Source organism: Ahaetulla prasina, chromosome 1, assembly GCF_028640845.1.
Source record: "Ahaetulla prasina isolate Xishuangbanna chromosome 1, ASM2864084v1, whole genome shotgun sequence".
NCBI classification, from domain to species: domain Eukaryota; kingdom Metazoa; phylum Chordata; class Lepidosauria; order Squamata; family Colubridae; genus Ahaetulla; species Ahaetulla prasina.
The window spans coordinates 344,466,486-344,610,664 of NC_080539.1; the positions used below are offsets into that span (position 1 = coordinate 344,466,486).

General features: G+C 38.0%; 2 protein-coding genes across 12 annotated transcripts in view; one reads left to right on the forward strand and one right to left on the reverse strand.

Annotated features, from left to right (window-relative positions):
- The first annotated feature begins 2,119 nt into the window (after positions 1-2,119).
- Positions 2,120-73,388, forward strand: ESR2 (estrogen receptor 2). Its single transcript, XM_058162898.1, has 10 exons — positions 2,120-2,408; positions 12,586-12,630; positions 18,805-19,297; positions 23,649-23,824; positions 27,655-27,771; positions 42,665-42,964; positions 51,800-51,938; positions 52,944-53,077; positions 60,629-60,809; positions 71,060-73,388. The coding sequence occupies exons 3-10, from the start codon at positions 18,864-18,866 to the stop codon at positions 71,235-71,237; spliced, it is 1,659 nt and encodes a 552-aa protein (XP_058018881.1). The 5' UTR covers positions 2,120-2,408; positions 12,586-12,630; positions 18,805-18,863; the 3' UTR covers positions 71,238-73,388.
- A 9,793-nt stretch (positions 73,389-83,181) lies between these two features.
- Positions 83,182-144,179, reverse strand: part of SYNE2 (spectrin repeat containing nuclear envelope protein 2) — a 276,441-nt gene continuing 215,443 nt past the window's right edge. For 10 of the 11 annotated variants that reach the window (XM_058162907.1, XM_058162909.1, XM_058162908.1 and 7 more), the window contains 28 exons: positions 141,950-142,132; positions 141,309-141,431; positions 134,056-134,210; positions 131,604-131,751; positions 131,368-131,462; positions 129,555-129,789; positions 127,169-127,363; positions 125,983-126,108; positions 123,762-123,917; positions 118,057-118,215; positions 115,543-115,712; positions 107,466-107,628; positions 104,572-104,759; positions 103,355-103,505; positions 102,975-103,157; positions 100,863-101,003; positions 99,641-99,835; positions 98,553-98,835; positions 96,581-96,649; positions 95,469-95,605; positions 95,101-95,221; positions 92,336-92,553; positions 90,139-90,339; positions 89,115-89,243; positions 87,060-87,251; positions 86,881-86,967; positions 86,064-86,110; positions 83,182-85,190 (listed from right to left, as the gene is read on the reverse strand). In XM_058162907.1, coding sequence (XP_058018890.1) covers positions 84,965-85,190; positions 86,064-86,110; positions 86,881-86,967; positions 87,060-87,251; positions 89,115-89,243; positions 90,139-90,339; positions 92,336-92,553; positions 95,101-95,221; positions 95,469-95,605; positions 96,581-96,649; positions 98,553-98,835; positions 99,641-99,835; positions 100,863-101,003; positions 102,975-103,157; positions 103,355-103,505; positions 104,572-104,759; positions 107,466-107,628; positions 115,543-115,712; positions 118,057-118,215; positions 123,762-123,917; positions 125,983-126,108; positions 127,169-127,363; positions 129,555-129,789; positions 131,368-131,462; positions 131,604-131,751; positions 134,056-134,210; positions 141,309-141,431; positions 141,950-142,132 — 4,476 coding nt within the window. In that variant the 3' untranslated portion in view covers positions 83,182-84,964. The remainder of the gene's footprint in view (positions 85,191-86,063; positions 86,111-86,880; positions 86,968-87,059; positions 87,252-89,114; positions 89,244-90,138; positions 90,340-92,335; positions 92,554-95,100; positions 95,222-95,468; positions 95,606-96,580; positions 96,650-98,552; positions 98,836-99,640; positions 99,836-100,862; positions 101,004-102,974; positions 103,158-103,354; positions 103,506-104,571; positions 104,760-107,465; positions 107,629-115,542; positions 115,713-118,056; positions 118,216-123,761; positions 123,918-125,982; positions 126,109-127,168; positions 127,364-129,554; positions 129,790-131,367; positions 131,463-131,603; positions 131,752-134,055; positions 134,211-141,308; positions 141,432-141,949; positions 142,133-144,179) is intronic. The other variant, XM_058162905.1, reaches the window with a different exon arrangement.

Sequence of the window (144,179 nt, forward strand, 5' to 3'; positions counted from 1 at the left end):
GCATCAGATTAAGCAAGAAGAATTGTGAGAACATGGGTATAGTCACAACAGAAGACACTACTCTGCATTAGAAAATGGGTGGTGGGAAGACATCCACTAAATTTGGAAGTCATCAGTTTAAAATTGACTTAGAGAAAGAATTAAGTCTTCCTCAATTTTCTCTTAATGATTTGAATTGGTTGGGCATAACTTCATATGAATACTGTAAACATAGCTGGCCTGAATTTTATGTAAAACATATACATAGTGTGCTTTTTGATTAGCTTTATAAACTAGCAAAGGATGATACCAAAAAAGAGTGTTATAAAGCCCAATCAACTCTGCATTTATTTAAGTTTAACAATTATAACGTTTGTTAAGTTTAGAAATTACACAAATAAATAAAAAGGCAGTACCAATTAGATAAACCTGGTAGGTTTAGATATGAACTAGAATACATTGATAGCAGAATAATAAAATGGTATTATGTGGACTGTCCTATAGATGGCAGTTCCTACTTTTGAAGGATCCCCATTTTCTTCTTCTGTTATTTCTCCTCTAGGATGAATAGGCTTATCAATATTCCCTGTGCTTGCTTCTGCCTAAAATTTAAAAAGCAAAAAGCAGGATAGTCCACTGGATTCAACCAACATGAATAAAATTTCCTGTAAGTAAAAAAGAAAAGAAAAGAAAATGGAATAAATCAGGCTGAAAGGTTAAGCTAAATCCTGCTCAGAATTGTTCACTTTGTTCATTGCAGGGAAAACTTTTACAATTTTATATATAGGGGCATTAAAACAAAACAACAACCCTTCCTTTGGCTTTTTGGAGATGCAGGGCCCTTCTCATTCCATTAAAATATGGTAGGTCCAAGTAAAAAAGGGAGAACAATTGAAATCTCATTTGTATAAATATAATTATACATTTACTTCTTTGGGGATTTTTTTTAAAATAATTGATCCTTATCTTTTTCATTTTGCTTTCTAATTTGGCTGTGTAACATTATAGGATCTTAAACTGAATTTTAGCCATTTTAAGGATCTTCTTAGCCATTGAAATTTAATTTGTATTAAAGCACAGTGGACAAAAATGTCATATAACAGGCCATATTATTGAGTCCAGTGAAATACCTCTGATATTTATGACTCCTTAATCCTTACCTAAATATTACTGTTTTAGTGCGCCATCCTTTAATTACACATAACTCTACTTTTTCCTCTACTTACTCTACATAATAACTATGTGGAGGAATATACTGTATTAAGGCATTTAACTTTATGCAACTATAATAAGGCATTTTCTTCTTTTTTTACAACATGCATGTCTATGCTATTTATTACAAAAGTGTAGAATATAAAAGCAACAAATATATTTGCTTTATCACACTATGATGTAATAAAATGACTCTGACAAACTCTTTTTCCCCCACATGAATTATCAGAATAGCAAACGCCACAGTAATATCACTAACCTTGCCAATTTTCCCAATAGAGTTGCTTTAATACATTTGTCCAGAGGAACCACTGCTAAACTGGTGATATAAAAGGACTGATCTTCCTTACAAAAAGAAAGAAAAACAATATTTTTCTTAAAACTTAAGTCCAGTTTACTGGAGGGGGGAATAGCTAGTTGTTTTTATGGCATACAATAAGGTGCAGATCAAGCATGCTTCCCAACAATCAATGGTCAGTTTGGAGAAGGAGACAACACAAATCGTACGCTCCATGCTTTGCCTTCCTGGCATTGTCAGATGCCAGTGAGATAATCTCAATTCCTTTTCCAAGATATAAACTCTGAGGGGACCGCAAACTAGAAGAATTTCACTACAATCTGTGTACACACAATAATACCTAAAATCTAAGTTCCCTTTCAGTTTCTCTCTCCACTGCAAATCAAGGGACAGAGAGGGCTTTATTTAGATGAGGAGCAGGTATCTACCTAATGCAAACAGAGACAGTAGGAAAGTGTGATTCAAATGCATCCTACGATAATTAGGTCTTTGTTGTCAGTTAATAGATAATCCTCTCTGCTGACGAGAATACATTAGTTTGGAACAAATGCTTACTAGTGTGAGCGCTGGAACAGGCAGTGACTAACAAGCTTCTGAAATTTGTTATGTCAGGAAGGAGGAGGAACTTAAACCGAGAGCTCTCGCTTTTCCCAGAGAAAGAAAACACTGAGCATACATGTGTGATCTTGTGCTCCAAAGCTGACAAGATATTGCTTCATAAAGATGGGCATTTGGGTTCTTGGTTGCCCTGTGGTGTATTGAAGGAGTTGCTCCTGAATACAGCTGTTGCATTGGTGAAATTAAGGGAAGAGAACAAAACAGCCACAACAAAAACGCTGGAAGTGAAACCTTGCTCAACATTTACTTAATGTTCATCAATGATTACAAAGTCAAGCACAGTTCATTGCAAGGCACTCAGGTATGTACTAGTATTTATATATTTCATCTCTGTGTGCATGTCTATGGCATATATGTAAATAATACATGAATACTATACATAATCATAAAATCAGTGTGCCAAAGGAGGGCACATTATACGTTTGAGAATAATTCTGGAAAAAAGACAGTTTGCCAAGCTTGAGATCGTCTTTTTCTCAGCTTGAGAATGACATAAACAAATGTATTTATTTAATGGTCTCCCGGTCTGTAGAAGTTTATGATATGAGCTGTTAAGTTTTCCTCTCTCCAACTGAAATCTTGAGAAGAAAAATCTGGCAGTAGCACGAGGGCTCAAAATTTTGTGTCAGTACTTCACTCAAAATTACAGAGAAACTATAGTCCCCAGCAAATAAGCTTAATTGTGCCAATAAGTTTTCCGTATGTCAGTAAAGTTTCTTTGACCTCACAGTTATTGCAATAATTATGGGGTTTGAGTGATCTTGTAAATAGACCTACTGAGCTGTCTGTTGAAACGTCAGATAAAATCTATTTGCCCTAGAGCTCTCAGAGGAATATTTTCTTTCTTTGTGTTTATGACCCATTCTTTCTGGAATATTACAGAAGAGCTTAATAAAATAGCATTTATAATTAAATAATTGATTTTCAATTCCAGCATTCCTCATTTGTTTTGGATAGGCTACCTTAATTTCTAGTTTGCTTTCTGTCGCATGCAGATTTCTCAGCAGCATTTTTGGAAGTGGGTTGTATTGCTTTCTTCCTAGGGTTGAACTGTAATAAACTTAGGCTTTCTTCCTCCCTTCTCTATATAAACGTGGTTTATCCTTTTTCTTTGTCAGCAATATAGAGGCTTTTTTGGTATTTCACCATTAAAAAACCCCATGAATTTCTAATTTCCTGAAGTGGGGTGTTTATATAAGAAGAGATCTCCCAGTGTATATAGAAATGGGTTGTTATCTCTTGGGCATTCCAGCCATTATTACTTTTAGCTGTAATCCCAGGTTTATTCGCGTGGCAGTACTTTGAAAAAGGAGACATGTAGAATTGCAATGTTTGTTTCACCTATATATTAATATGACAAATAGGTATATTTATCATTCCACTGGGGAAAAAAACAACAACTGACTTCAAAGTATACAATTCTGAATAGATTAAACTATGACTGATAAATATGTATTTTGAGCAAGAAACTCCCATGTCTAATGTCCAAACGTATAGAGTTACTGTAGTTATTTGAGCAGTACAATGAAAAAGTTTTTTTGTGCTGAGAAGAATGACATTTCTGATTTTATCTTGAGATAGCTCATTTAAATTCTAGCCCGAGAAGTGAATTTCTGGAATAAAACTTAACATACCTAAAACAGGATCTTTGGTTATTTCTTAGGTTTGTAACACACTTTACTGTATTGTCAAGGCAGGTGACACTCCTAACAGATTGGGACCCAAAGCTTGAATGATGTACTTTTGTGCTGGCTGGAAGGGCCTCTTGAACCTGTGGGTTTTTTAATCCAACTTTCTGTCTGCTAAAAGAGACTTGGCCTCTGTATTTCTGAAATATTAATAATTTCATACGTGTGGGTCTAATTCATTATATCCCCATTTTATAGGGAGTCTCAGTTTCAATTCCTGAATTGAATCTCCTTCAAGATCCAGGAGGGCCACTACCAATCAAAATATAGAACTTTTGGCAAGAGTGAGCAATAGCTCAATTTAAGATAGCTTCATGTGATCTATCTTGGGAACACTGCCCCAGAGCATCATATATTTCATTCTGGATCCTCTTCCAAGTCTTTCCCAAGCAGCATTCCACCCCCCCACCCCTCACCCTGTCCCATGGAAAATATGCACAGTATTTACTTATTTGTTTCTCAGTAATGACAGACATTCAGACTGTTGCTTGATTCACTTCTGCCCAGTGGGGCAAAGAAGAAGACAGAAAATCACATATGCAGTCCTATTCAAAGCAGAAATTATATAACAAGCATTAAACTTTAAATGTTGATTGTATACATTTAACTTCATAAGGTATAGCCAAAATTTCATATTCATAAAGCATGTTCCAAATTAAAAGTAATTACAGGCTTAAGCCTTTTTTGAAAAAAATTGTAATGCTGACTGGGTGCTTGTTCACATATTTTGAAACAGAAATTATAGCACTAGAAATGATGAATGGCAAAGAGGTGGGTAGCAATTCAACTATCCCCCCCCCAAAAAAGATTTGAATAAGCCAGAACAATTGGTCTCCTTGGAATACGCAGAAATGCAGGTTCAAATTTTGTTTTGCAAAACACAATTGTTATTTGTATCTCTCAATTCTCATGTGGCTTTCTTGATTTTGGGTAAACATGAACTGGACAATGCAGTAGCACTGCAAAGAAATACATATTTGAAGGTTTTCAGTATGCAAGTTAAAATGCCAAATTATGCCAGCTTCTTTGTATGTACTTTCTACTTCTTTCTACTTCAATGGCTAAGTCTGTTTACAACAAATACCTTTAGACAATGAAGGACATTGGGTGTAGGTATAGGTGGGTGGGTGTAGCGATAATTCGGGTAGGATAGCAAATGCATCTCCCATATTTATTGGGATGTTTGCTTTTATTTTACCAATTCCTAAATTATATTTTGCCTTAGTCTTTCCTAACCTGATGCTCCCCCGTTTTATTATGACTAACTATACTTCTAGTTTCCAGAAGATGTAGCCAACACTTAATTGAGAACGTTAGACACTGAAGTTTATATTGTTTCAGTGAAACAGAGCAATTTTAATTAATAGTTTGGATATGCATTTCCCATGTTTTCAAAATGGAAAAGGTGCAAAAATGATGACAAACCCTATAAGACTGAAATAATTTTCTAATATAAAGTGAAACATAAATACTTCTTCCCAAAATTCAGGAAAAAAACCCCATCGACATGGGTGCCATGGACTTCCCTATTTATGTATAATTGCATTGCTTCATCTAGCGCTCAGTTTCTTAAAAACTGTTCGATGTGCCATGCAAGCCACTAAAAGATGACCGATCCTTGGTGTAGGGAATTAAGGTCTTTCCCTACTTGATTGTCACTTTTGATTACTCTGTATTAGTGATTTCCCCCTAAAGCATTTGACACGCTGTGTCAGTTTTGCTGTAAGTATAGTTTGAGGAGGCTATACTCATCAATCATTTTGTTAGTGGTGCTTCAGGTGATACAAGGCAGTGAGACATGGCCAGCACCTATTAGCTACATTTAGCTCTGGACTTGGGCATTACCATTCAAGGTCTATTCTGCTTTAGGTAGCAGAAGTACCCAGTTCCGTCAAAATCTGTGGAGTTAGTGTTAAATCCCTGTTCAAGAACAGCTGGTGAAATACCAGGGAGGGAGGGAGAGAAAGAGAGATCATATACTCAAGTCCACTGTGCAGTTCTGCTGCATCATTAATCAGCCGCAAATTTGACTTGATCTGGGTCTTTGGGCCAGAGGTAGCTTGGCAAGTTAAAAGCCTCCTCTCCTCCTTCTCCTGCCACATTTCCCAGCTTCAGCAGTTGCTCTCTAGTCAGGGGGCAGGTAGAAGTGGAAACCAATTCTAACAAAAGGCTGACCCTGAAACTCTAGTCATGTATCAAAAACCTCATCAGTCACAGCAGTACTATGATTGGAAGATGGTTTTCCTGTCTGCTGGGGATGTTGAAAAGAAAACTTCTGGAGAGGGGAAAGCAGTCTCCTCTGCAGGAAGAATGCGGACATCAGCATCCAGCACCAAACCGGAATAGATCCTTTCAGGATTGGCAATGGGGATGGCAAAATCTGTGCCAGTTTAATTTGCTGTATTCCACATAAGAGTTGTAACTCTTGTATTGTAACTGAGCAGCAGACCCTTCATAGGATAAAAACCAGGGAACAGATTAAGTATGATCTATACGTCCTTGATGCTTGGAATAATTATGATGCCCTAATGGTTCAGCCTATACTACTTTGTAATGAAGTCAACACATGGTACTGTGTGGAACACATTAGGGGAAATGATGAGTGGTTCTCCTGGCTATGTTTCCCTTCTAACCAAGCCTTACCTGCAAGTGGGAAAAACAACCATCAGTTGCTTTCCTTAATGTATGGTGGGGCAGAGCTATGGGAGTATAGGTGGATTGAAGCAGTGCATTTAACTGTCTGCCAAGTTGCTAAAGAATCACAGCTATGGGAGGTGTTCTGCACCTATGAATGTCAGTCAGGTCAGCGCTGAACAGAAATGTAGTTTTTTAGATAAGGACCTTGCATAAGATCAATATCTGTTTGGAAAGCACAGATCAGCATTATGTGGATAAAAATCTTCTTTCGAAACTAGGCATCTAGTTTCTCCTCCAAACCACGCCAAAGTGCCAAAGAGGGCAGTGAAAGGGAAGGGGTGTGCCCACAACAGCTTAAATTGGCCAATAGGAGCTGGACAGATCTCAGCTTCTATTGGCATCATCAGCCAATGGTCAATGGGTGGGCAAATAAAGAAGCAAATGAATTATTTTGCTTATTATTCTGCCTTTTGTACTTTCTTCTTTTTGACAGATGTGTCCAATCCAGGGGTATTGTATTATTACCATTAATTTTATTATAGTGTTCTGATTACTGGATTATGTATCTTGCCTAAAGTTCAAATTGGACTGAGATGATAAATAAATCCAAGAAAGAAAGAAAGAAAATAATAATAAAATAAATAAAAAGGACATTATTATTAATATTTTGATTGTTATATTTTCTCCCCCCCCCCCAAAAAAAGCTGTGGGCTGCAGTTAAGAGCATGCAGTGTTATATACAAATGGTTCCTGTGCTTTGTTGTGACACAGGTAGTGAAAGCTGAAGAGGGGCCCACAGAGTGCTACAACAGAGTGGATTGGCCTTATTGGTCCCAAATTGCCCTGTCAACCCTACTATTCATTGAGAGAATATACAGTTAATGAGCAAGTAGAAGCACAGCCTGTTCAAACCACTGTTTGATTGCTCCTTTTCTTGCTCCTTCAAGTCACCCAATGAGAGACATGAATGAACAGACTCTCATTTGGTTCCTTACTCTGTGCTAATCCCTGCTTTGTTGCCCCAAGAGAAAACGTGTACTTCAGCAAGGAGAGCACTGCAGAGGGAGAGTGCAGGTGAATAGACATAGATAGAGGCATCTGGCTCTTGGCCTAGTCCTTGGTATCAATAGAAGAACATCCTCAACATGGAGACAGCATCTGCTTCTGAAGGTGCTGATGCAAATGCTGATGCTACTTCCTCTTGTTAACCCTCTCTCCCTGGAGGGGCCAAAAAGGAAGGTGTCCTTAATCTGCTCTACACTGCTTTTACCCAGAGAGATAATTCTGAGAAACAAGTTCCACTTATGACCAACTATTTATATTTATATTTATATTTATAAATAAATTTATAAATAAATTATATTATATAAATAAATTTATATTTATATTTATAACCCTAATGTTTCCTTTCATTATATCCAATTAATATAGATATTACATACTTATGCTTATATATATGCTTATATATTGTATAGTCATTTCATGCTTATGCTTATATATACTGTGTGACAAAATAAATAAATAAATAAAAATAAATTTGCTGCACTGCCAAGAGAGCAAGTGCACCTTCTCACTACGTAGCACTGGATCCACGTTCCACTCTACAAGGAGTGTGCTCAAAGGACGGGTGAGAAAAAGAAAGGATGATTATTATCCTTGATTTTTGGTTGCTTGCATTATTTCCCCACCATCCCCCAAAGTGGTAAAGTTTAGAAAAGATCTTATCCCCATGGGATCAAGACTATTTTGGGAACTTCCTGATTGTAGACTTCCTTCCAGCATTTGTATTCCAACTTCTCCTCAAGAGGCAAGCAAATGAAGCAATGACTATTTGGGTTTATAATTACTTCCGCTTGTCCAACCATTTTGTTTCCTTCAGTATAAGATTGAGGAGCTTAGGAATTCTTTCAGAAATGCTACTAAATGCCAAAGCTCACTGCAACTACATAGCGAAAAAAGCCCTAAGAGTTGTAAACCTAATTTTACGCAGCTTCTTTTCTAAAAACTCTACACTACTAACTAGAGCATACAAAACATTTGCCAGACCTATTCTTGAATACAGCTCATCCGTCTGGAACCCATACCACATCTCTGACATAAATACAATAGAAAGAGTCCAGAAATATTTTACTAGAAGAGTTCTTCACTCCTCCGAAAACAACAAAATACCTTATACCAACAGACTTGAAATCCTGGGATTAGAAAACTTACAACTCCGTCGACTTCGACATGACCTGTGTTTAACACACAAAATCATCTATTGCAATATCCTTCCTATAAAAGACTACTTCAGCTTCAATCGCAATATTACAAGAGCAAAAAATAGATTCAAGCTAATTGTCAACCGCTTCAAACTTGATTGCAGAAAATATGACTTCTGTAACAGAGTTGTTAATGCTTGGAACTCATTACTTGACTCCATAGTCTCTACTCAAAATCCCAAAATCTTCAACCAAAAACTGTCTACTATTGACCTCACCCCATTTGTTAGGTGTTTGGGGATAGTTGTAAGTACAAAAATATATCTGCTGGACATTTTGAGTACTTCATAGAGCTTGTGGGTGCCAATGAAGTTGTGCTGTTGTGGGTTGAACACTAATAACTAAGTTGGACTGTGACTGCAGTATTATGTGGTATAATATCCAGAAGCTCAATTGCTTCTTCAATCTTTCATTAAACTGGTGAACTGGTCAAAACAAGTGTGCAAATCTAAGGCACGTCTACTGGTGACAGCGATGAGGGTTTTGATGACAGAAGGCAAGTATAATAGGCATGCATATGTTCACACATAAAAATCATAGAACTCACTTTCATATTTCAGATAGGAGGAGAATTTGCTTTACTTCAAAATGTGCTTTATTTTGAATTCAAGATGACAGCTTCATTCTCCTTAAATTTGTGGTATTTGTGATAGTGACAATTTGGCACAATCAATGGCTGGAAAGTGTAAACTTTTTCTATTAACCCACCACTTTTAGGAGCCAGTATTCATCTCTTCCTTCAGGCTTGTCAACGGAGATATAGGGAGAGTGGGTGAGAACAGCTCTCTCCTGCTTCTGCAAGTGTCCATGAGAGATAGTGAGCTTTTCTTCACTACACAGTCCAAATATTCAACTTTACATTTTTTAGCAGTTCTGAAGGACAGGATACTGAGCAGAGACAGGTCAAGAAGGGGTTCATAGGCCTTTTGACAACTTCAAAAGTTCTGAAGGGATTCCAAAAAGGCTGTTTAACTGGTGCAGAGAAGAAGAGTTGAAGCAGCCTGCTAAAAAAAGAAAACCACAAACAGACAAATATAGATGATGAAATCTTTCCCTAAGGAAGGACTGTGGATTTTTTTATTCTTCTGGAAGAAATGTAGTGAAATTATTGTCCAGTTTCTCTGCCCACATCTGGTGCATCTTAGGGTATTTTTTCCCTTCTGTTTGGCTGTTTCTGTTGAAGTAGGATGGTATACGTGGATTTGCTGCTTCTTCGTGGAAAAGTTATTTCTCTGTGTGTGAGAGACTGCTAGATATATACAGATGAGGGAATTGATTAATTTTGCAAGCAATTTACTTAGTAGTTTTGAATTCAGGCAGTGCTAACTTATCAATTAGTGACTTCTTGCACATATACTGTATATACACATACATATAGTCCTTATTTGTCTGTGAATCTCTCTGGCCATGACATCTGCATCGATTCTGTGTTTGATCTGAGAATAGTTGGTATCTTGGCAATGAGAGAACAAAATAGAATAATTAGAAACACAGAATAGCACCATAAAAATAATGTAAAAACCTGCTTTCAAAGTTTGGGGAGATGATATTTCATGAAATCTTATATTGGATATTATTGTTCTTTTATTTTAATTAAATTCATGCCTTTACCTTGCTTTTCTTATGAGAAAAACTGAAGTCAATATAATTTCAGTCATGGCACAGTTTTATTATTCAATATCAGTTTTATTATTTAAGTTACTTATTAAGAAAGTAATATGATTAATTGCATTCCCCCCCCCAAAAGAGTGAAATCAAATGTTCTCTGAGTATCTGGCAAGCTCATGGAATGAATATTTCTCTGTCTTCCTCTGGCAATCTTACTCTCTTACTAAAAATTTATTTCAATGATTGGAAGCCTAGCAAATACTGTATAATGAGTCTTATAGCAACTGCAGTGTAAGGGGGACACCACTCCACATTAAATTGACAAAATCTACTCCAATTTTGGTGGCTTTTCCTTCTATTGCAGCTCTCTAAAATGTAACATAATATTCAGCATATTCATCAGCTCTCTTAATAAATGGATTCTAGATCTAAAAATTTTGCTTAGCCAATTTCTCCCTTAACTTTTGTTTTTGTGTTCATTCTACATACAAGTTCCTATTTACTTGTGTATTTTAATTAACTACTTAAAAAAAAACCTGACTGAAACAGACACAGATGTTTTCCATCATTGCTGTTTCTTAGCTGTTAAACAGATTTTGCTCTCTTTTTCATACCAGCTTCTTTTCTTTTGCATCCAACTGTATTTTTATATGAATGTTTAGCAAGGGTTATCTTTTTAAAGTATCTACGAATGCTGATTTAGGCAATTGAAAAATATCTTTGTTCAGCCTGAGCCTCTATTCTGTTTTAATATTTTGTTTTAAATTATTTTACTTGTTTCATAGTTGGCTTGACTATATTTCCATATAAACAGAAACAATATATTCAAATTAATGCAGGCTTTTTAATTATAATAAATATATCAAGTATGACACATCAGTAAATCAAAAAGGCTGATAACATTAAGTATTGTTAAGAAATTAAAATATTGGTTTTTTAATTTGTCAGTAAAAGCTGAGAAACATTATCCAACTCAATCAGCAGTTTATGCTGTAATATTATCTAAATCATGAATTTCAACTTGTAAATTTATACCATACACAATCGCTATAATTACATTACAATTAAACACAGTTGTTCTATAATCTGTAACATCCACTTTTGTCACTATTCATTTTATATATTGCAATTTTTGGATTTACATGGCTAATATGGCTGATGGGAAAAAATTAATTAAACTGAATTAAACATTGTTGAGTTCTTTAATTCTGGGATTAAGGAAAGGAATGAATGTCAGCAATGCATGTGCTGTAAATATAATATAAGATTTGTGGTAATATTGGGGGGAAGTCCTCTACCTGATATCTTAGTAAGAGGAGAGTAATGAATTTTGTGGTCAAATTCAATCTGAAATTGACAGAAAACGATAAATAAAATTTGCTCTTTGTGGCTGGAGACTGCAATGCCATTGCCTTCTTTCTAGGGCTGACAGAGAGTAATTTGCTCAAAGTCACCCAGTTGGCTTCATGCCTAAAACAAGACAAAAACAATTCACAGTCTGGCTTTTAAGATCAGCTTAAAAACTAGCAGTCAGGAACTATGCTGCACACTAGTACATAGTACATTATTCATGAAGCTTTGGAAAAGATATTCAGGCATTGGAGAAGACTCTTGAAAATATCATGGATAGTCATGAAAACAGACAAATGGATTATACAATAAATCAATCCAGGCTTCTCATTTGAGCCATCAATAACCAGGCTCAAATTATCATATTTTGGATACTTTGTATGAAGATCTAACTCTCTTGAGAAGTCTATAATTCTCAAGAGAAAGAGAAGAGGAGAACCAACACCAAAGTGCACGGATTTGATATTATCATTGGGTGCATTTATTGGAAAAATTAAATTTGAAGGGCTATGATGAAGACATCTATTATTCTGGAAAAGGTCAATCTATGAAGTCACTAAAAGGTGACACCGACTTGATAGCACATGATCAATTAATCAATAGGAGGTCCAGCTGAATTAAGACCAAACATGTACTTTTGTACTATTTATTTTATTAAAGGTATATCTCATGACATGGTTAAGATCTTTATCTGCTGTTTGTAGACTTAAGTTAAAGTGGAATTTTGCTGTTTTCTGATTAATCTGGATTAGGCCACTGTGTGCTCAACTGAAAAAAACAAACACACAAGATAGAATATGGCATTTAGAGAAATGCTGGGGAAAGAAATGAAGACAGACAAACAGGGAAAAAACCATTATGGTACAAACATACAATTAGAATTAATTTACAGGCACATGTGTTGATTAACAATTGTATTTTCTTTTTTTTTTAGAAATCTCTTTTAAGATCTATTTTGTTCTCAGAAGATGCTGTCTAGGTAAGCTAAACTCTTTTAATGGGAATCTGATTTTGGGAACAATCCAGGTTTATGTTTTTGAACAGCTTCCTCCTAAAATCCTTCAGCTATTGTGGAATTATTGTTCCTAGAATTTCTGCCAACTTGGTCCACAAATATCTCTTGGTAGGATGATTCAAGAAAGAGGGAGAAACATCAGTATTTTCTCTCAAATGTACCCCAATGGCTGATTAATTATACCATGTCTCCTGGACAAATTGCAATGATTTGACTAGAGGTGGGCACAGTTGGCCTTACAAAATTCTTTTTTAAATTTGTAGAAGCTGAATTGACAATTTCTTCCAATTGTTCCTGAAAAAAAAACTAATTCTACAGACTTTTCTAATGGGTGGGATTTGTTCTTAGCAATGACAAGGAGAAATTAAACATTTGAATACCTTAAAGTTGCTGGCATAGGAAACTTTCTAAGGCCATATGTCAGTAATATTCATCTTTACAACATTTATCTTAATAGGATTTAAATCATCTATTATAGACTGGGCAAAGACCAAAATAATGATATTTGAATTTGAATTTAAACCATCTATTTATATCAACATTGCCAACATTAGAAATAATGGTCACTCTGGGCTGCAGTAGCCCTAACTGGAGACTGCTGGGGGCTGGATGATATGGACGAGCTCAGGGTCAAACTTGATCCCACAATAATTCTGGGGATATTCCATCTCTGACAGAATTGGGGTCCCTGTACAAAACAGGTTCATTTTTGGAAGTCTTCTGGACTCATAGCTCCTGTAGAAAAAAAGGTTGAAGCTATGACTTAGAGGGCTTCATTTGTGTGTGAGTCTGTTTATTTAAAAAAAGAATTCAAATTCTTGTTTCCTCTTTTATAAAAAATGAGTCATTCTTTAATAATACTATTTTAAAATACCATCCTGAAAAAATTAGGACAACTTTTTCTTACAACAAATGATAGTGTTACTGGAGCATGATCAGATTTTACACTAGAGCCCATATTACATTTATCCATCTGATCAGCTGAGGTTTGAGATAATAAACAATAATCAAGCTGGCGATAAATCTGATGTAGAGTTGAGGGGAAAAAAAGACATATTCTTTCTGGGAAAGATTGCAATCTGACCATTAAAAGTCCAACATATAAGTGTATAGTACTTCTTTCCTCATTTGAGAATTAAACTTAGCTGAAACAATATTATAATCTAAAAAAAGATTTAAAACTTGATTAAAATCTTCAGCCATAATGATCTTAAACTAAACTAAACTAAACTAAACTAAACTAAACTAAACTAAACTAAACTAGACACAAGAACAGTTTTTTCCCGAATGCCATCACTCTGCTAAACAAATAATTCCCTCAACACTGTCAGACTATTTACTGAATCTGCACTACTATTAATCGTTTCATAGTTCCCATCACCAATCTCTTTCCACTTATGACTGTATGACTATAACTTGTTGCTGGCAATCCTTATGATTTACATTGATATATTGATCATCAATTGTGTTGTAAATGTTGTACCTTGATGAACGTATCTTTTATGTACACTGAGAGCATCTGCACCAAGACAAATTCCTTGTGTGTCCAATCACACTTGGCCAATAAAAAAAAAAAATTCTATTCTATTCTAAACTAAACTAAACTAAACTAAACTAAACTAAACCAAACCAAATCTCTAAACTAAACTGATATTCAAATTACTTGAGTAAGACATCTGGATGATCCTTTGCATAATAGCAAAACATTTTTGCTAGACATTTTTAGGTCACTTATTTTTTTCAACATTAGGTGTATTAAGCTTATCGGCACTGTATTTTGACTATCCTAATGCAGGATTTGGAACGAGTGTAAGATTCAGTTCTGCAAGCCCAAGGGTAATCTGTAAAAGTTCACATGCCAGAACCCCTTGCACTAGAACATGTTGACTTCTTCTTTCTGATTGACTAAGAAAATCAATGTCTTTGATATTATGAAATTGCAAAGTAATTAATTCCTTTGGTATCAAGGGCCAAAGATATTAGGAAAACTGAATATGTTTTTGCTGGGATGAAGAGAACCAAATATTTGTTGCAAGTCAACTAAATGTGTTGCTTTGGTGTTTTGTGTGGAAAATGATAGAAAATAGGAGTGGGAAGAGATTTCTCTGTATTTAAGGGTTATTCTGTTATTTCTTGGTTTCCCTGTGTTGATTTAAAAATTAACCAGCTAGAAAGAAAATAACCAAAGGCTAGATTCTACAAAACCATCTGGGAAATTTCTATGATATGTTTACCTGCATATATTGAAAAACTCTTATTTTTTCCCTCTGTTTAGGAAGTAAAATTTTCTATGGTACTCACAATGCATGAAAACCTCAATCTGGAAATTCTAATCCAGAAATTAGCATGTTTTACAAGAGCCTGGTATAGGCTAGCCTTTCTAACTAATTGCCCTCCAAGTATGTTCAACCAATCTCAGAGAATCAGTTTGGAGAAGATAAGCGTAGGTCAATGTTTCTCAACCTTGGCAATGTTAGGGTGTCTGGATTTTAACCCAAATTTTCCCCTAAAGTTCACAAGGTTGAGGAAACCCCAGTGTAAGTGATCTTAGGGTTGGGTAGTCAGTGCTTAATTCAGAGCTTTCCCAGCAGAAGGCAACAGAAGCCTGTTCTGCCTCAACGGATCAGCAATCTGTCTTCCCAGCTCTGCAAAAGTTTAAGACTGCAAAAATGAGGTTAAAGGCTTATAACAGTCCATTCAGCATCTTATAACTCATCATCTCTCTGGTCTTTCCAGCCTGTTTAAAGTGTCAATTGGATTTAGCTCCCTGCTGAGGCAACATCCTCTTATAGAAGTGAGGATGAAATGAAAATTGGGGAAATATGCTGGCAACAAATGTTTACGAATCAACAGATTGCCAAAATAACGGTTAGAATTCAAAACTGAAGCAAACAGTTTCACCTCTAATGTTGGAATGATCAGATGAGATGTTAAGACTGGTGACATAAAAGGATAAGCCTCTGCTGCATGAAGTAGTGTTTTCTTCTAGTAAAGTGGAGTTTTATTATTTTGTACCAACAAGACAGTCTGTCTTTAGCAACTATGAGATGGACGCTCTTTTAGCTGTCCTAATTATTTAGACTGAAGCCAATTCCTAGTTTGTGGAGGCTGTAGTCTCTCCATGGTACATTGTCACTCATGGCCATCTACTTGACGCACAATGCTGATGGGCTAACAATAATAAAATAAGCAACAATTTAAAAAACAATTTAAAAGACCACAAACTCAGAATAACTCAAAAACACAACCGTATCCAGACAGGCACATCAAACACTTTGATTCAATCCTCAGGGGAAGGACCAGCTCTTTAGTGCTTTACAAAAAGCCAAGAGGGTCGAGGCCATCCAAATCTCAGGAGTTGTGCTGGTCCTGTTCCATAGGATCAGTGCCATGATATAGCAGGCATATTTCCTGGGTACCATTAAATGTCATGACTTACTAGAAGGGATCTGGAGGATACCCATATGGCTATAATCAGTGGATAAGCAGAGATGATTGGAGATGTGGTCCTACAGATCTGGCCCTTTGCCATGAAGGACTTTGTAGGCTTCTATGACTGAGGATGTTGCAGGAGAAATATTACTACCTATGCTACTCAAAGCCCATATCACACATTTCATTTAACTTTTTGACTAAGGGACTAGGAGGCTTTAAATATTGTAAGTTGGCACTCTATCTCCTTAGTTCTTGTTTACTCTTAGTTCTGGCCACTTCTATTCTCCCGTCCATTCTGAATACCTCAGTTAATGGTATGACCCTTACCCCTTTCCACTTGTGGCTGAGCAGTGTATTGCTACTCTTACTGCATCATCTTCCTTCTCTGTGCCTCTGGGACTGACTCCAAGGGATAAGCAGGAAAGGGGCTCAAAGCCATTTAAAAAGTCAAAGATTGATGGACAAAGTAAGAATTGAAATGTTTTTTAAACAATAGAATGGGGATGGTGGTGATAATGGTGGGAATGAGAGGAAGCCAGTGTTAGTGTCAGATCTACCACCTTCGGCTTGGTGCTTTGCTGGCATTCTGCCATCACTTGAGGAAGGTGGGGGAGAAAGGGGCAATCAAGTGGTATACCTTTATGATGGGAAATTGGGAGGGGGACAGATAGTTGAAGAAAAACAGTGTTTTGGAATCCAGTTCATGCTGGCACGCTGGCATCTTCAATCAAGGTGAGTGGAATTTTACCAGCCCAAACACCTCAATGTTTCCCAAAACTTCTTGTCATTGTCAGACTGGGTACACACCAGCAGACCACAGAGGAGGGCTAGGGGAAACCAGGGGTTAGTTCTGTATTGGTATGCGGGACCTTTAGATTATGCTTGACTTTACTGCAACCAACATCTCTTAGTAAAAGTGCCTTTTCACTTCAACCAAATGGAGTCGAGAGTTTTACTTCCCTGGGAGATTGGACTGAGGCAGGTTTGACAGTTAGTTTCAATTGGGGTCTAGTTCCCAGTTTAGTTTCTGACCCCTGATCAATAGAAGATTTGTATTCTAAACTTCAGAAGATAGCTTCCAAATTATATGAGAACTATTCTATTTATATAATTTACTATACCTCTTTGAAGAATAACAAGAATAACAATCAACCAATGCACACATATAAAGTGAACATTTTCTGGTAACCCTTATATCTACTGGAGGAAAAACCCAGAAGAAGTTGTTGTAGTAGGGAGAAGATATTCTGTGCTAGACTTTGTCTATCACATGTATAGCCCTGAGCTATATATACTGTCTTCTATGAAAATATATTCCCTTAGGAACCCACATCAAGTGCTGCAATCTTTGCAGCTCCCTTCCCCTAGATCAACATGCCAAGGAAGTATAACAATAAATCGGCACTCCTTGTGATTTTAAAATGCATCCCCCCAACCCAATATATTAACATAACCTCACCAGAAAGCAAGTTTAAAATTGGATAAAGCATTTTGGCCCCATCCACTTGGTACCATCATGGCCTTATTTTCAGACTTCTTGTTACTCGCAATCCCATGAAAAAAAAATAAGTTGCTGGTGAGATTATATAGTCTGGAACTTTAAAAGCAGGAGTTAACAATTGTTTTGAACTGTGATCAATATTTTAAAAAAATATAGAAAAATTATATTTCCTGACCAGTTCCAGTAAGTAACACAAGCAAAATCTTTAGGTGCCATTAGGGATTGCTGGGGGAATAGTCTGCTCTGTTTCAACTGAAGTAACCTACTACTTTCAAGTGTAATCACGGCCACTGTCCTGTTATTGGCATTAGAGTATAATTTAACTGCCAGTTGGGTTGACTTTTGTAACTTGTATGTGAAGTGAAAATGGCAGCTTGCCCTTCACCTCAGGTAGCAAAATGCTTAAGGGTTGGAGAAGCATTGCAATCATGCAACCTGCAATTTTCTGGGCCTGAAATGACCATGGTGGGTATCTCTACCCTGGAAATTTGCAGCATGGCTCTACCAATGATAGGATGAATCTTGGATGAATGTATATCATATCATTTCTGGCATAACATCAGCACTGATATATTTGAGTGCTCACAGTGAAACTTATCCCCTTCCTCAGATTAACAGTATTAGTTACTATTACTAGATTATTTTGATTGGAGAGGAGCAACCTTTGGAAGTCAGGAAGCCTCACTTCTTTTTAGAAGGGCGAAAGCCAAACAGTTGGTGATGCCAAGATCTAAATGGAGCTGGGTCATATCATGCATGCATGTAGACAGAGCAAAGGTTTCCTTATTTTTTGTTAATGAGTTTTGGGCTGGGAGTCCTGGGCTGCATTTCTTTCTTGAATCTAATATTGCTATTGGTGCTGTAGTTATACTGCTGAGTTTTGCCTGAATTGGGGTGGAAGGCTCTTTAAACCCTGCCTCTGGAGCCTCAAGTCACCCACCTCCGATTTAGTTGAATGGGAGATTTCAAGAGAATTACCTGTCCCATCCACAGGCAGCTGAACTCTCGGTTCTCATAGGATCACCACATTTATGTTTGAGTAGGACTGTTTCTGTACTCATCAGTCTGCTAAAGCTGCTTACTGTTCATATTGCTGCCCCAGAAGTGAGGGTGGCCAGGAAGTGAGGGTGAGGAGGATGGTGGGGGCGGGGGTTTCTTTTTAAAAATGTATTTTATGTAGCCTTAGCATTGCTTTTTTCCAGATTAAATGTTGGGGATGACTGATTAAGAAAGCAACATTTGGCATCCATCTCACTCCAACATGTCCCTCTGTGCATCATCTCACAAGGAATCTTCTCATTTGCCACCAATTCAAGATCTCGGCTGTAGTAAAAGAGAAGCCAAAAGCGCCATCTCTGAGCAGAGCTCTCCCATCCCTTTCAGCTGCAGCCAGGCTGCTCTGACTGTGGAACACAGCCCGATCTACATTCCATCCTGTTATATGGAGAACAGACCTGACTACTCAGCCATGGCTTTCTACAGCCCTTCGATGATGAATTATAACATTCCGGCCAATTTCAGCGATTCAGAAAATGCCACTTTAAGGCAAGCGGCAAGTCCAAGCATGTTGTGGTCCAGTTCTGGTCACATCTCTCCTCTGACAGTACACTGCCAGTCATCGGTTTTATATGCAGAGCAGCCAAAAAGCCCTTGGTGTGAAGCCCGACCTGTGGATCACGTCTTGCCTATTCACAGGTAATTTAAAAAATTATCTACCGTTATCTAGTGCTAAATATTCAATCCAGTGTCGTATGACCAAAAAACAGAGTCCAAAATGCCTAGGCAAAATGTCTGAATAATTGTAGTTAAATGTAGGTCATGGGGTGAAGAAACAGAGTGATTTCTAAAAGATGATAAGCCTTTTCCCTTCCTTGGAAATCTGTCCAATAGCAGCTTGAAGGGCCCATATCTGATTTAAATGGAGAAAATAGCAGAAATTATTACCCCATTATTATTATTATTCCGCTATCTTCAATTATTCCGCTACCTTCAATTTGCTTTCAAAGCTGGGACAGCCAATCAGAGATACCTCATGAATATCTATTTTGCCTCTCTGCTTTGAAATAAATAAAGGAACTTCTTAATATTTATCCATGTTCTTAAGTAACTCTTATTTAAATGAGAATATATGAACGCAGTTCAGTCACAGGTTTAAATATTGGAAGTCGGAGTTAAGATGAAACTTGAACTTTCAGACATTTGGCTTGACATTTAGGGGATGATGTAAGAGAACAGAAATCTTGGGAAAAGGCAATAAATATATTCAGAAGAGGACTATTTTTAAAAATATTACTGAGTTTTGGATAATGCAGAATTGTACCTGCATAGTAGTTGTGATGTATGCTAGGAACAGAGTTCAGTGGGATTATTTCTCATTTCAAGTCTGATTTTTTTTCTTTTAAGAAAAAAGAAGCTATATTTATTAAATAATTTACTTTTTTCTGGAGAATTCTTTTTCTGGACCATCCATATGCAATGAGTGGAATTAGCATATGATAGACTCTCAGTATAATTGGAGAAAACAAATCCTGTATTTTGATCCTACAGTGGTCAACTTGGGAAGTAGGGGAAGTACACAAATAGGACATGAACACCGTACCCTTCTGTTTTCCTCAGAAATTGGCATGCAGAGGTGCTGATGCTGGAGAAAATATATAACTATCAGGGCAAGTAGCCACTGATGGTTTTCTACCCTTCATTAATTTGTCTAATGCCATGATAAGACTGCCCATATCAGTGGCCATTGTTTCATCCTGTGGTAGCAATATTAACTTTGTTTTGTTTAATTGATTTACTAGAGATGCACAAAGCATTTTGTATTAATTTTGCATTTTGAAGTTAGAAGTTTTAAAAGCCCAGCTTTGTGTTCTAGCCATTCTGGACATGTTTCAACTTGGTAATAGCTTTATTTCAGTTTGAAACAGGTGTTTCAATCTTAAAAGGGGATTTTCCAACCATTCTGGGAGCACTCAGAATTTGATTTCAGACCACCCCTATAATCAGAGGCATTTTAAGAATTCCTATCTATTCTGAATTTCCCATCGTTCAGCTTTATTGTATAACTCTGTGCTTGGAAATAAGTTTGTGTTCATGGAAATCAAAATGGTATTAGAGAACTCTAGGGTAGAAATCTTGCCAGGTATAGAGATTTAGTAGGTTAGTGGCTATGAAAGAAACTAAAGTTACTGGACAAAGGATGATAAATTTTCTGGATAATATAGAATTTCTTCTGCAAGTAGCATACAGTCTACTTGTTCAAGAACAGTTCATTAATAAAATGACTATGGGAAGATTCCTGGTGTAACACTTAGAAAATGATGAAATACCTGAATGAGGATAGAATGGGGAGCCAAGCTGGTCTGTTATTAGGCATAGTGAAACACCTCCACCCCTGCCTGAAGGAAGAGGGACTGGTTCCTTCTGAACTTTCTTTGTGTCAGCTTGCTTAATTAGAAGATAATATTGCATGTACCCTGAATATGATCTATTCTTCTTAGCTAACCTAACTCTGGATACGGTGAGCAAACCAGCACATTGTGTGTATTAAAGACAAACGGGTAGACCAGTCACCTTAGAAGTATGAGATGGATGAAGGAAATCAGTTTATCCTTTGCCTTAGCTAGCAAAATGGTTTTGACCATTCCTGAAAAGAAAAAGTATTTAATCCAAGAACTTTGGACTAAATACTGTCTCTCACTATCAGGCAAGACTGAGGTCAGTTATAAAATAATGGATAAGAACATCATATATAGCTTTTGGGACTCCCAAAAGTGCTTTTCAAATGGCAACTTTCTTGCTTTTTGAAAAGCATCTTGGGACAACCATGACCTGGATGATTAAAAATCTCCATACAGATTTTGGGATTCTTTATTGAAAAGGGGTAGGATAAAAATAAAGAAAGAATAGAAATTTTGTGCTGTTGATGGGACTAATTTGGAATTCAGACAGTTTCAGGTCTGTCTCAGTCATCTGCAGCAAGCTGTCCTCCAGATGTCTTATTGCTGTTATCCCCAGATATCATGGGAGATAGTAACTAACACATCTGGAAGGAACAGGTTGGAGAAGGCTACATGGGATACTCTTTTAGTTCCTCGGCAAACCACAGAATATCTTATTTGAGTGGAATTGTACAATGAAACCCTCCATTCCTTTTGAAGGGTAAGTGTAATGAGTGATTTCACAACTTCAAAATGCTCTGCCTTTGTACATATTCTCTTTCACAGTTGCACTTCCCCTTCTGTTTCATTTTTGTGGTGCCGTCTTAATGCTGTGTTCATGATATCAATTTATTGCCATGGAAACAATGATTGTGGTATTGAAAATTCATGAATTGTAACTTAAATTAAAAGTTCAAAGATGGGAAGAATATGAACTACATGTAGCTGGCCCCTCCCTTTACCTGATTAAGTGAGCATAGGGCATTTTATTTTATTTTATTTTTCCTAATGAAGGATTTTGTTTTCAAATGTGACATACAAAACTCTGCTTCAGTTGGGAGAGATTTTTTTTAAAAAAGGACACATGCTCCCTTAAGCCTCTCCTTCTTTCTGAAACCCAGAGACATTTGTCACAATTACGAAACTTATATGTGGCCTTCTGAATGTAGTGGCTTCTCTTCTGCCCAAGTGTTCTTCAAATCTCTTTGGACTTGCACATTGTCCCTGATCATTGGCAAGAAAGGAAGAAGGTTATCAAATCCCTTTTTACTCAAGAAAGAATAGAGCAGGAGTCTCCAACCTTGGCAACTTTAAGACTTGTGGACTTCAACTCCCAGCGTTCCTCAGCCAGCAAAACTGGCTGAGGAACTCTGGGAGTTGAAGTCCACAAGTCTTAAAGTTGCCAAGGTTGGAGACTCCTGGAATAGAGGACACTGGGTGTGTCTCAGAAGTAAAGACTGTAATTCATATGTACTGTGAAGTGTAAATGTAAGCAGGGATGTTCTGGGATATGTGCGTGAATAAAACAAAGTCAGGCTAGAGCCGTGTTTTTCAAACTTAGCAATTTTAAGCTGTGTGGACTTCAACTCCCAGAATTTCTCAGCCAGCATGAGGGAGTTGAGATCTACACGCCTTAAAGTTGCCAAGTTTGAGAAACACTGAGATGGAAAATTCAACCGTGTGACTGAAACATTTGAAGACTTTGATCATAAGTGAAATCCTCTTTTTTGCTTTCTAGGCTTCGTTTTTTACTTCCTTTCTCCTTGGGGATGGCTGTGCAGCTAAAGCAATGTTTCAGGCCTCAAAAAGGAACAAAATGCATGTTTTAGTCTTTAAAAAAGTTCTTGCATTTATCAAATTTCTGATTTGGTGGACCAAACTTACTTCTTGCACATTTGTTGGAGGAATGTGTCCATGGGACAACCAGAGATCCCTAGCAAGAACAGCAAATGGAAGCAACCCCCCTTCATTCCAAAATAAAAGTTATACTATTCAAGACCAGTCAAAATTTTTTTTATCACAGAAGCACCTGTTCCTGTCCCTGGCAATAAAAATAGAATAAGAAATCAAATAATAAAAGTGAATGAATGAAAATAATAATTAAAAAAATGCTTTGCAATGAATACTCTTTGTGGTATTGACTTTTCCTGTCTAAGAAACTGCTTCACTTGGCCAAACAATATGGCACAAGTAACTCTGCATGTGTATGATAAACTCCTAACTGTGCAATCTTTATTCTGTTTAAGCACTTGCTAATTATTATATTCACCAGCCCAAACTAAACTGCTTGGTATGATTGGGAGGAGAATGTGATAGTTGTAATCTAACACATCTGACTTCACATATCTAATGCTTGTCAAATACTCCTGTTTAATATATTACATGCTCTAATAGCTGATGCTTGCAAAATTGTGGTGTGTTCTGAAGAATCAATATTTTTATAACCCTAATCCATGGATGTTTCTGTAATTTTAAGCTTTCTTTTACTGCAGTTCACACTCTGAAAAACTTCATGTGGATCATTTTTTTAAAAAAAGAACATTGTTGAATACAAAATACACATTCCTTTGTATGGTTTGATGACAGATTTTCTCCTTTTCTGCCACCAGAGACACCCTGAAAAGAAAAAACAGCAGCAGTGACTCTACCAGTCCCACCACAAACAGTCCTGGTTCAAAAAGAGATGCACATTTCTGTGCTGTATGTAACGATTATGCATCTGGATATCATTATGGGGTTTGGTCATGTGAAGGCTGTAAAGCCTTCTTCAAAAGAAGCATCCAAGGTAGGGAAAACAGGAAACCCCGGGGAAATCAATTAATTTAAATGCAATGATTTTTGTAAGAATATGAAGATAAATTTCACAGAGGAACTAGAAGAGAGTCAACAAAGTCAAGATAACAGACAGCATCAAACCCCGCCCCTTTCAAAGGTGGATCGTGATGCAATCAAAAAAGAGGCAGCACTTCAATTATGTAGTTACAATGATCATTTGGAATTTTTGACCCAATCCCCCTGCAGACTTCCTTGAGACCTGAGCCTTAATTACATTTGCACAATATTTTGAAGTGGGCTGAAGGCCATACTATTGCTACGTGTACTGCGGAACTGGATTTTTAATTTTTTTTTCTATTTTAGGAGGAGTTTCTCTCCTTTTTCCCCTTCCAAAACAAAGTGTGAAGTTTAGTTTAGATTTTATTTTACAATTTTGGGTCTTTCTTTTTTCTCAGTGTGCTGGAAATCTTGAAATTAAGGGACAGTACACAAGCTGATGCTCCTTAACACCAGCCAAGCAAACAACTAAAATATTATACCATCTGTATGATTATTGCAGGATTAAAGGAGGCTTTAGAAGAGATTTAGCAATGTGCATGATAAATTGAATTATTATGTATAGTTACTAATAATTTAGTTAATTACCAATCACTGTATTTGTTCCTGTTATGAATAACATCTTATAAAGTTTCTGTTTTTTAATCACTGAAGCAGGGCTAACTACTTAAAATTTAAATTTAAGATCCCTATTTATTGTTTAATGTTTTATATGGTATTTTTATTGAATGATTGCAAGCTGCCTAGAGTTGCCTCTGACGAGATAGCCGGCATATAAGCTAAATAAATTTAAAAAAATGAATGAACATGGAATGGAACATCGAAAAGGGGATCAAAGAGCATTTTCTTGCACATTCCATTTAAGATTTCCTTTTCACTCCCAATTATATTAAAATAATAGACTCAAAACATGTAAAAGTACCAGGCGCTTTTCATTTTTAGATTCACCATTAAAACTGGATTCATTTCTTCCCTTTAGTATATCAGCTAGTTGATGGAATCTACTGATTAAAAATCAAAGTCCCATTTTCAGTGGCAGTTATGAAAAATCTCACAGTTTGATTCTATGTACATTTTCTCAGGTTTTTTGCTCACTTCAAAAATATTTATGTACATTGTTTCAACCCCAGGACAAATTCCTTCCCCATATTTATTCTACTATCTATGCTTCCAATTAAGAAAATATCATTGTTTCAGTAGGATTTACTCCAGGGTAACTGCAGTTAAAAAGGTAAAGGTAAGTCTCAGATCTGTAGGAACAGTATGAAATTGGATGCAACAAATTAAGGGAATTGAAAAAAGCAAAAGTGTTTACCTGGCATATGGTTTGGTCAACTACACTTTAGAACTGGACAAGATAACCTTTTGAAGGCCATGACATATGTTGGAGACTTGGCATGGCAACATTTTTATCTTTTTTCCAGGAGACCTTTGATTCTAATCAACCTTCACTGCCAAACACCGAGATCACATCTGTTCTACACAGACTGTGTTTTCTAAAAAGTGTTCAGCAGTTTTGCAAAACAGACTTTTCTACAAATAATAAATTGGGTTGGGGTTTTTGGGTTCTTTCTGGTATCTGCATCAATGTATAAACCAGGCCCTTCATTAAATACACAAACAAAGATATAGCTGATAGAGTCCAAGCTGCCTTTTAATTAGAATGACATGACATCTCTGAATAATGTGAGAAAACTATTAAATTTCCTTACAAGAGGCCATTTTTGAAGCAGATTTGGAATGGACAAGTGGTTTTCAGGGAGAAGGAGTGGTTTACAGTTGTATTCTTCTCCTTCCAGCCTTTTTTCCCCTCCAAGTAACCATCAAATCTGTCTCTATCACTTTGGACTTTTATATGTGTGCTTGTTAGAACTTATAAACCTGAAGGTGAGTAAAGCAGATGAAATGAAGATTATAACAGAAAAACAGAGTTGGAAGGGACCTTGGAGGTCTTCTAGTCTATACCAATCCTATACCATCCCAGACAAGTGGCTATCCAGTCTCTTCTTAAAAGTCTCCAGTGATGGAGCACCCATAACTTCTGAAGGCAAGCCATTCCACTGGTTAATTGTTAAGTAGAGTCATATTTTATTAGGACACTGAGATTCAGTAATGGAAGACACATCTACAATATAAGAAGAGAGAAACAATCATTTTTGTAATCCGCATCTAGGTCTTAACTGCATGTCAAGTTCTTAGTCTTGTAGCCAAAGTCTACAATAAAAATCTAATCAGAATCTGTCTTTATTCTTAACATAAATTGAGGATTTTCATGGTAATCCTTAAGAAGATAGAAGAGGTAGAATGGTAAAACTTATTGTTTAGTACAAACCAATTACATTTTTACATGTTCTTTTTCCTTTTCCTCATATTCACAATCATTCATAGGCTAAACTAGGGAGAGTAAAATTTGGCCATAGCCTCTTATTGACTTTTGATGTCTTATCAAACATCACTCAGAACATCATGTTCTAAGTCCAGGCATTCAACCCCAAACATCATATATAACCTCTAGACAAAGGTTGAGATAAAATGTCACTAAGAAAATTTGCCTTCATTTGCCTTCATTTTTGAACAGCTAAAATTTGCTTTCAACTATCATTTGGCCAGATAGTTGGGAAGTTGTATTATCAACTTCCCCTTTAAAAAGGAGCCTGCTTATCAAATAAATTTAAGAAAAACCATCTGCTTTGATTAATTTTCACTATGAATTGGTGGGAATATATGAACTTTCCCCACAAATTGGCATTTCTCTAATTCTCCACAGAAGGAAATAGCTTCTCTTTCCAGACTCTCCTTGGTGTCTGCTGAATCTTTGTAGAGAGGTTAAATCTAGTCCAAGGATGAGAAACCTACCAAAATGAAAGGAAATGTTTTAATTCTCTCATTTTGTAGTTTGCAAAAACAAAACAAAAGCCTCTTTTGCTGATCACAGTCCTTTTCTATGACACACTTGCCACAATCTGCCTGGTTCTACTAAAATATCTTTCAAAATGCATCTGCTGCTTTCATTTTAGGAACTGAAGTGTACAGGATTGTCTTGCTCTTTAGCCCTTTTAACATGCTGTATTTCTCTAGCGGCTCACCTTTCAAATAAGTTCTCAAAGGTTATAAGCCTAAGACTTCTATTATTCTATTCTTTTCCTTAAGCACTCTTGCATCTAAGGAAGAGCCTTCTTTCCCCACCTGCTTGTTAGTTGGAGGACATGTTCATTCTGGATCTTCTCAGTTTGCAAGCTGCAATCCTAAGTGCTCTGGTTAAGTGAACTAATGCAATGAGACAGGTCTAAGGAACATGCAGTCCTAACGAACAATACATCTACATTGCAAGACGATAAGGAGAACGCATTTTTTCCACGTTCTGTGTTGCTAGGATGCTCTTTGTCAGCTCATGGACACAGGTGACTCTTCTGGGTCATTCTTCCTCTGTTCAGTATGCAGTCATCTCAGCCCGGAAGACTCAGCTTTCATTTGGGATTGGAAGACTTCCACATGGCTGCTCTGTCTAAGGCAGGGGTCTCCAACCTTGGCAACTTTAAGACTTGTGGACTTCAACTCCCAGAATTCCTCAGCCAGCTTTGCAAAGCTGGCTGAGGAATTCTGAGAGTTGAAGTCCACAAGTCTTAAAGTTGCCAAGGTTGGAGACCCCTGGTCTAAGGGTTCTACAAGGACAGTCTAACCAGCTAACTCAAGAAATAAAATACCTTTTCTCAAAAACAAGGACTAAACCTAAGACTTTATCACAGTATTTTAAAAATGTACCTTTTTTATCCCTCCCTCCAGGGCACAATGATTATATTTGTCCGGCGACAAACCAATGTACAATAGATAAAAACAGACGCAAAAGTTGCCAGGCCTGCCGACTCCGGAAATGTTATGAAGTAGGGATGATGAAATGTGGTAAGTTCTTTGCTCCTTTGGGAATTTTCTCTTATAGGTTTCTCATATAAAATTTTGCTTGAATTCCAAATGCGGATGTACACTGTGATTCAAAACCTCAGTTATGCACACGTAAATTCCATGAACGTCAGTAGTAGGTGGATCTGAAGTTTAGATTGATTACTGAAGCTCAGCTTCATCCTACTTTGGATAAGAAAAATAATTTGGCGAAGAACTCATCCCAGCAAATTTTTATCAGTACTTTAAGCTACTGTGCCTAACTTCCCAGTTAGAACAACTTTCCCAACTTCCTTCCTCCAGATGTGTGAGATTCCAGGTTCCAGAATTGCCTGGGAGTTTAGCTGTTAATCATTTAGATAGTAATTTCTAATTGCAACAAAGCATCTAGAAAAATGTTAAGCGATTAGGCTATGACAGAGGCATGAATGGAAGTCTTCCATAAACTGTTCCTTGTGAGACTTTAAAGAGGCTAGTTGAAGATAATATTGAGTTTCAAATTCTCATGACTTCTTCTCTGCTGTTTTTCAACAAGTCCAATTCAGAAATATGCAATAATATTGCAATAATCTATGGGTTGAGTGTTCTTCTTTGAGCTATTTTTTTGTTTTGTTTACATTTATACCCCGCCCTTCTCCGAAGACTCAGGGCGGCTTACAGTGTATAAGGCAATAGTCTCATTCTATTTGTATATTTTTACAAAGTCAACTTATTGCCCCCCCAACAATCTGGGTCCTCATTTTACCTACCTTATAAAGGATGGAAGGCTGAGTCAACCTTGGGCCGGGCTCGAACCTGCAGTAATTGCAGGCTTTGTGTTCTTAATAACAGGCCTTACCAGCCTGAGCTAAACCGGCTCAGGTTTAGAGTTAGTGTAAGTACCCAACTTGCATGAATTTACAGTGATGTTGCTTTTTGCCTTCTGCCCACATAAAGACCCACTTGACTCTTGGAGATAACTGATTTGTGCAGACTTAAAAGGACTCCTTGATTTGTCAACTATCAATAAATTATGTGATTCCTGCTAGTATTTTTGCCCAGATTGTGGCTTGACCACATTTTTATTACTATACTGAATTAACGTCTAAGCAAAGTATTCTAGGGAGTGTATGGTAATTTATCATCTGTGAAATTTTTGGCTGATGCAATAAGCCTGATTTGATACACATCTTACCTTATCTGCGGACTTCTCCAGAGACTTGTATTGTGTAAATGAGACATTTAATTTCTTACTTTCTTATCTCTATTTTGTTTTGGTGCTGTGAAGCCTCTTAAAACAGTTTACAATTTTAACATCACAGTTCTATGATTACTAAGAAAATTTAGTGGGGGAAAAAATCAGTGAAAAATTCAGCCTCAGGGCGAAAAAAAAAATCAATGAAAAGGGTTTAGCAATGCATGTAAATACAGATGCCAATAAAAGTTTCAAAACTTTTATTTTCAGCAGTACCCCAAAAACAATACACTTAATCCAGGGTCCTGATGATTTTCATTTGAAATTATGGCATCTACAGTACCATATAGCCTGGACTTCATTTCTACTTTCCCATTAGAACAGTAGTGACCTAACACACACGCTTCATCTCCAAACTTCCAACAATCCTTTTGCATCAATGAGCATGTTATATGTTGAGCATTAAGGACTGCTGCAGAGAGTTTTAAAGCATACCAGCATACAATGATTAGGCATAATAATAAGGCGTTACTACAGGTCTGCTTGTCAACAATTTTGATTAAATGTATTTACAGCTGTCCCTTTCCCTGTAGAGACAGCCATGCATCCCAGGTGTTGGTAGTGGAGTTTGCATATATTTTGGGGATTTGACACTTCTACACTTTCTGTATCCAGGCTAAATCTTTGTAGGAAAGAGAGTCTTTAAATAGTAGTTAGGAAGCATTTTCCCAACTGTTTTAGTAATAGTATGATGTTCCCATCCTGTCCTATATTTTCCTCCAAAAGCTACTTGATACTGTTGCAGATGGCCTGGCACAATAATGAAGTTGTCCATATATAAATGCTTACAGAATGTATGTACTTAGGGACTATGAGTTTATTGGTTGGTAGAGAGGAGGAATTGTTTAGCATATCCAAAGGATTCCTTCATAAAGCAATACGATTGGGCATCTTATATCTTTCCAGAATATGCATGTAGATAGTACAACTTTTAAATGATTTTTTTAAAATATGGTTGCTTCTTTTCCTCGCAATTGTGAATTGTGTTTTCGTTCCAACATTCTGGTCAGGGCATCAACAGCAGCCAATGATCTACTATTACTTAACACAAAATGTTTATGTGCAAACCACATTTTGAAATATTGAAAATGTATAAATAGATATTTGGAACCATAATAGAGTGATGAAGAACTTAAGTGATGAATGACAAGGCATCTTCCAGTGCTTATTCTTTTGTTAATAAACAAACAAAACAAAACAAAACCCAAGTACAAGTAACCAAGCCAAGTGTACAATAAATTTGTATAATCTTCATTTTGTTTAATTACTCTATTAACTATTATACTCACCAGCCCAAACTAGCACCTGTTCAAATGACTGGCTGGAGAAACATGGTAGTTGTAATCCAGTATAACATCTGACTATATGTAGTGCTTGTCAAATATTCTGGTTTATTAGATTACATATCTGAATTGTTAATTCTTGCAAAATCCTGGTAGGTTTGGAAGAAAAAGTATTAAAGAATAAGACTAAACTCAGATCAAAACATTTCTTGATGCTTTATTTTATTAATCTCTCAAGATTTAATATTCTGGTTGTAATATGCATTTATACATTCATTTATATATACATTCATTTATTATATACATTCATTTTTATTTTATTCATATATATATATATATATACAATAAATCATTTGAAAGAGAAAATTTGTATTTTTTCAAAATACCAGAATGGTTTCCTAAATTTCTGAGTAACAGAATGCAGGGCAATTTTTAAAAGTAAAATATTATTAACATTGTGCACTGCAGATGAATTTTTCAATCTTTTAATCTGTTTTCCATGAAGAAAACAGTGTCTTACTTGTTAGGAGTCTTACCTATACGTTCAACCATTATCTTTTTATTCTGGGAGAGGAAAATGGAATTTGCATACGTGCATACATACATTGAAATAAAAGCTAAATTATCTCAGCCTAATTTTGCAGATTATTTGTAGGACAACTGTACAGTAGTATGTCAGTTTTGATTTCAGGTTGGTTAGATAAAAATAAGCATATCTCAACAGCAGAAGGGACTAAATGTTCACCCTGATCACTTAAAAGCAAAACCTTCTATTGTTCAACATTCATCTGTTAATTTAAAATAAATCAGCATTAACAATACACTGAGCTGGGGTGTGAAATAAGAACTATTTTCTGCCCTCACAGTCATGAAGGTAAGAATCTCATACTTATCCATCATGGTTTGGTCAGGTTACATTACAATTTCAATCAAAACAACACAGTAATTCACCAACCCATATGTGACAGTTGTGACTGGGTATATAGCCAATGGCTGAGCGTTGAACATTGTTGAACAAATATAAAGCGAGTGATTTTCCAAAAAGAAAATTCCATTGAATAAGTTTAGAATTTCACTGTTCATTCTGAGATCTTGCAAATTATAGTGATCTCGAGTTTTCCATAGTCAACCAAAGTAAACTACAAAATAAACCAAATAGAGGCCCTTATAATATTGTGCAGTTCCTTTTGAGAAGACATGAATCATAAAACTGAGAAATAACAATATCTGCATGAGATGAAAGAGGGAGAGAATGTTGAAAGGAGGATATTAGCCACTTTCTCAATTGAATACCCTCCTGATGTGTTAGAACAGGAAAACTTTCATAGCTTTAATTCTAACTTCTATGGACCTCACTCCATATTTAAGAGGTCCATAAGTGTGTGTGTGTGTGTGTGTGTGTGTGTGTGTGTGTGTGTGAGAGAGAGAGAGAGAGAGAGAGAGTGAGAGAGAGAGAGAGAGATCGGCGTGCCTGTCATCTCTGTCACATTTTGATTTTTGTGTTTTCGTTGTTCAAATTTTCTTGGACAAATAAATAAATAAAATAAAAAGGAGGTGCCTTTCTTTAGAGAAAAGGCTAGATATGAATACAAGTATTAGGAGCTTCAGTGGCGCAGTGGTTAGAGTGCAGTACTGCAAGCTACTTCTTCTGACTGCCAGCTGCCTGCAATTTGGCAGTTCGAATATCACCAGGCTCAAGGTTGAGTCAGCCTTCCATCCTTCCGAGGTAGGTAAAATGAGGACCCAGATTGTTGGGGGCAATATGCTGACTTTGTAAACCATTTAGAGAGGGCTGTAAAGACCTTTAAGGTGATATATAAGTCTAAGTGCTATTGCTATTGCTATTAGAATTGTTGAGTGAATCCTTGCTACTCATAGATATAATTTCTTGTTCATCTTTGAATTACATAGCTCCTCTAATTTAAGAAGATGATACTCCTGTATTTGCAAAAATGTGGAAGAACACAGTGTTGTCTCAATGTGAATTAGGAAGTAGACAATTAGGAGTTAGACTGGTAAGAGAGGCTAAACATGTAAGAGGGACTAGAATTAGGTTTTCCAACCTTGACAACTTTTAAGACATATGGACTTCAGCCAGAATTCCCAAGCTTCCGCAGTTTTAATGTCTGCAATTGGTGCCTATTTGCTTATTCTTATTCTTTATTAAATTTATTTTCTGCCCATCTCACCACGAGGTGACTCTTATACTGTATTTTGCTTGTATGTTTATACCTAAAGGAAATAATTCAAAAATAAGGCTCTGGTGTTCATGAATCCTTCTGAAAAATGTAGCTCTGTAATATGTCCCTAGAACTTCTCACTGCTTTTTTTCTCGTCAGTAATAAGGCAAAAAATAATATAGTAGTCTGAGAACCTATGATCAAATATTTAAACAGAAAATGTTATGAATAATTTTAGATTTGAGAACAGGCGAAACAGGACCAGTGATTGCTTCCATTGAAGCTTTAAATAGATCTAATGCACAGTATTCTTTTAAGGCTTAATAGTTGTAAATCACCCATTTGCCCTGTACTGGCTGAAATTATCCTTTCGCTCTTGAAAATGGAAATTGGCTGTGGATCGCTAGTGTGCCAAAGGACTGTGGCAGGAGGTCCATGGTTCTGTCAATGAAAGTGGCTTGAGTGTTATGTGAAAAATGGCAAATGGGACTGGCACAAAAAATGTTATCGCTTTTAAAAGGGAAATGAGAAGCTTAGTTACTTTCTTTGAGAAATCCTTGTCTGTGTTTCTGCAAAGATGATGGGCCGAACTGGTTATGGATCTCAGTCTGAATTGGAATGGGCATTGAAAACCTTGAGCCTTTTGTGGTGGTGATGAGACTGTCTAAAATTTAATATGGAGCAATGGATTTGTTGTTTTTAAGTAATCAGTTATTTGTTTTCTCCAGAAATATACTGGTGGGAGCTTGTTAAATTTTTGTGGCTTACCTGAGTCTTGTTAGAAAAAAACCCCCAATAATCTAATGTTGCAATCATGAAAAATAATTTAATATTGTGATCGTGAATGATAGTGAGACAATGTGGACAGGGGCACTGGAGAAAAATCTTCCCACAATACCTAGTTCTGTTTCTTCAGAAAGTGAGAAGGACATAGCAGGATACAAGCCAGTGGTGGGTTTCAATTTTTTTTACTACCAGTTCTGTGGGTGTGGCTTGGTGGGCATGACGTGGCTTGGTGGGCGTGGCTTAGTGGGTGTGGCAGGAGAAGGTTACTGCAAAATCTCCATTTCCTCCCAATCAGCTGGGACTCGGAAGGCAGAGAATAGATGGGGGCAGGGCCAGTCAGAATTTTTACTACCGGTTCTCCGAACTACTCAAAATTTCCGCTAGCAATTCTCCAGAACTGGTCAGAACCTGCTGAAACCCACCTCTGATACAAGCTGAGTTCATACATCTTGTTGCATAACCATAAGTTTGGAACCAGGCTTTCTGATTGAGTAAGATGTAGCCACTCAGCCAAGTGGGCTCTATTCAGTAAACATAGTTAAGCAAACTTGATTTTGCACAATGGAGGAAATCAATCATCAACCAATTCCAACCAACTAAGGTTAGCAAGACAACTTTGCTCATAGATCTGAATTATATTCTATCAACAGCTAAAATGACTATATGTTATGGCTGTTGATGCATGAATCAGTGGACATATTGAGAACACCAGAATTATGCATGCTTTGACCTTGTGTTTTCAGTCCTATGGCCCCTTGTGTAGGGGATGTAAAGTTACTACCAGGCATCCTTCTGTTGATTCAGGCGTATATGAATGCAGTAATAAATTGCAATGTCTGCTCCAAATTGGATGATAGAGATAAAAGTGGGCTATCATCTAAAGAATATATGTTTTTATTGGGCTGAATTCTGTAATTTGGTTTTGTATTGAGAATAGTTTGGGAAAAATAATAAGGAAATAGTTTCATCTTGAGAACTTTTGTCACACCGGTGGATTCCTGAAAATTAAAAGCAGGACATTGACAATAATCCACAATTTTGAATATGGGTAGGAGAGGAACAAAATCAATACAAAATAAAATAAAATAAATTTTGTGCATAAGAACACAAAAGTGCCTACCGTTCCTGTCCTATTGTTCCCTTCATTATATCCAATTAATATAGTTGATGCATAATTTTAATTATATATATATATATATATATATATATTTCTTCAAGATATGTTGTTTTATCTATGACATTTGTTTGTGTATACTGTTGTGACAAAAAGAAATAAAAAAAATACAACGTGGAAAAAAAGAAAATAAACCCAGTGTCTCAGATTCAAGAGTAAGATATAAGGAAGAGACGATACATTTATTTAGAGGCCTTGAGAAACCGAGGCGCACATCCTCTCAAATCTGTCCTCCCAGAAACTCCGGGTGTTTTTTTGCCCATAACTTCTCCTACTTTTTTCAGTGCTGGCTGGGTGCTCCTTTTGCATTGTTGGAAGAGCTGAGAGGATGCAAAGTCCCAGCGCTTCAGCTGCTAAATCTCTTTGTCAACTTTCTGATATTGACACCCGAATGAGCTGAGATGGACAGAACCATTTACTCAGGGAGGTACTTCCTCTTTTTTTGCCTATATAATGTCCATTTCAAGGCTTCTAGATTAGGTAGAGGAAAGCTGCGGGGGGATGGAAAGTTGCTTTAATTTGGGATGGATATGTGCTTCTTTCCCCCCTAGGTTTAAGAATCATTTAAAATCCAAATAAGTCTTTTTTAGTTTTATTGTTGGACTGGGATTATCTCTTTTTCTTCTTACTGTCAATTTGTTTTCCTCCCCGCTGCCACTCTTTAGACAGTTTTCAACTGCCTTCCCTAATCTTGTGCTATTAGTATTTGATTAATTTCATAATTAATCCCCATTGAGTATGATCAAGAGTAGCCAGCTGGTCTCATATGGAAGGCAACATTTGCAGAAGCCTGGATTAAAGTACAATAAAGGAACCCCGAGAGTCATTCACCCACAAGGACAGTGGGATAGACATACCAGTAATTGGGTGAGATCATTTCTGGTGTTAACTCTGCACAATGCAATGCGTGTTTCTGTTTTTCTTATTTTATTGATGAGGATGGCAATATGGTATGTGCAGTAATGAACTAGGCACTTATTTCTTCTTTATGGTAATATCTACATGTGTAGTTATGTGTCCATTTGTTTCTTCATAATGACTGCATTTCATTCTTAAAAAATGAAAATTGAGTCTCAAAATGGCAGGAATATTATTTAGTATGCATCATGGTTTGGCAGCATATTATATTCCAGAAGAAAATAGTTTCAGTTCTATGAATTATTTAATAAGCAACCAATTTATACATACTGCCAAAGGTTTTCTTTTTTTGCATGTTGTAATCATGTGCAAAGGGACATGGTGGCTTAGTGGGTAAGAGATGTTGGCTTGTCGATCAGAAAGATCGGCAGTTCAGTGGTTCGAATCTCTAGTGTCGCGTAACAGGTTGAGCTCCCATGACTTGTCCCAGTTTCTGCCAACCTAGCAGTTCGAAAGCACGTAAAAAATGCAGGTAGAAAAAATAGAGACCACCTTTGGTGGGAAGGTAACAGCGTTCCGTGCGCCTTTGGCATTGAGTCATGCCGGCCACATGACCACAGAGATGTCTTCGGACAGCACTGGCTCTTTGGCTTAGAAATGGAGATGAGCACCACCTCCTAGAGTTGGGAACAACTAGCACATATGGGAAAAGGGAACCTTTACCTTTAATCATGTGCATGTTTTCACCACAAAATTCTTTAGCTAAATAAATACCACCTAGGTTTAGAATTTGTGAAAGGAAAAAATAATTCCAGAGAACCAACAGTCTGTACAAATTCTCAGTTCTCAGTCTCAGTAAAGAGTCTCTGTAGAAATTCTCAGTTCTCAGTCATGGTTGTCCTAAAGGTGCTTTTTCAGGAGGCAACTGGACTTTGTTATTTTTTCTTCTGAAGATGTTTTGCTTCTCAACCAAGAAGCTTCTTCAGCTCTGACAGGATAGTAGGGAATGAAAGGATTTATGTTCCTTGCAGACAGCTGGTAATCTGCAAAAGAAAAAACAAGAAAGTCCAGTTGCCTCCTGAAAAAGCATCTTTGGGACAGAGAGCCAACAATTAAAAAAAAAATATCTTACCTTTTGATTATTTACATGAAAAAGAGATTAATAAAATTGCTAGTCATTAATATCTTTTGGTGAGTTTGAACTAGGGTTTGGACTGAAGAGGATGTATTTTGTAGATGCTTTCAACTATTGCAACTGTTAGGATCTTACTAATTTTCATTTTCAGTTTAAAAGGAGGGTAATTTCTGGTTATTATTGTTGTAGAAGGAAGTTTCAAACTAATAATTATGGAACGTGAGTTTTGTTGATGCTCCAGAAGGAAAGGGAATATGGGCTGAGGTATGCAAACATCTGTAAGAAGTGTCATCTTTGTTATGAGTGCAGAGTGGGCAAACCTTTCTTCTGAATTCTGTTTTCATGAATTTGTATGCAAACCAGACTGCAGAACTGTGTGGAAATTTGCCTTTTCCCCAATATTATTTTATATTTTCCAAGTAAAAAAACAGATACACAAGTGGAAGTATTAGAGAACAGTTTACAGAAAAATCCATGTGAATTTCCTCAACATGCACATAATGATCTGGCTACAGAATGAAATAAATTCATGGCTGGAACAAGATATTGAGAAAAATAAAAATTGGCAAATCCCAGAAACAGAGCGTTCTCAGGTTTTAAGTAGATAAGATTTCAGTGATGTTTTGTTGTGCTTGATTGGTGTTTCTGAGTAATAATATCTGCATTATTCTTTCTATTTGAGAGTGTGCGGTTTCCTAGGTTTTCTGTTGGATTTGGACTCAGAGTCTTCCCCCCCACCACTTTGTAAAATTTAAAATGGCAAGGTATGATGAAAAAGAAAAGAACATTTAAACAATCAGGAGGATCATACACGATACCCTTTGTCAAGCTGATACCCTCAAGATGCATCAGGCTATAATTTCCTGAATATCTGGATACTGTGGTCTATGCTATCTGGAATTGTAAGGACTGTAATCCAGTACTGCAGGAGAGGACCAGTACTGATTAACAGATTAACAGAGTTGGAAGGGACCTTTTGGTCATCTAGTCCACCCCCCACCCCACCCCGCCAAAGCAGGAGACCCTACACCATTTCTGACAAACGGCAGTTCAATCTCTTCTTGAAAGTCTCAAGTGAAGAAGCTCCCACAACTTCCGAAGGCAATAAAGGTGCTTTAGAAAATAGATTGACCCCTTCCTCTCTGTGGCAGCCTCTCAAATACTGAAACACTGTTATCATGGCTCCCCTGATCCTTCTCTTCACTAGACTAGCCATGCCCAGTTCCTGTAATTGGTCTTCATATGTTTTAGTCTCCAGGCACCTCATCATCCTGGTTGCTCTCCTCTGCACTTTTTCTAGAGTCTCAACATTTTTACAGTGTGGTGACAAAACTGGATGCAGTACTCTAGGTGTGGTCTTACTAAGCCTTTATAGAATGGTATTAGTATCTCACTTTATCTTGATTGTATCCCTCTGTTAATGCAGTTTAGGATTGCATTGGCTTTTTTGGCTGCTGCTACACACTGCTGGCTCATATTTAGCTCGTTGGCCACTAAGACTCCAAGATCTCTCTCACAATTACTGCTATTAAGCATGGTTTCACCCAGTCTATATGTGTACTTTTGGTTTTTCTTGCCTCAGTGTAAGAGTTTACTTTTCTCTACACTGAATTTCATTTGGGAGATGAAAGGGGAGAAGACTGGGAGAATTACTGAGAGAAGACTAAAATATAGAGAATCGTGTTGACTGTCCAGAATCACCATTAAATTCAAATCGTGGCCCAGCAGCCTAATTGATCTCCCTGTAACTGGGAATGGAGAGATGTTCCCCTGTCTCTGTCACTTCTTAGCAAATAAAGGCCAACTGTGCCACCTCTGCTCTACTTGGCAGAGAGGATAAGAATGTTGTGGTCAGCATGGCTCAGGTTGTTCTTTGCATTTCAGAAGTTAAGCTGATCCCTTGGGTCAGACTGTACAAGTTCCACATTTACATTTACTTCTTTTGTGCAGAAAAGCCTTGTACACATTAACTAGTTTTATTTCATAATTGTGGAAAATGTATATATGAATGTACGAGCCAGTTTGGTGTAATGGTTAAGGCATCAACTGGGAGGCTGTGAGTTCTAGACCTGCCTTAGTCATGGAGCCAGACAAGTGGCTTTAGGTCAGTCACTTTCCCTCAGCCCTAGGAAAGAGACAATAGCAACAGCACATAGAATAGCAATAGCACGTAGACTTATATACTGCTTTATAGTGTTTTACAGCACTTTCTAAATGGTTTACAGAGTCAGAATATTGCCCTCAACAATCTGAATCTTCATTTTACCGGCCTTGGAATGATGGAAGATTGAGTCAACCTTGAGCTGGTCAGGATTGAACTCCTAGCAGCAAGCAGAGTCGAACCTGCAATACTGCATTCTAACCACTGTGCCACCACAGCTCTTAATAACAAGCAATGTTCCCAAAACCTTGCCACAAAAACTGACACAAAAGCACTGCAGGGATTAGTCTGGGCAGGCATCGGGGTCAAAAACTGACACAAAGGCACACACGTACAAAATAATATTATGTGACTATACCTATTCTGTGTTCCTTCCCCTTTATACTTTGTTCCAATCAGATTACTGATACAAGACATGTGCATGGGCTATGTACAAGCCATTCTCTTACAAACATATGCATATCCGGAGCCATTCAAAAGTTCACCTCCTTATCCTGACACAGGTTTCGTTGAAGATGCAATCTGACACAGTCTACTAGGTATTCTGTGGCTGTGTATTCACATAGAATGTATTTATTTATTTTTATTTATTTGTCATAACACCATGCATAAGCATAAGCATGAAGCAACATTAGGACAGGAACGGTAGGCATGTTTGTGCTCTTATGTACACCCCTTATAGACCTCTTAGGAAAGGGGTGAGGTCAATGGTAGATAGTTTTTGGTTGAAGCTTTGGGGATTTTGGGAAGATACCACAGAGTCAGGTAGTGTATTCCAGGCACTAACAACTCTGTTACTGAAGTCATATTTTCTGCAATCAAGATTGGAGCGGTTAACATTAAGTTTAAATCTATTGTTTGCTCTTGTATTGTTGTGATTGAAGCTGAAGTAGTTTTCAACAGGAAGGACATTGCAATAGATGATTCTATGAGTTAAACACAGGTCCTGTCAGAGGTGGTGTAGTTCTAAATTTTCTAAACCCAGGATTTCAAGTCTGGTGGCATAAGTGGAGTGGAGAACTCCTCTGAATACAATTTGGAATTTGGAGGAATGAGATCCAACTGGGAAGGCTTGGCAACTTTAGACTGGTATGGAAACATTGCTTCTTGTCCAGTCCATAAGGAATCACTAGCAGGACCATTTTCTAGAAAGAGTCTAGTTATTTCAAACTAGGTTCTTCATGTATCTTTCCTACTTCATTAGTCAAATTGAATCACAGACTGATCCAAATTAACTTGGATCAACTTTATAGTAGGAGTAACTTTCTTTCCTCCAATCAGAGGTGGGTTTTAGCAGGTTTGGACCAGTTCTGGTAGCGGAAATTTTGAGTAGTTCGGAGAACCGGTAGTAAAAATTCTGTCTGGCCTTGCCCCCATCTATTTTCTGCCTCCCAAGTCCCAGCTGATCAGGAGGAAATGGGGATTTTGCAGTAACCTTCCCCTGCATTGGAGGGGAATGGAGATTTTACAGTATCCTTCCCCTGCCACACCCACCAAGCCATGCCACGCCTACCAAGCCATGCCCACCAAGCCACACCCACAGAACCGGTAGTAAAAAAATTTGAAACCCACCACTGCCTCCAGTGCTTGTCGCAGCAATGTAATTATTGTTCTGCTCATAGACATATTTCTACCGTATACTTTTGTGAGTCCTGATTGTCTTTTGAAGAGAGTAGCACATGCTCCTCCATGTGGAGAAGAGAAACAGTGGGCAGGCAGGGTATTTAAACTTACTTTTAGTAACAGTTCTAAGTGCTGCGATAGGTAGTTGGAGGCCAGCAGATAGTGGACCACAGGAAATGATGGATAGAAGCATAGACTATGATCCCCTCATATTTTTCTGCCTTTAAAACTGCCCTTCCTCTCTTTTCCAGTGTGCACAGCAGCAAAATGGTCCCTAACTGTGAATCTTAAAAATGTAGGGCTGTTGTGTTTGAAATTCCCCTTCAGCTTCCATTTAAGCTTACATCCCCACCCCCAGTCTCTCTATAGGCTTCACAGAGAGCTGCCTCATGGATGCAGTTCCAAACAAGGCTGAGGAAGATAAGAGGAATGGTCTATGGCTACATGCTGTTTGAATCAGAGTAAATGTCTTGGATGGAAACTCCTGCTGCGCTCCATGTGGATGCCAGGAAATATTCGTTTGCTGTCCATACTCAGATCACCAGCTAGTTTTCTGGCTACACCATACAGTATTTTGCAAAATGAGTCACTGTTCTTAGGAAGGTTGATAAACTATGTTTGAGCTGATTCCATTTCTATTGTATTTATGGACTGCTTTAAATGCCAAGACAGAAACTGTGGTGGTATCTGTAAATTTAGCTTGATTAAGCCATGGAAACTTTGGCAGTTGGCAACTTTTTGGATTGAACATATAAATGGCGGTAGACACATACAAGCAGGTATTTGAAGAATCCGATACAATCTCTCTCTCTCTCTCTCTCTCTCTCTCTCTCTCTCTCTCTCTCTCTCTCTCTCTGTGTGTGTGTGTGTGTGTGTGTGTGTGAGAGAGAGAGAGAGAGAAAGAGAGAGAGAGAAACCTATAGACCCACAGATACTGGAATTGTATATCTAGTTAACAAGTTTCAGGATGAAGAAAAAAGAGAAAATTAGATAATGCAGATGTTGACTATCTGCTGGGAAGAGATGGACTCTATGTATAGGATGATCCTTTTGTGGGATCTGCTATACTAGCCAGGGCATACTGATTATGGAAGAATGACATGGAATTGGGAAATTGAGCTCTTTGTTCTCTGGATGCAGTGAACTAAATCAAAATTTCATTATGCTGAAATCTTACATTGTGCCTCCATTCTAGCAAATTTGCAGCATCTTTCTGCATCATGCAGGGCCTTTATGTAGATGTTATATTTGTCCAGAATTCAGAAAATAAAGTTGATTTAGAGCCAAATTAATTGCTTGGCTTCCTACCATCTACCTGGGATTCTGATTTCCAATCAGCTCCCCTCTTGTCGCCAGAGCATTTTTCTGATAATAAATGTATCATACCAGAGAATCAAGGTCTACAATAAGGACCTTGATAATATCCTATGAGCCAGATTTGGCCCCCAAGTCGACTTTCAATAGCTTCCAAAGCCCCCCAAACAAGAAGCAACATAAGCCTCTGATGAGATTAACACCTATTTTATTTTTTACTGTTTTTATTTTTGATTACCATGCTACTAGAAGTCCTCTGAGGCTGATTTTTTTAAAAAAAATATTTGTTGTAAAAATGTTTCTTCGTTTAGATTGATGGATACATCATACCAGTGGTGGAATTCTTTTTTTTTTTTAACTACTGGTTCTGTGGGCATGGCTTGGTGGGGTGGCTTGGTGGGCATGGCAGGGAAAGGATACTGCAAAATCCCATTCCCACCCCACTCTGGGACCCGCCAGAGGTGGTATTTGCCGGTTCTCCAAATTACTCAAAATTTCTGCTACCGCTTCTTCAGAACCTGTCAGAACCTGCTGAATAGCACCCCTGCATCATACCAATCACTAACTTGTATACTTCATGGTGCAGAATAGAAGATCACTTGGTTTCCCATTTCAATTTCCTATTTCCCATTTCAATTTCCTATTCATTCATTCATTCACTCACTCACTCACTCATTCAATTTCTATAGCTGCCCAAGTCAACCAAATGACTCTGGGCAGCTTACAATTCTAAAATGATAAAATGATGTAAACAATAAGAACATTACAACCGTAAAAAAATGGTTAATGTTTGCTGAAGTTTTGCTAGTTGAACTAAATGTCGCACATACTTGCTCTGATTTGGATATGGGGATTGGGAAACTAAACTGGAAATCGATCACCGGAATTTTCCAACATGGATTTGGTAGACTTTTGGAAAATTGGTAATCAACTCTTTTTATATCATTTAGGTACACATGTATAATTAATCTAGTGCAGAGGCCTTCAAACTTGGCAGCTTTAAGACTTGTGGACTTCAGCTATGCTGGCTGGAGAATTCTGGGAATTGAAGTCCACAAGTCTTAAAGCTGCAAAGTTTGAAGACCTCTGATTCTAGTGATTGAGTTACTGGAATATTAAATTAGGTCAATTATTTTTCAAAATTTCAGGTTCAAGAAGAGAGCGTTGTGGGTATCGTATTGTTCGCCGTCATCGCAATCAAGAAGATTTGGTGCATTGTGGAAGCAAAGGGAAAAAGAATAATGACAGTATCATTCAAGCAAAAGAAGCCCAGGGCAATGCAATAAGCCCAGAACGGTTTGTCTCCATATTACTTGAAGCTGAACCACCAAATGTGTTAGTGAGTCGCCCCAACAGGCCATTTACAGAAGCTTCCATGATGATGTCCTTGACGAAACTTGCAGACAAAGAATTGGTCCACATGATTGGTTGGGCGAAAAAAATCCCTGGTAAGGAAATATGACTTTTGAAATATAAATATGTATAACAAGTATAAATATTTTTTTAAACAAAACTTATGGCCTACAACAAGAAAAACATCTCAATGATTGCATTATTATTTGGTAATACAACCTCGATAAGGCCATTGTTTGGAGCAAAAGTAGAAACATAGAATATAAGCTTTCACAGCATCAAGGAGATCATCCATGGTAGTCTAATCCCCAGCCCAGTATAGTCATATGCTACTACAACATCCTTGACAAAACTATCCAGCATATTTAAATATTCTCAGCGCATGTGAGTGACCAATTTCCAAGACAGGCTGTTCAATGTTTGAATAGCTTTTACTGTTCAGCTTTTCGCCCTCAAGTTCAACCAAATGTATTGTTTTGTAATTTAAACACATAGGTTCTTGTCTTGTCCTGTCTTCTGGACCAACTCTGAAAAATTCTGGACCATGTTCTATATCTGGGGTCCCCAATCCCTGGGTTGAGGTCCACCACCGGGCCTTGAACGGTTAGGAACCTGGCCGCAGAAGGGTCGGGCGAGCATGTGTGCAGCCCCACTTGCCTGGGCAGTGGGCAAACACCTGTGCGTGAACTCCCATTTGCGTGAGAGGCAGGCCATTGTGCCCACTGTTTGTAAAAATGGAGTTGTGCATGCATATGACTGCCACTCATGCAGACACTTCCCCTCCCCTCTGCTGGTCCACAAAGCCATAAAAGTTAAGGAACCCTGTTTTATATGAAACCCTTCAAATATTTGAGGAAACTATCATGTCTCCTGGCAATCTCTGTACCAGGATAACCATACTCAACACTTCCAAACATCCTGAGGGTTTTCTTTCTAGGATCCTTATCATTTGTTGCTCTCTTCTGGGAATGATGTGGTTGCCACTACCCTTCCTAAAATGACGTGCCCAGAATTGAATGCAATATTCTAGGTGCAGCCTAATTAAAGCAGAATAGAGAGGAACAAGGACTTCTTTTGATTCAACATTATATTTGTGCTGATACAATATAGAACTGCATTTGCTTTTTTTGTAACTGTATCACATTGTGGGTAATATCCAGCTTATGGATAAGGATCCAGATACTTTTTTGTATTGTATCCTTTATATTCATACCTCTGATTTTTCCAAAGGATCATTGTGGAAATTTAACCTTGCTAGGCTTTGCCCAGTTTGTCAAGATCCTCCTGATTTTATTTTCCAAAGCAGTATTTCTCAATCTTAGCAACTTTATGATATATGGACTAGTCAGAATACTTGGGTCAATAATCTAATCTACTCCTTTATTTCAAGTATTTTCCTTACTTTTCCTGGCTGTATCTTTTGACAAGTAGTCCAGAGAAATACTACTTATGCTTCCAGTGCTTTAAATTCCTCTGTTGATGCAGCTTGTGTCTGTATTGGCTTTTTTGGCAACTGCAGCATATGTAAGTGGTTGTCCGCTTGGATGCCTAGATTCCATTCACAGATACTGCTCTTGAGCCAAGTACCAACTATTCCATACCTGTGCATTTGGTTCTTCTTGCCTAAGTGTAAAATCTTACTTTTCTCTCCACTGAATTGGATTTTGTTGAATAAGACCCAGTGATAGATTTGGCCCTTGTTGTTTCAAGTAGACAACTTGGGGTCCCCTAAGGTTTGTTTTAGCATTTCACTTAGAACCCAGGTTCCTGTTTTCAAAAAGGTTTCACTCATTTGTATTAAAAACATGAATTTCTCAATTGCTATCTTTAGACAGCTGCGACTTCCCAGTGTGAGTCAGGAAATTATCTACATAACAAGTGGCTTTTTCTATCATTTGTATCTATGTGATTCTTCCTCCTTGCTTTTTGACCATATACCGGTACTTCATCCACCATTTAAGGTTTTCTCTATAAAGAGAATATAAATATTCTCTAGAAAGAATATTACTTTCAATTGATCCATTATGACTGGTGCTGCTTTTAGTTTCCTTAAAAGCCCTGGTTAGCTAATTTAGTGGGGGTTGTTTTTTACATTTTTAATCCCAGCTCTATGAGAAAAATAGCTGTAGCTAAACAATACCTTAAAAATAAGATAGTTTGACTTCATTTTGTTGTAACAACGTTAGAAGTTAAGGGATAGAGAAGAAATAAAAAAAGGCCTCAAATTAGACACAACTTTTAAGTCATGAGATCTTTGGGTATGAATAAATACAAACTCCCTATTAGTTATTGCTGGCATCATATAAGGATACATACCTCTGAAGCCCTTAATGTATTGACAGATGAATAAGAGTTTATGATTTATCAGCAATTATTAACAAGACATTTACCTTAGTGGAAGTCATGTTCTTTTTCTTTAAGATTTATCCTCATTCAGTTTGCAGATACTGGGTGTACCTTGAATCTGCAGATGGCTCCCATTTGTATACGAGTTGGACCATTTTGACTGTAATCTTGTGAGCAAGGTTTAATTCGACATTAAAGTAATAAAGTCAATAGCTAGAACTGTTGTAGTCCAGACTGAATAAATAAAAGTTCTACCAAAGAACAGTGGCATTATAAATTCAAAAATTAAGAAGGGCTTTTAGGCCATCAAGTTCAACCTTCTGCTCAGAAAAAAAAAGTTCCCATTAAAGCAGGGGTCTCCAACCTGGGTCCCTTTAAGACTTGTGGACTTCAACTCCCAGAGTTCCTCAGCCAGCAAAGCAAAGTCTTAAAGGGACCAAGGTTGGAGATCCCTGCATTAAAGCATCCTGACAGGTGGCTATAAAGTCACCTGTCCAGGTAGTCCTCCACTTACAACAGTTCATTTAGTGACTGTTCAAAGTTACAACAGCACTGAAAAAAGGGACTGAAAAAAGGGACTTATCACCATTTCTCACAGTTACAACTTTTGCAGCATCTCCATGGTCATGTGATCAAAACTCAGATAACTGGTTTATATTTATGAGCATTGCTGTGTCCCAAGGTCATGTGATCACTTTCTGCAACCTTCTGATAAGGAAAGTCAATGAGGAAGTCAGATTCACTTAACAATTGGAGTACTAATTTATCAGCTGCAATGATTTGCTTAACAACTGTGGCAAGAAAGGTCATAAAATGGGGCAAAGCTCACTTAACAAATGTATCACTTAACAACAGAAATGTTGGGCTCAGTTGCGGTCATAAGTACAGGACTAACTGCATTGTATTCTACATATATTTGATGGTATTTACAGTATAATCTACTCCAATCCTAATACAGAGTAGGCAACAAAAGACGAACCACATGATTTGAAGGACAGAAAATATGAAGACAATTAAAACAACTGTATTTTTGTTCTACTGTCAAACTGTTTTTCTGTTGGGGAGAATGTAGGAGAAGACTCTCCTACATTCAACCATAATCAGTTCAGCACAGCACTACAGTCACACAACTTTACAACTAGGATACAAAGACAATAATGCTTCAGATGTTACTACAATAATGCCTAATATTGGTGACATTTACATATATAGATTTTGATTTCAACAATCTGAGAACAGTTAACAAAAGTTATCTAAAATTTTCCTAAATGTTTTTTAAATAAAAAAGTTAAAAGTTTAACAGATTTTGCAGCTGAAAAAAACAAAATACCATATTTTTTTGGAGTATAAGACACACCGGAGTATCAGACGCACTTTAATTTTTAGGGAGGACAATAAGAAAAAAGCTGATTGGCAGGTGGATTGGCCTCCCGGAATACCCCCAATCAGATGTTCCCAGAGGTGAATTTTAGCAACAGGTTCCTTGGTTGTGAGCTCTGTGCTTTGCTTTTTTTTTGCTTTTTTTCCTGCCTCTGAAACTCTGTTTCAGAAAAAACTTTTTTCTCCCTCTGAAAGCCTCTGAAACAGAGCTTCAGAAAAAAAAAGCCACTGAAGCTCCGTTTGGGGCTTTTCCCCCCCTGAAGCTCTGTTTGGGGCTTTTTTTTAAAGCTCCGTTTGTGGCTTTTTTTCTGAAGCTCTGTTTGGGAGTTTCTTTTCTGAAGCTCCATTTGGAGCTTGTTCTCTAAGCTCTGTTAAACTCCGTTTGGGGTGTTTTTTCTGAAGCTCCATTTCTGATGCTTTTTTCAGCCTCTAAAACCTCCAATTGAGAAGCTGGGCGGGGCTACATTCAGAGTATAAGACGCACCCAGATTTTCACCCTCTTTTTTGGGGGAAAGAGGTGCGTCTTATACTCTGAAAAATATGGTATATATGTGGGGAAGGGGGGAGTTAAAAAATAAAGGACTTCGTTTGCAAAAAAGCAATACAGTAGCCACTTGCCTATTGCTTTTCATTAAAAATCTTAAATGAAATTTGGAGGTATTGATATCCTGAATGGGGGGTCCTGATGATAGTAATTTTATACTTGCTCATCGGAGAATTCTAGACATTTGCACTCAGCTGGGAAATGAATCCATTTTCACTTTTGATTACTTTCCCTGCTTATTTTGTCACTCACGGTGATAGAGATAGAATGTGTGTAATTCTGCTGCCCCTCCAATTCAATCCATTTTTATAGTAAATGCAGTTGTTATTTTTTTCCTCCTACTTTGGGGGAAAAAAAACTTCTCTAACTTGGATCCAAATATATTCATATTTAGAAGAGCACTTTGAAATAAATATGGCTTAATGTAATCATGATTAACTGAAATTCTACTGATTTTGATAGGTCTACCACAGTTATGACTAAGCCTTTTTTTTTGTTGTATAAGCATTTGTCTTCATCAGTATTGTTCCTTCTGATTCAGAGTGGCCTGTTTTCCCTATTAATTTGACTATCAGGAGAAACACTAGCTAAATCCAATCTGTATAATCAGATTGGCATTCTGTATTTATATTGTAGGATACATCTGTGGTGTGAGAAAGTTGGAAGGCAGAATAGAAGTGTGATCATCTTAAAAAATTGATACTGCAAATATTAACATAAACCTTTTTAGTCTGGATAAATGTCCATACAATATTCCATTTACGAAATAGAGATTAATAACCTTTTTACAACTGCAGAATGCATTTCCTCTTCCAATACAATGTCAAGGCAAAGGTGTTGGATTTAAATAAAATAAAATAAATTTAATAAATTCAACACAAGAGTATAGTTGTTGCTGCCCACACATTTAGGCATTTTAATATTTTATCCCAATAGCATTTATAATTTGGAGGCAAGTTTTGAGAGGTTTTGAGGGCTGCACCCAAAGGTTTTGGAAGACTTTGAACTAACTTACAACATGGTAAAAATCTGCAAGAAAAAGCACAAATTAGTTTAAGAATAAGAAACCTAAAAAGGCTAAAAAGTGGGGGGGGACTAATTATACAAACACTGTTTATATTTATTTATTAAAATTTTATATTGCCTTGCTCTGGGCAGCTCACAGATTTTTTTTAATTTAGGTTTATGCAAGTAGATTTTAAATATGTATTTTTTTCTAAGAATGTATTTCTAAATACATGTTACATTAAAAATGCATGTAATATTCCTTTTGGTAGTTAAATTTTTATTAATTGGGAACTGCACTGTAACATTTGAAAAAAGTAGAATATCAGAAAAATAATTGTGATCTCATTAGGCAAAAGCTGTAGATTAGATTAAATCCCTTTGAAATATAGGCAGAACAAAAGCCACTTTGAGCCTTCAGAAATGTAGCAGTTATAAACTGAGGCAAGCTAGTCAGTAAGTAGTAAATAAAGCAATAAAGTAATAAGTAGCTAAAAGAAATGATAAATAAAATAAATACTGTAATGTTCTTAGTGCTTAAATCTTCTTTCTACTATCTCATTTAATAAGAATCACTCCCTACCAGAAAGTGGTAAGATTCAAAAAATTTTATTACCAGTTCTGTGGGCGTGGCTTGATGGGTGTGATATGGCTTGGTGGGTGTGGCAGGGGAAGGATACTGCAAAATCCCCATTCCCTCCCAACTCCAGGGAAAGGTTACTGCAAAAATCCCCATTTCCTCCTGATCAGCTGGGACTCGGGAGGCAGAGAATAGATGGGGGCGGGCGGGGCCAGTCAGAGGTGGTATTTTCCGGTTCTCTAAACTACTTAAAATTTCCACTACCTGTTCTCCAGAACTGGTCAGAACCTGCTGAATACCACCTCTGCTGCCAGAGCGTATTTTCTTTAAAGAAAGAGAGCCTTGGGATTTCATTCCACATCCTTATGTATAAATTCTTACAAACTCCTTCTTTTCTTCTTTCTCTTCCTTTTATTTATTTTTTTAAAAAAAGTTTTCATCAGTGGTGGTTTGCTACCGGTTAACCCCATATTGGGTGAACCGGTAGTGGCAGCAGCAGGTTTTCATCTCGAACCATGACCTTCTTAAGTGAGCAGTTGATTCTTCCATAAGGCTTTGCTTTTAGTGCCAGCTAGAATAGGAGACTGCAGCTGATTCCTTTCTAACTAATTTCTATGGCTCCTGGTCTTCCACTATAGCACAGATAAGGGATGTAGAATTGTGGTGTTTCCCCATCCATGAATTTCCCAGATACAGGTAATCCTTGAATTGTGGCCACAGCAGAGCTCAAAATTTATGTTGCCAAGTGAAACATTTCAGTGAGTTTTGCCCCATTTTACAACCTTTCTTGCCAGAATTGTTAAGTGAATCGCTGCATTTGTTAAGTTAGCAACACCATTGTTAAGCGAATTTGGTTTCCCCATCGACTTTGCTTGTCAGAAGGTTGCAAGAGGGGATCACATGACCCCGGGACGCTGCAATCATCATAAATATGAACCAGTTGCCAAGCATCTGAATTTTGATCACATGATCATGGGGGGATGCTGCAACAGTCATAAGTGTGAAACATGGTGATAACTCACTTTTTTCAGGGCCATTGTAACTTTGAATGGTCACTAAACAAACTGTTGTAAGTCTAGAACTACTTGTATTTCTACGGAAGTTCTAGTTAGTGGTGTAACTGATGAAGGTTTGACAATGCATGATAAAAGCTTATAGAATCGCATTGGCCAGCAAGATGGGTGACATATACATTTAACAAACAAACAAAATAAATAGCTAACAGAGCTTGGTGCTGTTCTGCTGAGATTTGGGGAAGATCTTTTCCTAATCTTCAGTAATGTAGTTTATTTTTGTATGCCTTTCCTTCTCTTATTTTTGTCTTTCTTTATGACCTAAAAATGTGATGAAGTGCAGCATCGTGCAAAAGGGAGACTTTATTATTGTCTGCAGAATGATTTAATCCTATGTCAAAAATACAAAAATAGTCTACCATTAAATTTATTACATGCATTACATTACATTCACCCTTCATGTTCCTAAGAAAGAACTTTTAGATAAGCAGTTGGGTTCTTTATCCATCACCATCTATCTATTTCATTTAGTAGTAACTTCAGGTAGCTCAGTGTATATTAGTCTGGAAGTGAAATGGGAAGAGCATACAAAATTGCAAATTAAATGCAGAAGGGAATGTTGAAAGATTCCCCCAAATGCTGATTAATCTGATTCATGTGGATTCTAAAATACATGAAATATCGAATCCTCAATTGAGTGGTAGGAAAAGAAATGGGAAATAGAATAGAATAGAATAGAATAGAATAGAATTTTATTGGCCAAGTGTGATTGGACACACAAGGAATTTGTCTTGGTGCATATGCTCTCAGTGTACATAAAAGAAAAGATACGTTCATCAAGGTACAACATTTACAACACAATTGATGATCAATGAAGGCACAAATGAAGGCAAAACAGGGAAATCCCTGCTCAGGTCATAGATGTAGGATCAAATATAGTTTTGTGGTTTACATCTTGCATTGTCCCCATCAATACCATAGCATTTAAGATATATAGATGATTGACTTAAAATAAAAAACATGTGATGTTAAATATGTTCCATCAATTAAAAAATGTTACATTTTGGGATCTGTGACCCTTACTGTCTGGAACTATAACCCTCTGGAGAACCATTATGTCATTTAGGAAATTGTTAAAGACCTAGTGGTCCTTTCAGGCCTTGGGCACAGGATGATGGTAGTTATGGTTGATTTATCCTTGCTGTTTTAGAATAGAATAGAATAGAATAGAATAGAATAGAATAGAATAGAATAGAATAGAATTTATTGGCCAAATGTGATTGGACACAAGGAATTTGTTTTGGTGCATATGCTCCCAGTGTACATAAAAGAAAAAAGAAAAAAATACCTTCATCAAGGTACAACATTTACAACACAAATGATGGTCATAGGGTACAATTTAACCCTTAATGATAACAACAAAAGTTACAGTCATAAGTGGAAAGAGATTGGTGATGGAAACGATGAGAAGATTAATAGTAATATAGATTTAGTAAATAGTTTGACAGTGTTGAGGGAATTATTTGTTTAGCAGAGTGATGGCCTTTGGGAAAAAACTGTTCTTGTGTCTAGTTGTTCTGGTGTGCAGTGCAATATATATTTGTTCTTCAGGTTTATTGTTTTTACAAAATCTTAACATGTCTGCTAGAATCCTTTGCAATAAGCATCCAAAATGTATTTATTTGAGTCCTTCGGGAGAAGGGCGGTATACAAATTAAAATATTATTATTATTATTATTATTATTATTATTATTATTATTATTATTATTATTATTATTATTATTATTATTATTATTAATAATAAACCACATTTATAAAGCCAAAATCCAAATGTTTGCCACCCAGCATAGATAGTAGATGAAGGAAGGAAGGGTCCACCACTCGGAATCAACAATTGACAAACTTCTAAGAATTTAGGTCATAGATTTCCTAATTTCAAGTGAATCAAGAAGATAACTGTGAATTTTAAAGTATTTATATTGTTTTGGAGACAGGGAAGGTGTATATATTTGGGTATTCATGATATAAGTATGCCTTCTTTCCTTTTCCCCTTCTTTTAAAGGCTTCATAGACCTGAGTCTATATGATCAAGTAAGGCTTTTGGAAAGCTGTTGGTTGGAAGTATTAATGGTGGGTCTAATGTGGAGATCCATTGATCACCCAGGGAAGCTCATATTTGCACCAGATCTTGTGCTTGACAGGTAAGAAATAAGTATTGTTGTATTTGCATGTATGTTTGGAAGTTAAAGATTTGAATGAAGATGCATTAACAAGCAAACATAATCTTTTACTCTATTCAGGAAGGCCCAGATATTTTCTCCTGCATGAACTATCATGGTTAACATTCAGTTCACCCCTGCTCATCTCCTTCTGCAGATTTTCTGGCAATTCAGGATTCACCAATTCCTGAACAAGTGTTAAATTGTAGTTAACTGGAAAGGCTATAGAAAGTACTTCTAACTGGAAAGGCTATAGAAAGCAATCTAGTGCTAGGCTGGGCAATTTTTTTATAGCCACAAACCATTTTTTAACTACTGCTTTTTTGGATTGCAAGAAACTGTGTGTGTGGGGGGGTACAGTTGTGATTTCACTAGTCAAAACAAGACTGGAATTTTTGGTCATTCTAGAAATATGTGTGGGATGTTAGGTTGGATGGAATATAATTTTAGAAGGAAATTTTAAGCATCAGAGCAGCAAGAGAGAAAGAGAAACAGCTGAAAGCAAGAAAGTTAAAAGAATATGATTAAAAGAGGCACAGTGGTTAGAGTGCAGTACTGCAGGCTACTTCTGCTGATCACTGGCTGCCAGCAGTTTAGCAGATCGAATCTCACCAGGCTCAAGGTTGACTCAGCCTTCCATCCTTCCGAGGTGAGTAAAATGAGGACCCAGATTATTGGGGGCAAGAGGCTGACTCTGTAAACTGCTTAGAGTGGGCTGTAAAAGCACTATGAAGTGGTATATAAGTCTATGTGCTATTGCTATTGCTATATGATCATGAGTTAGCTTTTTATGAAGGTATGATTTCACCTTTTATAAAATGAACAAGGATTGTGTTGAACATTTAATGCTTAAAATGCGCACAGTGTACATAAAATATGAACCACTTAGTAGAGGCAAAATGTAACTATATGTTGGAATAAAATGCAGTATTTTGGTGGAAAGCATGCTTTGTATGTCAAGTAATCCTCTGACTATTTTCAAATTAGGGATGAGGGAAAATGTGTAGAAGGAATTTTGGAAATCTTTGACATGCTCTTGGCAACAACTTCAAGGCTTCGAGAGCTGAAATTGCAGCACAAAGAATATCTCTGTGTAAAGGCAATGATTCTTCTCAATTCCAGTGAGTAGAAGTTTCAGTCATGTCAAGCTGTGCTTATTATTGAGACAAAAAGTTGGGTTATGGTAGGAAAAATTTCAAAAGATGCAAGAACTGTTAAGGTGAATGAAATAAAAACACCTAAATGTTTTTCCCTTCCTTATATTATAATGGTTTTATACCCAGGTCACTATATTGTGCCATACTGCATGATTGTATACATGCATCCAATTGTTTTCCTAATTATTTCTATGGAATTAAGTTTGTATATTCCAGATCAGTGTTTCCCCACCCCCTCTGGGGGCTGTTCTTTTGATTGACCCCCAAATACAGGATCTGATGATCAAATTGAGCAAGTTACTTCTTACATTAAAAAATGAGGGTGTTAAAACATATTTCTCCCTTTCAAATTGATGTCTCCTGTTGTAATACATGCACACACATGTGTATGCATGTTCATAGAAACTGTCGTAAGATGTCTGCCATTATCAAAAGCAATAAAGGACTCTTATCACTATCAGTTGTATTGTACAGTCCAATGAGCACATGAATCAGTGATGGTTACAGTTGTGCTTGAGAGACTAATCATCATAATAAACTCAAGTGTCTGTCTGGTCGAAATGCTTCTAAAAGTGTTGAAAACATATTTGTAGTCAAATTTATTTTTATTTTATTTTAGGAACCTTTAGATAGCTCTTATTGAAAGCAGGCAAATCTCAAAACCTTTTAAATGTTGTCTGAATTGTGAATATGATATTTATTTTGGTTTACTTTTATAATTAATTATGGCATTATCCTGAACGGGGCATTCACATGAGCCACTGTTAATCTATTTAAAAATAGAATGCATTATTGGCATTTTCAGAGAAGAGCCATTTTCCTTAACAACTGCTTACTTAATTTCGCTAATTAGCTAAGCTAATTTAACTGAACATAATCACCATTAGTATTTTTAGGATGTTGTAAACTATTGTTTTGCTCTAAGGCATTTTGTCTTGGACACTTCAGTGTGGAACAATGTAATGGTCAAAGAAAAGATTGAATAACCAACTATATTGAGAAGGAAATAAAGAGAGTGACAAACTGAATATAAGCTGCAGAGTAAGCAGAGTTGCACATTCTTAAAGCCTTTCCATACTGTGTGTTGCCATTTATGAACGGCAAATAAATCCTGCTATGCTGATTTCATGCTTGCTTGCCTTCCTGGCTTTTATCTCATGATTGTTTGCTTCCTTATTGTCTCCCCAATTGCACACAATATTTTGTAAGATGAACTGGATTTTCCAAAGATTCCATTTTAAAAAAGGGAAATAGATGGGTGTTGATATAAAGCAGACAATCAATGCTCATTTCTTCTACTTAAACATTGTGTTTATTACCCTACCCACCTGCCACTGCCTTGTGTTTTCAGCAATAGCCCTTCTATCATTCTTCAGGAAGAATAGAAGCATAACCATTTCTAACATTCCTTCTCCCTGTATGCGCACAATCCATATGATTCTTGAGGGAGATGGACAGTCTAGAAACATGAATTATAAAAGAATAAAAATGTGTATTGGAGAGTCAGTTTATAAAATATATCTTCTGATGGGGCAGCTGCAAGAGTAGTTAAATCTTTTTTTTTGAAACTGTTAACAAATGCAGAGAAGCGGGGTATGTGTGTGTATGGGACACTTGATGGCATATCAGCAAGCTACCAAAACTCTGTTCCAAGAAGATCCCTGAACTGGTCTGAATGAAATAGAGTTGGCAAGTAAGAAATAAGGCAGAATTCTTTATTCAGAAGAGCTGAAGAAGCTTCTTGGATAAGAAGTGAAACATCTTTAAAGAAAAAACAGGAAGTCCAGTCACCTCTTGAAAAAGCACCTTTGGTTATACTGATTATCATAATAATCAGTATATTTGGTTATTACTGATTACCATAGTAGTAATTGTGTGACTTAAAGTCACAGCCTGGTATCCTAAAGAGGGTGATTGATTGTAAAATGTGGTTGGTTGGTTGGCTGATTGATTGATTAGCTACAAAACAACTTACTTTTGAATCTTGTCTTTTTTTCTCCCGATATTTTACATACAGAATAAATGTATGTATGTAATAAATACTAATAAATAGATAAAATATTTATGATTGCTGTGTTCTTTAACAGTATGATCATTTGGTCTTATGACCTTCTAGATTTTTTAATCAATGAGAGTAGTACAACTTACATTGTGTCTCATAAATCAAATATGTTTTATTAAAAATGGCCTACTGTTCTTCACTAGAGAAAATGACTTATCAGAAATCAATACAACATAAATACGACTTGAATGTATACAATTGTAGAATTATTATATTAATACGTATTGAATAGTTTAAAATAATTAAATCTTAATGTTCATGCATTCTGAAATGCACACCTTAGCCTATGATTTGTAAGCAGGTATATCACATTAAGAATAACATCTTTTCTACTTGATAGGTAGATATTTCATGATTATTATTTTTCGCCGGACTTTTTTTTTTTAAAAAAAGAATAGATAAATGTCTTCTCTCAAATCTTGTTACCAAGAATAAACAAGCGTGTTTTGATAAATAGCCTAAGGCAGAGGTCTCCAACCTTAGCAACTTTAAGTCTGGAAGACTTCAACTCCCAGAATTCTGGGAGTTGAAGTCCTCCAGGCTTAGCATTGCCAAGGTTGGAGATCCCTGGCCTAAGGTTCTCCTTCCTAACCCCGTCCCACTTTCCCCCAAATCTATACGACTGCAAATGAGGAATAGGTAATTGTATTTTGTGAGCCACATGTGGCCAATGACCCAGCTTTTTGAAAGATTCAGTGTCTCCCAGAACATACTGCCGAGATTCAGCAACAATTTGGTGGACTTTGGAAGTGTGATATCCTGCTAATTCTTAGCATGAAATAAACAGCTAGACTTTTGGCTAGATTGAGCATAGTGTCATTTACAGTTCCTGCAGATGCCATTGTATGCACAACACACTCTCATAATAGCATCCACAGAATTCTAAAAATATATTAAAACTAATAGAATAAATCTTTGGAATATTACCCATTAACTTCCTAGATAAATATGACCACTAAAAAGACAGTGGAAAATTGAGATAACTTTGCATAAATAGCTGTGTGATATATGTACGTGTGTGCACGTGGGTATAGGTTCACTCAGTAGCAGATTTATTAGTCTTAGAGATATCTCATTATACTTTTTGTTTGTTTTAGCAACCAGAGATTAGAATCCCATTCCTGTTCGTCACTGAGTTGGGCATTCTTTAAGTTTCCATGTCTGTAACAATTAAATCTCTAAGATGTCTCTTAGCAATTAATGTTTGTGTGTGAGTGCATATGTGTGCGTGTGTGCGCGTGCGTGTCTGTGCATGTATAGATAGATAGATAGATGATAGATAGATAGATAGATAGATAGATAGATAGATAGATAGATAGATAGATAGATAGATATAGATAGATAGATGATATAGCTCAGGGATCTCCAACCTTGGCAACTTTAAGACTTGTGGACTTTGCTGGCTGAGGGATTCTGGGAGTTGAAGTCCACAAGTCTTAAAGTTGCCAAAGTTGGAGACCCCTGATATAGGTAGTACATTTTCCCCAGCTGAACTGTAAATCTCTTTATAGATATTTGGGCATCAGCATTAAACCAATTTGAATGAAGCAATTCAACTGGTAACATAAATAACTTCTGGATTTGCTATATCTGTATGTATGGGAAATAAAGACAGAAGACTACAAACTTGCCTTGCGAATGCATAGCAGTGTGCCAACTCCTGTTTTGAATAGCTTTAGATAACTTCTCCACCTTTACATCACAGTGTCTGAAGTGCCAATGTAGGTCTAACTGACCTCACAGCTACTAAACAAGCCAAACATTTAACACTCCATTTTACTTGCCTGGAAAACTGCCAATCTGCTGCCATCCCATTCTAAGCCTTGTAGAGCTGACTCCAAAAGTAATACCTATAAATTGCAGTGACTGAGGTCATTCTGCTGCCTGTTTCTTTCTTCTCATCGGTTCTCACTTTTCACCCTGGAAAGGGCAACCATCTCATCTATCAGCACATCAAAAAAAAACACAACAACAGCCTTTCCAACTCATGCGTCTTCATATAACTAGGGTTGCCAGCTAACCAGAAAGAAATTGATCTGGCTGGAATGAGCAGGGAGATTTGGAAGAGTCTGTAAATTTTCTCTCTGATTTAATGGACCCCTATTTCGTGGACTTCACATGCAGTGGATTAGATTTCTGTCCAGTCATCCCCCCCATCCCCCATGATGGACATTCATTGCACCTATCTACATTAGACCAGGGGTCACCAACCTTGGTCCCTTTAAGACTTGTGGACTTCAACTCCCAGAGTTCCTCAGCCAGCTTTGCTGGCTGAGGGACTCTGGGAGTTGAAGTCCACAAGTCTTAAAGGGACCAAGGTTGGAGACCCCTGCATTAGACAGTTAAATTAATTTGTGGCAATTGATGTCTTTTGTGTAATTACATTTTTAATAAAAGAACACAAATCACATTTGTGGAATTCTGTTGCAAATGATGTATTTTGTGTTAAAATGCAAATTGTGTACTTTGAATTTAGTAGACAGTTAGGAATATCAGAACTCCTGCCTCCTAACTTGCGATTTTCCTGAACTAAGTTATGACTTGCTTTCACAGGTATAGCTCACAGTGCAGAGACAAAAAAAATTAGGAGCTGTACATAACATTTCACATCACCTTTCAGCTACTTCTTTGGTCCCAGTTGTGTAGTATTATGGGCCAAGAGGATATTTGAGGAAAACTAAGGGAGAGAACAGTTCCTACTTATTAGGAAAACTTTGTTCAGGTACATTCAGTACTTGATAAGATCCAGTAAGCATGTTTGCAATTTTCATATACTTTTTAACTGCAATATGGTGGGAACATGGGTTAAACACTACCACTTTCCCCCCTGCTACTCTTCTCCACTTCCACCCACCACTTTTCTCTTCTTCTTTTTTTGAGAAAGATTTCCTAGAAATGAGAAAGTTCATCTTCACAGCTACTGCCTCAGAATAGACATTAAATTATTATTATTTTTTCATTCAAGGCTAATATGGTGTCTGTTCTCAGCAATGTTTAATAATGTTCTCTACTTTTTAAACTATATGTTCCCACCAATTTTTCATTACTTGCACATGATAATTTTATAGATGTTCTAGTATATCATTTTGGTGACTCTGTTATGTCATCGCTTATAATCAGTTTCTGTGAACTTCTTGCGTGAACTGAAATTATGATCTACTATTTCTTCTGCTTCTTTGTACAATCTGCATTTTGAATCATTTTACGATTTTTCAAGTCTGGCCTTGATCGCATTAGCTCAAATAGCTTGCTTTTGCACAGCTAAAATCAACCCTTCAGTTTCTTTCTTTCTTTCTTTTTTTAATTTTAGTTACAAGCCATTGCCAGGCTTTATTTTTATCCATTTTCCCCTAAACCTTTTGTAGACATGGACCTTGTAATGCTTTTCCTTGCCAGCATTCTATTTTGTTATTACATTATTTTGATATTCATTTTTTGTTTCCTGAACATTTAATATGTTCCAATTTTTAACTTGCACTGATGTTTATTCTGGGCTGTCTTTTACATGATCAGCCAATGCACACTTTTCTTTTTCAATAGTTATTTTGACATGCAGAAAACCTCTGCCTTCATTTTTGTGGTGTCCGTCTAATCTATCAATATCACTATCGGGCTATAATGCGTAGTGAATAGGAATCAATTTTCTTGTTTTTCAGTCCAAACTGTCCAGTTTGGCTCATGTCCGGGTTAATAATTCAAGCATTGTATTATATCACAAGTCTGCCCAAGTAGTGATAGCTTTAATAGTGTTTCCTCCATTCAGTTTTGTCTAGCAATTTTTGGATGGTTTTTTTTTTTTTTACTAATCTCATTTTTAACTTGATCGTGCTTGATTTTATCCAGCTGTAGAATGTCCAAATACTATTAGACTTCATCCTGATGGCTTCTGATGGTTTGGTCATTTGGCATTTCAGTTTCATTACTGTCTGTGATTTTACCCCAATTTATTGCTACTATAGCACATTCTATTGCTATATCCTTGCTACAAAATTCTTACAATGTTTGTCAATTACATTATTATCATTATGGTCCGTGGAGCAGTCAGTCACATGTTCAGACTGATTTTGGCAGTTTTGTCTGCCTATCGAGTCCTTCCCAAGTACCTAGGATATGTGAATGTTTGTGTTAGAAGTAGCATTGCAGGATGGAAGCTGTTCCAAGTAAAACTGCCTTTTGCAATTGACTGATAGTGAATTTATCAATGCCGATGTATTCAAGTGGTGTTCCAATTATTTTGGGATTGCACCAGAGGTGGGCTGCACTTTCTTTAACAAAGGGTTCACTGGTTGTGAGCTTGCGCACCCCCCTTTGGGAGAGAAACAGAGCATCAAACAGGCTCCTAATCAGTTCAGACAGCTCCAGTGAGAACAGCAGGGTTGGCGCAGAATGCAGCTGGGCCAGCCAACGAGCCAGAAAGTACATTATAAATGGATAGCATAGAACACGGGTGGATCAGAGCTAAGGGTTTGCCTGAATCCTTGCAACCATGCAGCAGCCCACCACTGGATTGCATTCAAGGCGCCTATTACTATTAGTGCTATACGACTACATCTGTTATCTTGCCACAGTCATTCTATTTCTATTTGCAGGTCTTTGTATTTTATTATCTTCTCCAGTTCTTTCTCTTCTATTCTGCTGTCTCCAGGTACTGCCACATCCAGTATACAGATTTATTTTTTGTCTTTCTTACTGATAATTGTTAAGTCTGGGATGTTATGTGACAGGTGCCTGTCTCTTTGAAGTCTAAAGTCCCAGGGCACTTTAGCTTTTTCATTTTCTATTACTTTCTTTATTTTATGGTCCCACCTATTCTTGATTGTAGGCAAATGATATTTTTTGCACATATTCTGATAGAGCATTTTTGCTACTTTGCCATGGCATTGTTTGTAGTCAGTTTCTGCATTCTTCTTGTGGCAGCTAACCAGGTGGAGCTACTGTTTCTTCAGCTTCTTTGCAGAGGGGGGACTTGCTATCTGTTGCTGTCTTCTCAATTCTGGCTTTGTATGAATTTGCTCTTATGTCTCAGTCTTGTGCAGACAGAAGTAGCTGTCTCTTTCTTCAACTTTTCTGATATTATTATTATTATTACTATTACTACTACTACTACTACTACTGTTGTTGTTGTTGTTGTTGTTGTTGTTGTTGTTGTTGTTGTTGTTGTTATTATTATTATTATTATTATTATTATTATTATTATTATTATATCAGAAACTAAGGCTATAGCTGAGTTACAGAGTAGTTGCTCTGTATGTAAAGATTTCTAGGTTTGGTTCCCAGAATCTTCAGGCCGAGTTGAAAACTTTTACATTTCCTACCTTAAATCTTGGAAAGCTATCTTTCATTGTGAACAATATAGACCCAAGAGGATTAATGTTCGGAAGGGAAAGAGGATTCTTTAAATCGGAAGGGAAAGAGGATTCCTAATGACATTAATTTTTGGTACTCTTGTGCAGGCATGTATCCACTGTCATCTGCTACAGAAGAACCTGAGAGCAACAAAAAACTGAGCCATCTTCTAAACTCAGTGACAGATGCGTTGGTGTGGGTCATTGCAAAGAGTGGGGTCCCTTTACCTCAACAAACAACTCGCTTGGCAAATTTGTTGATGTTACTTTCTCATGTTCGTCATGCAAGGTAAGACCATTCTAGATGGTGTTGCAGATGTCTTCTTGCAACTTGTTATCTTTTTTATCTAGAAAGAGTGCAGAGAAGAGCATCAAAGATGATTAGGGGTCTGGAGGCTAAAACATATGAAGAAAAGTTGCAAGAACTCGGTATGTCTAGTTTAATGAAAAGGAGGACTAAGGGAGACATGCAGTGTTCCAATATCTCAGGAGCTGTCACAAAGAAGAGGAAGTCAAGCTATTCTCCAAAGCACCTGAGGGCAGGACAAGAAGCAATGAGTAGAAATTAATCAAGGAGAGAAGCAACCTAGAACTAAGGAGAAATTTCCTGACAGTTAGAACAATTAATTAGTGGAACAACTTGCCTCCAGAAGTTGTAAATGCTCCAACACTGGAAGTTTTAAGAACAGAATGGATAACCAGCAGAAAACCTCCTTTTAAGAGATTCTAAATGGATAACCATTTGTCTGAAGTGGTGTAGGGTTTCCTGCACAAGCAGAGGGTTGAACTAGAAGACCTCCAAGGTCTTTTCCAACTGGATTATTCTGTTTTCTGTTTTTCTGTTTTTGCCTTTGATAGTGAAGGAGGAGAGATAACTTCCTTGCATTACTTTTCATTTCTGCTTTCATTTCTCCTTATGAATTATTACACAGCTTTTTACATATGTTGCCTGTTAATGTAACTGTAAATATATAATATATAATATATATAATATATATAATATATAATATATAATATGACTTTGGTTGTTCGGGTTTTCTCCCGTGTAAAATTGGAAGTGTCTTGGTGACGTTTCGACGAAGTCTCATTCGTCATCTTCAGGCTGGTGTTTCCTGCTTCGTGCTTCTAGGAGCAATGTGTGATCGCAGCTGTTTCTTCCTTTTAACTGCTAGTGGGGGTTTGAACTGATTGGTTGGGAGCTTGGCCGTGTTCTGATTGGTTGGGGGGTTTGGCTGTGCTCTGATTGGATGGTGGGGTTGGCTGTGCTCTGATTGGATGGGGTGTGTTCTGTTTGGGTGGGGGGGCTTGGTTGTGCTCAGGTTAGTCTGAATTGCAGGGGGATTTGAGTTGGTGAGCTGCATTGCTGTTGTTTGGCTTCGCGTTCGTGGTCATGCTACATCTTCAATGGTGGGTGTCAGTCTGCTGCATGTATGGATTGGAGGGGTTTGAAATGGCTAATGATACAGCTGTGGTCTGGCTTCTGGTCCGTGGTTGTGCTTCATCATCGGTGTGGGTTTGAGTCTGCTTTCTGCGTGGATGTGTGGTGGTGGTGACATGATAACCCACCCTTATCGACAAACGAGACCCTAACATGGAGAATGACGCAAGACGCACACTCACGAGTGCCACACAGCATGTCACCACCACACATCGATGCACGGACCTATTTCACAGACAAAAGGCAGGAAAAGCTCCAGGCCCAGACAACTCCTTCTTGCTTAAAAGTCTGTGCTGACCAATTGGCCCCCATCTTCACCCATATTTTCAATAAATCACTAGAGATGTGTTATGTTCCTTCTTGCTTCAAACGCTCTACCATCATCCCAGTGCCGAAGAAGCCCACCATCAAGGAACTGAATGACTACAGACCAGTTGCTTTAACATCTGTAGTCATGAAAACCTTTGAAAGGCTAGTGCTTTCCTACTTGAAAACCATCACGGATCCGCTGTTAGACCCCTTGCAATTTGCATACCGAGCAAATAGATCAACAGATGATGCTGTTAATATGGCTCTGCACTACATCCTACAACATCTTGAGTCTCCAAAGACCTATGCAAGGGTCCTTTTTGTAGACTTTAGTTCAGCATTCAATACCATCATTCCAGACATTCTTCTAACTAAGCTAAACCAGCTACAGGTACCGGAACAGACTTGTAAGTGGATCACAAGCTTCCTAACAAACAGGAAGCAGCAGGTGAAGCTAAGCAAGATCACATCAAATACCTGTACAATTAGCACAGGGGGCCCCCAAGGCTGTGTGCTCTCCCCACTTCTCTCTGTATACCAATGACTGCATCTCCAATGATCCATCTGTTAAGCTACTGAAGTTTGCAGATGACACAACAGTGATTGGTCTCATTCGAGACAATGACGAATCCGCATATAGACGAGAGGTTGAACGACTAGCCTTGTGGTGCAACCAAAACAATCTGGAACTGAACACACTCAAAACCGTAGAAATGGTGGTAGACTTTAGGAGAAATCCTTCCATACTTCCACCTCTTACAATACTAGACAACACAGTATCAACAGTAGAAACCTTCGAATTTCTAGGTTCTATCATATCGCAAGATCTAAAATGGACAGCTAACATCAAAAACATCATTAAAAAAGGACAACAAAGAATTTTCTTTCTGCGCCAACTCAGTAAGCTCAAACTGCCCAAGGAGGTGCTGATTCAGTGCTATAGAGGAATTATTGAGTCTGTCATTTGCACCTCTATAACTGTCTGGTTCGGTTCTGCAACCCAACAAGAAAAACACAGACTTCAGAGGATAATTAGAACTGCAGAAAAAATAATTGCTACCAACCTGCCTTCCATTGAGGACCTGTATACTGCACGAATCAAGAAGAGGGCTGTGAAAATATTTACAGACCCCTCGCATCCTGGACATAAACTGTTTCAACTCCTACCCTCAAAACGACGCTATAGAGCACTGCACACCAGAACAACTAGACACAAGAACAGTTTTTTCCCGAAGGCCATCACTCTGCTAAACAAATAATTCCATAACACTGTCAAACTATTTACTGAATCTGCACTACTATTAATCGTCTCATAGTTCCCATCACCAATCTCTTTCCACTTATGACTGTATGACTATAACTTGTTGCTGGCAATCCTTATGATTTATATTGATATATTGACCATCAATTGTGTTGTAAATGTTGTACCTTGATGAACGTATCTTTTCTTTTATGTACACTGAGAGCATATGCACCAAGACAAATTCCTTGTGTGTCCAATCACACTTGGCCAATAAAAATTCTATTCTATTCTATTCTATTCTATTCTATTCTATTCTATTCTAATATATATATATATATATAATATATATATATATATAGGTCTTTGGTTGTTCGGGTTTTCTCCCATGTAAAATTGGAAATGTCTTGGCAACGTTTCGATGAAGTCTCATTCATCATCTTCAGGCTTCAGCTTCATGCTTCTGGGAGCAATGTGTGATCGTAGCTGTTTCTTCCTTTTAACTGCTAGTGGGGGTTTGAACTGATTGGCTGTGCTCTGATTGGATGGAGCTCTGATTGGATGGAGTTTTTTTTGTGCTCTGATTGGCTGGGTGTGTGTCCTGTTTTGGTGGGGGCTTGGTTGTGCTCAATTTAGTCTGTGTTGCAGGGGGATTTGAGCTGGTGAGCTGCATAGCTGTTGTTTGGCTTTGTGGTGGTGCTACATCTTCATAGTGGGTGTCAGTCTGCTGCATGTATGGATTGGAGGGGTTTGAAATGGCTAATGTTGCAGCTGCGGTCTGGCTTCTGGTCCTTGGTCGTGCTTCATGATCAGTGTGGGTTTGGGTCTGCTTTCTGGGTGGATGTGCGGTGGTGACATCCTGTGTGGACCTCGTGAGTGTGGGTCTGGTGTCATTCCTCGTGTTAGGGACTCGTTTGTCAATAAGGGCGGGTTTCCAAATGGCTGGTAGGCGGGAGGTATTATCTCATTTGTTCATGCTGTGTGGGCGTTTTTCTATCTCAATGGCTTCTCTGATTATTCTGTTGTTAAAGTGTTCAGTTTTGGCGATAGTTCTGGTCTTTTTAAAGTCAATATCATGTCCTGTGACTTTAAAGTGTTGGACCAGGGAAGAAGTTGGTTCCTCTTTTTTGACTGAGTTCTTGTGTTCTTCAATGCGTGCAGTTATTCTTCTGTTGGTTTGTCCGATGTATGTGGTGGGGCAGGTGGTGCATGGGATTTCATATACTCCTTGATTTTCTAACTCAATTTTGTCTTTGGGGTTTCTTAGGATGGTGGATATTTTTCAGTTTGTGCAGAATGCTGTCTTGATGTTTTGTTTGTGGAGGATCTTGCTGATTCTGTCTGTGGTGCCTTTTATATATGGGAGGAGGGCTGTGCCGTTTTCTTGTTCTCTGTCTTGGATTTTAGTGGGGGGTTCTTTTTGGATTAGCTTGGTAATCTTATTTCTTTGGAATCCATTGGATGTTAGTACGTTAGTGAGAGTGTCTAGTTCGGTTTTTAGGTGTTGTTCGTCAGCTAAGCATTTTGTTCTGGAGATGAGTGTCTTGGCTATGGAGTTGATCTGTGCTGGGTGGTGGTGTGAGAGTGCGTGCAGATAGCGGTTTGTGTGTGTTTTCTTCTGGTAGATGGTGTGTCCTAGGGAGCCATTGGGTTTCCTGTAGACTAAGACATCCAGGAAGGGAAGTTGGTTGTTAACTTCTGTTTCCATGGTGAACTGTAACAACTGTAACAACAGAACTGTAACAACAGAACTGTAACAACAGAACACTTTAACAACAGAATAATCAGAGAAGCCATTGAGATAGAAAAACGCCCACACAGCATGAACAAACGAGATGACACCTCCCGCCTACCAGCCATTTGGAAACCCGCCCTTATTGACAAACGAGTCCCTAACACGAGGAATGACACCAGACCCACACTCACAAGGTCCACACAGGATGTCACCACCGCAGATCCACCCAGAAAGCAGACCCAAACCCACACTGATCATGAAGCACGACCAAGGACCAGAAGCCAGACTGCAGCTGCAACATTAGCCATTTCAAACCCCTCCAATCCATTCATGCAGCAGACTGACACCCACTATGAAGATGTAGCACCACCACAAAGCCAAACAACAGCTATACAGCTCACCAGCTCAAATCCCCCTGCAGCACAGACTAGACTGAGCACAACCAAGCCCCCACCAACACAGGACACACCCCCATCCAATCAGAGCACAGAAAAACCCCCATCCAATCAGAGCACAGCCAAGCTCCCACCCAATCAGTTCAAACCCCACTAGCAGTTAAAAGGAAGAAACAGCTGCGATCACACATTGCTCCCAGAAGCACGGTTGAAGCCTGAAGATGACGAATGAGACTTCGTCGAAACGTCACCAAGACACTTCCAATTTTACACGGGAGAAAACCCGAACAACCAAAGACCTACATACAAACACACGCGAAAACCTCAGAAAACATATTTATACATATATATCATATATATATATATATATATATATATATATATATATATATATATATATGTATATGTATATGTATATATGTATATATATATATATATATTTGTGCATAATATACACAGCAATTTCACTTGCATAATACAATATCTGTAACACTTATATATGATGTTCATTATATATTGGATACCATACTATTATGTTCTGAATTGTCTTATGAACAAAGTATTCTGCTTAGAAAAGGCGGTATATTTCTGATCTATTGCTGGTAACTAAAGCTTTTGCATTTTGTTTTCCAAAGCATGTCTCTTCCTGAAGGCCAGTTAGTTCCTTCTAAAAAATAGACTTAAAAAAAATTAAACGATAAAAATTTGCCTCAGTTTTCATCTAATCAAATACATTATCTGTGGAATTTTATTTTTAATGACAGAATATTCTGGCATGTAAATATTATCATCCTAAATAGATGATTTGTAATTCAGTACATTTTAAGGACAAGTTGAATTGAAATATTAAGTTAAATTAAAATGTGATTTTGATTTATGGGGGTTTATTTTTATTTTACAAATAAAAATAAAAGAAATTTATTTGTAAGAAGTCAGTAAAAATTAAAACTAATATAAATGTCCATTAATTCTATGGATTAAATACATTAAATTGAAAATTTAAGAGTGCTGGGCTGAGCAGTATGTTTTTACTTAATCATTTTTGAGCTATTAAAATTATTGTAACGAAGATTTTATAAATATAATACAAAATTCATGGAAGGCAATGCTTTCTATGATGTAATAACAGTTAGCTTTTCCTGAAGAAAACTTCATTCAGAATTTTTGCTTAAAAAACACAAGGCCAAGTTCAAGTTGCTGAAATATAGTGGGCTTCCAAAGCTGATAATTAAATGTTTTAGCAGTACTTGTAAGAAAAGTGCATCTTATTGTACAAAAATATTATATTGTTCAATTATGAAAATATTTAGACCTTTACACAGCCTGTGACCAGAAAATTTTTTATAACAACATTTGATCTGGCATACTGCATTGCAAGTTTATACTATGGAAGTGTTTGTAACCTCTATCACTGACTGTAACAGCAGTGGATACATGGTGGAACTTTAATAAAAATTAGTCTTGCACACATTGTGGATCCACACAGAATGGATTCCAATGTTTTGGGAGAAACCATCCATTGGAATTAGGTGGCTAATACATTTAAGCAGATAAGCAACCTTGGTGAATCAAATCCCAAGCTTTTGTCAGCTTGCCATTCCTAGGTCATTCTTTAAAAGAACATCCTTCTGTCTGAAGGCCTTTCAGAAGCTAATCCTTTCCTTGAAACACCAGCTATCTGAACAGCTGTCCAGTCTCCACATACAGACAGAATTAGCCCAGTTTGGCTGGCTAGAGTTGGCTTGGACTGTAGCCCTTGGAAGTATCAGTTTAATGGACATCTAAATCTAAAAAAAAGAAGGCATGCAGGTTCTATTGCTGTCCTTGGATGCACATAATTGGCACTGGCAAAGAGGATGGGCTCTATCTATTCAGGGATTGGATCCAGGTAGTCCTCAACTTGCAACAATTCATTTAGCGACTGTTCAAAGTTACAACAGAACTGGAAAAAAGTGCTGTTACGACTGTTTCTTATAACTTTTACAGCATCCCCAAGGATCATGTGATCACCTTTTGTGACTTTCTGACAAGCAAAGTCAACGGGGAAGCGAGATTCACTTAACAACTGGGTTACTAACTTATCCACTGCAGTGATTCACTTAACAACAGGAAAAGGTCATCAAGTGGGGCAAAATTCACTTAACAAATGTCTCATTTGACAACAGAAATTTTGGGCTCAATTGTGGTCATAAGTCAAGGACTACCTGTACTTTGGGTTGGCAGGCATAGGAGTCTCGAAAAGATCAAAAATCAACAATGATAACAGGTAGCTGCTAAGAGCATCTCTTTGGTGATATAGTTCCATAAGCAAGACACTGCTAGCAAGAAAACTCTCCCCATCTTAATAGAAGAAATAAAGGAAAGCAGAAATAGCGCTATACCCGTGATGGCGAACCTATGGCATGCGTGACAGAGGTGGCACACAGAGCCCTCTCTGTGGGCACGCGTGCCATCATCAGCTGCTCTTCTGGTTTCTGGCATGTCAGCCAGCTGGTCTTCACCAGCTGAAGCACCGGAAAATGGCCTCAAAAACACCCAAAAAGCAGGCATGTGCGTGCCAACCATCTGGTCTTTGGGTTTCTGGTGCTCTGGTGCGCATACATGCACATGCATGCACCAGTGGTGGGTTTCAAATTCTTTTACTACCAGTTCTGTGGGTGTGGCTTGGTAGGTGTGACTTGGTAGGCATGGCATGGCTTGGTGGGTGTGGCAGGGGAAGAATACTGTAAAATCTCCATTCCCTCCCCAATCCAGGGGAAGGTTACCCATTTCCTCCTGATCAGCTGGGACTCAGGAGGCAGAGAGTAGATGGGGGTCAGTCAGAATTTTTACTACCAGTTCTCTGAACTACTCAAAATTTCCGTTACCAGTTCTGCAGAACTGGTGAGAACCTGCTGAAACCCACCTCTGGCATGCATGCACATTCCGGTTTGGGCACTCAGTGCCAAAAATGTTCACCATCACTTCTTTATACCATCAAAAAAATAATGTTGCTTCTCAGTGGACATGGTTGCAAATGATGACAGATAAGAGTTGGCCCCTGCTTCCCCCATTCCCTTTGGCCCAAACCCAGATTGGCTTGACCTGCTATTTAGCTCAGTAAGACCTAGAACAGTGTGTGACTTTTTGGAGCACCCACTTTTTCAGTGGTTCATTCTTGCTCACTCAGAGCAAGTCAAGAAGATAGTCAGCTTAAGTGAAAAATCATGCATTGTTCACTTCAAAGTACTGAATTAGGACACAGAACTTTAGTTTCAGTGTAGCTGAAGTCATAAGATACAATTCTGCATTACTAGAGCAGTGCTTCTCGACCTTAGCAATTTTAAGATGTGAGGACTTCAATTTTCCGAATTCCCCAGCCAGCTATAGAGGCAAATCTTATTGGTGTTGCTTATCAGAACTAAAACAACTTGTTTCATCCTCAGTCTCTCAAAATAGCTGAATGACAATGCCATTAATAATCCTCATTTTTTTCCCTGGTGCAAAAGCAGAATAATTTTGATTAGATTACCTGGTTCATTTTTTTTTCCTCTTCAAACTCTTCTACACAGACCTTCCATGTAAGTTGTTTACTTTGTGATGGCAATGAAAGACTGCTCGGTGGTTGTGTTAATACATTGACCTGGCACTGGAAAATTTATTGATACTTTTTAAAGGACACATTAAAAAAGGTTGAGTCATTACGTGGAATTGGCTTAATGAATATTGACTTTTCCATCAGTGAAAGTAAAAAATAATGCAAGCCGGCTTTTGGCTTATTTTGCTTTTTATAGAAACTTTTCCATTAACCCAATTTCTAGCTACTCAGAAACTGAGAAAAACATTGTTTCAAACTGGTAACTGACCAGCAGCATTTGGACAGACCTTACGTCAACCAGCAAACTACATAATTTTCATTTTAAATGCTTTTCTTCCACTTATTTTACTGGGTAAATAGCCATTAGATCCAGGGTTTCCAATGGATCCATAATGCATCTGAACTCCATCTAATCTTTCTGCTCCTTCCCCTCCAAATCAGGTATTGGTTTTTCCAGTCATTGGTTTTCAAATTTGAAACCATACACCCAGTGATTTATAGAAAATGAAGAGTTTTCCCATCAGCCCTCTATTCCAAAACAGCTCACAGCTTGTTTATCCTTGTGATATTCTTCATTTTAAGGACTGAACTGGTCACATTCTGGATCTATTCTGTCTTCTCTGAAACAAGAACCAGACAATGTGATGGTTTGGGAGAGGTCTGTTTTTCTTTTGGCTTTGATCTTGGATACCTCCCAGTTCTGGGATACAAGCAGATTTTTCCTCAATATCTGTTGCAATCTAAGTGCGCTAGAAAAGGAGTAGAAGCAAACTGATTGAACTTCAGGCTTGTGGTCAGGTTAGGTGAGCCTGTCACTATGAGTTTGTCTTTTTTAAGCTGAGAGTTGGGTTTGTTCTCAGTTGCCATTACTTTTAATATTTTCTTATCATGTATAAGATGCTTGCTTCGGAGTTTTTACTTGGGGAGGGGGTTTTCTGGAACACTGACAGTATGTTTGGTTGGGATTTTATACTAAGCATGCTGCCCAGAGTCACAATTGTGAGAACACCAGAAACTACTAAGTGGCAGACTTGCTTGAATTCTGTTTTTAAACTTTTCTATTGGCCACCCAGAGAAAGGATTATCGGACCATAGTCTTTCTTGCCCAATCTTAGTTTTTCAAGTCAGCTAGAAGTTAGCTTCAAAATAATTCATGAGATAAGATGGTTTATGAGGGCTACTACTGTCTCATCCCCAGAATGAGTTTCCAGTGCTATAGAAGGTGAAGCCTGCAGTAAAATTCCTGCGAGTGCCATGATAAAAAAAAAAAAAATTAGAAGACCAAACAATAGTCCAATCTTTCATAGTGTTTACTGAGTTCCTGAATGCAGTCATGTAGTATTTAACAATTTCTATTTTATTTTATAAATGTTCTCTCAAGTGTTTTCTGTTTTAATTTTTAAAGTTTTAATATTAATGTTCACTTTTTATTAATTTTAATATTCTAAATCCATTGCTGGCAAGATTTCACTGGTTTCTCCTTTGTTGGTATTATTCAAGCGAAGTGGTCCTCTATCAAAGATGCTGTTGTAGAATTCCTGCTTTGAGCAGGGAATTGGGCTAGATCAGGGGTGTCAGACTGGTGCCCCTGGGTCGGATGCTGGGGAGCCCACCCCAGCTCCGTGAAGGGGGAAACCTCACAAAACATCACATGATGGCAACGTGATGCCGCAAGTTTGTCACCCATGGGCTAGATGGTCCAAACAAATACCTTCCAATCCTTATATTCTGTTATGCAATATTGTGCAGTTGTGTGAATCATTTAAAAATCTTGTAGAATCTCCTAGAGCACCTCTGTATTTTAAATCTCAGCACTTCTTTCTGATCACAATGTTTTCTTTACAGTAACAAAGGGATGGAGCATCTTCTTAGTATGAAGTGCAAGAATGTAGTACCAGTCTACGATCTGTTGCTGGAGATGCTCAATGCTCACACTGTCCGCAGTCACAGGAAAATACCCGTCGCCAATCTTGAGAATAGTCCATTGGAACCAACAGAGGCAACAGATGAAGTCCAGCAGTGATTTCATAGAAGTCCAAATCCAGGAAAATCCCAAAGAATAAAAAAGAATAAAAGAAATATCCAGATCAAAACTTTGGATCTTTGCTATTAAGAAAACTACGGCATCTTTACAATTTTTACTGGACCATTTGTTAATCTTTTTCAGACTGAATGTTGTCTGTCAACTAAGACCGTTTTAGAAAAGCCCCATGTGGTTGGAACTGAACAGCCAGCTGATGATTTGTGGTTTTATCAAATGTTGCATTTCTGGAGTGCCTTCTATCATAGAGGAGACTATTTAACTGCCAAAACAGCCTTAAGCTTCATGGTATCCTAGGTAGATGCCAATATAAGCTTCTTTTCTTTTCTTTTTTTAAAGGAGAGCTGGACAACTCAAAAACCTAAGATCTCACAATGAATATCTGTCAGGGCAGAAAGAGAGGCAACTTCTGATAAGAAACTGAATAGTTTGACATGACGCTATTCATCAATGCATCAAGCCGCACATTAGATCAAACAGGAAAAACTGCTTGCATTGAAAATGCATGTTGTTCAGCTTGTTAATTGCAATGGACATTTGATATGTTTTTCCATTGTGCAAATGTACATTAGATAAGTTAGAAAAGGGGAATAATGAGCAGGTCTTCATATTTAATTGCAAAGCCTTGGTTTGGAGAGCTTGTTTCTAGATTCGTTCTGATAAAATGACCTGGAAGCATTTTAAAGCCCCAGTTGGTCTTGACTGCTACCTAAGCATTTACCATGCGTTTGAGTTCTATGTTCAAGTACCTGTGGCTTTTATTTCCTCTTAGAAACGTGTACAATATACTGCTATCGTTGTGAAGGAATTATTGCAATGAATATTCAGCATTTGTGAATAGTGATGTAATATTTGAAGTACTGAAGATCAAAAATAATTATGGTTATTTTATATGAGATTGAGGTGTTTACAGACAAACCTGGAAGTACAAAATAGGAAATGGAGGACCAAATAGAATATGTCTGATCAACCACCTTATGCATGTCCATGTGCCAACCGTTGAGCCCTGTCAATCACATTCATGTATCCCTACCAGCTTTTCATTGTAGGAGGCAGCTCTACGCAAATATATAAAACATAGTCAGAGCTGGTGGCATCATTAAGGATAGTTAAGGAATTGTGTATGCATTTACACATATTCATATTCCTTATGAATATCGAAATGCATACATTATTCTAAAGCTTGCAAAATGATCTGCATCATTTTGTTTTATATGCTAGCACCTGGGATGAAGAAGTTAGCCTAGGAAATGCCCTTAAGAATGCAAGGTTTAGTATCCCTGAACCAGACCTGGAAACCGTGAACTGTGCCTGACTCCACTGCTCTTCATGTTGGGTTCTCTTTAAGAAGTGTCCAGAAACTTCAACTGATACAAAACGGGGCAAGCAAAATCAGTAATAGCTTCAGTAAGCCACAATAACACATTGTTATTGAAACACACATTCTACCTTTCCATAGCTATATTCATTTAAGGCAAATATTTACATCATGACATCATTACATGCATTATGTCCCTTGACCTCTCATCAATAGACCTTCATAACTAGGCAACTAAGTTAGGCACGATATTGACACCTCTGCTTGTTGTCAGTTCTGTTTGGGGTACAATTAATTTTTTTATTTTATTTTTAAAGTCCTAAACTTCTTTGAATATAAGATCATGCATCTCAATTTCATCCTGTCCGGTCATGAAAATCTATTCATTTATTCTTTCTACATATAACATATTCTAAGGCAGTTTGTAAAATTTAAGCAACATCTAAAATATCTACATCATATTTTATATTTAAACAACCATAAGTACTGAGAATAATTGGAAAACAATCATGATGAATTATTTAAATTAATTATACTCAGTCAAATTAAAGTTCAGCAGGTGACATCTTCTTAAAGACGCCCCTCCATTCCAAGGTTTGTGCGTTGGACAATTGAGAAAAGGCTTCCTTGCTGTTTCTCTCAACCTTTGGAACGCCATCTCATGTTTGACTTCCTCCTTCAGCTTTTAGGAAAGGGATGCAGACTTTCTCTGTAATCAGACCTGTTCTGTCTGAAACAGTCAATAATTAGTTCAAATGGTTTAAATCAGGGGTCTCCAACCTTGACAACTCTACAACTTGTGGACTTCGACTCCCAGAATTCCTCAGCCAGCATACGCTGGTTGAGGAATTCTGGGAGTCGAAGTCCACAAGTTGTAAAGTTGCCAAGGTTAGAGACCCCTGGTTTAAATTACTTTTTAACAGTTTGTGTTGCTTTTTGACTGTTAACTTGAGAACCCTCAGGCTTCAGAGAGGGAAAAATTAACAACTACCCATTAATAGGAAACTCATGACTTTCCTATTAATGGGTAGAGAACAACACTGAGTTTTCTTTTTCTTTTTCTTTTGGGGGGGAATATTCATTGATAGGGCATTTCCCCCATTAACTCTTCATTCCCAACAGGAATCTGGGTGGCCACAGCAGCCAGGAATCACTGGGATTTGGTAAAGGTTCTGCAGATAGTCCATGTGCAGGGCATGATATACAAGTAATTACAAAAATCGTGCGAGACTGCCAAATCTTGGAGCTTTAAGCAAATAAATATTAAAATTGAATAATAAGAATAAACTGGGAGGAGGGAATCTTAGGGACACTTGAGAAGATTGTGGATGCTGCTTGAAGCTGCCATGTTGTTGACCTTGAGCTTATTCAATGATCCTTTAACAACTTTTGATTTCAATATAGCATTTTATTTATTTATTATGGGGAGTTGTTTGTGAGTCAGTGTTGACTTCTGTTGACTACCAGGACAAGTCCCTGCAGGTTTTTGGCAAAGTTTTTCAGAAGTGGTTTACTGCTTCTTCCTAGGGCTGAGAGAGACTGGTCACTTGGCTTTGTGCCTAAGACAAGACTACAAACTCACAATCTCCTAGTTTTTAGCCTGGTGACTTAACCACTGCATCTGGTTCTCGCTGATCATGCTAGTGATTAGCATGAAAAATAAAAGCTGAGAACAACCAATCTATGGAAACATCAAATTTAGTCAGTTCTATGCATATAAAATAATTTAGATATGCTCAGTTGCCTGGTGTGATTTGACACATCAATGGGCTTTTGCACTTTTATTTTGAACAAGTACTTTCGCTCTGCTCTTTTCTATATGGAACAAAGCATAGAGTTGAAATTTAGAGCAGGACAATGGAAGTCCTCAGGACTCCAGTGGTCAATCACTTCAGATTTGGTTCAGAGCATTTCTCCCACCTCTTCAGCTGGCACAGAAGGGAGGTTGGGACTAAAACAGGAACTATGGTTGTTTTGTTTTGTTTTTTTTGCTCTAGAGAAGTGTTTCACAACCTTGGTAACTTTATGATGTATGGATCTCAACTCTCCCATACTGTCTGGAAAATTCTGGGAGTAGAGTAGAAGTCCACACATCTTAAAGCTGCCAAATTTTAGAAACACTACTCTAGAAAACCCAAGGTAGGGAATAGACGTTTTGGCTGAAACTTTTCTGTGCACTTATGAAAAAATTCAGTATTTGAGGTTTATAGAATGCAGCAGAAAGTTCAACATCATATTTTTCCCAATGTCTGAAAAATGCATTTTTTTTTCCTGAACTAAACTTCATGCATCTTTCACTACAGCACCCAGCTGCACATTTGATAACGTCAGCTACATATAGGAATGGCAGAATTTACGAACAGAGTTTTGAATTGTTTTGTTGGCTTTCGAGTAGGGGTGAGCTTGGCCATTCAGTTTGATTTCCCAGCGGTCTCTGGTTCTTACTTCCATTTTTATCTTGAGGAAAGAAAATATAAAAACCAAAAGAGTAAAAGAAGTATAGGAGAGCCCACAACCACTGTTGCAAAATAGAGTTCTTTGTCCATTGAGGTTGATCCCATAACAAATCTGTCTATCTGCAAAGGGGGCATCAGACTCCTTTGAAGTTTCTGTAACAGTGAAATACGGCTACATTTCTGGATTATTCCAGCTAAACCTCTTTTGTCTCTGCACAAAGTACTTTCCTGGATTTTTTTGCTATAGGTTTTCATCACCCTAAAGAAACATTTCTTTGTTCCCTTATTAAAGGAACACCTTTAATTTTCACTTGAAAAGCTTTGGCTTTGCTTCTTTCTTTCATGAAAAGGAGCCGTTCTATACCTTCAATGGTGTCATTCTTACAGATCTTCACTTAGACCAGGGCTGTCAAGATACATCATGCACTGGCCACATCCATGCCTGATTTAGCAAAGGGAGGGAAAGTCCCATTACATCACGTGACACCCCTGACTTAGACCAAATAGATGGGTTAATTTAGAAATCCTGTATGTGAGCAATTCAAAAAATTTTAAGATGTTGAAGTCAGAATTATTTTTAGAATGTTGTTACACAGCTCACAGTTCAAAGCAACGTAGCAAGACTATGTACTTTGGAAAAATTATAGCCAAAATGCATATATTTAAAATCTCAAAATGCATTTTTTTCTAGGGGGAACTTGTTTTCAAAAAGTAAGGATGCTAGGCAAATGTGTATAAATATGTGTTCCTTAAAGAAAAAAGTATCCTCAAAGATTTGTACAAATAATGTGTAACTCTTCTACTTAATTAAGAATGGAACAAAAGAAAACTTGCAAGCAGAAAATTTTTTGACAGAATAATTATATGAGATAGAATTTGATTGATTTTTTTTAGCTTTACCATGTTATACACAGTTAAGTAAAATGGAGAGGACCTATTAAGGAAATGGGATTTCCTGTGTTCCTTTGGTCTTTGTAATTTCCCCCCTCATTTTCCCCATCGCTTCATCTATTCATTACATTTTACTATATAGTGTCTTTCTCTTCATTTTGCTTTGTTTATCTTATAGGAACAATTATATAGACACCAAATGTTCTATTTGACACCATTAAGCAATTATGAGATTTGTTCTTAGAGAGTACTGCGTTTGGTTATTACTGATGTATCTAGTGTTTGATTTGTGGTAGCACATTTACACATTGCCATTTGTTTTTACAGTCACCCATTGACCAATTTCTTGTGTGTAGATGTATCTGTGAAGGTATTGTAAAGAAATTTATCTCAGGAACGTTTGGAGGACATGTAAGTTTATCGCATCAATATGTTAAAATATGTTTTTTAATGTAATGGCAAAATATGATAGATAATATTTTAAAAAATCATCTGTTAAATATGAAGTAAGATTGAAGGAATTTAACAGAGAAATACAAAAAAGGCAGCCAGGCATTTTTTAGCCCAACTGTCTGTAAGCTTACTGAGCCTTTGTAAAATATAGAATGAAGAGGACAAGATACCTATGGAGCTTCTCAATCATGGTTAGCCTAAAGGCAACTGGACTTCCTTGGTTTTTTCATTGAAAACATTTCACTTCCTGTCCAAGAAGATTTTTCAGTTTTGGGGACAATAGGACAAGATAATAGATGTTCTGAAGGCTGTGCATAAAATGTAATTCTTCAACAATGCAAAAATAGTAGTGTGTTCAAATTCTTGAGAAGCTTAACTTTTATTCCTATTCCAAAGAATGCTCTGCTTGAAAATTTGTGGGCAATCTTTACTAAAATCTCAAAAATTTTAAGAGTTAAATAAGTTTTGCAGCATTTATGATGCAACAGTAAATTTATACAGATTGAGAGCTTTATTGAGTATTGTCCATAGTCACAGTGCCAGATTTCTTTTAAACTAAGTATGTTAACTTTGGGGAATGCATGTTCTAAGGTTTTAATCTATTTAGCTACAATAATTTTCATTTTGTACTATTCTTGGGGGTCTCAGAAGACAGATGAACTATCTGGAGACCAAACGGAAGTTTTCTGCGTGCCAGGTGCATGTCTTATTAAAGAGTTAATGTTGCCTTTAAAGCCATGTGCAGATACAGAGTGTTCCCAATGTCACAACTCTCAGACTCGCATATCATTGTAGACCTTCATGTATTTTCTCTACCAACATCTCCATTTTTCTGTTTTTTAAAAATATATTTTAATTGGCCATCCAATCCTTTTTGACTACAGTGATCCCATAGATATTCCCCAAGATTTACATTGCAATATTTTATTGGCTTGAATGGGATATAGAGAATATTAGTTCATTGTTTGCAGACATTGATTTCAGCATGCAATTCCTGTCAGCAGATATAAAGGCATTTGATGTATTTTATGTGCATTTATTTTATTGAAATTTGCATAAGAAATCTGCAACAAGCAACTTGAGTGTGATTATTATCACTGAACAAACCCCAGTGACTTCTAATATAGAAGCAAAGTGACAATGAACTGCCTATTACATTATTATAACTCTATAAATAAAAGAGACCAGCTTTTCTAAAATTATTGGCCTTCCAAACAAATTCAGAGACAATTATTTTCTCTTAAACCTTAATCCCTTATGTATTCCCCTTTAAATCAATAGGACAAAGTTGAAATAAACCTAACTGAAGAAAGGTAGATGGAAAGAGTAAAAGCATTCTTCAAAAAAGTGGCAGAAATGCATTCTCAAAATATACTTTATTTCTTTGGGCATGTGCAAACATTGTTTAACCTTTTGCAGCTTTGAAATATTTTTTTAAAAAAGCCTCATGGTTGTACCTGTGGAAAAAAATATTCTGTCACCCTATTAAATTATGCTTTCTGACCTATTGGACTGACTTGAAAGGATCCACAGGTGGATTTGTGGGTTGGAAAATTAACTTGATGACTTAACCCTAATCCTAACCAGTCTATGCATTGACACTCTTAACTAACAAAGGCTCTTCAGATAATGTCTTTTTGTATAAGAATAACAGACACCAAAGTCCCAAATTGCATACATTTTGAATAATGGTTGAAAAATGGCATTGGGAACCAGAAATAAGGTCCAATCTGGAGCCTCTGCTTGATCTAATGGTTGATCAAAATACAAGATTATTTCCCTTAATTTTAGGATTGAAAACCTATCTTTCGTGACAAGCAGTTGTCTATTTCCACACCTTGCTGCTTTGGCAGGTATTTCATTGTGGCTCTGCATTGTTTCACTGCTCTTTTCCCATTGCAACGCTTATCACAATTATTTAGAAAATAAGGTCCTTTGAATGAATGAGCACTGTTTGCACAAAACGGAATTTAAAGGTATCTGCATTCTGTAGCTCCTGCCACATGCCTGCATAGCATTCCTTGCCTATGATGTTTTGTAAACCATAAGATAAATATGAATGTGTACTTTGTTAGCGGCTTGAAAACTGAAATGTTTTTGGAATTATTTTGGGTGCCTTTCCAAGTAATTTGTGAACATAAGCCAAATTTGGGGTAAGGTGTGAAATCTGACACTTTTTCAGCTGCTTTCTACAAATGTAGAGCTTGTCCCTCCCTCCCCTCCTCACAAAGTAATGTGTTTGTAGGATGTAAGTGATAAATAAAAAAACAATATTCTATAAGGTCCTGGTCTTGTTCATTCTTCTTAGCTTATTGTTTAAGCTTGTTATTTCACTGTGTTATGATAATTGACATTTAATTTTTGCCATTGTGATGAGAAAAATATTTCAGAGCAGGAAATTTCAACTAAAAAAAAGGCCTCAGCACAGACAGGAATTCAATAGGCAGCTTTACACCTGGGTGAATCGCTCCTTTTCTGTTACTCTTGGTGATCACAGGTCTGTTACTAAAGTTGCATTGCATAAGTTTTTATTTTTTAAGAAACAACTAGTAAACTTATTGTATTTAAAGTGCATCTCAAACTCCTCACTCCTTACAGTTACAAGAGTTCGGCCAAATGCCATTCTAAGCTACTCTAGTGACATCACTGTATCAGAACCATCCGGCCTTTGGAGGTGAAAACAAAAGTAATAAAAATAAGTGCTGTCCCCACTGTCACAAATGCGCTTGCTGATACCTCAAGCCAGTGTTTCTTAAATCAGTGTTGGCTGGGGGATTCTGGGAGTTGAAATCCACTCCTCTTAAAATTGCTGAATTTGAGAAACAATGGCTTAAACAAAGAATTATTCCTGCCAAACTCACCTGCTCACATATGTAATATCTGAAAAGATTTTTAAGGTTTGATGCTGTAATTTTTACAGCATGATGCTATACAGGAGATAGAAGTATTGAACAAACACCTCCAGTTTAACAGTTATAGCTCAAGCACTCAATATGACTTCTGTGCTAAGGATCTGCTCTCTCCTGATGATGTTTTAGAATTGGTTCCTTCTGGTACATTTTGGTAGAATACTTAGATTGTTTCCATCTGTTAAAAGGCCATTGTGGATCAACTTACATGTTTATCCCACTGAGGACGCAACATTTATATGGCAATCCTCTTCCATAATTTCTAGCATAAAGGGTGAAAATAGTTCTTCAGACAAGTGGTTAATGACTGTTTCAAGTGGCCTTTTTCTTCTGGTTTGAGAGCTAATCATTAAATAAATGTGGCATTATGTTAAAATAATTCTCCAGAACACCAGCTGAATATAGGATTGACAGGTAATTGAGGTACAAAGTGATAGTGTTCTGCCATTTTGGAGTTAGGCAATAGAATAAAGTTGTGAACTAATTTATCAATATTAAATACCAGGCATACATCACACCTGCAACGGCCAGAATGAAACTTTTCCTTTCTTTCAGGGAGATGAAGCCTCTTTCAATGTTGAGGATGCTAGGTATGTCATAAGCCGTGTGATAGTTGAAAAATGTAGGGTCTTATTCAGCAGAACTAAGGTCCTCAAGAGGCTACTTTATGGTCTGGATATCCTTCCTCTACTAATCAGACAATTGGGTTTAGATCAACAAGTCAGCCAGGTAGAAATACATGTCTATACCGATGAAGTAGGCTCAAGAATTCATGAATACCCTGGGATTTGATGTAGGTCTGAATGGATGGGACTTGAATTAGTAGTAAGCGCTGTGGTATTTGAACTTCAGGGACCTCTTGTTAGATACAGACACTGAGAGATTTGGTCTAAGTCAGAGGTGGGGAACTCTGGCCCTTTTATGACCTGCGGCTGACTCAGGAATTCTGGGAGTTGAAGTCCACAAGTATAAAAGCGCCATAGTTCTGCATTCCTAGTCTAAGTAGACAGCAGCTTCATTTGGAATGCCAAAACTTTCCTTACTAGTTTCTAGGAAGTGGCATGCCGGAAGGAAACTTCCTAGCAGAGCCAGCTGATCTTGGGGGCTATTGTTATCCCAGTAAATGAGGGTGGGAAGTACGGACATCTGCCCTGCAGAATTCTACAGTATATCCTGGACCAACCTGCTCTCCAGATGACTTGCAGTGGGCCCTTAGACAGTGGAGAGATTTCTACAATTCACAGTGAGTTGGCATGGTACAGGCTACAATTCATGGTGAGTTGGTGTGGTACTGGTTCTCTTGGAGAGAACCTGGTGGTGAGATAAAAGATTGTGTTGGTACACTATGGAAAGCCAGACCCAAGTCACCATTGAGGTCTCATGAATCCTTGGATGGAGAATTGCTAACATACTGACTAATCATGTTGGGCTTCTGAGTAGCACAAAAGAAAAATAAAAAAGTGGGGTGGGAAGTGGTAAACTATCTTGATTTAGGGAATCCTCATTAGAACCAAGGAGGAAGAAGCACCATTAGAATTGTCTAGCCTTAGCTGTAGAAAAATAAATAAGCTTTAACCATAAAAATAGGTTACTAATTATGTCTTGGAACCCGCAGCTTTGGGATAAATGAAGGAAGGAAAGGATTGTCACTGTTATTCACTTGAGCTGAAATGCTCTAAAATGCAGCTGAAACAGGCACTTTTCTGCTGTGGTTCCTCCTCTCCATCAAATTTTAGCTTGCAAAAAATTGTTAAACCCTCTAAAAAACCTTCAAATACATTAATTGTGCATTAGCTGGGGATGTGGAGAGAGATCTGGGTTGGTATTTGGCCATCTGCTGGATTTTTGGACTTTGCTCCTTAATTGAACACCTAATTTTTTCTTTTAATATAGCACCCTAATCTCTCCCTCTCTCTCTCTCACACACACACACACTGAACATGTTTATAAAAGATCCTGGCATTGCTGCATAAATACTGTATGGATAATATAGTTTCCTTGTATTTCCTGCACAAAGGTGAAAGAACAAATGAAGCCAATGGCTTCTATAACAGAGCTGAATTTTGCACTTTTTTGCTAGTTTGTTTGCAGTTTTTTGAAACCAACCAGGTTAATACCATTTCACATGCTAGTGAAAAACTTGACTGGGCAAATATCCAACTAAGGAAGCATAAATCCAATGAGGGAGTCAAGGTACTGGCAATTAAAAGGGAAAAAATCCTATTTATTTTCTTTCTTAAGAGAGTCTAGTGTGGCAGTCAAAGCACCAGACTAGAAATCAGGAGACTGTGAGTTTTAGTCCCATCTTAGGCACAAAACCAACTGGCTGATCTTGGGTCAGTCGCGCTCTCTCAGCCCTAGCAAGGAGACGATGGCAAAATCAAATGGCACTTCCAAAAATACTCTTGCTAAGAAAACTGCAGACTCATCCAGGCAGTCAGCAGAAATAAAACACTGACTCTCTACCCCCCAACCCTAATCTATCTGTTTATCCATTATTTTATTGTAGTTTTAGGCAGTCATGTCTACGGATGGGGCATATGAAGATGGAGAGGAATTTAACTTTTTCCTCTGTAGAAAGAAAATCCCACAGGCTAAATCTTACAGAACTCAGAGGACTGTCTATATGTTTCCTTAATTCATCCTTGCAGAACCTGGGAAGTTGGGGGGAGGGGGTAACAAAAGTCAAGATGACAGAAGTGACCACATGTTCAAAGTCCTGGGTCATTGGCAGCTAAAAAACAGGCTTTGATCATGTAGTTGCACCCACCTTCTTGTCTTTTTAGAACCAGCCTATAGACACACCTGATATCACATTTGTAAGACGAGAAGATTCTGATTAACTCTGATTTCTCAGCCAGCTATGTAGTCATTTGTCACACCAACTTAACAAGCTTATTGTTCAGAATGCAGGTATTTTATCAAATGTCAAACTGAAATCTACAGCTACCCCACAATTTATTAAGGAAGTTATTTGATCAAATAATAAGATAAAATTGCTCTGGCAAAACATGTTCTTGAAAAATCTTTGCTGACATCCGGTAATTGCCACATTATTTTCAAGGTAGTTACAGATTGATCTCTTTATGACCTATTCTAGGATCATGTGGATTAGCAGCTGACTTTTATAAATTAATACTTTTTGTTGTTGTACATTATTTTATATTATGTCCATACGAGTGGGAGAAAAATAGCCACATAAGACTGGAAAGACTTGAATTATTGTATTTATTAGTTCTTTGGAAGATGAAAGATATCTTTTAATGGGATAGCAGTTAATCAAACATTAATTTTTGGTAGGCTGCTTACTATATCTAAGATAGGGGTGGGAAACTATGGCCCTTTTACGATCTGTGAACGATCACATGCTGACTCAGGAATTCTGGGAGTTGAAGTTCACAGATCGTAAAAGGGCCATAGTTCCCCACCCCTGATCTGAGACAAACTGCAATCATAGTCTGCTTTCTTTGGTTATTACTTTTAAGACTTTTTCCCCCCATAAATTGGGGCAAGATTTTTTTAAAAAGTTTTTGTTAAGGATAAGAAAACTCCTATGAGGGGCTTCTTGATGTAAAAATCTTAACCCCTGTAACTACCAATCAGCATAGGCAAAGCTTAGAAACATTGACAGTCATGGCCAATCATCTGGTGGGCTACAGACTCATCACCTGTGCAAGGTTTATATATATATTGACTGTAAACATGTCAGGTTGTCTCTGGATTCAATTGTTATGGGAATGTAAGGTCAGAACTTAATTATAGTAAGACAATACGAGGTCACGCTTTCTAGTGTTGAGATAGGAACAGTTATGTCTAATTTAGGAAACAACAGACCAAGCATTTGCTATAATCTGTCTCTGAAAACTTGACTTTGTAAAGTATTGAGACAAAGGCAGAACTACTGCAAACATCAGCAGAATTTTAATAAGGAAAACATGATTGAATGGTACACAGGAGTAGTGTAATTTGGATTTAAATAAAAGCATTTTTTTAACTATCAGATGAATTCCACTTCATTTTAAATGTGATCTTTTACTGATGAGGCAGCATCCTGCTTGAAAGTTAGGAAGGCATCTAACCCAGCATTCTATTTTCAAAAAATACTGAGCCGAGATTTGCAGAAAGCCTGAAGCAGTGACAAGAAAACAGCGGCCTTCTCTTGATATCTCAATTCAAAAATCCCTTTGGTAGTAGTCAGTTGACAAGAAGAGATGCTGTGCATCAATTAAAGCTAACAGGAATTGTCTATGTATGGAAAGCACATTGTAGGTCTCCATAAGACAAGCCTCTCCTTTCTCCATTTGGTCTTCCCTCCTCCTCTCCCATTCAAGATCCAGCATGTATTTTATTTTTATTCATGTTAATTCCCTGTAATTTCTATTGGAGAAGGAGAGTGGTGTTACTTTATGGTAGTCAAAAAATCAGAAGCTTGGTGACACCTTTTGGGGATAACATAAATAAGCTTCCATGGGCTTATTTTGTAAGTCAGAAAAAGTGCTACTAGACTCCCACTGATTTGGATCTGCAATTTCCTGTAATCCATTATCATTGTCCAGGAATGTCATATGCTAATTCTTAGAATAAAGAGAAAGAAGATAAAGGCCCCATATTCTCTGTGCACATATTGCTCTCTTGGCCCAGGAATTATTTTGCCCTTGAATAAATCATTTGACTTAGACTGTACGTTATTCAAAGAAAATTAAACATAAATGGGTTTGATTAAAAAGCCGCATGTCTACAAAATCCATTTGTTCGTGTATGAGATAATCAACTCTAATTTTTTTTATTTTAAAAAAGTCTATAAACAATAAAGGCTACCTACATGTAGCATTTTCATTTCTTTTTATAAAAACCATACAAAAGGAGACATCAGAAAAAGTAGACAAATCTAAGTACTATAAAAATCTGTCTTGGAAACATACATATTCATGAACTGAATAGGTAAGATTCCTAAAATTCTAAAGTATAACAAATATTTTTAAAATTGAAGTATCTTTCCACTAAAATAGCCAAATACAGAAAGAGATCTCCCTGCATGCAAAATACCACCTGAAAAAGGACTTCTTTTTTACATTAAAAATGATGGGTTCACTCCACCAGGAAGTTCTCTTCAAGACTCACCAAAACAAAGAGAAAAGACAGAATAGTGCAGCCATGCTGTTGTGCAACTCTAGCTCCTACCTGTTACTATTGGGCTTATGCAGCAGATCTTTCTAGGGGATTATGCATTTATCTTTGATTAGAGAAATCATTTTAACTACTAACAAGAACACACACTTGTGTTCACCGGTTCTTTCTGGCATGAAGATCACTGATTGATCACACACTGTGCAAAGAGTATAAAGTACATTGCTTATAGTTTGAAAATATATAGAAACAGCTTTCCTGTACAAAGCTCTAAGTAATTAACAGCTTTTACCCACCCAATCCAAGTACTGAAATTGCTAACAGATCTTTATCTTTGTGATAAGAAGCAATAGCATGTTCTCAGAAGATTAGCTGAAGCCTCCTAGTTTGGTTCCTGTCGAGTGCAATAGAGATCTCCGCATAATATTGCCAGTGTTACTCATTGGTGCCTCTTAAGCCCTGGTTGAAGTTACCAAGAAACTGAAATTCTGGACAAACTCTAGCAGCATAAAAAGAAGACTCCATTGAAGATATTAATTAAAAAATTGAATGTCTTTAAGTTGGTGGAGGTCCATTTATATATCGTAGCATTGGATAGAAAGAACGAGCAAAGTTGTTGGTTTGAGTACAGCTGTAGTCTTCTTCTGAGACAGGGATCAAGGAGGCCAAAAACAACAAGAGGAGGAGGAACAATTGTAAAGGGAATGCTGCTCGTAGGACACGACAGAAGAAAGCAGACTTCTTGGGTGCAAATGAATTGGTCTCTTCCTTCTCCTCCATCCTGCAAACAGAGGACAACTCGTAAACAGGGCAAACCACTTGTATACAAACAGAGAGCACACCTCTCTGGCACTGATGATGTTACCTAGTTGGTAATGTCTGCAAGAAAACAATCAAGTTCAAGGACCCCACAATTTACAAACTCTCTTGTACCAAGAGAGGTTATGACTCCATTCTAGCCCTATATTGCCTGTCTGGCTGGCACCACCTCTTCAAGACTTGGCATACCAAACGTCATAGTCAAAAACAATTTCTGGATTGAATTCTCGCAAAAAAAATATTGTTAAGAATTGCTTCAGAATGAAATATTTTTGTGATTTGAACTATTGACACTTATAATTCTACACCAATCCCCATGGTTTTTAATATGAAGTGTCATAAATATTTCACAAGTCACACATTGTGAAAACTATGAATCCTTAAACACCAGGAATCATACAGCTAGTGTTTAAGAATTGAATTCAACGTGACGTTGTGGCCATGCCATTACCCTGCTTTGGACCATGGAGAAGAAGAGAAGACGGATTCTTTCACTCCCTTCTGTATTTCTGACACAATTTATGTCCCTGAAGGAAAATCCAATTAATTCAATTGAAACTTGAATGAATTTCTTTTTTAAGTGAAACACAAATATTCATCCATCCATTGGGGGCTTTGGGTTGTTGTTGTTTTTTTGTGGGGAGGGGGGAGTCTGGCACAAAGGATTACATCGCCTCGCCTTCCTTCTACATGACCCTAAATTGTTCAGCATTTCCTACAGCTAAGCAAATTTGCATTCAAATAATCAATATTTCTTACTGGGCTCTAAATCTACTGGAAGATTTTGATACTAATTTTTAGTTCACAGAAGAAACTGTTTACTGAAAAGCATTACCTAACATTGCTCCTGGTGTTACTCTGCAGGATCTCCTTTTCATCAACCTGTAGATAGTTAAAACGTGATTACTACAGCTGGCCTTAAAAAATTAAAACCTCAAAGCAACAGCATATACAAAAGGCACACATTTAAATTGCATATAAATACAGTCAGCCCAGCAGTATTTTGGCTGTACAATGAATCCCCTCTGCCATAGTCTCTATACTGTCAGTTATCATGGGGTCTCAAGAATATACTAATAAAAATAAAGTGTCCCTTAACAAGTACACAAACAATGGAATTTACTTGATTGTACAGGCAAAACCATGACAGTCAGTACCCGAAAGCATATACAGGTAGTCCTTGACTTACAACCACAATCGAATCCAACATTTCTAATGCTAAGCAAGACATTTGTTAAGTGAATTTTGCCCCATTTTTTTTTAACCTTTCTTGCCACAGTTGTTGGCAAGAATCATTGCAGTTATTAAGTTTGTAACCTGCTTGTTAAGTGCAATCTGGCTTCCCCATTTATTTTGCTTGTCAAATCACAAAATGTGATCATATGACCCTGGGATACTGCAACTGTCATAAGTACATGCCAGTTGCAAAGCATCTGAATTTTGATCACATGACCATGGGGATGCTACAACAGCCATGTGAAACACCTTCACAAGTCACTTTTTTTTCAGTGCTGCTATAACTTTGAACTGTCACTAAACAAATGGTTGTACCAGTAAGACCAGGACTACCTATCAAGACTGAATGATGACAGAGAAAAATAAACAAATTAAAGGGAAAAAGCCTTTTACAAACCAACCACCAAACAACTTGCCTTATTTTTAGAAACAGGAGATTTCTCTGATAATTGATAGGTTCCAGAATCCAATTCTTCCCCATTCACCTGAAATGTATTTACGTCCTAGAGGAACAAGAAGAAGAAAGCCTTACCTCTGTTATTTCTCCAAAGTTAGAGTTGTAGTAATCAGATTTGGAACATGCAGTCCAACCTACCTGTCTCCCTTGCGAGACCTTTAAGTCACATGAAACTCCTTCAAGAAGCTGTTTAAGCTTCTTCCCAATAACATGGACTTTCTCGTTAGCTTCAATATATTTTTCTCCATCAGGCTTGACAAGCAAATATGCAGCAATTTCCTGTAGAGAATTTACTTGAAGCTGCCGTTCCAGAAGCTCTTTTTCCAGTTGCTTAAAGTATATAAGAGGAAACATTAACAACCATAGGAAGCTGTCACCTAGAGAATCATACACTATTTCACCCACTCACTTCACTCTGGCTGACTGTAGTATTTCCAAGATAGTCTGGCCTCTGGTGGCTCAGACTGCTAAGACAGTCTGTTATTAACACAGCTGCTTGCAATTACTGCAGGTTCAAGTCCCACCAGGCCCAAGGTTGACTCAGCCTTCCATCCTTTATAAGGTAGGTAAAATGAAGACCCAGATTGTTGGGGGCAATAAGTTGACTTTGTATATAATATAAAAATGGATGAAGACTATTGCTTAACATAGTGTAAGCCGTCCTGAGTCTTCGAAAAAGGGCGGGATATAAATGCAAATAAAAAAAAATTAGAGATGCAGCTGAACATCTGGACCTTATATATGCAACCAATATAATAATATTTTCCAATGAACCCTGCTTCATGTGAATTAAAGGACAACAAACAGGACTCCAATGCCAAAAAGCCAAAACTAGATGCTTGGCATTCCAATATCCAGTCAAATACATATCAATCAACCATGTTGGACCCCTATATTTGCAATAGGCCATGGGTTGCAATAACCATGGTTGGTTGGACCCCTTGTTTATATATAATTCTAAACTGAGAATGAATGACCTATGATATAATGATAGGTCTGCATAACGTGACATGGGCACTTCAAAAGGTAAGTAGCGCTAAGCAAAAAAAAAAAAAAAGAAGGGCAAAATAAGGAAAAAATACATTAAAACTTAACTATTTATAAATCAGAACAGCTAGGTTCACATAACACGCTAACACAAAATCACAATAAGCCATAATGAAAATAACATGATTGGTGAATCAGGTTGATGGTACATTTCTGGGTTTATCTAGAGCAAGGGTGTCAAACTCAAGGCTTAGATCTGGCCCCAGGGCTACCCTGGAAACAGCAAAGAATCTGCCCGTGATGCCACTGTCAGCAAAAATTGAGCTTGGAAGGGCCACATGCTCCTTTTTTGGACATGACAGCCTCTCTCATCCTTCTGCCAGCAAAAACGGGCTCCATTTTCACTGGCAGAGGACTAGCAAAGCAAACTAAAAACAAAACAAAAGGAGAAATGTTTTCCCTTTTGCATTTGAGCATGCAAGAAGGGCAGTGGTGGGATTCAAATAATTTAACAACCGGTTCTCTGCCCTAATGATTTCTTCCAACAACCAGTTCATCAAACTGCTCAGAAAGTTAACAACCGGTTCTCCCGAAGTGGTGCGAACTGGCTGAATCCCACCACTGAAGAAGGTGACAGGAAAGGAGAAAGGCAAAGAAAAAGAAGAAAAGATGGGAAGAGAGCAAGGAAGGAAAAATAAGGAAAGAGGGAAAGGAAGAAGAAAGGAGAAGGAAGAGGGAAGGAAAAAGATAGGAAGGAAGGAAGGAAGGAAGGAAGGAAGGAAGGAAGGAAGGAAGGAAGGAAGGAAGGAAGGGAGGAAGGGAGGAGATTATAATGAGAGTAAGGGAGGGTCTGAGGGAAGTCCTACCTATGCACTTGGCCACCATAAGTGCCCCTGATGTGAGTGATGTCCAGCTGGCCATGCCCACCCTGGCCACCCCCCACCCCGGAGATCAAACAAAACCCTGATGCGGCCCCTCAATGAAATCGAGTTTGACACCCTGATCTAGAGTCTGCTTCCCACTGTACATTTTCAAATCTGATTTGGTGATTTAGTGAAATTTATGGAACAGATTTATGAGGCTCTGTAGTGAGTAGAGCAAGTCCCATTGTTCAAAGGGAGGCCCCAGTGCATAGTGCTGAATATAACAGAGATGCAATAATTTGTCTCTAGATGCTCCAGGTTTGTTTTTCCCCCCCAAATTTACCATTAATTCCTTTCGACTTTCCTGTATTCTATGAGGATCAGCATTTGGCTCCTTAACTTGTGCTTGGTGCCGCCGTGTCTCTGCAGCAGCCAGCCAGAGCAGCAGTTTCTGATTCTGTTCATGAAAATCCTGCAGGAACAAGTACTTATTTTTCAGAAAATAATCATATAAAAACACATTAAGTAACCTCAAGTTGTAACTTTATGGCAGCTGATTCATTCAAACTACAAGTAGTCCCCAATTTACAACCGTGACTGGAATTTTCATCATTAAACAAAGCAGTTGTAAAATCCAAAGGTACTGTTTAGCCAGGGCAATTCCGCCAGTTCCAATTGCCATCGTTAACCAAATCCCATGTTGGTGGGTGTTTTTTTAGATGAGGCAACTTCCTGCCAACTTCCTACAGCCAAAGTCACGAGGGCACGAAATTGCAAGTCTTAGGTAAGTAGCTAGTGCTGGATGGCGGGGGGGATGGGACACAAAGTGAGGTGGTGTGCAGCCGAGGTGCCGTGTGAGATAGGTAAGGCATGCAAGGGTGTGCAAGACGCATGGTGAGGGTTAAGGAGGGTGCATGAAGTGCAAAGAAATGTAATGTGGGTTGGGAAGCATGCAATGTGAGAGGATGCATGGAAGGCGCAGTTTGGATGCACAAGACAGGGCTGTGGGATAGAGTACAGAGATGGGAGATGATTACCCCAGTGATTTGTGATTTTTCCTTCTGGCTTCCCCACTGACTTTCTGGGGAAGCTGTCAGGTTGCAAATGGTGCTAATGTGACTGCAGGATGCTGCAACCGACTTTAAGTGTGAATTGGTTGCTAAGTGCCTAGATTGCGATCATGTGACTATGGGAGAATGGTTTGCTTGGATGGCCAAGAACTCCAAGGATTGGCTGTAACCACTATTGATTCATCATAATTTTAAACGGTCGCTGAGCAAACATAGAGGCTATCTGTACATAGGCATTTGCTAACCTAGTAATTTTAACTTGTTAATAATGAGGTACAAACATAATGTGCTATTTACCTGGCAATGAATCAGAGCTTTTTGTAAATTCTTCTTCCAGTTTTCCAGTGAAATATTTGCCTTCTCCCATCGTAAATTTACCCGTCGAAGTCTGTTCTGAAGCTCCTTGCATCCAGTGCTATCTGTTTGCTTGAAATCTTTGCTGGTCAGATTAACAGACAGTACAAGGGCCTTGTAGTTATTATAGGCTTTAACCATATCCTGATAAGGGGAAAAAAACAAATTTGAGTTCTTTGCTAAAAAGAAAAAAAAAGAAAGTTACAACTGTGATTTTAAGCAGCAGCACCAAATTGAGGTTGGAAAAAAATCCTTCTATTTATTAGATGTATATGTTTACTGCAGGAGCTCAGTGCAATGTTCATAGGACTACCTCCTCCACCACTTTCTCCACCATAACAATCCTGCGATGGAGGCTGGGCTGAGAGGTGATTGGCCCAGACACCTAGTGACTTTCCAATGACTAAGATTGGACTATGATTGACCCAGACCCTCATCTTAGTTAAACCACTGTAGAAAATTAGCACCCACCCCTCTCCTAGAAGAATGAAATATTTTAGGAGATATTAAAAAGGTAGAATATTGTATTTCCCTAAAGGAAGAATGGAGAACATGCTCTTGGAAGCAGAAAGCAGACCCCACCTTTCTTAATAGCCCTCAGCAGATGTCAGCACTTAAGAGATGAAGAGCTTATTGAGAACTAGACAGCTCTATTCATAAGCAAATACTCTCACTCAAGATCCAACACAGGGCAAAGCCATTAAGCCATAAAAGGAATTGCCCAACACCCTTTCAGAACACAAGCTCCTTCACTGCATCATCTCTGAGCAGACCAAACCTCAACTGAACTTAGCTTAGACAAACACCTAGGATTTGTACTTTGCCTATAGGGCCAGCTATGACCCCTACATGGCCCCATGGGAGTCTGACAACAGCCAATACAATACATGTTCTTGCACAGAAACTGGAAGCTCAAGTGCAAAGCCCAAGAGAAGGTATAAAAACCCCTCACTCTCAACTCCATGTGGTCAGCTGCCCAGAATCACAAGTGCTTAGTGGTTCTGTTCATCATTAAACCCTCTTTCCAATCAGCCTCCAGCTTCCATTTTCTCTCCAGTGCCTTCCTCCCAGCTTGGAACTGAACCAGATAGATATTTCTTCCCACACCACACTGGCTCTCAGTGTGCTCTACAAATTGATTATTAGTATTCTACAGTGTATTCTGCAAATTGGAAAGGAAAGCTGAGAAACAATATTCAAACTAGCGAAATTGATTTTATTTTTGCTAGTACAGGACATCTTGGTTATTGTAAAGTCCCGTATTTAATCAAAAGCACAAGCGCTTTGCAAACACAACATGTGAAAGTTGGATCCACTCGATTCACTGGGATCTATTACTATACTATGAGAGCTTTATAATGACTGAACCTCAGGATGTCCTTTTTGTATCAAGTGGTTTTTGGGTGGACTTCTGACCCAAAAGAGCCCTACTGTCATCAGCTTGGTATAGAATGGAGAAAATGGAAAGCCCAGAGACAAAGACCGTACAAAGATTGTGAAAGAGATGATTTGCAACTTGCATTGTTTGCATGCACATGCACAGAACACACTTTCATGGGACTGCAGGTAGTCCTTAACTTACAACCATTCATTGATTGTTTGAAGTCAAATGGTCACTAAATGAAAACAAGTGACTTATGAGCGTTTTTCACACGACCGTTGCAGTATCCCCATGGTCACATGATCAACATTTAGATGCTTTGCAACTGGCATGTACTTATGACAGTTGCAATGTCCCGGGGTCATATGATCACCTTTTGTGATCTTCTGACAAGCAAAATAAACAGGGAAGCCAAATGTCATTTAACAAGTGTGTTACTAACTTAACAACCGCAGTGATTCACTTAACAACTGTGGGAAGAAAGGTAAAAAAAAAAAAGAGGGGGAAGCAAAATTCACTTAACTGTCTTGCTTAGCAATTTTGGATGCAATTGTGACCGTAAATCGAGGACTACCTATATTAAAGTTCAATTGTGGTCGTAAGTTGAGAATTATCTGTATTAGGCAAAGTGAAAGAAGTACCAAGCAACATTTGAATATCCACTGCTGAAAAAAAAAGACTGCAAGGTTAATAAACTATCTGTCTGCATGTGTTGATCAATGAGATTATTTTTCTTTTTCAGCATTTTTTTTTAATCACCTTCAGTTTCTTGACTCTCTGCTCTATGGCCTGAATGCTGTTGACTGGTTGTGGTTCTTCCTCCTGCAACCCCTCCATTTCCTCTTCCATTTTATCCAGCCAAATATCAATGTTGGTAAGGTCAGAGTTCAGCTGTTGCCACTGCTGCCACGTTTGCTTCATTCTCAGCTTGTTGCTTAGGTCTTGAACTTGAAGGAGTTCCCATCTCTCAATAGTCACTGCCGTTAGAAAGAAATATTACTTTTTGTCAAGCAAATTGTACCAGAAGGGAGTAGGCTTCAGATGGCTGATGCCAGAGGGATTGATGATTTTCCGGGAGGGCATTACGAAAAAAATTAGTACAATTGCGGAGGCTGCGGCCTACGTGGAGGAACACAAAGCCCTCCTGGAATTAGATGACCCAGGAGTTGAAGAAGGGGAGGTTATAGACCATGGGGAGGAGGCGGCTGCCGCTGTTGCGGCCCTGGAGTTGGGTCAGGCTGAACCCAGAGTTCTGAGATCCAAAACTAGGAAGTGACAATGATATTTGGTATTGTGTTGGTTTTCCTTATTCTCCTTTGTATGATATTCTGATTATTCTTGACCCTTCTTTATTGCGTATGTAAGATTGATAAACTTAGCTACTTCGTATCACCTGCTTGCCATATGGCTGTTGTATGTGTTTAAAATTTTGAGTAAAATTCTTATCTTGTATAAGAAAAATGAAAATTTACCATACCTGATATGTATTTGTATAAACCTTTTTTGACCAATAAAAACTTTTTGGATAAAAAAAAAAAAAAAAAAAAAATAGTCACTGCCGTTTAATACAAAATTACTCAGTTTAAAACAAAAAAACAACAACACTACTTTGGGTCAGATCAACATTATTTTGGGCGTATGCTCATCTCCTTGAATTCAGCTCAACTAGTCTCACAAATACAAATGCTGGTTACAATATGAGAATAATATCCGAGTTAATTTCAGGATAGCATTTTAAGGGCTGTGCCTCTACTAGTATAACAGTAAATACATTATCTATAGGGGTTTTTTTTTTTTGTAATCATATTATTTTCACAACTCATTTGCAGTGCACAGTGCAATAAATTGAGATGAAGTGATGTCAGAATTGTTAGATGGTAGGAGGGGATCATACCCCTTCAGAACATTAGTGTGATGTATCTTTGACTTCTCCCATGAATTAAATTTTCCTACAAAGAGAAAACATGCAAAACAGCCCCACTGCTTTAACTTTCAAAAAGTGTATTTAGAGGAAGAATTATTCTAAATTATAAATTTATTGTATTATGTCTGGATTCTGCCAGCCTAATTCTCCTGTGTGTGAACATTAAGCCAGAAATACAGGCAGAGACACTTTTGAGACCAGAAGGACTATTTATTTAACATGCTCCTTCCCAACTACTTACTCAAGGTACCATCCTATCAAATTTGGAATAGAAGGAATAAGAACATGTTCTCCTTTATAAAGCTTAGGTTATGAAATTTTTGTCACTTGGGAAATCCATTTAGACTAGGGGTGAAATTTAAAAATTTTCCCTACCGGTTCTATGGGCGTGGCTTAATTGGTGGGCATGGCTTGGTGGCCACAAAAGCTCAAAAACCAACTTTCACACTTTACACACATACAACTCACACCCACACACCCACACACAAAATGCCACATACAGCTTTCTGAGATTTTGTGTGTTTGTGTAGTTAGAGTGAAACACTACAGAAACACACCAAATCTCAGAAAGCTGCACAAATATTTTATTTTATTATTTTATTTTATTTTATTTTATTGTGGACTTCAAATCCCAGAGTTCCTCAGCCAGCAAAGCAGGAAGTCAAAGCAAGCTTTTTTTTTTTCTTCAGTAGCTGAAGAAAGCATGGCGTTGCCAGCCCGAAAGAGCAGTAATTATAGGTAAGTGAGGAGGGGGAATTGGCTGGGCATGGGTGGGGGCTGTTGTAAGTGGGGGCTGTTAAAAAGTGAGTTTAAAAGTCTGTGAGGATCAGGAAACTCCTCTGGGATCGCCAGAGGAGGTTTTTCAAACATCATTTTTTTTCTTGTTTTTTTTTTCCCTTCGGCTGTAGAGGGTTTTTTAAAAAAACTTTTAAAGGGTGTTGATCTCTGCTCAGCCCCGCGATCATCAGAGGTGTTTTTTTTTTTTTACTTTTAAAGGAATGTTTCGGCTGAAGAAAAACTTTTAAAAGTAAAAAAAAACCCTCTGCTGATGGTGCGGCTCAGCAGAGGCAGGGGGGGCGGGGCCAGGGATTTTTGCTACCGGTCCTCCGAACCAGCAGCTGCCATCTCTACCTAATCGGGCAAGCCGGTGCAAACCGGGAGCATTTCACCCCTGATTTAGACCTTTGGTAATGATGTTTCAGTATAAGTTGAACATCTCAAAGTTTTAGGAGGTCGTTTGGTCTGATCAATGCTTGATTTTTTTTCCTTAGATCCCCTTGCTTTTTTAATCTTAATTTCAGCTTGTTCATCTTCTTTGATCATCTTTCCATTGTATATTAGAAATTCTGATTATTGTATTTTAAATTAATCATTGTAATAGCATCTATTCATATTACAGTTGCCTCTTTTCTGGTCCTTTTCTCTTTCTGTTGAGATTTAAAGAGCTTACATTTATGTATTTATTCCCCATTTTTCAGTTATGAGAAATTTAGCTTCAATAATGCTATTACATAGAGAAAAATTAAATCCTAAATAATTGTTACCTTCACAGGTAAACAAATATATTTAAAAAAATTAACAGGGACTGTGGCTAACATACCTGGCTGTTTCTCTATGGCTGAAACACTAATGAAGTTCTGGTTCTCTTGAGAATCTTTACTAGGCAAGATCCCGGAAATGTCTTTTATATCATCCATGCTCCTAGTGCTCAATGCTTTCACCTGAAATACACAGGATAGAAAGTAAATAAGTCTTCTGGCAATATATCACATTTATAGCACAGATTCACAGCCATCTATTCTTTATTGAGAAATTTATAGATGGAATATAATTTGATATCCCACTCTCCAAATTTTCTTGTCTTGAAAAAGCTCCACTATCTTATTTGTGTGTAACATTTAGTTAGCCTGTCTGTTACCAGCTAATTTAACCCTGTTTTTTCATGCTCTATAGGCACCCCAGACTTACATTGCCTGGTTTGTAGGATGTGCTGGAATCTTCGTTGTTTGATAAGACACTTCTAACCATCTCTTCCTGGTTGTATGAATGCTTTCGGCAAACTGGGTGTTCTGAAGGATGCCATATGTGAGTTTCAGCAGATTTCCCTGTTGTGCAACAAAACCACAGAAAATTAGATGTAAGGGTGAAGGGAGGAAAAAATAATTAAAAGCATTTACAGAGAAGGAAGGATGGCATGACAAAAAATGGATAATATTGCCATTTGTTTTGCAAAGCATGCTTGTTTGCAAACATCTTTCAGCAGTGTTTCACGGGCAGTGAAATGAGAGCCATGCAGTTATGAGGATATTTTTTTTCTGAGAATGCCCAAAGAAAATATGAGTTCTTACCACCATCAAAAAAGAAAAGATTGGGAAAGGTTGAAAAGCACTTCTGGACTTGATGCATGGCCCCAGCAGTAAGCAGAATGAGATAGCTTATTTCAGGAGGCAGCTTTGGGGACTGCATTATAGGTCAGCTAACGGTAATTATTTAGTGTATTTTTTTTTTTACCATTAGACTTTTAGAGAAATGCCACTCAATTTTTCTGTCTGAAATATCAATACATATTCAGCTTCTTGAGCTGAGAATGTGATTGGTCAACAAAAATTTTAATATTTCCATTCAAGGAAGTATCTGAACCTTAGTTTTTCTAAATAGTAATGAGTGCTCATTCATTTTGGGCTACAAATATAAAAAAGGATCCCGATTGTCCTGTCAGTCCCTAAACTGAATGGCAAAGGGAGCTTTAAAGCAAACTAAGTTGTCCAACAGGTGACAAGAACCAGTGAAACTGTCGATGGATGCCACATTGTGAGGAACAAGCAAGGAAGGCCTTGATGCTTTTATATTGGTATGGAGAACTAAAAATGCATCGTCTTAACTTAGGTAGAGACATGTGGGGATGGTGTAGCATCAAATAAACAAAACAAACAAAAAGAGAACCCACCATGAGCCAATTGGTGCATGGTGTTGATACAAGCTAGGGAATCAGAAACCTGCATATGAGAAAGGTGTGAAGAGCACAGCGTGCGGCACAGGGAAACTGTCATGTTGAGACACATGCAGTAGCAGGTGCCTACCAGAAGCTGCTTTCAAAGCTTTTGTGGTCATTTTAAGATATGCCTCAGGATGTTCAGTGATTTCTACATCTGAAAAAAGAATAACGTCACCATTTGCTTTGCAAAAGAGTCTGTTCACTCTTCCCTTCCCACCATACAAGAACGTAGCATTACAGAAGCCCCAGATGGATCCTGTTAGATATCTATTAATTGAGCATTCTTTTTCCAAATAAAATTAGTGGTCAAAATGCCCTGAAGTAAAGTATAAAGGTAGCAACCATTTAGCTATGTGGCCTTATAAAAATAGCCACTGTTCATCTCTCTTTGCTATTCTTTTAAAACTGTTAATTTTCCTAATAGTTCTAAGAAGAAAATGAAAAAGAAGAAAAGGCCACTATGTATATAGATAAAAGGGATAAATAAATGGGCAAAGACCCTCAGTGGTTTCTTCTTTATTAGGCTTATGATTTCTGATTCCTGAAATGTTTGTTGACATCAGAAAGACCACAAATACAAGGCTTTCAAACAATGATTGCAACCAGACTCTGATCAGGGAAAGCCACATTCATATTTTAAAAATGCCTTCTGAAATATTTTTTAAAAGTATATGTGGCAAGTGCAAATACATTAAGGGAGAAGGATCACTTTCTCCTTAAGCAGTACGTATACACACTATATCCTACCCAATTCACAGCATTTTCCACTTGATTTTCTACCTGGGAAGTTGACATGGGAAATAGGAAATCAGAACCTCTACCGGGGTGAACATTCTTTTTTTCTCACAATTACTTCTTGCTTTCCCATCTACACATTTAAAGCTTTGCTGAATGTAATTTGTAAACTACTCGGAATCACTGAGATAGTAAGAGGGCAGTGCGTAGATTTGATTAACGAAGAAAATAAATAAGAACAAATTGAACAAAAAGGTATTGAGATAGAGAAAGAGAAAACATTCAATTTCCCCCTACATGTTTATCAGTATAACAAGTTCCCTGCTTTAAGTAACTAGCATACCAGGAAGGATTATGCTAAATTTTTCACTTTGACCTGGTAGTTTTCAGCATGCAATGATGCTTTACCACCATAAGCACATTTTTTTTAATTTGCATTTATATCCCACCTTTCTCCGAAGACTCAGGGCGGCTTACACTATGTCAAGCAATAGTCTTCATCCATTTGTATATTATATACAAAGTCAACTTATTGCCCCATTATTGCCAACATTATTTTATAGCAGGTCTATTTATCAATATTAGGCAGCACAGTGCAATATGACTAACAGTGGCTTTTCAGAGTCACAAATAAAAATATTTCAAGTCAACATGTCAGGTATAGTTTACTGCCAAGCTGAGAACCTCTCCTCTCCTTCAAAAATATTGCACTGTCCACAGTTGTAGAGTGAAATTGTTCCGTTCAGATATGATGGATAAATATGTTCATTTCTCCATCTATCCATTCTTAATTTTTTCACTCTCATCCTAATTCTATCCCCTTTTTCTCATATATGAATTTTTGTTCTGCCCAGTGCTCTGATTTTGTAGGCAATGTATGTGTTACAATGCATTTCGGAATGTCCAATATATCTTTTTCTTCATATTCTCCCCTAATATCCAGATATGTATAGCTTTTTCATTGGAGAACAGTATTACAGTATAATCTTCAGGGGATGAATACTGACAAATGACTGCATTTCATTTTTTACACTGGCTCTCACAGGGCAAATTATTGGAATTATATTTTGAATTGCAATGTTGCATTTTAAGGCAGCCTAAAAAAAATTCATCTTTAATTCTTAGGTCTCCATTTTACCTTTCCATCTCGTTCTGTGTAATATATAAAATGGGTATGACTGAATTTGGAGCACAGCAAAGCTCAATTACCGAGGGTTCAAAATTAAAAGCTGGGTAACTGCTTTTGTGTATTTGGATTGTGTAACTGTTTGTGTATTTGTGGGTATTAACATTTCCTGATAGGATGGTGGGTTGGAATTTACCTGAGAGTGCGCTGAAGAATGAATCCTCTTCCTCCTCCTCAGGGGAGGAAGAGCCTCCCACATCTCCGGTGTGGTCCCATTCCAGTGGAATGGAATCAACGCTGACAGGTGTCTCACAGCCAGACCTCTCGGGACCCCCTAAAGAAGGTATGAGGTGACAGAGAGACTGCTGCGATGGTGGCCCCTCCTGAACTGTCTTCTTTGGCCAAGGATCAGTTTGCATCCCCCTTGCATGGTCTGAATCAGCTTCATTCTCTGAAGACTCTTTTTCATCTTCCAGTCCCTCAACAAGACAACAGAAATACGGATATTGAACACAATTATTAACATGAATTACTTCTGAAACTACTTTGTGTTCTCAGTGTTCAAGAAAAATGGGAATCCTGCAAAGTAGGATTACCTATTTGAATTTATTAGCTACCCAACTATAACAGACTCTTAGTTACCCACTCCCTTCTTTCTTCTAAACCAGTGTTTCTCACCCTTGGCAACTTTAAGATGGATGGACTTCAATTCCCAGAATTCCCCAGCCAGCTGTGACAAGGGTTGTCTTCTGCAACTTTACATGATCTTTGGGGGTGGGGGGGGCAGGTGATCATGCTACAGTTCTATTTCGATTGTGATTGAAGCATTCAATCACATGCCACTTGGATACAGAACAGGAACTACTGAAAACCTCAGAAAAGAAATAATCTGTCCTTTAATTAGGACAAAGTGTTCCTATCCCATCCTGTGTTTTATTTGTCACACAGATTCACACCCATCCACCCACATTCATAAATGCATACATATATTCCTTCTCTTTAAAACTCACAGCATATAGACAGGCCTCCCTGATGAGCTATATCTAATCATTAATCAGACCCTACATGCTTAGTTTCCAGGTGCCCTGGAGTCAAAGAAAAAACTCTTTGGATATAATAATAATCCCTTCTTTAAATTGAAAAAAACTAGTCTTTCCATTATTGGAAGTTTGGAAAATACATCTTCCATGCCTTTTATTCTTTATCTACGTGGCTTTTGAAAAGGAATCTATTGGCAAAGAAACAACATGGGCTCCACAAAGATACAACTTCATTAGTTCTTACTGGATGCCAGGATGTCAGTCTTTGGTGGAATCGGGCTACTCGGCCAAACACTTCCTGGCAGTAACTACGAAATTCTTCTAGTTCCTCTTCGAGTATAATGGCATCTTCTGGTTCACTTTTTTGAATCAGCTTTAACCCAGAAGCAGTCAACTGTTCAATTTTACTGGTATTTAGTGTTATTTCCCTCTGGAAACCCTGTTTAAAAGACAGATAATTATGCTTCCTAAGTATTACCACACATATTACTTAATTAGTGCAATTCAGATTAATCAATCTCATAAAGAGAGGATGGCAACATATAAGGAGAAGCACAGAATATTTCAGCATGGAAAAGTTTGGTGAAGTTAACTCAGATAAAGCAAATAAAGCTGTCTGTCCACTCTTCAAGAAAAGTTCTGCCTTTTCTAAAGTTATTAGGTAGTTTTTTCTAACCTGGAATACAGAAATATTAGTTTATTAATCAATTTACCAGTTTGTTTTTTAGTTGATTTGGCTTTATGTCACAGAAATATTTCAACCCAGCAGGAAGAAGTGCCATCATAGTAGAGTCAATGAGATTTACAAGTTATTAGCAAGGAAGGATAAACCTCTTCTGAGTTGCTGTCACCAAATATGGGGTGCAAATTACTTTCTAGATCTTTCAGGTTTCTGAGAGAAAGATGATGTGGTGGCAAGCCAGCCTTCTGAACTCCAAAACAAAGGCTAAGAGACATGTACAAGCCTAAAGCATAAGGAATATATACACTCCCTTACTTAACAGAGGTACACAAGAGCAAAGCTTTGCTTTCTAGGAACTGCAGAGCAGTTGCAATTTAGGGCTGCTTCCAATAAGCTATTTTTGGTTTGTGTTTGATTATATGTGAGCTTTGGCCAAATGGTAAGCAGAATATTCTCTGAATCTGGTAGGGTCCCTATACACATTCCTGTACAAATATCCTTAAGCCGGATTGGCAAGAATGGTGGCGAGAAAGGATTGATCAACTCTGGATATAAAAAAGACCTCAAACTTATTATTATTACAGATATCCTAAATGTAGCTTTGTTTTATTTAGATAGCGAATGGTTTAAATAGTGTTCTCTAAATTTATGGGACTCTATTTAAATGAACTTAATAGATATATGGGTACCAAATAAAAAGCACCAGGCTCAGATAATCAGTTGGACGTCTGAAACCCAATCTGTTATGAAACTTTTTTTTTTTTTTTAAAAAGTCAATATTTACATTAAGCTGCCGCATTTTGTCATCAAAATCACTCTTTGAGAAATGTTCCACATTTGTCAGCTGAAGATCCATTTCTGTTAACCACACCAGGATGATGTTGTCCTTTGTTCCCATAAATTCTTCCCATTGATTGGTAAAGTGCTAAAGGCAATAAAATAATACAGATACTCAAAGCAATAGTTCTCATAACACACAGTGTCCTTAAAAGTCTTCTATTTATTAACATCTTAGTGTGTTGATGTGCTATGAACCAATTAAGCAAAAATTCATTCACTCTACGCTGTATCTCAAGCTGTAAATTTCACAGAGCACATTGGTAATCTTTCTGATTCAGGCCACTCAAGTGTTGTTAGTCAATTATATAAATGTAATGATTCGATTTAGCTATCTTCCCTGCCAAAGAGTTTAGGGCAGTATGCGCAATTCTTTTGCATGCCTCATAACAATCCTACAAGACAGTTAAGCTTGAATACGTGCATATGGCTGGTCTAATGAATTTAATAACTAAAAAAGGATTTGAAGCTGAATCTCCTGCTTTTTAGTTTGACATTCTAATCACATTTAGTTCTCCTCATGATTTAAATTCAGGACTGAAACCAAGTTTGTGCATGCAGGAGGTTGTAGATTGAATCTCTAATGTCTCTAAATAAAACAAGGGCTAAAGGAATAGTATAACAAGAAAAAAAATCCTCTAGTTCAGAGCTGTCAAACTTGTGGCTCATGGGCCGGATGCGTCATGTGCTGGCCACGCCATGCCCAGTTTAGGAAGGGGAAAAAAGTCATGATACGTCATGTGATGACATGACAATACAAGTTTGACACCCCTGCTTTAGTTTAAGGTATATTAAACAAGGTCTCATTAGAAGGGTTGGAAAATTGGTGCAGTCACTTTTGTGATTGGTTTATAGTTATTGAATCCCAGCATTATTCAGTTGCCTATCAATCTTTCTAAGTCTTTTATTAAAGCTTATAAATGCCCACAAGTGTTAAATTCTCTATAAGCATTGGCAATATTAGCATCATTAGCTTCATTCAAATAAGTTAACAACAAGAATAATTTGTTTAACACAAAGTTAGATGACATACTGCATGACAAATATTTTGCACTTCAGTTCCCATCAGACCCAATCAGCAAGGCCAGTGATTAAGGACTATAGAATGTCCTTAATGTCATACAAAACATTTGGAAGGGACCAGGTAACCCACCTTTAGTTTATAACTGGCAAGGATTGGTACAAACTGTTTCTTTCATTATTTAACAAGCACAGCACATTACAATCAGGAGGCTGTTAACTGACTAAAATCACTCAGCAAGCTCCATGGCAAAGTATGGATTTGAACCCAGGACATTTTGATCATTTTCTAATATATGATGCTTACATGGAGACTATAAAAGCCCTCATAGCACCATGGTTAGAATGCAATATTGCAGGCTAACTCTGCCCATAGCCTGGAGTTCAACCCTGACCAACTCAAGCTTGACTCAACTTTCCATCCTTTCGAGGTCAGTACTATGAAGACCCAGATTGCTGGGTGCAATATGCTGATGTTGTAAACTGCTCACAGAATGCTGTAAAGTACTATATAGTGGTATATAAGTCTAAATGCTATTGCTACATTAACCATAACACTACACCAATTTGCTCTCGGACACTACAATTCCCTAATTCTGCAAATTTGACTAAGTATAGAACTGAAATAATTTCCACCTGGGAAGTCAGAATGTGTAGGTGATGGTTCCATAACAGCAGTGTTTCTCAACCTTGGCAACTTTAAGATGTTTTAAAATGCATGCTGGTCAGGCAATTCTGGGAGCTGTATATTTAAGTTGCCAATTCTGCACTACATAACTCAACCTCTTGTTCCCTTAAGAAAACACATTTCTTAATATCTGCTTTGTCTCCGAGCCCAAAGATTCTTTTTCAAGAGGCAAGTGGACTTTCTGTTTTTTCTTTGAAGACATTTTGCTTCTCATCCAAGAAGCTTCTTTAAAGCTTCTTCAAAAAAAAACAAGAAAGTCCAGTTGCCTCTTGAAAAAACACCTTTGGGATAACCATGACCTGGATGACTGAGAATCTCCAGAGATACTTCTCCAAACCTGTTTGCAACTACCTTAAGTCTCCTGAGAATTGCTGTGACACGTTTCTGAAGATTGTCCCATCGGTGATTACCCTCATAAACCATCTGCTTGAGCTTGTTAGCTGAATCAGTGCGATTCTCACGGGCCAACCGCCGATATTGCTTATTGATTAATTCCAGCTGGGTTAGTCGCTCATGAATTTGCCGCTGAAATGCCTAAGAAAAAAAAGTATTTTATATTATGTTTTCCCAAATGATTTAAAATTAATGCATTCAAAATAATAAAGAGGAAAGTTGCTACCCAAGAAAAGTGACAAATTAAAATATAGGATATGTTTGATATCACAATTTGGTAAATTTACCTAATTTACATCTGTACACAAAGATGGAAAAACTACAAAAGGAGTCCTTACTTCAAATTTCTTCAACTCTTCCTTGGCTGTTACATACAAAATCTCTGAAGAGTTAGGATAAGCTGCAGTTTTCTCTGCTGCTTTCAACCAAACTTCAAAACGAGAGTAATCTTCCAAAAACTTTTGCCATAGTCGCCAAGTTGCCTCAATCCTATTGCAGAAACAAGCAGCAACAGTTTATTTGCAAATATGAATCTCTTTCTGCAAGACATGTCCTGCATCAAAATTCATTTATGTTTCAATCGAAACTGAACCAAACCAAATCCAATCCAATCCAATAAACTATACTCAATTCAACTAAAAAAGTGCATTCAATACTCCTAGCATTGGCATTGACGATGTTATGAAATCGGCATCAAACAATCAAACTCAGAAAACTGGATATCCTGACCTGGATATATTCTCTTCCACTAGCATTCAGAAATATCCTGAATGAAAAACATTCAAACTAAGTTTTAACTAAAATTTATTTCCTCCAGGACAGAAAAAAATATATATGACCTTAACTTGAAATACTAAATTAAAATGATTCAAAAAGATAATTTTTAAAGACTTCCATTTTATTTCCTCATAACTCAGTTGGCTATTTCTTCTTTTAATCCCAAATCCCTAGACTTGGAGTGTCAGGTTTGTAGACTGATATACAATAAGATATACATAGTATTCAATCTTAACTATGAGATTTGGTTTGCATTCTGGCATTTTCCCAGAGACATATACCAACACTTCAAAGGCAGAAAAATGCATATACCAAATATATAATATAGTACATGTTCTGTGCCTGGAAAATCTGTGCCTTGTAGCTTAAGTAAAGTATGTAAGTTAATCAAATGTTAAATTTGTCATTTTGGAATAATATCGACTGAAGGCATTTTAAAACATTTTAAATAATTTATTCTAGCTTTAGTTACCACAACTAGGAGCAAAGAACTGAATAAACCATTGACATTTAAATTCTCTCATCCCAGACAATAAATGTATTTCCTTAGATTTTGAAGTTTTTAGTTTAGAGATTTTCACATCATTTCTTTTTATTTGAAGAATGAAGCAGAGACCAATGAACATAAGCTATAGCACTAAGCTAATATTTTTTTATGCAGTAAATTACTTATCTGTTCTTTCTTTCAAGAATAGATTATTTGGGCTTTTCATAGATATTGTTTAAAAAACTAACATGTTTTGGGGTTTTTTTAGAAAGAAGAGAAACAATGGCTTACTTCATCCGCCTCTCTATAGACATGGCACAGATGTTTCTCCACCGCCGTTCTAAGCTCCTTGTTGTCTGCTGGATTGAATCGCATTCGGTCTCATTGGCACAGGCATCAGAATCATGCAGCAAGATCTCACATATATTGAAGACTGATTCCACTCCTGCTGTGTGCTGTTCAATATCCCGTTGCAGGTCCTACAACCATAAACAAAAAGTCATTTCCAGTTATAGTATTTAGTTTCATACAACACAACAGAAGAAGCCACTGATATGTCACATGAAAGATCAGACATTCCATATCCAAAGACTTTCCTAATGATTGTTATATATTAGTCATTAGTTACGACAGACTGTTGGTAACAGATCAAATAGGTACACACACTCTTCAAATAAGAAGCTGCACATATAACCCAATAGTGGCAATCATTCTAAGTTTTCTCCATAACATTACATTTGGGGAGGATTATTATGGAGGAACATTTAAACATTTAATTCCCCCACTGATAAGCTTGAAAAAAGTTTTACCTAAACAAATTTTAGCATATATTAAAATATAGCATATTTAAATATTAAACTATATCATCCTACGCATAGCAAAATCTTGCTACTGCACTTCCCGCTTTGCATTTTGGTAGTTAAAAGCACTGATATACAAATGGATTTGAATGGATATCAGAGACATTCTTTTTCAAACACTGAATTCTTTCTAGAAATGTTATTCTTCTAATGCCTCAAAAGTTTCACAGTCTCGGTATTACCTGTTACTATCAATCCTCTTTACCTGCATATCCTTAAAAAACTACTCTCCTTTGAATCAAGCTTAACACATGGCAAATTCATGGATCCACCTATATAATTTTCTTGACAACAATATATAAATGATTAGCAATTGCTTGTATTCAATCATATAGTAAGAAGTTATATATATATAGTACATATAGTAGAGGGCCTCTGTGGCTCAGACTGCTAATGCAGTCTGTTATTAACAGCAGCTGCCTGCAATTACTGCAGGTTCTAGTCCCACCAGGCCCAAGGTTGACTCAGCCTTCCATCCTTTATAAGGTAGGTAAAATGAGGACCCAGATTGTTGGGGGGCAATAAGTTGACTTTGTATATAATATACAAATGGATGAAGACTATTGCTAACATAGTGTAAGCCACCCTGAGTCTTCAGAGAAGGGCGGGATATAAATGCAAATTTTTTTAAAAAAAGTTCATCTAGCCTAGAAGGTAAGGTTTTCCTTTGAAACTCTTATTCTATCAATTAAATTAGAAGGCCACAAGGCACAGCCAATGCAACACAATGTATTCAGGTATTCTGCTGGTCAATATCCATTGAAAAGACTGCAAATTGCATGAATATGAGTATTCCTACAAAGCTTACTTTTATTTAACATTCAAGAAAACTTCTCAATGGATTATCTTTTTCTCTCTTTCCTATTTCTTTCTGACTATATATTATAGAGACAAGGTAGGAACTGACCACAGCAATTCATGATTCAGACTCTTAAAGCATTCAATAAAAACTGCAAATCTGGGACACTTTTAAATTATTAATAGGCATTCCAAGTAAAGTGATCGGTTTTCTAAACTACATGAAAAGATCTGCTATATGAAACTAATAGAATGATCTAACTCAACATTGTGCTAGGTATGGTAGACAAACATACGCCTCTAAAGTTTACAAGCAGGGCATAAAAACAACAGCATTCCTAGTTGTTTGTTCTGCCTTTGTTCTTCAATAAATTGTGTCAAAAATTTAGTGATTCTACTTTAGTATTCTGTGTTAGATATACTGATAGAGACAACCCCCATGAGTTTCAGTATTTGTGTGTGTATGTGTGTGTGTGTGTGTTTCTGTGTGTGCATGTGTGTGTGTGTGTATCTACATTGGGGTGTATACAGAGTCTATAAGCAATTCCTGGTGCTATAATATATCACTTCACTACAACTAAAGCCAGAGCCTTAATCTGAGCTGCTAACGAAGTTATAAATAATTGGAAATATTATTTTGGCAGGAGAGATGAATCAAAGGAGAATGTCTCTGAAAGACCACAGCTGGAAAATGCAATCTTTCATAATAGATGAAAATCACAATTTGAAGAGAAAGTAAAGGAATTAGAAAAGCTTTGTAAAACCAGTCCAGATTGACAAGTATTAAGAAAGTTAAATAAAGAGTTAGATTTATTGGAAATGGTAGAATTTCAGGATAAACTATGCCCAACAAAATTATGTTGTAATGCAAACAAATCAGGGGAAACTTCTGGATTATCAAATTAGAAAAGAGAAAGAAGGATGTTTGGAGCAACAGAGAAAGAAAAATTATTACAGTCTATACAAGAATAAAAAAATAGAGAAATTTGCAAAAAATTTTTTAAGGAATTGCATTCTAGATAAAAAATATTGACGAAGGAAATTTAGAAACATATATTTAAAATTCAAAGCCTAAAATTTTACATAAGAACATAGAGAAATCTTATGGAAATTAATAATAATTTAAGAGATTAAAAAAGCAATAAAAAAATAAAGCACCAGGCCCAGAAGGGTTGATGACCTCTATGGCAAGTGTATCAAACTCATGGCGTCACACCATTGTCATGTGATATATCGGGACTTCCCCACCCCTTCGCTAAACCAGACATGGGCATGGCCAACACATGACGCATCTGGCCCATGGGCCAGGAGTTTGACAGCCCTGCTCTATAGTATAACAATGTAGAAGAGAATTGAGTAGAACCATTATTGAAGATAATGCATGAAATTCAAATAATAAAAACAATACCAAAGACTTGGGAAGAGGAATATCTAACATTGATATACGAAGAAGGGAATGATCTCAGGATCACTAATTGAGTTAAACATTGGCCCAACTCTTTCAGTTCTACTTTTTTTTCACACTACCTGCTGCTCTGAGAGTCTCCTTTGTATTTCTTGATCATCACAGATGTCATAAACAATAGGTTTAGAAAGCTCAGATTCAATGCGTGCCAGCCATGTATGAAGATGACTCATGTTTTTGTCCAGCTGTTGTATGAAAGCAAAGGTATCTTTCAACTTCTTCACTCTGGAATAATCAAGAAAAGTATAACGCATGTAAGAAAGGTTGTCTGTATATATGTGCATAGTTGTGGCATGTCACTTTTCATTCAATTGAATTTCGATAGACATCAACCTTTGTATTCAAAGCAACAACTTACCCCAAGCTGCTGCTTTCAACCTATTTTGGAGTATTACTCCAGTCATCCCAGCCAACATTTGGAGAAAGCTGAAGTTCAATCCAATCAGGTTGGGGGAAGTAATCACACAATCAAATTACTACTTGACTACTGACATTCCTTTAGAACAAAGAAGAACTATAAGGTTCAAAAACAGCTATTTGTACAAATATATTAATTTCTAAATCATCTGTCACTTTAACATAGAAGTGTTTATTTCAGAAGTACTGTCTTACATCTGATAGAAACAGCCATTTTGCTTCCAATATGAGATGAAAAATCTTCAATTTGCAGCAAAATTCTAAGATGAAATAGATCCTAGATACTGATCACATATCTTGATATCCCTAAAAAATTAAGCTGTTGGAGCAACCAATTAGTCGCTTGTTCATCATCTTGTTCTTCTCTGCAACTTTTCAAATTTCCATAAATCTGTTAAAAGTGATATTCCCAGAACAATATTATTTTCTTCTCCTATATCAGTTGTATGTATCTTTCAAAATCTGAAAAGATTCTGGAGAGATACAAAGAATGGCAGAGAAACAAAAAACTCCTACCAGGCAACTTGAATTATCATGACAGAATGAATTTTGCTTTTAAAATCTTTTTATTTTAATGACATGGTTTAAAAAGTCAAGCAAAATGCATGCTTATATTTCAATCTAAATATCCTTCTGAATAGTGGGGTTGATATGTTACTTGAATTTGATAAGTCTCCTGAGCAATTAGACAGTATAGGTAGTCCTCAATTTATGGCCACAATTGAGCCCAACATTTATGCTGCTAAGTGAGAAATTTGTTAATAGCACTAGCAATAGCACTTAGACTTACATACTGCTTCACAGTGCTTTTACATTCCTCTCCAAGCAGTTTACAGAGTCAGCATGTTGTCCCCAACAATCTGGGTCCTCATTTTACCCACCTTGGAAGGACAGAAGGCTGACTCAACCTTGAGCCTGGTGAGATTCGATCTGCCAAATTGCAGGCAGCCAGCAGTCAGCAGAAGTAGCCTGCAGTACTGCACTCTAACCACTGCACCACTGCAGTTAACTGAGTTTTGCCCCATTTTATGACTTTTCTTGTTAAGTGAATCACTGAAATTGTTAAGTTATCAACCTGGTTGTTAAGCGAATCTGGCTTCCCCATTGACGTTACTTGTCAGAAGGTTGCGAAATGTGATCACATGACCCGGGGACACAGCAACCGTCATAAATATGAAACAATTGTTAAGTATCCAAATGTATATCACGTGACCATGGGGATGCTGAAGTGGTCATAAGTGTCAAAAATGGTCATAAGTCATTTTTTTCCGTGTTGTTGTTGGAGAAAATACAAAAAAAGATCAAGGGACCTGAACATTACAAAGCATCTGATGCCAATCTGATGAAGGGCAAACTAGTATATAAGGCAGGGTTTGGTTTTTTAAAAAAAAAATGAAATAAATTAATATTCCAAATAGGAAAAAGATTTGCCATTTTTCCCCAGAGCCATCATAAGCAACATGCAACCACAAGCCTTTATGTAAATGGATTCTACTCATGCCAGATTCCATGGACAGAGACAGCATTCGGAGTGGCCGGGTGGGGGTGGGGGATGCAGACCTGTCCTGCTGTCAATTCATTTACTCATAAAGGGGGCAGGTACTCATCTCTTTCGGCAATGATGAGGAAAGCAAAGGGTTGATTTCAACAAAGAGGGAGAAGCCCCTGAATGTTATTTATTGGCTTGCAATTCTCCTCCCCTCACCACACCTTTTGTCCAATCCTCCCTCCACGGACCACACACACACACACACACACACACACACACACACACACACACACATCGCCATCCATTCTGACAAGAGCTGGGCCCATCCCCCATGACCACTGCAGCACACAGACATGTCTCCTACCGCATCGTACAATTTTATTCTCACCAGACTCTTGACGACCAGAAATGCACTTACTGTTTATAAGGGAAAAGCATTCCTTAGCTTATCAGTCCAAAGCTGCAGGGACAGCATCTGACTGAGCCGAGCACTGGAGGAAAAGGAAACCCCTCCTCCTTGGATGCCCTATTTAATATCACTGCCTTAACATCTCTCCCACATAGAAAGAAGAGAGTTGGGGGGTGAGGGGGAGGAATCTCAGGCCTTCCCCTTTCCTTCCTTTGAGCCCTAACTAGAGAGAGTGTGGTGCTTATATGCCCATGCGCACACCCGTAGGTCCATGATGAACAATGCTGCTAAAAAACAAATGCTATTTTTCTTCTGATTTGGTATCTGTCAACAATACCAGATTCAAACCAAGAGCTAAAATGAAAAATAAAAAAGGAACCAACTATTTCTCTTGTGAAAAAACACACACCAATTTTTTACTTGCAGGTGATTTGCCTGCAGGACCATAATGCTCAATGTGAAAATGCTACTCAAATGGCAGACATCTGCTAAACATCTTCCCTTCCCACTCTATTAGGTAGCATAATTTATGTGTCCTAGGCTATAATCTCACACGATCATACTCTATATTGCTCCATTCCCTGTCATAGACACCAAATATAAGGGTGGAGATTTTGACCTGAAGTTTATTTATTTATTTTACTGGAAGCTTGTCTGGCTGCCGTACAAGAAAACATTTAAAAACATTAGGTAAAGGTAAAGGTTCCCTTCGCACATACGTGCTAGTCGTTGCCGACTCTAGGGGGTGATGCTCATCTCTGTTTCAAAGCTGAAGAGCCAGCACTGTCCGAAGACATCTCCGTGGTCATGTGGCCGGCATGACTCAACGCCAAAGGCACACGGAACGCTGTTACCTTCCCACCAAAGTTGGTCCCCATTTTTTCTACTTGCATTTTTACGTGCTTTCGAAACTGCTAGGTTGGCAGAAGCCAACTTTAAAAACAGAAGCCAACATTAAAAACAGAAGCCAACATTAAAAACATTACAAGTGGTAAAAGAGAAGATGAGAATCATAGGAAACAAAACCAGCAACTGCATAAAATCAAAAGGAACACAACTGAAGTAAAACAACATTATTACAAATACAGTATAATAATTTTGTAATATAAAATCTTACACAAAATAAGATTTTAAGATTGATGAGGATATTGGAATTAAGATGAAAGAAAAGTGGTTTTTACTCAGCACTGCATTGAAAATAGTATAATATAGGTGCCAATGGACTTCTCAAGGCACAGGAAGAGGGATGTAGAAAACAATGGAATCTAAGAGGTACTTCTGTTAGTATCCCGGAGATGATCTGAAAGTCTCAATGGGTAGATAATGTACAACTTCAGATATGACTTAGTTGTCACAGGGAACCAGGTAAAAAGCTAATTATATGCTATTTTGTAAATATGAAAGCAAGTATTTCCCTTTCTCCAAATAGCACCTGATGAATGAGAATTATGCTACTTGGGCAAAGCAATGATATACGTTACTGTATAGATGATACTGCAGTACTGATAATACTGGTAGTCCTTGATTTATGACTGGTTGCTTAACTATCATTTGAAATTACAATGGACCTACCCAGAACTACTTACGACCTGTTCACATGATCATATTTTGGGCACTTGGCAACCAGCTCCCCTTTATGGCCATTTGCAGCATCCTGTATTCACATGACCATGGTTTGCAACATTTATTTATTTATTTTTGGCCAGTGTTTACTTTCAGTTTCTGACAATTGGGGAAAAATGGATTAACAAATGTATTGTTTGCTTAATGACCATCATTAAAAGGTTTGTAATTTCAAATCCAGTGATTTTTATTTATTTATTTATTTATTAATCAAACTTTTATACCGCCCTTCTCCCGAAGGACTCAGGGCGGTGTACAGCCTTCATTTAAAATGGTTAATATACATATTAAAATAACAATTAAAAAGCTTATTCAATAAAAGGCCGAAATTAAAACCGTCCATTTGACCATATAAAATACCCAATAAAATTACCATTAAAAGTTTAAAATTTAAAATTTAGAATTTAAAAATCAGGCTGTGATGTGACGCCTTGACGTACAACTGCAATGACTATGGTTATAATTGTAAATTGAGGACTACTTGCCCTGACTGAGTATGAATCCTCAAGGATAGGTATGGGCTCATCATGGGGGAGAGCTTTGCAAGTCTAAATAACCACTTTAACCCTTTTTTAAATTTTAAGGATTTTTTAAAAACTTATTTTTACTTTGTCCTAATCTGGGAGATTCTGGTGGCTGCAGGAGGTATGCTAATAGGCTGCATGTGGTCTCCGGGCTTCTCTGCTTAAAAAGGTAAACCGAGTTATGCAAAACATGACTCATAATTTATATACTTAATATCTATCATTTTTACTTTTCCTTAATGAAACATGAAAGCATATTGAGGGACCCTATTAAAACTCTATATTTCAAATTTAACATTTTAAAAGAGACTAATGAGAAGGATATCATAAAATACAACTTTGTTTAATTTATATCTTTCTATGGTAATTTTATGTTGAGGCATTTCCAAGTCTTATTATTATTTTTGATAACCTATAAACAACAAAAGAGATTGAACACTTTATGAAGGAAAAAAGCCAACATAATTTAAGAGAGCAAGGACGCAGCATGGTATCATTTCTAATAGTCCAAAACATTCCATCCAAAAAGGAGACATCCTTATGTTAATCAACATACTGTTGCCTATTTGTTAATTTGCTTTAGCAAACCTGTTTAGGAGCAGACATGCACTCATAAGAAAAAGATGCTTCCTGTTCAGAGCTCTGAAAACTGCCAGGCCACCCCTGGAATGCATGGAGGAATATATCTAGAGGACAAACCCTACATTCTTGAATTGCACAAAATAGTGTGTCCTTGAAACACAGTGCACTCCACATCCCTTTTTAGGATGGTTAGGTTTGATTTATGGAAAAGATCTGTCTTCTGCCCTCAACAGTATCACAAATCATTTCCTTGATTTGTTACATGGGAAACCAGCCAAAGAAGCTTGTTAATAATGTCTATAAAGCTTTGTGCAATGACAGAATTACACAACTACAATTTCCTGACTAAAAATACATTGGCAGCATGTATCTTATTTTGAGAATTTAATCTTGAATTTGTCTTTAGATTGAATGGCACACCTGCAGTTTATACAGGATTTCAACTGCTTGTATTAGCAAAAATATTCTATAAAATAAGACCAGGAATATAGAGACCTTGAGGCAACAGACTGCATGGAACAGACCAAATTCCACCATGACTTAATTCATTTGTGTAATGACATCATTAGGACTTAATTTATTTCATTTATGTTACCACACAAATAGCATAAAACGGTGTGAATTGCAAAAATGCTTCAGTGATATACTCCTTGATTTAATGTAATATCAGGAATAATGGATACTTCTCATTCAGCATTTGGTTCACTATAGCCTCTGTATCTTTATAAAGCAATATCTGTATATAATATACTTCATACAGTATTACAAACACATAAAATACTTCTCTGCTCCAGAAACTTCTAAATGTCATAAGTATGGGATCAAAGAAAGAGGAATGAAAGACAAAATAATTAACAAAATAATGCAGAGCAGTAAAAGCATTTTAAAGTCCTATCAGAGATAGAGGATTAAATTCACATCTCTTTGATGTATGTATTAGGATCACGTATATTATTTCATTTCAGCACCCTGGTAGGAGAAAGCTTCACTCTGATCTAAAGAACATAGAAACATATTTTGGGGGGAAAAATTCACCCTCCAAATGAGGAACACTTTGTCCTTTTTAATTTTTAAGGCTTCTTCCCATGTCTCAAGGTATCTCCAACATTGCTACATGAAACAGCTCAAGAAGTTCCACAAAATTTGCATGCATCAACATTAAAACAGATGTCTCTATGTTATTAATTTGTTCTTGTTGTATTGTTCATAGATACACTAAGTTCCCCAAACTGCTCCTGGTTAGACACACATCCTTTTCCAGCTGCTTCTCTGCACAAAGAAAGCCTTTGTGCATGGCAGAAGCCAAGTGTGTTTGCGCACTGTGGAAACACAACAAAGCCCCATGCAGCTAAAGCCTTATGGCAACTCAAAGGATAAGAAGCACAAGTGAAAAACTTGTCTAATTTGCCCATATGTCTCCAGCTGTTTATTGCTTTAAGGTGAAGCCACGTCTTTACTACAATGATCTGTTTTGACCAGTGGCTCCCAAGTTGTTTTTGTTGCCATTAAAATGCTTCTCAGTTATACCCATTTGTTATAGTTGATTTAAAACCAACAATTATTTGCACAAAATACATAGATCTTATGACCACCATTTAGTGAAATTCTGGCAATAAAATTTTAAAAAAAGGACATATTTGGATGAGATATGCTATAAATTTGGATTATTGGTTAATTCCTTCCCTCCATCACTGAATTCTTTGCCCAGAGAAGAGCACAGGTGTAAATCCAAAGATGCTTTTTCAAAAGGCAACTGGATTTAGTTTTTCCTCAAAGGCGTTTCTCCAGCTGAACTGAAGAAGCTTCTTGGAATGAGAAGTGAAATGTCTTCAAGGAAAAACAAAGTCCATTTGCCTTTTGAAAAAGCCTATTTGGGAAAACCATGACCTGGATGACTGAGAATTTCCATAGGCATAGGTGCAAATAACACACACACACACACACACACACACTTATGAATGCTTTTGGGAAGCTCTCTTATTACTGGGGAGAATCATGAAGACCTTGTGGTGAGCTTTTTAAAAAAGCAGAAATTCTTGGCTGTGCTGATCTAGGAAGCAGTCATAGGGTAGGATTATATGCTTCTGGGGGGAAAATGATTATAGTAGCTCATTGTATCATCTAAATATGCTCAAATTGTTTGAAATTTGATGAATGTATAAATCCGTGCAAATGGAATAGTTTCCTGACATAAATTAATGGCAAAATAGAATGCACCCTTAATCCAGCACAGGTTCACTTCATCCGTCTTTTACAATAAATAAGTTCCCTTCTGCAATACAGGATTAATGAAGCCATATTTGAATGTTATTCTTACCTGCCTATCCAAGTGCCCAAAATAATTGATTTCTCTAGTCTCCCTCTCTAATAGTGAAGTAGAGATCTTTATGATACCTTGCTTTTCCTAACACATAAATCAATGATATTTTATAGGGAAAAGGCATGCACAATGTCTCAGTTCAGCTAAATCTCTCTTAATCTTTCCAGGAAAGGGCTGAGGCTGAAACATGGGTCTCTTATTCTTTTCTTCATCCTTTGTCTCTTTTCTAAATTTCTGAAAACTCTGCAAATCTTATATTATTATTAGATGGTACCAATATTACAATATAATCCAAATATCTGATATTGCAGACATGGAAAACTAGTTGTTGTATGCTTCAGAGGTAATTCTTGGGAAATACAACTGCTAAAATGTTGGACAGTGACTGCCAGTCAACAGACATACTGCTGAAAGAAATGTGATGTGTTCACCAGTTTGTCACTTAGCATATGTTTAAGATAAAGTAGCAGTTAACCAACCAATCATCTCTTTCTAAACAGGATGTTGGGGTAGCACCTACTCACAAAACATAGATGAATTACCATCACACCTTACATTGTGTGACTAAAATGTACATTGACTAAAATGTAATGCATAAATCAACCTTGAGGACTCTAACAGAATAATAGAGTTGGAAGGGACATTTGAGGTCATCTAGTCCAACCCCCTGCTCAAGCAGTAAATTATATACTATTTCAGACAAACTTCTACTGAAGTTGTTATTTCTTTTATAATTTTACCATGCTTATATGCCAATTAATGAACACGGACTTACCGTCCTCCAATGATATCAAAGAGGTGTTGCCAGCGGTCATTAATTTTGTTGAGTTTCTCTTCAATTTCAGCCCCTCTACTTTGGTTGCTAGATTTGATCAATTGATTGCCCATTTGCTTGAAGTGAACTAGCTCACTTTCGTTAAACAGATTGATTTCCTCCATGTAATCCTAAACAAGAGAATTTTAACTTTTAAATTAATACATTTTGCATGAAATGGAAAAGGTAAAAACAAAAGTTAGACATTTACAGAAAGAAGCTTAAATTTATTTATTTATTTATTTATTATTTTAATTTCTATACCGCCCTTCTCGCAAAGAACTCAGGGCGGTTTACTGCCAGGTAAAACAACAGATACAAAAATTAAAAACAAATTTAAAAAACTAATTCAAATTTGGTTGAAAACATTAAAACTCTAGTAAAAAAACCCATTAAAAACTATTAGGCCAGTCCTGTGCGATGGAACAAAAATGTCTTCAGCTCGCGTCGGAAGGTCCGGAGGTCAGGGAGTTGGCGTATCCCTGGAAGTAGCTCGTTCCAGAGGGCAGGAGCCCCCACGGAGAAGGCCCTCCCCCTGTAGGTTTCAAGTATTTTCACGGTGGAAAACCCCCCTGAATAGTTGGTTATATTAAAAATACTGTAACCAGTTCCCTCTTATTTTATCTTTAAGCCTAAGCGAGAAAACATGGGTTGCATTTTCCTTCTTAATGCTTTCCTTTCATGGGGTGAAAATAAAGTATTCATTTAAAAAGAGTTATATTTCTATTACCCGAGGGCAGAGGTCTGCAAACTTGGCTCTTTTAAGACTTGTGGACTTCAACTCTCAAAGTCCCTCAGCCAGCTGGCTGAGGGACTCTGGGAGTTGAAATCCACAAGTCTTAAAAGAGACAAGTTTGCAGACCCCTGCCCTAGGCTAGTAAAACATTCTGCTAGTTAAATGGGAAAGAGGAATCAATCTGCTGAGGAGGAGCTACCACAGGGATGGAGGGGTGAGGTTGAACAGTCTTAGATCGTTTTCCAACCTGGTCCTGGACAAGCAAGCCATTGTCCTTGAACCAAATCTTAACAGAAGAAAAGTTCCATTATGTTTCTGTGCTGGCAGAAGGTTCACATTTAGTCTTCTGAACCCCACAAAAAATAGCTGCAGGATAAGGTTCTTTCTCTCTGGCAACTAAAGCAGAAATGAATCTGCTGAAATCCAGCAGGTTCTGCCAGGTTCTGGAGAACCGGCATTGGAAATTTTGAGTAGTTCAGAGAACTGGCAAATACCACCTCTGGCTGGTGTCAGGGTGGGGTGGGAATGGAGATTTTGCAATATCCTTCCCTCAGGAGTGGGGAGGGAATGGAGATTTTGCAGTATCTTTCCCCTGCCATGCCCACAAAGCCATGCCCACAAAGTCACACCACACCACACCAAACCCACAAAGCCATGCTCACAGAACTGGTAGTAACAAAATTTGGATTTCACCACTGATCCTAGGGATACAGAACTGGACTGGAAGGGGCTCTCCTTAGCAATTGAAATCCCACAGGACATAATCTCCATCCCTGTTTTCAGCCTGTCTCAGCAGCTGGATGGAAAATAGAGGAAACTCTGTGAGGCTATGACCTCTGCAAAAATTGAGCTCTCTTGGAGCATCGGCAAAGAGGCTGTCTGAATGAACCCCTTGAATCATAAAGCTGCTAGACAGACCAGGAAGTTGAAGAAAATATCCTGGAAGAAGTCAAATGTAAGCAACTTTCAAACTTTTGCCAAGGAAATTACATAAATATAGCCTTGAGTTGAAATTACCAGCAGCTCAGCTTGCCTCAAATAAGGCATTGCCTTAAATATGAAAAGAAGGCCAAACAGACGTTGAGAATTGCCTTTAAATCAGGGGTGTCCAAACTTGGTCCCTTTAAGACTTTTGGACTTCAACTCCCAGAGTTCCTCAGCCAGCTTTGCTGGCTGAGGGACTCTGGGAGTTGAAGTCCAAAAGTCTTAAAGGGACCAAGTTTGGACACCCCTGCTTTAAATAATAGTTTAAATCCATCAGCCTACTGAGCACAGAAAAAGAAAAGAAGCCTAACCATTACATCACCTCTGTTGATAAACTCTGTTGGCCTTCTAGCTACTGTAAACAAACCCTTTCATTTAATTTCTCCTAGATGACTGTTACATAAAGTTGAAGAAAGTTGAAGAAAAAATATTTAAGCTTACATTTTATCTTTTCCCTCCATCTCCCTTTTTCCTTGTGTATACAACTTTTCAATTGTATACTTAAGATTTGGAACTCTCATATTATAATATTTTGTAAGCTTTTAAAAAAAATAAAGGTTAGGTATCAATTTAAATAACTAAAAAATAATCACCACAGAAGACTAAGGATTTATACATTTTGCAGCTTTGAGAAAAGGAGAAGTTTAAATCAAGGTGTTTTAAGTTAGTTCTTATTGATCTCTCCTAAAACTTCAATATGGCAAGCATACCTAAACAAGAATAAACTTCTGTGTACATCAATAAAGTTTACTCACCTTTTGCAGCTTCTCTATCATGTCTTCAATACTGATATCTGCTGATTGAGGAACTTTTTCTTCCATCTGCATCAGCCAAGTACACAGCTCCTTATTTTTTTCATTGAACACAATCCAGGCATTGAGTTGTTCCTCAATATCTTGCTTGTGCAGAGAAACCTATGGAGGAAGATATAGATGACATTAATTAAATTAAATTAATTAAATTAAATTAATTAAATTTATTCTCTATTAAATTTTGGGAGGAGCCAAAGTTTACTGATGCAATCCATGAGCAGATAAAAAGAATATTTCTCCCTACAGATTTCACTGCAGAATTCAATAACATCCTCAAACAATTCCTTCACTTACAAATAATATTTCCCCCCATTTTTGGGTAGTGATGGAAAAATCTTTGATATAACAAAGAAATGTAAAGCTTATCCAGAAAACACCAGATCATCTCACTTGTAAGTCCATTAAAATGGCAAAATTGAGCACTATGCCTATGCATGGTAGACTTATTTGAGTTAAGTAGATGGGATGACAATACATATTGTGTTTAAACATAATGTTATTATCCTGGATTTTAAAAGATATTGGTATCTGAATAAGACACTGTGATGTTCTTCATGTGGGACACTAAGCAAAACTGGGTAAGTTCATATATTATATAAGTTCATAGAGCCATGGTGGAAAGCAGTACTGCAGGCTAACTCACTTCTCACTCCAGGAGTTCAATTCTGAGATCCTTCTGCGGTCAGTAAAATGAGGACTCAGATTGTTGGGGACAATATGCTGACTCTGTAAACCATCTACCACTTAGATGTAAAGCACTGTGAACCAGTATATAAGTCTAAGTGCTATTGCTATATATCACAGTAAACCAAAAATATATGCCTTAATATTATGTCTGAGGAAGGCCATAAAAACATGCAACCTGTAGCTTGTGCTTACTCTGGTTTAAATTTCAGATAGATAACAGACATACATACATAGCTATATTTATTATGATCATTGTGTTACATACATAGCTATATTTATTATGGTCATTGGTGAAAGACAAGCTACATTAAAAGAGCTTCAATCTGCTTTTACTTTGCGTCTACTCAGCATTCAGGAATGTAAGATCATTTCTACAATGCGGTGGATTCTGTGGTAAAGTCGTATGAGGCCTTGTCAATTTGAATTATAGGTAGTCCTTGACTTACAACCACAACCGAACCCTAAATTTCTGTTGCTAAGTGAGAAAATTTATGACCCCATTTTATGACCTTTCTTTACAAAATTGTTAAATGAATTACTGCAGTTGTTAAGTTAGTAACATGGTTGTTAAGTGAATTTGGCTTTCCCTTTGACTTTGCTTGTCAGAAGGATGCAAAAGGTGATCACATGATCCCAGGACACTGCAACCGTCATAAATATGAGTCAGTTGCCAAGTGTCTGGATTTTGATCACATGAAAAATGGTCATAAATCGCTTTTTCAGTGCCATTGTAACTTTGAATGGTCACTAACAAAACTGTCAAGGACTGCCTGTATTTTTATATTTCTAAAGTGCCCAATAACTCAGCAGTGTAAATCAATTTAAAATATTAGGTACAAAATAAAATATAATAAATATTAATAATACTATATATAGTAAAAAAGTTTTATTTCCATTTTCCAACAACCTATTCAATATACAGTCTCTTATTCAACATTAGTCATTAACTTTCATTTGTTACTTATTCGGACCTGCCCAGCTACCACTTCCTTCCTTAACAAACCTTTCCTCCTCCCTTCTCTACTTTCTTCTACTTTCTTCATCCTTCCTCTCCTTCGCTTTTCTACATCCTCTCCTCCTTCCCTACTCTTCTCTTCCACCCTTTCTAACCTCTCTTTCCCTTTCTTCTTCCTCTCCTTTCCCCTTTTCTCCCTCTCTCTTTCCTACCTACTTTCTTCCTTCATTCTCTCCTCTCCCTTTCCATTCCCTTCTGAAATGGCAGCTGAGCAGCCTGATTTCATTTCAAATTATTTCTATTTCTTAATTACATATCTTCAATCATTCCTTTACATTGATCCTTCTCTCTTTCTCTCTCCCCTCTCCCTCCCTCCCTCCCACTCTCGAGACTTCCCAGAACAAAGTACAGGGTATAAGATTAATAATCATAAATTAAAATACAACATCCAACATAAGATACAAATACAACATAAGTCATAATCCATAGTCACTCCTCTCTGTAAGATCTTAACTCCCCTTCCAGAAACAAAAAAGTACAAAAAATTGTTCTGGAAAACAATTTTTCCAAAAAATTTATGGATGTAATGTTGGTATTTGCTTAAATAGAATTTAATTGTTATAATTGATATATTTTGGATATAAGTTATAATTTTAATAATGTTATTTGACAGATGTAAGGTAAATTGAAGAAATATTAATATTAGCAATGTTATTTGATTTATGTAAGTGATATTAAAGATATGAGAAGATAGAATATTGTTTATTTTTGGAGATTGGATAAAAATTTAAGAATTTAAGCTGGAAATATGAATTATATTTGGGAGACTGTTTAAGGAAGAAAGGTATATTATAAAAGAATTTCTGATGAATACTGGAAGATTCCAGTATTCCAACCGCGGCTGACTGTTGGAGGCGAGTCACTGGCCCCAAAGGAAAGGGTGCGCAACTTGGGCGTTCTCCTGGATGGACGGCTGTCGTTTGAAGATCACCTGACGGCCGTCTCCAGGAGAGCTTTTTACCAGGTTCGCCTGGTCCACCAGTTGCGCCCCTTTCTTGACCGGGATGCCTTATGCACGGTCACTCATGCTCTCGTCACTTCTCGACTGGATTATTGCAATGCTCTCTACATGGGGCTACCCCTGAAGTGCACTCGGAGACTTCAGTTAGTCCAGAATGCAGCTGCGCGGGTGATTGAGGGAGCATCACGTTGCTTCCAGGTAACACCACTCCTGGGCAGTCTGCACTGGCTACCTGTGGTCTTCCGGGTACGCTTCAAGGTTTTGGTTACCACCTTCAAAGCGCTCCATGGCTTAGGGCCCAGGTACTTACGGGACCGCCTGCTGTTTCCACATGCCTCCCACCGACCCGTGCGCTCTCACAGAGAGGGTCTTCTCAGGGTGCCGTCCGCCAAGCAGTGTTGGCTGGCGGCCCCCAGGGGAAGGTCCTTCTCTGTGGGAGCACCTACCCTCTGGAATGAACTTCCCCCCGGTTTACGCCAATTGCCTGACCTTCGGACCTTCGGGAACTGAAAACTTATTTATTTATACACGCGGGACTGGCCTGATTTTTAAATTCTAAATTTTAAATTTTAAATTTTTAATGGTAATTTTACTGGGTATTTTATATGGTCAATTGGACGGTTTTAATTTCGGCCTTTTATTGAATAAGCTTTTTAATTGTTATTTTAATATGTATATTAACTGTTTTAAATGAAGGCTGTACACCGCCCTGAGTCCTTGAGAGAAGGGCGGTATAAAAGTTTAATTAATAAATAAAATAAATAAATAAATAAGATGGAATATCGTCTTGGTCTTGATCGATGAAGATTGGATATAAGATTCTATAAGATTCTGAAGACTTCAGGAGTGGAATGGATTGATATATATTTGGTGTTAATTGATGAAGATTGGATATTAAAAACTATGTATTTTATTGATGAACTGGAAATACTAATTTAATTGGAAGATTCTGAAGATTTTAGGAGTGGAATGGACTGATATATAATGGACTGGAAGAATAATAATACTATATATAAAAATGATAGAAATAACAATGATGATTGTCATCATCAGATAACATTAACTTCTTTTAAGCTTTCTGGATAAATTGAAGGGCACTGTATTTCAGGAGTAACAGGTTTGGAATTTGCATCTCTGTAAGTTAATAAGCATATGAAAAATTTGCATCCATTTTAAATTGTCTTTTGTCTGAAGCAACTTATACACTTCTCTGTACTGCTCCCTACTATGTTGGCATGCCAAAACCCTGCCCTTGATATTCCCCATCTTCTTGCTCCAGATAGTCCATCTGCTGTTTGTTTTCCTCTTTCTTTCAGTAGGAGCATCTGGCTGGTTAATTCTGAGGGGCTCTTGGGCAGCTGCACTGCCTCACTTTTAACATAGGCAGGGGTTGGGCTTTTCCATTAATTGTTTTCAAACAATAGGCTTTTGTTGGAGATTTCATTTTAGGGTTAGGGATATCGGTAGGAAAGAAAATAGGGCATGTTAATTATCCATTTTTTGCACCTAAAATATGGTATGGCTAAAGTGAACTTAAGATGAAGGATTGATGCAGTTTTTTTCCTATTTAATCATGTTTTGGTTTTTAGAATAACGGACCCATCACAATTTGGGTATCAGACTTGGATTCTAACTTTTGCCATTAATTCACTGAATATTCATGCAGCAGGCTAAGCTATAATTAGTCCTAAATATGATCACCAAGCTACCCATATCACATAGATGAGAGGGTTAACTATTGGCAGATGGCTTTATACAACATGTAGAGTTTAATGTCATGCTGGATTATGATTAAGATAAACTAAGTTATAACATCCCATGGTTACTGATTATAAAGTCCTTCCTCCTTAAACTATAATCAGACCCATGATTTGAAAAGTCATATTAAGCAAAACCATGTGTCGGATAATATATGAACCCAAATCATGGCTTGTTTAGTTTAACAACTGCAAAAGCAGACCTTATCTGGCCTTGGGCCAACAATAATTTCTCACTTCTGAACCAATTTCCTGTATAGTGGGCAAAATGACAACATATATTTAGTTTAGAATCTAAAACAAAAAAATAGTACAGCAGGAGAAATATCAACAAAGGCTAGACTCAAAATGGTTAAAATTTAAACATATTAAAGTTAGTTAAATGTTCATGTTAGATTTGGATATGAAAAAGGAACCTAGAAAGAATTAACTGATCTCAGCTAAATATGTATTATGATTGTAGCCTTGCAGTTAAATTCAGCATACTTATTCACAGTAAGGCCTGCTGCAATTTAAATACACCAGTTTATTTCAAGTTTTTAAAATGTTAAAAAAGCAATAAGACAACAAAATAGTAATATTAGCAGCAAGTGGACCCTGCTGAGGAAGGAACTCCATCAATAGGATCTCATTGCCTCAGATTAGAATTTGGGGATGATTTCTTAAAATTGCTGTGTAGCATTGCATTCCTGACCTTCGAGAAATGTAATGCACAGTTGTGAGGTGCATAAGATGCAAGAGTAATGAGTAATGGAAGAAAATTTGTGATCATTCCCAATGTTTGAAACCTCCATCTACAACACACAGAACAAATTCAGGTTTGAGGAATTTCAAAGAGAGGCATCTTTTTAAAATGTAGAAAACTATGCAGTGAAAAATATAAGGATTAACCATCTACTTTGCTCTTCTCTTATGGGTCATTTCAGATCAATTTGAAAGATAGTCAGTGTTGTTGATCTACTTCTAGATCTTTAATTTTCTTTAAAGTGCTCAAAACGTTCAGAATTTGGGGGAATACTGTGGCCACAAATGGAGAAAGCAGCAGGGTTTTTTTTTGTTCACCGCCACAAAAAAGCTACATTTGCTTACAGTGTTGTTTAGAAAACCAGAAGGCTTTAAATCCGTTAAGCTTATCATGTGTGTTCCTTTACAAAAACGGAAGAGTCATATTCACATTGCCTTGCAACGCCCAATCTCAAACATCAGTGTGTCCAAATAAACTACTTACTCTGAGACAGAGTTCTTCCCACTGGCTGTGCAAACGTTCAATTTGTTCTCTCAGCACCATCACATCTTCTGGGAGGATAAATTGAGCCACTTTCACCTTTTGTGCATCAAGTTCTTTTGCATTTTGGCTCCAGTTGGTGAGTGATTTCTCCAGCACCTGCATGGAAACACCAAGGGGAAAACAACAGCCCTTTCAGAGCCAGCTCCTGGGTGGGGGGATGGGGGGAGAATGTGTGCATGCCTGCCTGCCTGTGCATTCTCTTTTCTACAAACCTTTTGGTTAATCTTGTGATTGGTCTGTACAAAAGGGAAGGGAAAGGAGAACAGCAACTTGCATGTGTGTGTGTGTGTGTGTGTGTGTGTGTGTGAGAGAGAGAGAGAGAGAGAGAGAGAGAGAGAGAGTGAGAGAGAGAAAGAGAGGGAGGGAGGGAGAAAGCGAGCGAGCAGGTCATTTTGTGTTCGGATCTTGTCTTTTTTTGGTTAGTTGCCGCATAAAATTGAGGCAACTGGAAAGAAAAGGAAATGGGTCATTTTCAAATATTAAGCAGACGAAGAGTTTCCCTGAATTCCTCAAACTCTTAAAAATGTATAGTGTTATAAAGCTTTACTTAAGATGCAGCATGACATCTGTGAGATTATTTTTTTTTCTTCCAGAAGAAATTTAACAAGGTTACTCTTCTAGCATTTCAAAATTGAGGGAGTTTGTTTACTTGGAATAACATTCACTGGGATTAATAGTGCTTATTCCCAACTAAAAGAAAATAAGTCAAAGAAACCCAAGGTAAAATAATTTGAAATACAGTCAATTGAATTCATGGGGATTAATATAATATAACAACAGAGTTGGAAGGGACCTTGGAGGCCTTCTAGTCCAACCCCCTACCCAGGCAGGAAACCCTACACCATCTCAATCAGATGGTTATCCAACATTTTCTTAAAAATTTCCAGTGTTGGAGCATTCACAACTTCTGCAGGCAAGTCGTTCCACTTATTAATTGTTCTAACTGTCAGGAAATTTCTCCTTAGTTCTAAGTTGCTTCTTTCCTTGATCGGTTTCCACCCATTGCTTCTTGTTCTACCTTCAGGTGCTTTGGAGAATAGTTTGAATCCCTCTTCTTTGTGGCATCCCCTGAGATATTGGAACACTGCTATCATGTCTCTCCTAGTCCTTCTTTTCATTAAACTAGACATACCCAGTTCCTGCAACCGTTCTTCATATGCTTTAGCCTCCAGTCCCCTAATCATCTTTGATGCTCTTCTCTGCACTCTTTCTAAAGTCTCAACATCTTTTTTACATCGTGGCGACCAAAACTGGATGCAATATTCCAAGTGTGGCCTCACCAAGGCATTATAAAGTGGCACTAACACTTCACGTGATCTTGATTCTATCCCTCTGTTTATACAGCCCAGAACTGTGTTGGCTTTTTTAGCAGCTGCTGCACACTGCTGGCTCATATCTAAATGGTTATCCACTAGAACTCCAAGATCCCTCTCATAGGTACTACTATTGAGCAAGGTACCACATATACAGTACCTGTGCATTTTGGTTTTTTTGCCTAAATGTAGAACCTTACTTTTTTCACTGTTGAATTTCATTTTGTTAGATAGCGCCCAATGTTCAAGTCTGTCAAGATCTTTCTGTAACTTGAGCCTATCTTCTGGAGTGTTAGCTATTCCTGCCAGCTTGGCTATTCCTGTCAGGATTAATTTCCAAACAAATCCAGTTATCTAGATAGTTGCACAATTGCTTTTGCACTACTGCTGACTGAGTCCCATTTCACATAATTCACTAACACCAAAATGAACAACATGCACCATTTGACTGAGTAGCAACTTTGAAGGTTTCTTGTCAAATTTTTAAAAAGTGCTATGTCACATTCATTATTTTTCAATTAATAATAGTGATTGCAGGTAAGCAGGGTCCAGAAATCTCAGTGGAGCCAGACAACCTCATCTTCTTTGTTCAATACATCTTTATTCAATACATCAGTTTATTTCTGAGCTGAAGAACTGTATCTTCTCGTCAGTTTGGAGAGAAGGTCTCTGTTACTCCCAGAGTAATTTCAGAACGGTTCCATTTGCACTAATCCAGCATTCTAATCCAATTTAGAACTTGTTTTAGAACATCAAGAATTGTTGTGCAGGTATATCTTGAATTAGTGAAAAGATATTAAAACTGATGTTCCTCAAACTGTTCCAGATCTTGGCTTTCATAGACATACCTTTACTTGTTCCAAGGTTGCTGGCAATGCATCATGTTCTATAGGAAGAGGTTTGTTTATGCTTCCTTTGAGCTCAACTAAAACATGGCCCAGGTCCTTCACTTGCCTTTCACAGTTCTCCCAGGTCTGTAATTTCAAAGAAGAAAAATGAGTTCATGATGAGCAATAAATATTGTTTAATAGGTAAAAGCTTTGCTGCTATCAGATAACCACCAATACATTTTGGATTCTCCTTATAATACATAGGAAGGAAAAAATAGTATTCATGAAGATTCTTTGTCTCTTAATAACTGCCTATAGCCAATGTATGCATTCTGACCTTCTCATAATTTTTGCATTGATTTGCAAAACATGCAATTCTTTGAGATTTCTGTTAGAGAAATCTTCATAATGAAAGAGAATTTTACGGTAGAACAAATTATCAAGAGAGGTATTATGCAACTGCCTTTCATTGGATGTGAGCAAGTAGATGCTAGATAGCCAAATGCTTTTATTTGGGTATCTCTGCACAGCAGGTAGCAAACTCATGGACTTCAATGGTTCCTTCCAATTCTATGATCTCAAGAATGAGCAAAAGAACAAGAGCAATTTGGATGCAGAACTTCTTTTTGCCTCAAAAGCAAATGATATTTAAACAACCAGATTAGCATTAGCTAGGCACAATAGCAATGCTCTGGGTTACTAATCTAGTAATATTTTTCTATAATCATAGATGATCTTTGAAAGAACCACTAATTAAGCATTTACTGTACTGCAGTTATAAATTAAAACAGGACCGCAAAATCCTAGACAAAAATTATACAAATAAAATTTACATTTAAATAAAAAAATAATTAAATTCCCAACAAATCTATCACCTTACACCTCTCTGTCCTATAAAAAAAATACTCCCCAAATAATAACTGTAACAGCAAATGTGTAAGAAGCTACGAAATACAATTCAATATTAAAGCGTTTTCTATATATTCAAAAGAATTTTCGTTCAGACTCCAGCAGCAGTAAATCCAAGAATTAGATAGCAAGAGATAGAAATAAGCCAATGATTTTCTGGATTTGATTGGTATATTAACTGCAGTAAGTAAATAAACAAAACAACCTTTCATAAATGGCAAATTCACACAAAAAGATAAATTCTAGCCCCAATTGATTTATTATAGAATAAAGATAACCGATTTATCCAAGATACCTGTATGGTGCCCTGAAATTGTCTGGTAATCTTCTCCAGTTGAAGTTGTGTGTTGTCCCAATTAGCTCGCAACTTGTTTATCTCCAGCTGCATGGCAGCCTTTGCTTCAGGGGCTACTGTGCCAAGTAACTTTTCCCCAGTATCCAAGATTAAAGAATATCTGGTTTGCCACCTCTTCTGAAGTATTTCCTTATTCTACCAAGCAAGCAAATAAACCCCAAATTGTTATCATTACATCAAATATAAATAATTGTTACCAGGGGTGAAATGTAAAATTTGTTACTACTGGTTCTGTGGGCATGTCGGGGGGTGGTGGTGGTAATGTGACTGGTTGGGTGTGACCAACTTTTTTTTAAAACTTTTAAAAGTATTTTTTCTACAGCCGAAGAGGTTGTAAAAAAATGCTTTTAAAAGATTCTGGCGATCAGGCAACTCAGCTGGGATCGCCAGAGGAACCTTTTAAAAGCTTTTTTTTTACAACATCTTCGGCCGAAGAGGTTGAAGAAAAAATGCTTTTAAAGGGTTCTGATGATCCCAGCTGAGCTATGCGATCATCAGAGGCTTTTTTTTTACTTTTAAAAGCATTTTTTCGGCCGAAGAAAAAAATGCTTTTAAAAGTTTAAAAAAAACCTGATGATCGTGCAGCTCAGCTGGGGCGGGGGGGATGTGCAGGGGTTTTTTGCTACTGGTTCTCTGAACCTCCTGCCGCCATCGCTACCAGCTCGGGCGATCCAGTTCGAATCAGGAGCATTTCACCCGATTGTTACGGTTAGAAGATCAGCCGATAGAATATTAAAAGGACACATACAGAGATGTAAAAGAATATCTACATAACCATTTGAAAACAAAATCTCCTTAAGTATTACTTGAATAATATTAGTAGGATATATGCCTTTCCAAATTATTATAGATTTTACAGCACTACTGCCACTTCTGTTGTGGTCCTGGGAAGTGAAAGTAATTAAAAATATTTTTAAAATGCAGTCCTGGGCCAAAAAAAAAGTTCAGCTACCTCTGGTTAGCATTATGCCTGAATGGAAGACATACTGATCCTCCCAGCAATCTATTATTATCACAATTCCACAGGAGGGAGAAAGAAGCTGAGATGACAGCTGCTAATATAAGTCTCTTTATACTGGTACAGCAAAGTCTTTAAACCCATGCCTAAAAATGTATTACCCCCAAAATGTATGCTCCTGGGGACAAGAGGTTCAATATATGTAATGACTAGCGTGCTTTAGGAAAGCATCAATTTCATTTTTTTTTAAAAAAAGAAAGGTTTTTAACTAGTATACCACTTTAAGTGAGAAAATCGTACTGAAGTTGCTTAAAACCCCAAAAGAAAATAATCAATTTATTTTAAAAAAATGTATCTATACACACGCCCGTTCTAGAGCCAACCATGTTAAAATAAACATTTCTAGGGTCAGTTCAGTAAAAAAATATTCCAACATTTGGAATTATAAATAATTATAATAATTCAACAATAAATTGAAATTATTATTAATCTAATTTGAACCTACAATTTATACCAGAAAGAAATACAAGTAAGGTACATGAGTATGAAATTCAATTTCTGGATCATGAGGCCCTGCGCATAGTCACTCATGCTCTGGTCATGTCTTGTTTGGAATATTACAAACTACATGGGGCTCTACATGGGGCTATCCTTGACAAGTATTCAGAAGCTATAGTTGTCCAGAATGCAGCAGCATAGTTCTGGAGGTCTCTAGGGTGGTATATGTAACCCTACTGGTACTGGAGCTGCACAGGCTACCATTTTACTTCCAGGTCAAATTCAAGATGTTGATCATCACCTTTATGGCATGAGCCCTGATTACCCGAAGAAGCATCTCACCATGATGGAATTGGCCCACTCTGCTCATTCTGGCAAAAGGGAGCTACTGTGGACCCCATCAGCCAAAAAATTTCAGCTGGTAAGGTCCAGGAGAGGAGCCACACTTTGGAACATCTTACCACCGGAGGTGAGTTCTACCCCCACCCTTCTGTCTTCAGGAATAGCCTTAAAACCTGGTTCTGCCAGTTGGCATGTAGTCCTGATGGAGAAGCTGTAGGTGGTTGGTGCAGTGACAGAGAGGGTACTACCACTGCTCTGCTCCAAATCTGTGATCTTTTAGTCTGTATTTACTCTTTTGTAATTTTAATCTGCTTTTACATTGTTTTTATATCTCTGTTTTATTACATTATAAGCCACCCAGAGTTGCCTCGAATTGTGAGATGGGCAGCGCATACATTTAATAAATAAATAAATAAATCTGAACCGTGGGACACATCTCTCCAGGTTTATCCCATTTTCATTTTCCAGAAATATGCTAATGCGGTCTATTGTTGATTTCTCTGGATTATAGCAAGTGGGAGGCCTAACCTTGAACTTGTGATTCAGGTTCCTAATTTGATCCAAGCGGTACTTCTCCTGGCTCTTCACGGCAGCTATGTAGCTGTTCGTGTCCATTAGGAATTTTGTGAGATCTTGGAGTAAGGTTGTGAATTTTTGCCATTGCTTTACAAGGCTGTCAATGTCACGCTTCTTCCGATGAGCCATCCGCACTACACTCTGCCACTGCTCCTTCAGCAGAGTGAGCCTGGAGATAAACTCAGTTCTAAAGTAACCAGAGTGATATGTTAATACAGTATCATATGCTACCATCACACTGTAGACATATGGCTTTGGATCCAGGGTGCTATTTAGCAGGTACCCTATGTCACTATAGAATATGGCCACCTAAGAGTGCCAAATCTGCTCCAGGTTGTTGAACACTGCACTTTTTGAAGGTTGAAACTGTAAAAGTGTGTTACTAAAATGGCCCCCTTACACACAATAGCAAATAAAACTTTACTACTCATTCTTAGAAAACCTGGTTCTTTTATGGCCGCGAGGTATCCATACTCCTTTACAACTAATTTGCAGAAGAAGGTTGCAAACTTTTCATCAATACCTCTGGTTTATAGAAGCTGTCTTATGCTCTTATCATGACTAGTTTCAGGCTTGTATTTTTACACACATATGCAGACACACACAAAATTATGTATTTTTAGTTATTGGTCTTGGACTGTAAATAAACTGAACTGACTTCATGATTTGTCAGCAGGAATGGAGACAGTGTTATTTTTTAAATATAAAACTTCAGGCATGGGCAGCCAGGTTTCCTCCAGTTGTTTTGGATTTCAGCTTCCATATGTACACTAGAGCTTATGAAATTTGTGACCCATAGAAAGCTGACTTTCCTACCTCTTTATGATGAGGAAGAGATGCTGAAAGCTAAGTAACAATTATATTGATTTATAAAAATATCAGAAAGGGTCTGTCAGCTATTTGGAAATTCTGGACATTGTAGCTCTTACAATCTGAAATGAACTGTTTTGGAAAAGGCTGAGTAAGTTTAATACGAATAGATAGTATATGCAGAAGTGGACACACTCATCCTAAAAGTTTAAATTCAGTGGGTCCGGCATCCAGGTAAGCAGGCGTAGGAAATTACAGATTTGAAACAATAGAAGTTGTTATAGAATACTACAGAACAACACTGATGAACAGAGGATGCTGGGTGTGCTCTGCAGTTCTTTGTTCCAACATGGGTGTTAGCTGCATTGGATATTATTTAAGCCTAAGATCAGGTCTTTGGTTTTTCCAATTGTTCCATATCCATAAATTTATACAGATAGCCTCATAATTGACCCTGGAATTACACTAATAAGTCATGCCAGTCATTAAGTGGGTCACCATATGACCATGCCCAATTTATGATATTTTTTGTGGTTTTTGTTAAGTCAATCATTGTGATCATTAAGCAAACCTGCTTAATAAGTGAATCCTTTGGGCAATGGGCATTGACAGAAACTGGAAGCTAGTGCTGGTTTCTGGCAACAGAAGCTGTAAGTTGCAATCACAGGACTGCAGGACTCTGTAAACAGTTGTAAATATGGGCTGGCTGGCAAGTGCACCAAGTGTGATCATGTGACTGCAGGACAGGGCATTGGAATTCCAAATCTAGATCCTAAGTAGCACCTGGGAAGTCCACGATCAAAATTTGAGTGATTGCTGAGCAACTGGTCATAAATTGAGAACTATCTGTAATGACAGCTTTAACTTTTCTAAAAATAATTGTTGACTGGGTTCACATCATTTCTACCGAAAGCCATAAAAACCAAAGTGTACACCATCAAGTCATGTATTTTACCTGCTTTCTGCTTCTCCTGATTCCAACCTATTTAGAGCTTTTGACACAAGACAACTGAAAATTTGCTGATTAATGGAAATCTCTGTTTGCAATACCTGTAAGTAATGAATAACATTTAACCATTATTATAGTTCAATGAACTGAAAGAATATCAGCTTTATAAAGCTGATATGACTTTAAAGCTGATACCAAACTCCCAATTCTTTGGATCAAGGCCAAACGTCTGGAAACATCACCTCATATTCTTTCTGCTGTTCTTGCAGCTTCTCAAGTGTACCCGGCATATTCTGTTTCAGGGTCTCTTTCATTTTCTCTAGAAACTGCACCCAATTCTGACATTGCTGAAGAAATTTCTTGTCATCAGATTGATGCTTCTGCAGTTCACTGCAATTCAAAAAAAAGAAAAGAAATGAAATGAGTTCAGCACAGACATAGTTGAGGGTTAAATTAGGTATGACTAACTTAAATCTTAGAGGTTTCAAGAAGTGTACTTGTTGTAGTTCAAATATATTATCCGTGATCCTGTAGACAAATCTCTACTGTAGCCTTCCTTTACTTGGTACTTTCCCAATGATATAGATCCATGATGGCAAACCACAGGTGGCACGTGGAGCCATATTGGTGGACACACAAGCTCAGCTCCGGCGCGCATGTGCATGCTGGCCAGCTAATTTTTGGGCCTTCTGGGCCCACCAGAAGTAGGGAAACAGGCTGTTTCCTGCGCCCGGAGGGCCTGGGGGGTGGGGAAGGGCCGTTTTTTGCTTTCCCAGGCTCCAGAGCCTCTCTAGGAGCCTGGGGAGGGCAAAAACGGCCCACCAGAGGCCTTCCGGAGGTTGGAAACGGCCCGTTTGCCAACTTCCAGTGAGACCGGAAGTCGGCAAATGGGCTGTTTCCTGCCTCCAGAGGGCCTCTAGGAGGGTGGGGAAGGCCGTTTTTGCCATCCCCAGACTCCTAGAGAGGCTCTGGAGCATGGGGAGAGCAAAATACAGGCCTACCGGGCCCACCAGGCATCACATGCCAAAAGCGGGGGGAGTGGGGGGTTGCGCACACAAGCAGGGTGGGCAGGGCACATATAATTATGGGTGTGGACTAGTGGTGGGATTCAAATAATTTAACAACCGGTTCTCTGCCCTAATGATTTCTTCCAACAACCAGTTCACCAAACTGCTGAGAAAGTTAACAACTGGTTCTCCCGAAGTGGTGCGAACTGGCTGAATCCCACTACTGGTGTGGGCACATGCGCAGGTGACCTCCCCGCTCCCCCCACTTTTGGCACCCAATGGCAAAAAGGTTAGCCATCACTGACATAGATGCTAATTCTCTGTACTTCCCGCCATCAGCTGTAGCCCGCTATATTTACAGGGTATAAAGTAGTGAAAGATTGCCTGAGAATTAAGACTGTAAATCTAATCTGAAACTTAAAGCAACCACTAAGGAAGAACAGCTTGGAGGCTGCTGGAAGTTAGGCAATGGAGCTAGCCAACAGTTTAAATTAGGTCTGTTAAATATTTCGTTTTAAATGCATTTTAAATCTGGGATTTATATTGTGTATTTATGTGTTTTAAATAAGGCTGTACACCCTCCTGAGTCCTTCGAGAGAAGGGTGGTATAGAAATTTAATAAATAAATAAATAAATAAATCAGAGATTCCTCATATCTGTAGGTTAAAACATTGATAATATATAATAGTCACTTCAAGGAAATAGCTATTATGAAGGAAGAAAGCTGTCTATAACCAAAATGGCAACTATGAAGGATATGACCAGTCATAAAAATAGTTTATTAAAAGGCAAATTAGTGAACTGTTTTTCTCTGCTACACTCTGTAGGTCCCAAGGATTACTAATTCCACCTTACTTTTGTTTTGGGATGTACATAGGGATACATTCACAAACAAAGACTGAGAGTTAAGAACTTTATTTATTTGACTTCCAGATACTGTACAGAATTTTCTCCATGCAGCATGCAAGCTTCCCATTAATTTTGTATAAAATGAAACAAAATCTGTAAAAAGTTCAAAAGTAGAAGATAGAAGGGTTTTTCAAAAGATTAGTGTCCATGGCAACTAACTGAAAACATCTGACTTAGGTGAGTTTAAAGAAATTTAGTTAATATCATGGACAATGAGCTTTATCAATGGCTGTTAATTAAGACATCTATGTGTAACCTTCACGGATTGTGTTTCCCTAAATACATGAAGGTGGAAGACACACAGCAAGGAAAAGGTCTACAACAGCTAGTCTGCTACCTTCCAGCATGGGAGCTCGGAAGAAGAATCTGGTTGCCCAGTTTTGGATACAGATTAAATATCCCACTCTCTGATAAACTCTTTCTATAACTTGAATGTCTTCATTTTTGATGCTGTCTTATGTGCTCACTAACACTTGCATATTATTAACATTTTCTTTCAACTCACTGGGCGGCAGTTCATATATTCAAAAGCAGATTCCAAAAATCCTATCTCGTGGAACTATTCCGTGAGTGTTGCATGGAAAGATTACTAGACTGCAACCAAAACTAAAAGATAAATACGGCTGCTTGTAGAAAATAGCCGTGAAAGAAAACATCACATATACAATATAGTTTAGTCACAGAGCTTTCAAGACTTTAAACACTTTGGGTACAAATAAAGTGACATAAACTACTATGATGGAGTTACATCACAATACGAACAAAAAGTCCTCTTTACCTGCATTGCTCGAGAACTAGAGCTGTTTTCTGTGTCCACTGCCGATTAAGATTTTGTAATCTCTTTACAGTGAAGTCACAGAGTGGCAATCTAAAGCTGATTTCATTCAATCTCTCCATTTCAGGAGACAAAGATGCGAGACTCAATAACTGGCTCTGAAAAGAACAAACGAATTAAATACTAGAAAATCATGTTCGTTTGATTTCTTGCAAACGTTACCCAAAAAAGCAAATCATTTCTTTGATATAGAAAGAGGAGCAAAAACCTCCAGGTCTCTCTATACAAAGTTGCATACCATAGAAATTAGCATAATAGCTATTTATTAATGGGACAAGTTTTCAGACTACTTTGCAATACCAGGGAAGGGTAAATATCATTGGGCCCAAGAGCTCCTCTTCCCCTCCTTCCAGTTTTTTGGAACTAATACACTTTCATTATTTACTGGAAGTTCATTAAATAGCACTAGGAGCAATGCTATACATTTGGAACTAAATAATTCTGAAACCAGGAATTTGAACATTTCAACAGAATATGCACTATTTTTTCACAAAATAAAGAAAGCCAAAACTTATTAGGTCAAAAGTCAGAAATCCTTGCTCAATACCAAAATCTACTATCTGGACATTCCTAAACAATATAGAGCTTATATTATAAGTCTATAATTACAATTATTAGATTTATTTATATCTTGCTTTCCTTCAGAATAGTTCAGAATGGTAGTCACAGGTTTCCCTATTTTATGTTAATTTGGTTAATGAAGTTATTACAACTGGTCACATTTAAGCATTGTACATTAGGACTGCTGAATTACATATCCCAGGCATGATCTCTTCTTTGTAAACTCCCTTTCAGAGTTATAGCGCATGTGAAAACATGCCTCACAAGGAACTATAGACATGTGATGTTATTCTGTTCTCTGTCAAGTAACAATTCAGAAAGACTTTTGGGTAACGATGCAAAAAATGTGTCACATTCAACCATTCTATGGCTGTGACACCTAGTTTGGCATGTTCCATGTGCAGATAAAGAGTGAAATATGCACAATCCAATCTAGGCATGGAAACAAACACACATTTAGGTACAAATGATATGGTTGCAATTGGGAGTGGGAAAAAGCTAAGGAAACTGGAGGGTGTGTACTAAGAAAAGGAAGGCATTTTGCTTGAATACTGGTACCTTTCAAAAGTTTCATCTTCAAAAAAAGGGGAAAAAACAGACCTAGGAAACTACAGACCAATTAGCCTAACATCAATACCTAGGAAGATACTGGAAAAGAATTAAAAAACAGATCTGCCAACATCTAGAAATAAGTAAAGTAATAACTTACAGCCAGCATGGGTTTGTTAAAAATAGATCATGCCAAACCAATCTTATTTCATTCTTCAACGTAGTGACTAAATTAGTAGACCAGCAAAACACTGTGGACATAATATACTTAGACTTCAGCAAGGCATTCGACAATGTAGGCCACAACCTACTTCTTGGTAAGCTAGAAAAAAATGAGATAGGTAGCACCACCACCAGATGGATTCGCAACTGGCTGACAAACTGAACTCAACAAGTAGTCCTTAATGGATCTAAGTCTACATGGAGGGAAGTAAGCAGTGGGATACCACAAGGTTCCATCTTAGAACTCTTCAATATCTTCATAAATGACTTAGATGAGGGAATAGAAGGGGGCCTAACCAAATTTGCAGATGATACTAAGTTGGCAAGAATAGCTAACACCCTAGAAGATAGTTTCAAGATCCAGATGAATCTTGACAGACTTGAAAACTGGGCCCTATCTACCAAAATGAAATTCAATGTAGAGAAAAGTAAAGTCTTACACTTAGGCAAGAAAAACCAAAAGTACACATATAGACTGGGTGAAACCAGGCTTAATAGCAGTAACTGTAAGAGGGATCTTGGAGTCTTAGTGGACAACCAGTTAAATATGAACCAGCAGTGTGCAGCGGCAGCAAAAAACAACACCACCACAATGCAATCCTAAACTGCATTAACAGAGGGATACAATTAAGATCAAGTGAGGTACTAATACTGTTATGTATCTTTAAATGTTTGGGCGGGAAACAAGCACGTTGCTGATTGGTTGAAGCCGCCGGTTGAACAGTATATAAGGAGAGGTTTTTCCCCAGCCACGTTGCTGGGTTCACCCTATATTAAAGAGCTGTTGTCACTACCTTGGTCTCCAGCCTCGTTACTTCCCGAACTTAACACTGGCGACGAAGGTGGGATCTCGAGGCTAAGGAGCACCAGAACCGAGCTGAAGCACGGAAGAACCGAACCCAGCAAACCCAGGGCAGAAACGCGGAGATGGCCAGTTACACTCCGCCCGCGCCGTTTGACCCAGCCAGAGAGAAATGGGGAACGTACATGACCCGTTTCGAAAGCTTCCTAGAAGCAAACGAACTGCAAGGAGTTCCAGACAACCGCAAAAGGGCATATTTCTTGAGCCACTGCGGTCCCGAGGTCATCGACATCGCGGAAGCCCTGGCAGAGCCAACGCCGGTACAATCGGTATCGTGGCAAACTCTGCAAACCCTGCTAAAAAACCATTTCGCGCCAACGCCGTCCAAATACGTGCGGCGTTTTGAATTTGGAGAGCGCCGACAGCTAGAGGGCGAATCCATCAGCGACTACATGGCCGCCCTGCGGAAAGCCTCCAAAGACTGTGGGTACCGAGACCTGGACGAGGCGCTGCTAGAGCAACTCATCCGTGGGGTCAGAGACATGGCTTATGGAGGCGGCTGCTATCGAAAAGCAATCTAACGCTGGCAAACGCCCTGGACGAAGCCAGAGCGCATGAAATGTCCACCCAAGCGGCGGAGACCCTGCAAAAGCCACTCACACCGAAGGCGAGCACAAAATCAACCCCAGTGCACCAAGAAGAGATCCAGACCGAATCCGACGGTGAGGATGAGGAAGGGGTTTGTCGAACCGAGAAACGCGGCAAAGAAGACCGGGACGAATGCGGAAGTTGCGGAGGTCAACACCAGCGTCAACAATGCAAGTTCAAGGACGCTACATGTCGGCGGTGCGAGAAGAAGGGGCACCTGGCTCAAGTCTGTCGAGCTCCCCAACCTTCCGCCGAAAATTCAAATCAGCCAATCAGAGCGCTGGATCGGCAAGGCGACCCGTGATTGGCTCAAACAAAAAGGCGCGAACTCAATCAAACGACTGTGATCATAGGTCGCAACCCGGTGGAGAAGAAAATCTTCACCAAACCCAAAATAGAAGGAGTGCCGTGCCGACTAGAAGTGGACACCGGTCAGCGATCACAATCATGTCCTGGGACACTTTGCGAAAGCTTTGCCATCAGTCGCAAACGCCACCTGCAAACACAACGGCTACGAGTCCACGACTACCAAGGGAATCGCATCCCTGTTCGAGGGACCACCTCTGTCCGAGTCGAGCACGGACCACACAAGAAGACCCTGCCCATCACGATCGTCGAAGGGACCCTGCCAAGTTTGTTGGGACTAGACTGGTTCCGCATTGGGCATGGGAGTGACTGGCATCTACAGAAGTGACGTTAACCTTAAAGATGCACTCATGAGTGAATTCAAGATGTGTTCAAGGACTGCCTGGGCAAGTACAAGGGGACCCCTATTTCCTTCAATCTAGACCCCAGGTAGCCCCTATTAGGTTAAAGGCAAGGAGGGTACCTTTTGCCCTTAAGCCCAAGATTGATAGGGAGATAGACAAGTTAATAAGGCAAGGGATACTGGTACCAGTCGACCATGCCAAATGGGAGACGCCAATCGTCACTCCGGTGAAACCAGATGGGTCAGTTAGAATCTGCGCTGACTACAAGGCGACGTTAAACAAAGCCTTACAGAAAAGCGCCTACCCGGTTCCCGTGGTGCAACACTTACTGCACTCGTTGGGGCAAGGGCAAGTCTTTGCAAAGTTAGACTTGGCTCAAGCCTATCAACAACTGCCCGTAGACGCCAACACAGCCGAAGCCCAAACGATCGTGACTCATAGGGGGGCTTTCAAGTGTACCCGGTTACAGTTTGGGGTGAGTGTGGCACCAGGTCTATTCCAAAACTTAATGGAGCGACTTTTGCAAGGGCTCCCCGGGGTAGTTCCCTATTTTGATGATGTGTTGGTGTCGGCAGAAAACTTAGAGGAATTGGGGAGCGTTGAGAAAAGTTTTGGGCATTTTCCGTCAGCCGGACTAAAGGTTAAAGTGAACAAATGCCAGATAGGGGTAGAATCAGAATTCTTGGGCTACAGAATTGACAAGAAAGGAATTCACCCCACTGAGAGCAAGGTCAAGGCAATAAGAAAGGCTCCAGCGCCCAAAAACAAAACAGAGCTACAGGCTTTCCTGGGTTAGTGAATTTTACGCGGTCTTTTAAAAACAAGGCAACGATTGCTGAGCCGCTGCATAAATTGTTGGGAAAGAATGCTGCATGGTCTTGGGGAAGGCGGAAGCTAGGGCTTTCAAGCAGTAAAAACCTACTCTCGAGCAATAGCTTGCTAATCCAGTATCATAGCTCATTGCCATTGGTTCTGGTTTGCGATGCCTCCCTTACGGAGTGGGGGCTGTGCTCAGCCACAGACTCCCAAATGGCACAGAAGCCCCAATAGCGTTCTACTCCAGAACAATGTCCTCAACAGAGAGGAACTATAGTCAGTTGGATAAGGAAGCCCTAGCTATAGTGTCAGGGGTAAAGAAGTTTCACGAATACGTGTTTGGCAGAGACTTCGAAATTGTCACAGACCATAGACCATTGTTAGGGTTATTGGCTGGCGACCGCCCAACGCCGGCGGCACTTTCACCCCGTTTGACCAGATGGACTATTTTTTTGACTGCAGCATCGACCAGGAAAAGACCTGGGGCATGCGGACGCATTAAGCAGATGCCCACTGCCAGGGGCAATCGAGGACCCCACTCCGGGACGCCCATCCTGCTGATTGACTCTCTGGACTCTGGCCCAGTCACCTCTAAGGAAGTGGCTCGGGCATCGTACCGGGACGTTATCTTAAGAACTGTACTTGGTTGGGTACAACGAGGGTGGCCCGCTGCGCCGGGCGAGCGTTTTAGGGAATTTGTGAAGAAGCGTGGGGAACTATCAGCTCAAGGGGGGTGCCTGCTATGGGGGGATCCAGTGGTGATACCGGAGAAATTAAGGGCAAAGGTATTGGACCTCCTCCACGAGGGTCACCCAGGGATCGTAAGGATGAAGGGGCTAGCAAGAAGCTATGTGTGGTGGCCCCTAATGGACTCAGAAATTGCTGAGAGGGTAGGGAAATGCCTGGCCTGTCAGGAGTCCAGACCACTACCCCCAACGGCCCCAGTCAGGGAATGGGAGAAACCCCAGGGGCCCTGGTCAAGAATCCACATCGATTTTGCCGGCCCATTCCACGGCCAAACCTTCCTAGTGGTAGTCGACGCGTTCTCGAAATGGCTGGAAATCATCCTCATGAGATCCATGACAGCCGAGGCCGTAATCGCAGCCCTACGGCACCTGTTTGCAACCCACGGGTTGCCCGACACGCTGGTATCCGATAACGCCCGCACCACGGCAACCCAGTTTGAGGAATACTTGGCAGATGAGGGCATCCGCATGCCCTCTGCGCCTTTCCACCCCGCGCCGAATGGCCTTGCAGAGCGTTCCGTCCGGAGCGCTAAAGAGGCATTGTCAAGACTCAAGCCAGGCGACTGGCAAACAAAGATAGATTTCTTTCTAGCGGTCCAGCATAGAACCCCCAGCACTGCAACAGGCAGAAGCCCAGCCGAATTATTGATGGGACGGAAGCTCCGGTGCCCACTAGACCGCTTAAATCCCCACTACACACCAGAGGGTTACAAGAGGGAACTGGAAAACTAGAGAAATGGGCATAGGCGATCGAGTGTGGGCCCGCAACTATGGGGACGGCCCAAGTTGGCTAGCAGGGCAAATCATAAAAGCAACCGTCCAAAGTCATACTTAGTTGAGTTAAAAGACAACCGAGTATGGAGGCGCCACATAGATCAGATAAGAAACGAATAGCCGAACAATCCGAGCCAAATGAAACAGACCATGACCACATTATTTGAACCCACAGCTGACTTTAACCCGGGAGGCGCAAGACTTAGCTGAGTCCCGGAGGTCCAGCGACGCCATCAGGTTCCCTTGGAAACAGCAGGGACGACTCTGCAGTAATCCAAGGCCGGATGGCCAAGAAAAAGAGTCTGCAGTAATCCAGGGCCGGATGGCCTAGAGAAAGAGCTGGGAGGAGCAAACAGCCCCTCCGACCAGCTCAACCCACTCCCAAGGACTGAACCGCGCAGGTCAGAAAGAATCAGGAGACGCCCAGGTTATTTGCGTGACTACGTCGAAAAATAACATGTAAATAATATGTAAATAGAGGTAAAGTGTTTTCTGGGAGGGGAGGAGTGTTATGTATCTTTAAATGTTTGGGCGGGAAACAAGCACGTTGCTGATTGGTTGAAGCCGCCGGTTGAACAGTATATAAGGAGAGGTTTTTCCCCAGCCACGTTGCTGGGTTCACCCTATATTAAAGAGCTGTTGTCACTACCTTGGTCTCCAGCCTCGTTACTTCACGAACTTAACAAATACCATTTCATAAAACCTTAGTAAGACCACACCTAGAGTACAGCATCCAGTTTTGGTCAACACACTATAAAAAAGATGTTGAGACTCTAGAAAAAGTGCAGAGAAGAGCAACTGGAGACTAAAACGTATGAAAAACAGTTACAGGAACTGGGCACGAGTAGTCTAGTGAAAAGAAGGACCAGGGCAGACATGATAGCAGTGTTCCAATATTTGAGGGGCTGCCACAGAGGGGAAGGGGTCAAGCTATTTTTCAAAGCACCTGAAGGCCAGACAAGGAATAATGGATGGAAACTGAACAAGGAGAGATTCAACCTGGAAATAAGGAAAAATTTTCTGACAGTGAGAACAATCAACCAATGGAACAGCTTGCCTTCGGAAGTTGTGGGAACTTTATCACTTGAGACTTTCAAGAAGAGATTGGAGACCCTACACCATTTCTAACAAATGGCAGTCCAATCTCTTCTTGAAAATCTCAACTGATGACCTACAATATCCCTTCCAACTCTGTTAATCTGAATCTGTATCCGTTTTGCAACCTGATGTCTTCCATATATTTTGAATTTTAACTCCCAAAGTACCTTCTGATTATATCATGCTGCCTTCGGTCGATGGGAGTTAGAGTTCAAAACACTTCATTGCCTTAACTGTCTTAATTGTATACTACTATAAACACAGGCTTACCATGAGTAGCTCCAAATTTTTACTGTTTTCACATGAATTCTCCAGTATTTCTGTGGAAATTTTAACATGATTTTCCAATTTTTCCAAGGAATTCCCAAAATTCTCCAGTTGTGAAAGACCATACTGGGGGGAAAAAGAATTATAAAATACTGGTATTCTATCTGATTTAGCATATAGTTTCAAAAATATAGTTTACCTGAAAAAAATGGCAAGTAACAGAAATAAAGTGGGCTGTGGTGGCTGTAAACCAGAGATTTAACACTTTAAAATGTAAACAAAAATTGAAAAGGCCAAATTTTGCATCATACAAAACCTTGAATTATCTACTGCCCTGACAATTAATTTGCAGTCTCTGACAAGATGTCAGCATGCCTACAGATCTTCCCAATGTACCTGACACCTGACTTTTTATCTTTTTTAAAAAAAACATTATTAGTAGCTAAGGATGGCTTTTTGAAAAAATATAAATGAGCAGCGACAACTCAGAATACATTCTCAAAATTCCAGGGTGGCCCATTATACCAAAAGCGTGGGGAACCCAGATATATAAATGAAAGGTATTTTCTAAATACAGCATTCAGAAAAATTATACAACTTCCCACTCTCTTCTGAAAATGCTTATATCAAGAAATTAGCAGTACTTGATAAACATCTGCTTTCATCTGTAGCATCTTTTCCAGGTAGGAGATCCTTTGAAGTGGCTGGGGTTTCTCCTGGAGAAGGTTCTGTGTTTCTGGTTCAGCCAACTGAGTTATACTAGTATCGCCTGATTCAGAAGCCTGAAGATAATATTCTTTGATGTCTTGAAGGCCAAACTGCAGTCTCTAAAAACAAAGGAATTATGCCTTAAGAGAAGCAATGCAAGACCCCAAAACTAAGATTCTACCTGCTGAATTACAAGGAGGCATTGGAAGAGCGAACTATTAATCTAACTCTTACTCCATGTCTTTTGTCTATGCTCATTTTCAAGCCCTGGTTTTTCACTGCTATTGGCACTAAAGACATCAAGAATGTTCATACAATGCAGCTAAGGTGCAGTTTGTGAATATCACAGAGTTCTCCCAAATTAGATCTCAGCTTCCACTGGGGGTGTCTTCTGTGATATAAATCCAGTGCTAAAACTGTTACATGTAGCTGAAAAAATGTGCCCAACTTCATCCTAGGATCATATCATTCAAAACAATGTTATAATAACAATAGCAATAGCAAATATAAACAGTCTTTATAAACTTAAACTGGAAAGTATAAAAGAAGAAACTTTTCAAATATACTCTAGAGTTGTGATGGTGAACCTGTGGCATGTGGAGCCATATTGGTGGGCACGCAAGCTCAGGCCAGCTGATTTTCGGGCCTTCTAGATGTTTCCAGCCTACGGAGGGCCTTTCCCCCACCACATTGGATGCCCTCCAGAGGCCGGAAACGGGCCTGCGGAAGGCTTCCGGGGTGGTGGGGAAGATAGTTTTCGCCCTCCCCAGGCTCCTAGAAAGGTTCTAGAGCCTGGGGAAAGGAAAAAACGGGCCTACCGGGCCCACTGTGCCATCACGTGCCAAAAGCGGGGGGGCATAGGGGGTCACGTGCATATGCGGGTGGGGCAGGATGCATAGAATTATGGGTGTGGGCACATGCGCACATGACCCCCCCACGCTCCCCCTGCTTTTGCCACACAATGGCAAAAAGGTTAGCCATCACTGCTCCAGAGCAACTCATGTTATCACAGCAGTGTCACGTGACATATTGGGACTTTACCCCCTTCACTAAATCAGGGCATGGGCCAGAACATGATGCATCCGGCCCAAGGGCCACGAGTTTGACAGCCCTGCTCTAGAGTGTGCTAAATGAGGAATAAGACGCATTGAACTTGGGAGTTCTATAGCCATGATGGCGAACCTAAGGCACGTGTGCCAGAGGTAGCACGCAGAGTCCACTCCGTGGGCATGCATGCCATCACCAGATGCTCTTCCGGGTTCCATTGTATGAATGTGGACTGGACAGCTGGTCTCGCATGCATGTGCACTGGCAAGCTGCTCTCTTCCAGGTTCTGTCACATGCATCTTTGTGTGAAAACCAGCTGTCCGGCATGTACGCACGCAATGGAACATGGAGGAGCAGCTGGCCGCCGCACACATGCACGCCGGCCAGCTGGTCTCTTCCGGGTTCCAGTACTCTGGTGCACGCTCCAGTTTCGGCACTCGGTGCTGAAAAGGTTAGCCGTCACTGGTCTATAGATTAGAGGTGTGGAGAATGTTATGCAACTTCATTATAGATTTTTAAAAGTGGAAAAGGTCTGAGCTTAGAAATCAGATTAGAGAAATACACCAGTCCAACCTTATTCCTATCCTGCATCTTTTAGATATGACATCCTTGTAATGAGGAGATTATAACAAGCTAACCAAACTAGAAGATACCTCAAAAAGTACAACTGATTCGAGGTATATACATGCAGAGCATTTGGGAGGGCTATCTTTGTAGGTAACAAATTGGAGGAATCAGGTCCCAGAATTCAAAAAGTCCTATTACCTTTGCTGCTTCTTACTTATCTGATTCATGAATTTGCTCACAGATTCACTTGAAGTACCTTAAAACACCATTCAGATAATAAATTATTACAGCCACCATTTGCAAACCAACCATGGCACTGAAAAGCCATGCTCTCTAGTCATAAGCACCTTAATTCTGGTAGAGGGTATATTTGAACAAAACCACTATATCTTCTGAAAGATAGTAAGGAGGTCTTCACATAAAACCTAGATTAACCAGACTGATGATGCCCCAGATCTTCAATCCCGAACATTGTTGAGATGTTTAATTCCCTTCAACTTTCTGACTGTATATGATGAGCAATACAAAGAAAATTAAAAAAACTGTAGCTTG

What these genes read in the sequence shown, in the direction of transcription:
- ESR2 (XM_058162898.1), top strand. Translation starts at nt 18,864, where the DNA reads ATGTCCCTCTGTGCATCATCTCACAAGGAATCTTCTCATTTGCCACCA. An exon ending in CTTCAAAAGAAGCATCCAAG is followed by an intron (nt 23,825 to 27,654) that starts GTAGGGAAAACA and finishes CCCTCCCTCCAG; the next exon opens with GGCACAATGATTATATTTGT. An exon ending in AATGATTCTTCTCAATTCCA is followed by an intron (nt 53,078 to 60,628) that starts GTGAGTAGAAGT and finishes ACTCTTGTGCAG; the next exon opens with GCATGTATCCACTGTCATCT.